The 144,179-nt window shown below is 43.4% G+C and overlaps 3 protein-coding genes across 7 annotated transcripts; 2 read left to right on the top strand and 1 right to left on the bottom strand.

Moving 5' to 3' along the window:
* Positions 1 to 34,912: 34,912 nt before the first annotated feature.
* LOC106581221 (serine/threonine-protein kinase ULK2) lies at positions 34,913 to 89,525 on the top strand. 2 transcript variants are annotated; one of them, XM_014163133.3, is made up of 26 exons: positions 34,913 to 36,240; positions 46,243 to 46,335; positions 46,544 to 46,585; positions 65,191 to 65,223; positions 68,468 to 68,504; positions 70,584 to 70,757; positions 71,194 to 71,267; positions 71,396 to 71,497; positions 72,970 to 73,028; positions 73,140 to 73,222; positions 73,338 to 73,388; positions 73,532 to 73,620; positions 74,021 to 74,189; positions 74,493 to 74,547; positions 80,319 to 80,465; positions 82,101 to 82,249; positions 82,364 to 82,447; positions 83,282 to 83,553; positions 83,664 to 83,845; positions 83,931 to 84,040; positions 84,434 to 84,577; positions 85,004 to 85,218; positions 85,314 to 85,492; positions 85,719 to 85,837; positions 86,002 to 86,295; positions 86,747 to 89,525. In XM_014163133.3, the coding sequence occupies exons 1-26, from the start codon at positions 36,151 to 36,153 to the stop codon at positions 86,809 to 86,811; spliced, it is 3,111 nt and encodes a 1,036-aa protein (XP_014018608.1). In that variant the 5' UTR covers positions 34,913 to 36,150; the 3' UTR covers positions 86,812 to 89,525. The 2 variants fall into 2 exon arrangements, with proteins under 2 accessions (XP_014018608.1, XP_014018609.1); XM_014163134.3 differs by lacking the exon at positions 84,434 to 84,577.
* Positions 89,526 to 91,793: 2,268 nt separating this feature from the next.
* Positions 91,794 to 101,872, top strand: LOC106581222 (tsukushi). Of its 4 annotated transcripts, none has more exons than XM_014163135.3 (2): positions 91,794 to 92,117; positions 98,874 to 101,872. In XM_014163135.3, the coding sequence occupies exons 1-2, from the start codon at positions 92,109 to 92,111 to the stop codon at positions 99,927 to 99,929; spliced, it is 1,065 nt and encodes a 354-aa protein (XP_014018610.1). In that variant the 5' UTR covers positions 91,794 to 92,108; the 3' UTR covers positions 99,930 to 101,872. The 4 variants fall into 4 exon arrangements, with proteins under 4 accessions (XP_014018610.1, XP_014018613.1, XP_014018612.1 ...); XM_014163138.3 differs by lacking the exon at positions 91,794 to 92,117 and adding an exon at positions 92,201 to 92,445; XM_014163137.2 differs by lacking the exon at positions 91,794 to 92,117 and adding an exon at positions 92,415 to 92,524.
* Positions 101,873 to 115,908: 14,036 nt separating this feature from the next.
* On the bottom strand, positions 115,909 to 120,944 carry LOC106581219 (collagenase 3). The gene is made up of 10 exons (XM_014163130.3): positions 120,811 to 120,944; positions 120,208 to 120,452; positions 119,857 to 120,005; positions 119,491 to 119,616; positions 119,246 to 119,401; positions 117,556 to 117,676; positions 117,323 to 117,456; positions 116,848 to 117,007; positions 116,627 to 116,730; positions 115,909 to 116,513 (listed from the first exon to the last, which is right to left on the bottom strand). Exons 1-10 carry the CDS (start codon positions 120,907 to 120,909, stop codon positions 116,413 to 116,415), a joined length of 1,395 nt encoding a protein of 464 aa, XP_014018605.1. The 5' UTR covers positions 120,910 to 120,944; the 3' UTR covers positions 115,909 to 116,412.
* Positions 120,945 to 144,179: the final 23,235 nt, after the last annotated feature.

Here is a 144,179-nt window from a genome sequence, read left to right as displayed (position 1 = left end):
AGATGTCATATTGGCAATGCAGTCACTTTCTTCACACATAGCTATAGTTGAAGTCGGAAGTTTACATACACTTAGGTTGGAGTCAATAAAACTTGTTTTTCAACCACTCCACAAATTTCTTGTGAACAAACTACAGTAATGGCAAGTCGGTTAGGACATGTACTTTGTGCATGACACAAGTAATTTTTCCAACAATTGTTTACAGACAGATTATTTCACTGTATCACAATTCCAGTGGGTCAGAAGATTACATACACTAAGTTTTCTGTGCCTTTAAACAGCTTGGAAAATTCCAGAAAATGTTGTCATGGCTTTAGAAGCTTCTGATAGGCTAATTTACATAATTTGAGTCAATTGGTGGTGTACCTGTGGATGTATTTCAAGGCCTACCTTCCATCTCAGTGCCTCTTTGCTTGACAACATGGGAAAATCAAAAGAAATCAGCCAAGACCTCAGAAAAAATATTGTAGACCTCCACAAGTCTGGTTCATCCTTGGGAGAAATTTCCAAACGCCTGAAGGTACCACGTTAATCTGCACAAACAATAGTAACCAAGTATAAACACCATGGGACCACGCAGCCGTCATACCGCTCTGGAAGGAGATGCATTCTGTCTCCTGGAGATGAACATACTTTGGTGCGAAAAGTCCAAATCAATCCCAGAACAACAGCAAAGGATCTTGTGAAGATGCTGGAGGAAACAGGTACAAAAGTATCTATATCCACAGTAAAACGAATCCTATATCAACATAACCTGAAAGGCCGCTCAGCAATGAAGAAGCCACTGCTCCAAAACCACCATTAAAATAGCCAGACTACAGTTTGCAACTGCACATGGGGACAAAGATCGTACTTTTTGGAGAAATGTCCTCTGGTCTGATGAAACAAAAATAGGACTGTTTTGCCATAATGACCATCGTTATCTTTGGACAAAAAAGGGGGAGGCTTGCAAGCCGAAGAACACCATCTCAACCGTGAAGCACGGGGGTGGCAGCATCATGTTGTGGGGGTGCTTTTCTGCAGGAGGGACTGGTGCACTTCACAAAATAGATGGCATCATGAGGTAGGAAAATGATGTGGATATATTGAAGCAACATCTCAAGACATCAGTCAAGAAGTTAAAGCGTGGTCGCAAATGGATCTTCCAAATGGACAATGACCCCAAGCATACTTCCAAAGTTGTGGCAAAATGGCTTAAGGGCAACAAAGTCAAGGTATTGAAGTGGCCATCACAAAGCCCTGACCTCAATCCCATAGAAAATTTGTGTGGGCAGAACTGAAAAAGCTTGTGCGAGCAAGGAGGCCTACAAACCTGACTCAGTTACACCAGCTCTGTCAGGAGGAATGGGCCAAAATTCTCCCAACCTATTGGGGGAATTTTGGGAAGGCTACCCGAAAAGTTTGACCAAATTTAAACAATTTAAAGGCAATGCTACCAAATGCAAATTGAGTGTATGTAAACCTCTTACCCACTGGGAATGTGATGAAAGAAATAAAAGCTGAAATAAATAATTCTCTCTACTAATAAATTGGGGATCCTAACTGACCTAAAACAGGGAATTTTTACTGAGATTAAATGTCAGGAATTGTAAAAAACTGAGTTTAAATGTATTTGGCTAAGGTGTATGTAAACTTCCGACTTCAACTGTATAAGCTTTGGCACTGTTGTATGGACTCAAGATCCCTAATGTAAGGTATGGCCTGTGGTCTGTAGTCTGTAGTCTGTGGAGGGGAGGGAGCTGGCCATGGTGCTGAATAAGGACTAAACTTAAAGATGTAACTGAGAGTTCGGGTTAGGGATCGAGCCCAAGATCTACACGTTTCTCCACTGTTGCCATCTTGGAAAGGAGTCACCTAGTCATAAGAAAGCACACAGTCATATAGGCAACCACCTGCTACACTAGGAAGAACCAACAGTACTCTGAAATCACTGAATTGAATCTCCACATTACTCAACAAGGTTGACTATACGTGTGATAAATCAACCAAATGCTCATCCTAACCAATACTTACACCTCCACACCGGTGAAGGCTGCTGAGGGGAGGATGGCTCATAACAATGGCTGGAATCGAGTCAACCTCGTGTTTGATGTGTTTGATACCATTCCAGCCGTTATTATGAGCCGTCCTCCCCTCAGCAGCCTCCACTGTTCAGCGTTATAGGCCTATATGACATAATGTGAGCAGCAGCAGACATTGGCAAACTGCCACCTCTGAAACAGTGGTTGTTGGGTGGCTCTATGGAAATTAGGTTTACTTTACTTCAAGCATGTTAATGTGGCTAATCCCCAGATTACGTGCCCATTTTCAAGGTGCTATTACATCACTGAGTGTGAGGATCACCATAATAACGGCTTCTCGTTTCCACCTAATCCTGCAGCATTTTATTATCAAACCAGGTGGCGGGTGATCGGGAATGATGCGGGCCTTAAGGCTCTTTGTCCTTAACACAAAGGGACGGATCAAAAGTGTAACAGGATGCATCTTGCTTTCTGAGACACTGAGACATAAGAGCAGTCCAAGATGGTAACCTATAAGGCAAAGTCCTGCCACCTTGGGGAGAACTGTTATAGTTGTATCCCGGGGGTTGGGTACATCTGATTGTGATGATCTACTGTATCGTCCATGTTCCAACTCTAATCCACTGCTGGTTTCTAGGCAAAAGTTGAGGAGGACAGATGGAAAGATGGGTCACATACACAAAGGTGCATGAACCATGGTGCAGGATTGATAACCCACTGTAGGCCACAGAGATCCTATTAACTTTGATTTATAATATGCCATTCTATGCTGTAGGCCAACATCTCTTTAGACACCAGGAATCAGGGCGTGTGTGTGCGTGTGTGTGTGTGTGTGTTTCATATTAGGAACGGTATAAGTAAACAAACAAGCAAATAGCGCCTATAGAGGCAGGGCGCCAATTGAGGCAATCTGAGATTCAGCACCATGGACAGTAATGATACTCTTGGATGTATAGTGTACAAGTAATAAAGGGATGGGGGCTGGTGATATCAAATGGATATCTGTCGTTGAATGATGTCCAACAAATGGATGTCAAGTACATGCCCACTGCTTTGAAGACTCTTAAAACAGTAAGTGGTACAAACAGTTAATACGTGACCATTAAATACCATCTGGCTGCTCAGTCTGGCATGCTTGGAATATGCTGTCTCCGCCAACCAAAAATGTGGTAGTTCCCACATGGGCCACAAATATTAAATATTGAACATGTGATGTGTTTTAACTTTGTTGCATTGGATAAATCATGCACTCTGACGACATTATCTCCATAAATCGTGCACTGTAGAATAACTATCATTAGTATTATTAAATATTACTTCAGTGAGAATACTCCAATTACCGACGTAGAATCTTAATTTGATCACCCTATTGCAGGAGAACCTTCCTGTGATGCAGGACATTTAAAATATGTAGTGTTTGAGTTTTCAAAAGGTTTCGGAAGTTTGCGGTTTCCATTTTGAAATTTCAGATTAGATTTTCCTTTACGAAAAATGCATCAACCCCTACAATAATGTCCATTAATTATAATACACATAATAATTAAAATGTCCTGTTGCTGCAGGGTTCTTTTCCTGCTGTAGAAAACTGGCTCAAATTAAGATCCTACATCTGTATGACAGATGCAGTGTGATAGTGGTGAATGTGAACAGAAGAGTCAGTGCACAGATTCCCAGGGTTTTGTACAGACTACAGAAACTCTGAAGGGCAATACCTGTATCTGTAAGGTGTTCCCTTGAACCATTCTAAAAGATCATCATGAAACCAGAGTAAAATGTAAATAGTCTAGTGGACAGACCATATGGTTCAGGAGAAAATTGCCTTTTTCATTAAACAAATATATTTTCAACAATGATGGCATTTGAAAGCAACTCTGCAACAATTGAACTATTGACACAGTCAACTGACACCAGTTCGGCCCAAAAAAATAACCACAAAGATATATAAAAGAGAAAGAAAGTTGAACAATATAAAGGTTTTTCCGTGTTGAAATCTTCAGTAACTATATTCACTAGATTGATAGGTAATATTTAGGTTAATATTTTACAGTTTTGAGATTCTATTTTTAATTTAAGGGCGTCAGGTAGCCAACCGGTTAAGAGTGTTGGGCCAGTAACCAAAATCCCAGAGCCGACAAGGTGAAAAATCTGTCGATGTTGTAACGTGGGTCGTATAAAGGGGACCAAGGCGCAGCGTGTAAAGTGCTCATATTTCCTTTTAACGATAACACTTAAACAAAATAACAAAAACGACAGCCAACAGTTCCGTCAGGTACATAGACAAAACGGAAAACAACCACCCACAAAACCCAGGAAGAAAAACCCCTACTTAAATATGATCAATCAGAGGCAACGAGGACCAGCTGCCTCCAATTGGAGATCAACCCCAAAAACAACATAGAAATAGAAAACCTAGAACAAACATAGAAACAGAAAACATAGAAAATCACAAAACACCCCCTGTCACGCCCTGACTTACTCTACTATATAAAATGACATCTTACTATGCTCAGGACGTGACAGATGTACCCTTCAGCAAGGCACTTAACCCTAATTGCTCCTGTAAGTCGCTCTGGATGTAAAAAATATAAGAAACATCATCCTTTATAATTTTATCCTTTTTCTTTATCTTACATTTTATTGAGAAATCCCCAGATTCTTGATTACTGGTAAATTTCCGAAGTTATTGGGAATGTTCCCTCTCTTTGGACAACCCCAATAAGCAATGACAATCAGCTGACCTGAAAAAGTTCAATTTCATCGATAGTAGAGATGATCAGAGGGGCAGAATTTCCACTACGTTTACCAGGGCAGAAGTATGGATAGAGTTTCTCAGTGAAGGTGTAGTCAATGAAAGACCTGGCCTCCACATCACAGAAGGAGACCTGACCCTCTTCATAATCCACAAACACTCCCACCTTCTGTGACTTCTCTCTCAGGGAGAAACGTGGAAGCACCAGTGCTGTACTCATCTTCATTCCTCAGTGACAGAATCCAGAATCCATTCCCAGGGCTCAGTGTAATCTTCCCCTTCCTGTTGATGGACTCTCTGGCCTTCATATAGACTAGTCAGTCTTCCCCTTAACCTCCCACTCATAGTGGAATCTCCCTGAAGAGAAACCCTCCCTTTCCCAGGACATAAAAGGAAGTTGTATCAAACCTTGCTGGTTTGTCAGGAAGATCCTGTTTTATATCACCAAGTCTTACTTGTTTCCCATTCTCAGACAGGTAGTTTGCGGTTTGCTGTATCAGGGTCCAGAGTCACATCCACTGCATACTGATGCATCCTCTGTTGCTCAGAATCACACAATGACTTATGTAAAGTCCTCACTGTAGCCAACAGCTGGGGCATGGTTCTCAGAGCCTCCTCCAGCTGACACAGAGCTCTCCTCAGGTTTCCTACACAGAGCTTAGTGTAAATACTGATCTGAGACTAGTTCATGGTGTGAGGAAAGCTACAGAGGGATGCAGAGCTCTGGAGAAGGTGGAAGTGGTTAAGGCGTAACAATAAAATAACCCTACCGGTACAGAGTCAATGTGCGGGGGCACCGGTTAGTCGAGGTAATTGAGGTAATACGTACATATAGGTAAAATGACTATGCATGGATAATAAACAGAGCTAGCAGCAGCGTAAAAATGGGAGATGGGGTGGGGACAATGAAAATAGTCCGGGTAGCCATTTGATTAGATGTTCAGGAGTGTTATGACTTGGAGGTAGAAGCTGTTAAGAAGCTTTTTGGACCTAGACTTGGCACTCCGGTACCTAGACCACCTCCATGTAGTAAGTCTGGCTTTTCTAAAATCTGCGCACCAGATCAGTGAAGGGTTCCATGGTTTTTGCTTTCTCTCTCTCTCTGTGTTTTTGTTTCTGAGATCTACTGTGTTTCATCTCTTCAATCTTCTGCAGTCGCTCCTGGATCAGATGCTGCACTTCAGCCTGTCTACCCCAGCTGAGCCTTCTTCTCTTCCAATAGAGGAACAGTGTGGTGATCTTTGTGGTCTGTCTCAGTGCAGAACTGGCACACACATATTTGGTCAGTCCTACAGAACAGCTCTAGGAATTTGTTGTGTTTCTTACACGTCCTGTCTTCTTCCAGGTTGTCCACGGTCAATAAGCGTGTCTCTTTAGGGCTGGGGATAGCTGATGAGGCTGCAGGTGAGTCTCACAGTAAGAGGTCAGACACACCAGTCAGAACTTCCAGGATTGAGCTTCCAGGCCTTGAGCCAGTATCCACTGATGCAGGCCATGCAGAAGTTGTGTCCACATGGAGTTGTGGCTGGCTTAGTAAACACATCCAGAGATAGAGCACAAGAACTGCACTTCAGACTGGGGACTGCTGGAGGTAGCTATATCTAGACAGACCAAAGGTAACAGGCAGCTAGCAAGACCGTAGGAATAAACAAACCCAGCTTTAGAAAAGTGTCAAGGATGGTTTTGTATGTGCTAATACCAATTAATCTGTATACCTATGTGCATGCATTTAGTTTAAAGGGATATTTTACAAAACAAACGTTTGAGTAAATATTTTTAATCATGTGCATATAGTTTGCCTTATCACAGTTTTTGCTCTATACTTAAAGTACTTAAATCTTCAAAATGTGACTGCTGACATGGAAAACATGTTGGGATCATATTAAATGGACTAATAAACAAAATACTAAAAGATAGTTTGAGTAAAATATAAAATATAAATGTAAGTTATATTTTCATCTTGGCCTTTAAAAGATTGGTTGAAACGGTTGAAACTGGAGCAGCAGCATGACCAGGCGGACTGGGGACAGACATGAGTCATCAGGCCTGTAACGGTAGTCGTAGGGTTGAGACCAAGGCGCAGCGGGTTGAGTGCTCATATTCACTTTATTAGAACACTTAAGAACAAAACAAAACGAACGACAAACAGTCGTGCAGGCAACACACAGCTATGCAACGAACAACCTCCCACAAAACCCCATGAAAACAAACTCCTAATTATAGGACCTTCAATCAGAAGCAACGATAACCAGCTGCTTCCAATTGAAGGTCCAACCCCAATAAACTAAACAGACTAGACTGAACATAGAAATACACTAACATAGAACAGTGCCCAAAAACCCCGGAATACATAAATCAAACACCCCTCTACATACACACACAACCCGAACCATATAAAACAAATACCCCCTGCCACGTCCTGACCAAACTACAATAACAAATAACCCCTATACTGGTCAGGACGTGACAGTACCCCCCCCCCCCCCCCACTGGTGCAGACCCCGGATGCACCTCACACAAAAAAAACAAAATAACCCCCAAAAACAAAATAAATACCAAAATTACATGGGAGGGAAGGGAGGCTGGCCACCGTCACCGACGTTGCTCCTACAACACCCCCCCCCCCTTTCCCCAATACTCCCCCCTCAGGAGGTGGCTCAGGAGCTGGACGCAGACCCCGCTCCACCACTGGCTCACTCCACTCACACAATGTCTCTACAGCGATGTCCCTCTCCGTCGACCCCGGACTGTAGGGCCGACTCCAGGAGCTCTGGACTGTAGGGCCGTCTCACTCGGTTCCGGACAGTGGGCTGTTGCCGGATACTCTGGACGGGGTACTGTAGCCGGAAGTTCTGGACGAGGCACTGTTGCCGGAAGACCTGGACGAGGCACTGTTGCCGGAAGGCCTGGTGCGTGGGGCTGGCTCAGGACGCGCCAGACTAATGACACGCACCACAGGGCTAGTGCGAGAAGCAGGAACAAGACGAGTTGAACTGGGCTGACACACTGGAAGCCTGGTGCGTGGTGCTGGTAGTGGAGGTACCAGACTGGAGACACGCACCTCAGGGCTAGTGCGTGGAGCGGGAACAGGACATACTGGACTGGGCTGATGCACTGGAAACCTGGTGCGTGGTGCTGGTAGTGGAGGTACCAGACTGGAGACGCACTCCACGGCTAGTGCGTGGAGCGGGAACAGGACATAGGGGACCGTGAAGGCGCCCTGGCTGTCTCGAGCACAGTACTGGCTCCACCCTTACTGGCTGGATGCCCACTTCCCCCTTACAAATGCGGGGCGCTAGCACTGCGTACACCGGCCTGAAAATACTTGGCCTCGCCACAGTACGCTTTACCCCAAAGCACGGGACCTGTCCAGTCATGGGTTGCTTGACAAAAACACAGGGATTTGGCTTGGGGTTTAATCCTCGCCCAGCCAAACTACCCGTGTGCCCGCCCCCCACAAAAAAAATATTGGGGCTACCTCTCCACCTTTACCTGCTTCCCAGGCAGGTTGTCACAATAGTCCAGTAGTTGTTCCCACGTCCAGTCTATCCTTGCCTCTAATACCTCCAGCGACCAGGATGCCATCACCTCCCGAGCGCGCTGCTTTCTCCGCTCCAGGTGCTGCTCCCTTCTTTCCCTGGCCCAGGATCCTTCCTCCTCCTGGGCCCGCTGCTTGGTCCGGGTTTGGTGGGAGGTTCTGTAACGGTAGTCGTAGGGTTGAGACCAAGGCACAGCGGGTTGAGCGCTCATATTCACTTTATTAGAACACTTAAGAACAAAACAAGAAAAACCAAAACAAACAACAAACAGCCATTCAGGCAACACACAGCTAAGCAACGAACAACCTCCCACAAAACCCCATGAAAACAAACTCCTAATTATAGGACCTTCAATCAGAAGCAACGATAACCAGCTGCTTCTAATTGAAGGTCCAACCCCAATAAACTAAACATAGTCATAGACTAGACTAGACAGAACATAGAAATACACTAACATAGAACAGTGCCCAAAAACCCCGGAATACATAAATCAAACACCCCTCTACATACACACACAACCCGAACCATATAAAACAAATACCCCATGCCACGTCCTGACCAAACTACAATAACAAATAACCCCTATACTGGTCAGGACGTGACAGGCCAGGTAGTCCTGAGGCATAATCTTAGGGCTCAGGTCCTCCAGGAGGAGAGGGAGAGAGAATTAAAGGGAGCATACTTAAATTCACACAGGACACCAGATAAGACAGGAGAATTACACCACATATAACAGACTGACCCTAGCCCCCTGGACACATAGACTATTGCAGCATATATACTGGACACTCACTGTTGCTAAAACAACTCCTTTAGCTAGATGGCTAATACTCCAGAACTGGAAGATGACAGTTCCCCCATCTTTTAAATATTGGGTGGGTGATGGGTTGTGCTCTCTGAAATTATAAAAAATTCAATACACGTGGGAACTACAAACTGTTTAATGATGTTTGTGCTCCATTCCGGTCTTCCTTTGAACAGACCACCCTCTGATGGCATTCTTATAAAACCAAAAATAAGTCTGTATTTGACACCCCTGTGACTTTTTGGTTGAAGGAGCATTTCTTTGTGGGTCTTTGCGAGGACATTGAGGTTGGTGATGTACCTATTGATTCCTATTGAATGTGACTTGTGGATGCCTTATTCTTCTTGCCCTGTCAGAGACTAAAACGTGAGCTTGTTTTGCCATGTTTTTATTTTGTTTACACAAAACAAACTACAAAAAAACATTGAAAACGTACATTTTGGTCCAGCGAATGATCAGCCTATGACCATGACCGTCTGTGAGTGCTTCCATTTCTCCAGCCCCATCCCACGTCTCTTACCTACAGATTGCCATTTAACCTCTGTACCCGTCTGCTTGGTGTGTTTAACTTGTCTAAATTACGGTGTGTTTTATACGTATGTATTCTTTTTATTATTCTTTTTTTGTTTTCTAGTTGAGTATATTATTTATATTGTTTATTGTGTTGTCTTATTATGTGTGTAAAACTGAATTAACAGAGTTTTCAACAACAACAAAAAGATACTGGAGACTGAGACAGGGGTGGGTCGTGGGACACTGTAGCCCCGTCTGACGATACCCCCGGACAGGGCCAACCAGGCAGGATATAACCCCACCCACTTTGCCAAAGCACAGTCCCAACCACACTAGAGGGATATCAACAGACCACCAACTTACTACCCTGAGACAAGGCTGAGTATAGCCCATGAAGATCTCCTCCAATGCACGAGCCCACTCAAGTGACGCACCCTTCCTAGGGACGGCATGGAAGAGCACTAGTAAGCCAGGTACTCAGTGCCCATAATAGGGTTTGAGGCAGAGAATCCCAGTGGAGAGAGGGGAGCCAGCCAGGCAGAGACAGCAAGGGCCGTTCGCCTCTCCAGTGCCTTATCGTTCACCTTCGCACCCCTGGGCCAGACTACACTCAATCATAGGACCTACTGAAGAGATGAGTCTTCAGTAATGACTTAAAGGTCGAGACCGAGTCTGCGTCTCTCACATGGATAGGCAGACCATTCCATAAAAATGGAGCGCTATAGGAGAAAGCCCTGCCTCCAGCTGTTTGCTTAGAAATTCTAGGGACAGTAAGGAGGCCTGCATCTTGTGACCGTAGCGTACGTGTATGCATGTACAGCAGGACCAAATAGGAAAGATAGGTAGGAGCAAGCCCATGTAATGCTTCGTAGGTTAGTAGTAAAATGTTGAAATCAGCCCTAGCCTTAACAGGAATTCAGTGTAGAGAGGCTAGCACTGGAGTAATATGATACAAAAATGGGGTTCTAGTGAAGTAGCCATATTTAGCACTAACTGAAATGTATTTAGTGCTTTGTCTGGGTAGCCGGAGAGTAGAGCATTGCAGTAGTCTAATCTAGAAGTGACAAAAACATGGATTAGCTTTTCAGCATAATTTGTTGACAAAAAGTTTCAGATTTTTAAACACAATTTCCAGTGGCACACTGACTCACCTAATGACGAAGTTGAAGCCATTGCCGACTACTGACGGTGATGGCCAATGCGCTCCTCTTGGCAATAGCCTATCTCAAGATGAGCTACTTTGAAAAACAAAAAAATGGAGTAGGCAAACAGACAGCCACAACCAACATTAGAAATACAGTCAATAGATGGCAGTTCCCATTCATACAGAACTGGCAGCCATTGCTAGCGTACCCATGAGTTTAACACTAAATTTCAAGCGTAAGAGGTTCGCAAAACAGCTCTATGGATTATATGTCTATGGCCACAACACAACAAGCTGTATATTTGGCGTGCCAGGCAACCGGTAACTGCCACAATAAAGGAAACACTTGAGTAAATGAGGGATACAAAGTTAATATTATGTCGGGTGGATGTTTTCTATGCCAAGGTGCATTGAAGCTGTTCTGGCAGCTCGTGGTGGCTCAAGATCCTTTTAAGACACTTTATGTTGGTATTTTCTTTATTCTGGCAGTTACCTGTATGCGCTTGTGATAAAATGTAATCCACATGTTGTTGTTTTTTAAAACTATTGATCCTCTGTGGCTAAATGATGCTCTCTGGTGCATTTTGAACAATGGAGAGTGGGTTCCTGTGGTTGGATAGAAAATGAGTAGTAATGATAATAATAAAAGTCATTGTTTTTGTTGTTGTTTTTTTCCCCTCTTGGGCCCCGTATGGGCTTGGTCCCAGCCCCTGACTCACACAATTGACCTGTCACATTATTTATTATTATTTATTATTCAGTTTATTTTTTATTTATCAGTTACCCAATCACGTGGGCCCCCTAGCTCCTCTCCTCCCCCCATCTGACGATTAGCAGAGCGGCAGCAGGCAGCAGCAGGCTGTCTACACTCATTGAGAGCAGGCTCCTGAATCCTCTTGAGGTTGGAGGTTGCAGTAAAAAAGTAAAATATAACGGGAATGGAAAGGGAAAGGGGGATACCTAGTCCGTTGTACAACTGAATACATTGAACTGAAATGTGCCTTCCGCATTTAACCCATCCCTTCGGAATCAGAGAGGTGCGGAGGCCTGCCTTAATTGGCATCCAAGTGTTCGGGCGCCTGGGGAACAATGGGTTAACTGCCTTGCTCAGGGGCAGAACGACAGATTTTCACCTTGTCAGCCTATATACTACATATCTAATATATACTTTATATACTGTGTAATATATCATGTATATATCAGTGGAGGCTCCTCAGAGGAGGAAGGGGAGGACCATCCTCTTCAGTGAATTTCATAAAAATGATAAAACATTGAAAAGGTTTTCCTTTTTAAATAAACTATACTAAATACAATCACAGGTCACCGAAAAACGTATTAATACACACTATTTTGCAATAAAGGTCGACAGAACCCTCAACAGCACTCTGTAGGGTAGCACCATGGTGTAGCCGGAGAACAGATAGCTTCCGTCCTCGTCTGGGTACATTGAATCCAATACAAAATCTAGGAGGCTCATGGTTGTCACCCCCTTCCATAGACTTACACAGTAATTATGACAACTTCCGGAGGACGTTCTCCAACCTATCAGAGCTCTTGCAGCATGAACTGACATGTTGTCCACCCAATCAAAGGATCAGAGAATTAATCTAGTACTGAAAGCGGAATATGGTGAGTAGTTGACTCAAAGAGAGAGAAAGACAATAGTTGAACAGTTTTGAACAAATTCATTGCTTCCAAAATGAAGGAGAAGCAATCACCCTGCTCAAACAGAGGGATGCTAGCTGGCTATGACTATCCAACACAACACTGGAACTCTTCCAAGGGAGGAGGTCAGAAACCTGGCCGTGTGGTGCCAGGACAACAACCTCTCCCTCAATGTGATCAAGACAAAGGAGATGATTGGGGACTACAGGAAAAAGAGGACTGAGCATGCCCCCTTTCTCATCGATGGGGCTGCAGTGGAGCAGGTTGAGAGCTTCAAGTTCCTTGGTGTCCACATCACCAACAAACTAACATGGTCCAAGCACACCAAGACAGTCGTTAAGAGGGCACAACAAAATCTATTCCCCCTCAGCAGACTGAAAAGATTTGGCATGGGTCCTCAGATCCTCAAAAGGTTCCACAGCTGCACCATCGAGAGCATCCTGACTGGTTGCATCACTGCCCGGTATGGCAACTGCTCGGCCTCCTACCGCAAGGTGCTACATAGGGTAGTGTGAACGGCCCTGTACATCACTGGGGCCAAGCTTCCTGTCATCCAGGACCTCTATACCAGGCGGTGTCAGAGGAAGGCCCTACAAATTGTCAAAGATTCCAGCCATCCTAGTCATAGACTGTTCTCTCAGCTACCGCACGGCAAGCGGTACCGGAGCGCCAAGTCTAGGTCCAAGAGGCTTCTAAACAGCTTCTACCCCCAAGCCATAAGACTCCTGAACATCTAATTAAATGGCTACCCAGACTATTTGCATTGCTGCCCCCCCCCCCCCCCCCCCCCCACACCACTGCCACTCTCTGTTGTCATCTATGCATAGTCACTTTAATAACTCTACCTACCATATACATACTACCTCAACTAACTGGTGCAACCCGCACATTGTCTCTGTATCGGCACCCCCCTGTATATATTGTTATTTTTTACTGCTGCTCTTTAATTACTTGTTACTTTTATGTCTTATTCTTATCCATATTTTTTTTAAACTGCACTGTTGGTTAGGGGCTCGTAAGTAAGCATTTCACTGTAAGGTCTACATCTGTTGTATTCGGCGCATGTGACTAATACAATTTGATTTGATTTCAAATCAAGGTAAGCTTTTGATTTTACTAATGTATTGCCACCGGGGCCTGCCGGTGTAAGTGCTAAACTACTTACTGACTGTACACTGTAACGTTACTGCATGATTGTAGCGGGTTTACTAACGTTAGTTCTATTAGCTTTGTTGACTATGATGTTACTTTAGCTAATGGCGACAACGATGTGGGCTGTGTGTAGTGGTTATGATAGGGTTTGGCTTGGAAAGGTTTTTTCATCAGGTCACATACAGCTGATGTGTTGTGCATTGAAGTCTACAAGCGAAGGGACAAGGTGAGACAAGGAATAGAACGTGGCTGCTATGAAAGTGAACTGTGTTGACGCGTGATCAGTCGTGTATTCTTTCCGCCGTTTCGTAAACGGAAGCAAACGGAACAAAACGGGGATAAACATACCTGAATTTGTCCAATAGAAACAATTTTTTTCAACTGTTGGACTAATGATTACACCCTATATCAGATAGATGCAGACAAGAGTGTGCAAGGCAGTATTGCCTGTCACCTCCAACTTTTCTCTCGACTTGTGTGCACCTACGTTGTAAACTTAAATTCACAGGCTAGATTGTAGCAACCTCATGATAGGTAAAGGGAAATGTTTTAGTATCATGTAGTAGCCTAAACATATTGCTGTTATTTAAAAAAAAAAGTATTTCACCTTTATTTAACCAGATAGGCTAGTTGAGAACAAGTTCTCATTTACAGCTGTGACCTGGCCAAGATAAAGCAAAGCAGTGCGACACAAACAACAACACAGAGTTACCCATGGAATAAACAAGCGTACAGTCAATAGCACAATAGAAAAAAGTCTATATACAGTGTGTGCAAATTGCATGAGGGGGTAGGCAATACATAGGCCATAGTAGCGAAGTAATTACAATTTAGCAGATTAAAACTGGAATGATAAATAATCAGATGATGATGTGCAAGTAGCGATACTGGTGTGCAAAAGAGCAGAAAAGTAAATAAAAACAATATGGGGATGAGGTAGGTAGATTAGGTGGGCTATTTACAGATGGACTATGTACAGCTGCAGCGAATGGTTAGCTGCTAAGATAGCTGATGTTTAAAGTTAGTGCGGGAAATATACGTTTCCAGCTTCAGTGATTTTTGCAATTCGTTCCAGTCACTTGCAGCAGAGAACTGGAAGGAAAGGCGGCCAAAGGAGGTGTTGGCTTTGGGGATGACCAATGAGATATACCTGCTGGAGCGCGTGCTACGGGTGGGTGTTGTTATCGTGACCAGTGAGCTGAGATAAGCCGGAGCTTTACCTAGCATAGATTTATAGATGACCTGGAGCCAGTGAGTCTGGCAACGAATATGTAGCGAGGGCCAGCCGACTAGAGCATACAGGTCGCAGTGGTGGGTGGTATAAGGGGCTTTGTTAACAAAACGGATGGCACTGTGATAGACTGCATCCAGTTTGCTGAGTAGAGTATTGGAAGCTATTTTGTAGATGACATCGCCGAAGTCGAGGATCGGTAGGATAGTCAGTTTTACGAGGGTAAGTTTGGCGGCGTGAGTGAAGTAGGCTTTGTTGCGAAATAGAAAGCCGATTCTAGATTTGATTGGAAATGGTTAATATGAGTCTGGAAGGAGAGTTTACAGTCTAGCCAGACACCTAGGTATTTGTTGTTGTCCACATATTCTAAGTCAGAACCGTCCAGGGTAGTGATGCAAGTCGTGCGGGCGGGTGCCGGCAGCAAACGGTTGAAAAGCATGGATTTGGGTTTACTACCGTTTAAGAGCAGTTGGAGGCCATGGAAGGAGTGTTGTATGGCATTGAAGCTCGTTTGGAGGTTTGTTATTAACACAGTGTCGTCTGCGTAGAGGTGGATCAGGGAATCACCCGCAGCAAGAGCGACATCATTGATATATAGAGAGAAAAGAGTCGGCTTGAGAATTGAACCCTGTGGTACCCCAATAGAGACTGCCAGAGGTCTGGACAACAGGCCCTCCGATTTGACACACTGAACTCTGTCTGCAAAGTAGTTGGTGAACCAGGCGAGGCAGTCATTTGAGAAACCAAGGCTATTGAGTCTGCTGATAAGAATACGGTAATTGACAGAGTCGAAAGCCTTGGCCAGGTCAATGAAGACGGCTGCACAGTACTGTCTTTTGTCGATGGCAGTTATGATATTGTTTAGTATCTTGAGCGTGGCTGATGTGCACCCGTGACTAGCTCGGAAACTGGATTGCACAGCGGAGAAGGTACGGTGGGATTTGAAATGGTCAGTGATCTGTTTATTAACTTGGCTTTCCAAGACTTCAGAAAGGCAGGGCAGGATGGATATAGGTCTATAACAGTTTGGGTCTAGAGTGTCACCCCCTTTGAAGAGGGGGATGACCGCGGCAGCTTTCCAATCTTTAGGGATCTCGGACGATACGAAAGAGAGGTTGAACAGACAGGTAATAGGGGTTGCAACAATGGCAGTGGATAGTTTTAGAAAGAGAGGGTCCAGATTGTCTAGCCCAGCTGATTTGTAGCCATCCAAGTTTTGCAGCGCTTTCAGAACATCTGCCATCTGGATTTGGGTGAAGGAGAAGCTGGGGAGGCTCGGGCAAGTAGCTGCGGGGGGGGGGGGGGGGGGGGCAGAGCGGTTGGCCAGGGTTAGGGTAGCCAGGAGGAAAGCATGGCCAGCCCAACCATAGAGAAATGCTTATTAAAATGTTTGATTATCATGGATTTATCGGTGGTGAATGTGTTACCTAGACTCAGTGCAGTTTGCAGCTGGGAGGAGATGCTCATGTTCTCCATGGACTTTACAGTGTCCCCAAACTTTTGGGAATTAGAGCTACAGGATGCAAATTTCTGTTTGAAAAAGCTAGCCTTTGCTTTCCTGACTGACTGCGTGTACTGGTTCCAGACTTCCCTGAACAGTTCTATATCGCGGGGACTATTCAATGCTATTGCAGTCCGCCACAGGATGTTTTTGTGCTGGTCAAGGGCAGTCAGGTTTGGAGTGAACCAAGCGCTATATCTGTTCTTAGTTCTACATTTTTTGAAAGGGGCATGCTTATTTAAGATGGTGAGGAAATTACTTTTAAAGAACGACCAGGCATCCTCAACTGACGGGATGAGGTCAATATCCTTCCAGGATACCTGGGCCAGGTCGATTAGAATGGCCTGGTCGCTGAAGTGTTTTAGGGAGCGTTTGACAGTGATTAGGGGTGGTCGTTTGACCGCGGACCCATAGCGGATGCAGGCAATGAGGTTGTGATTGCTGAGATCCTGATTGAAAACAGCAGAGGTGTATTTGGAGTGCAAGTTTGTCAGGATAATATCTATGAGGGTGCCCATGTTTACGGATTTAGGGTTGTACCTGGTGGGTTCCTTTATGATTTGTGTGAGATTGAGGGCATCTAGCTTAGATTGTAGGACTGCCGGTGTGTTAAGCATATCCCAGTTTAGGTCACCTAACAGAACGAACTCTGATAGATGAGGGGCAATCAATTCACATATGGTGTCCAGGGCACAGCTGGGAGCTGAGTGGGTTCTATAACAGGCGGCAACAGTGAGAGACTTATTTCTGGAGAGATTCATTTTTAAAATTAGAAGTTGAAACTGTTTGGGCATAGACCTGGAAAGTATGACAGAACTTTGCAGGCTATCTCTGCAGTAGATTGCAACTCCTCCCCTTTGGCAGTTCTATCTTGACGGAAAATGTTGTAGTTGGGTATGGAAATTTCAGATTTTTTTGGTGGTCTTCCTAAGCCAGGATTCAGACACATCAAGGACATCAGGGTTGGCGGAGTGTGTTAAAGCAGTGAGTAAAACAAACTTAGAGAGGAGGCTTCTGATGTTAACATGCATGAAAGCAAGGCTTTTTCGATTATAGAAGTCAACAAATGAGAGTGCCTGGGCACACGGTTAACCTCCACATCACCCGAGGAACAGAGGAGGAGTAGGATGAGGGTACGGCTAAAGGCTATCAAGACGGGTCGTCTGGTGCGTTGCGGACAGAGAATAAAATGAGCAGATTTCTGGGTGTGGTACAATAGATTCAGGGCATAATGTGTAGACAGGGGTATGGTGGGGTGTGGGTACAGTGGAAGTAAGCCCAGGCACTGAGTGATGATAAGAGAGGTTGCATCTCTGGATGTGCTGGTTATACTGGGTGAGGTCACCGCATATTTGGGAGGTGGGACAAAGGAGGAATCTGAGGCATGTAGAGTGGGGCTAGGTGCTCCACTGTAAACTAAAACAATGATAACTATCCTAAACAACAGTATACAATGCATATTGACATTTGAGAGAGATATAAAGCGAGGCATAAAGCAATCACATATGTTGATTGGGAGAGCTAGCTCAGACAACAACGGGTAAGACAACAACAGCTAATCAGCTAAGACAACAACAACAGGTAAAATGGCGATGAATGGGCAGAGAGGGTCGGTTAACTACACACAGGGCCTGAGTTCGAGGCTGGGGCCGACAGATAAACAAAAAAAAAAAAAAAAATGGAGTACCGTGATTAATGAACAGTCCAGCAGGCATCAGCTATGTAGTCAAGTGATCATAGGGTCCAGTGAACAGCAATAGATGGAACAGGGAAGCCGCGGCGTAGTCGTTACTACGCTGGCACGAGGGAGACACAGCGTTTAAAGTTAGCAGGCCAGAGAAGTGTCTGCTCCGACGTCCAGCAAAGGCCGATTGAGGGCACAGTGGATGGAATTATGTCTGCGGACCAGTTGTGCTGGTACGGTGGGGCGTAGTGTCGACAAAGGGACCGGGCCAGAGGGCGAAAGAGGTATTGTAGTTGTAGTCATTTTGTTTGCTAGCCGGGAGATGCGCCTGGCTCAGGGCTAGCTTCGGGGCTGGGTCACTCGGTGGCAGCTAGCTAGCTGTGATGACCAGGAGTAATGGTCCAGGGTTTACGGCAGGAATATGGCGTTGTAGTGGAGAAAAACAGTCCGAGGCTGGCAGGTATTGAACTGGTTAAATGGAATATGGATGACAGTCATCCAATATGCTGTAATAGAAATAAGTTCATGCTCATGAAAAAAGAAAAATATCATCCTTCCTCATCTTAAATTCCACTGACCGCCACTGGTAAATATGTATTAGTATTATTATTATTCATATTATTGTTGTACTTTTTTTGTTGTTTCAGCCCCGTTAAGCCCCTGCATTAAACCGGCCCTAGACATCATTCCCTTGCAAAGAAAGAAGAAATGTAACTGGTAGGCCTACTCTAAGCTATAAGCACTCAGCCATGCATTAAACGATCTATTTTGCAAGCAGTGATTGAGTTATATTATTAGACAAAATTATGACTATCCAATATACTCCTCACATTATGAGTAGTAGCCTATCTTGCATAAGTCTGCAAATGCGATGATGCATGGAATGCTTTATAGTAAAGGTGCTTTTTTATGGTGAAAACAGGATTTTCCTTTCCCAAATTTGAAACTCATGTGCCGCCTATGGTTTGATGTGACATATAATTTGTCACGTGACACTGATGCGATATCATGGAAATAAGTCAGTTATAACGACATATTTCAAATTGTGTTGCCTAGTTGTTACAGGTAGGTGCGGTCACTCGCAAAAAGTTGTTAAGCCATCCGCGCTTGTCTCCCCCTGAATTTTTATGCTCGAATACACGTTACCGTTACCGTATCTCATGTTTTCTGGTTGGGAAACTGAGTAGGATCCTACTCTCAAGCACAGATAGAGACAATATAGCAGCAAATTATTCCAAGCAAGCAGTTTGAAGCACACGTATTCAATCTTCCACAAAAAAGATGGTACCAAAATGTTTGTTTCATTTTTGCACCTTATCAAAAATGATTTTGATATCACGGGTAATTTGATTTGATTTGATTAGAGTGAGACTGCAGAGGTTGCAGTAGCCTACCGGGGGTGCTGTTTAGCAAATGTTAAATTGTGAAAGCAAGGTGTGTTTACAGTCATGACATACAAACACATAACTCAGACATACACACACACACACACAGACACAGCAAGATCTAAGTGAGCTTGATAGGTTTTCTTTGTTTTTCTTTGTATTTCATTAAAGAGCGATTATACATTTTAAAAGTGTCAAATAACAACATTTTACTAAGTCTATCCCCGCATTCTTTATCATTCTTTAAAAAAAATGAATGGTAAACATTTTGTCATTAACATTGCAAACCATGCAAACCATGGTTGTAACTGGCATAACATGGGCATGATATGGTTTGCATTGTTAATTAAGATTTATTGTTGATCTACTAGTGGTACACATGCCACAAAACATCTTTAAAATGGCATAATATGGACATCTTATGGTATGCAATAGTCATCACACTGGAGTAACGATCTACTAGTGGCAAACATCTCAAAGTATGTTTACCAGTCATTATGTCTGTGGAAAACTTGAGTTATATACCCTCAAAGTTCACAAAGTTCACATCTCAAAGTATGTTTACCAGTCATTATGTCTGTAGAAAACTCGAGTTATATACCCTCAAAATTCAATGTACAGTACCAGTCAAAAGTTTGGACACACCTACTCATTCAAGGGCTTCTCTTTATTTTTACTCTTTTCTGCATTGTAGAATAATAGTGAAGACATCCACACTATGAAATAACACATATGGAATCATGTAGTAACCAAAAAAGTGTTAAACAAATCAAAATATATTTTATACTTGAGATTCTTCAAAGTAGACACCCTTTGCCTTGATGACAGCTTTGCACTCTAGGCATTCTCTCAACCATTGTAACGCCCTGGCCATAGAGAGGGGTTTTTAATTCTCTATTTTGGTTAGGCCAGGGTGTTACATGGGTGCGCGTTCTATGTTTATTTTTCGATGTTGGTTTGTTTCATTGATTGGCCGTGTGTGGCTCTCAATCAGGAACAGCTGTAGTTCGTTGTTGCTGATTGGGAGTCATACATAGGCAGCCTGTTTTTCCTTTGGGGTTTGTGGGTGATTGCTTTCTGTTTCGTTGTGAGTACCTGACAGAACTGTTTGCTGTCGTTTCTTTTCATGTTTTGTTTGTAGTGTTCATTCGTTGATTAAAATCCATTATGATGAACACATCCTCCGCTGCACCTTGGTCTCTTTCTGACGACGACCGTTACAACCAGCATCATGATGTAGTCACTTGGAATGCATTTCAATTAACAGGTGTGCCTTGTTAGAAGGACATTTGTGGAATTTCTTTCCTTCTTAATGCATTTGAGCCAATCAGTTGTGTTGTGACAAGGTAGGGGTGGTATACAGAACATAGCCCTATTTGGTAAAATACCAAGTCCATATTATGGAAAGAACAACGCAAATAAGCAAAGAGAAACGACAGTCCATCATTACTTTAAGACATGATGGTCAGTCAATAAGGAACATTTCAAGAACTTTGAACGTTTCTTCAAGTGCAGTCGCAAAAACCATCAAGAGTAATGATGAAACTGGCTCTCATGAGGACCCCCACAGGAAAGGAAGACCCAGAGTTACCTCTTCTGCAGAGGATAAGTTCATTAGAGTTACCAGCCTCAGACATTGCAGCCCAAATAAATGCTTCACAGAGTTCAAGTAACAGACACATCTCAACATAAACTATTCAGAGAAGACTGCATGAATCAGGCCTTCATGGTCAAATTGCTGCGAAGAAACTTCTACTAAAGGACACCAATAAAAAGAAGAGATTTGGGCCAAGAAACACAAGCAATGGACATTAGACCGGTGGAAATCTGTCCTTTAGTCTGAGGAGTCCAAATTTGAGATTTTTGGTTCCAACTACTATGTCTTTTAGAGATGCAGAGTAGGTGAACGGATGATCTCTGCATGTGTGGTTCCCACCGTGAAGCTTGGAGGAGGAGGTGTGATGATGTGGAATTGCTTTGCTGTTTACACTGCCTGTGATTCATTTAGAATTCAAGGCACACTTAACCAGCATGGGTACCACAGCATTCTGCAGCGATACACCATCCATTCTGGTTTGTGCTTAGTGGGACTATCATTTGTTTTTCAACTACTATGTCTTTTAGAGATGCAGAGTAAGTGAACGGATGATCTCCGCATGTGTGGTTCCCACCGTGAAGCTTGGAGGAGGAGGTGTGATGGTGTGGAATTGCTTTGCTGTTTACACTGCCTGTGATTCATTTAGAATTCAAGGCACACTTAACCAGCATGGGTACCACAGCATTCTGCAGCGATACACCATCCATTCTGGTTTGTGCTTATTGGGACTATCATTTGTTTTTCAACAGGACAATGATCCAACACACCTCCAGGCTGTGTAAGGGCTATTTGACCGAGAAGGAGAGTGATGGAGTACTGCATCAGATGACCTGGCCTCCACAATCACCCTACCTCAACCCAATTGAGATGGTTCGGGATGAGTTGGACTGCAGAGTGAAGGAAAAGCAGCCAACAATTGCTCAGCATATGTGGGAACTCCTTCAAGACTGTTGAAAAAGCATTCCAGGTTAAGCTGGTTTAGAGAATGCCAAGAGTGTGCAAAGCTGTCATCAAGACAAAGGGTGGCTACTTTGAAGAATCTAAAATATAAAAAATATATTTTGATTTGTTTAACACTTTTTTGGTTACTACATGATTCCATATTTGTTATTTCATAGTTTTAATGTCTTCACTATTATTCTACAATGTAGAAAATAGTAAAAATAAAGAAAAACCCTTGAACTAGTAGGTTTGTCAAAACTTTTGACTGGTACTGTAGAATAACCAATTATTTTACCCCATCTTTTAAGATGGCATAATACGGTTATCTTATATTATGCAATGGTCATCATACTGGATTAATGATATCCCAGAGGCACACATCTCCATCAAATTCGATCAGCCATTTTTACTGTGAATTCTTGACATAGAGGTCATTAAAGTTCACTGTATTATTAGAACTTATTTTTTTAAAGACACAGATAAAGAATGTGGAGATAGACCAATGAATAATCTCTCTTTAATGAAATATAAAGAAAAACTAAGAAAAACCTATCAGGCTCAGTTAGATCTTGATGTGTCTGTGTGTGTTTGTGTACTGTGTTTGTATGTCATCACTGTAAACACATCTTGTTTTCACAATTGAACATTTGCTAAACAGCACCCACGACAAGCTTCTGCAGCCTCACTCTACCAGTGATATCAAAGTCATTTTTTGATAAAGCACGAAAATGAAATAAACTATTTGGTATAATTTTTATTGTGGAAGATTGAATAAGTGTGCTTCAAACTGTTTGCTTGGAATGATTTGCAGCTATGATCTCTATCTCTGCATGAGAGCGCATGTGACTCAGTTTCGTACCAGAAAACACATGGCAAAGTGTTGTGTTTTCGCACGTACAAGTTCAGGAGAATACTGAAGTGTGGATGGCTTGACTGCTTTTTGCTCACTTGACTGCAGTCAAGTCAATTCAATTCAATTAAAATGTCTTTATTAGCATGATAATCATATGTTTACATTGCCAAAGCAAGTGAAATAGATAATAAAAAAACGTGAAATAAACAATCAACAATAAACAGTAAATATTTCACTCACAAAAGTTCCAAAGGAATAGAGACATTTTAAATGTAATATTATGGCTATATACACTGTTGTAACTATTCACAAATAGTTAAAGTACAAAAGGGAAAATAAATTAACATAAATATGCGTTGTATTTACAATGGTGTTTGTTATTCACTGGTTGCCCTTTATTATTGTGGCAACAGGTCCCAAATCTTGCTGCTGTGATGGCACACTGTGGTATACCACCCAATAGATATGGGAGTTTATCAAAACTGGATTTGTTTTTCGAATTCTTTGTGGCTCTGTGTAATCTGAGGGAAATATGTCTCTAATATGGTCATACATTTGGCAGGAGGTTAGGAAGTACAGTTTCCACTTAATTTTGTGTACACATAGCCTGTCTTCTCTTGAGAGCCAGGTCTGCCTACGGCCACCTCTCTCAATAGCAAGGCTATGCTCACTGAGTATGTACATAGTCAAAGCTTTCCCCTTTCTACCTGACACAGTATTACATTTACATTTTAGTCATTTAGCAGACGCTCTTATCCAGAGCGACTTACAGTAGTGAATGCATTCAGTTCATACAACTCAGTCCGGCTTTTAACTTACTCTTGAAAGTTGTAATAGTAGAATGCACAAATTGGGAAGTGCATCATCAGTTTTTTCTCGTCATGTCAGTCATTGCATACCTTTCCCCAATCCTGGAAGGGGGGCCTGAATGAAAAAGTTTGGGAACACTTGACCCATTGGACAACATCAGGTCTTACCAACACAAGCCCCAGGATCTCTTTACACCATGATCACTCACTTTTCAAAACAAATGCCAGATGCACACAGAGGACATGTCTCAACTTTTCATTGAGAGGATTTTAGCATCTCAATTTTGTCTTTTCTTTAATGAAATTCCTGTACGGTTAAAATGTGTTTTGTACAGGAATCCTTATAGAATCCATTATGTTATTTTTCTTCTCATGTTTTGTGTTATCCTGTTAGGTTGGCTCTGCATTCATAAACAAAATGTCATTGTTTGCTGTATATGTCATTGTTGAGTATTCAATCTTGTTCAAAGTAAATAGCCTACTTCCTGACCTTAAATAGAAACATTTTATAGAGAAGCCTAGACTTAACTATATCCTTTTAATACCAACAACCATGACATGACTGTGCTAAGCACAGAAAGAAAAGTTAGACGCATAGAATGTGGGATTAGGGACATGATTGCGGTGGCGACCCGTCATTCAGGGCAGCTGAGGCTAAACCCCACCTGTTCCGAGACACCTGTTTAGCAAAAAATATATATACAGTACCAGTCAAAAGTTTGGACACATCTTATCATTCAAGGGTTTTTCTTTATTTTTTACTATTTTCTACAATGTAGAATAATAGTGAAGACATCTAAACTATGAAATAACACATATGGAATCATGTTGTAACCCAAAAAGTGTTAAACAAATCAAAATATATATATATTTTAGATTCTTCAAAGGAGCCACCCTTTGCCTTGATGACAGCTTTGCACACTCTTGGCATTCTCTCAACCAGCTTCATGAGGAATGCTTTTCCAACGCATATGCTGAGCACTTGTTGTCTACTTTTCCTTCACTCCGCGGTCCAACTCATCCAAAACCATCTCAATTGGGTTGAGTTCGGGTGATTGGGGAGGCCAGGTCATCTGATGCAGCACTCCATCACTCTCCTTAAGGGTTAAATAACCCTTAAACAGCCTGGAAGTGTGTTTTGGGTCATTGTACTGTTGAAAAACAAGTGATAGTCCCACTAAGCACAAACCAGATTGGATGGCGTATCGCTGAAGAATGCTGTGGTAGCCATGCTGTTGTCCTTAAGCCATTTTACCACAACTTTGGAAGTATGCTTGGGGTCATTGTCCATTTGGAAGACCCATTTGCGACCAAACTTTAACCTGTTAGGGCTAGGATGCAGTATTTGCACGGCTGGATAAAAAAAATGTACCCGATTTAATCTGGTTACTAATCCTACCCAGTAACTAGAATATGCATATACTTATTATATATGGATAGAAAACACTCTAAAGTTTCTAAAACTGTTTGAATGGTGTCTGTGAGTATAACAGAACTCATTTGGCAGGCAAAACCCTGAGACATTTTCTGACAGGAAGTGGATACCTGATGTGTTGTATTACCTTTAAACCTATCCCATTGAAAAACACAGGGGCTGAGGAATATTTTGGCACTTCCTATTGCTTCCACTAGATGTCACCAGCCTTTACAAAGTGTTTTGAGTCTTCTGGAGGGAGATCTGACCGAACAAGAGCCATGGAACGATGATGGCCCATTAGACACCTGGCGCGCGAGTTCATGTTGGGTACCCTCGTTCCAATACGTTATAAAAGAGTATGCATTCGTCCACCTTGAATATTATTCATGTTCTGGTTAAAAAAGGCCCTAATGATTTATGCTATACAACGTTTGACATGTTTGAACGAACGTAAATATATTTTTTCCCCTCGTTCATGACGAGAAGTCCGGCTGGCTTAGATCATGTGCTAACAAGACGGAGATTTTTGGACATAAATGATGAGCTTTTTTGAACAAAACTACATTCGTTATGGACCTGTGATACCTGGAAGTGACATCTGATGAAGAGAATCAAAGGTAATGGATTATTTACATAGTATTTTCGATTTTAGATCTCCCCAACATGACGTCTAGTCTGTATCGCAACGCGTATTTTTCTGGGCGCAGTGCTCAGATTATTGCAAAGTGTGATTTCCCAGTAAGGTTATTTTTAAATCTGGCAAGTTGATTGCGTTCAAGAGATGTAAATCTATAATTCTTTAAATGACAATATAATATTTTACCAATGTTTTCTAATTTTAATTATTTAATTTGTGGTGTTGACTTGACTGCCGGTTATTGGAGGGAAACGATTTCCTCAACATCAATGCCATAGTAAAACGCTGTTTTTGGATATAAATATGAACTTGATAGAACTAAAAATGCATGCATTGTCTAACATAATGTCCTAGGAGTGTCATCTGATGGAGATTGTAAAAGGTTAGTGCATGATTTTAGCTGGTTTTATGGTTTTGGTGACCCTGTCTTTGAATTGACAAAACATTACACACAACTCTTGTAAATGTACTGTCCTAACATACTCTAAATTTATGCTTTCGCCGTAAAACCTTTTTGAAATCGTAAAACGTGGTTAGATTAAGGAGATGTTTATCTTTCAAAGGGTGTAAAATAGTTGTATGTTTGAAAAATTTGAATTTTGACATTTATTTGGATTCAAATTTGCCGCTCTTGAAATGCACCTGCTGTTGATGGAGTGCACCACGGGGGGGACGCTAGCGTCCCACCTAGCCCATAGAGGTTAACTTCCTGACTGATGTCTTGAGATGTTGCTTCAATATATCCACATAATTTTCCTGCCTCATGATGCCATCTATTTTGTGATGTGCACCAGTCCCTTTTGCAGCAAAGCACCCACACAACATGATGCTGCCACCCCCGTGCTTCACGGTTGGGATTGTGTTCTTCGGCTTGCAAGCAGTTTTATTTTTGTTTCATCAGACCAGAGGACATTTCTCCAAAAAATACGATATTTGTCCCCATGTGCAGTTGCAAACCGTAGTCTGGCTTTTTTATGGCGGTTTCGGAGCAGTGGCTTCTTCCTTGCTGAGTGGCCTTGCAGGTTATGTCGATATAGGACTCATTTTACTGTGAATATAGATACTTTTGTACTTGTTTCCTCCAGCATCTTCACCAGGTCCTTTGCTGTTGTTCTTGGATTGATTTGCACTTTTTGCACAAAAGTACTTTCATCTCTAGGAGACAGAACGCGTCTCCTTCCTGAGCGGTATGACGGCTGCGTGGTCCCATGGTGTTTATACTTGCGTACTATTGTTTGTACAGATGAACGTATTATTATTATTATAGTATTAGTTAGCAGCATGTCCACAAGCAACTTTCTGACCATGAGATTTGGCCTCCTGCCCATCTGAGCTGACCGCTGGTCGAACAGTTTAACTTGGCCTTCTCTGTGACCATCAGCAGAGCCATTTCAGGACGGTCCTACCCTATTGCTTCTGGTACTCAAGCCACTGAACAGACGGTCAATATGGTCCAGAAGTTTTTTTATGAGCACGCGGCTCCAGAGGATCAGAGCTACAGCTCTGAATTAGATGTTGAGTCCGGCATTCCACCTGCAACGGAAGAGGTGATGACTTTTATTGCAGACATGGTGGATTAATTGGAAAAATAATATCTGGAATCAGTTAAGCTGCTTCGAGAAGTGGCTGTGAAAGTTCAAATTTTGGCATCTTGTAGTGACCTTGCAGTGGAGCATTTGGATGCTGAAGACTTTCCTGATCCAAAGGAGCTGAACATAATATTTACATCTTGTAAGGCAAGCCTCAAAGGCAGTGAGCGGTGAGGAGGAAGATTTAGAATGCACATCATCTGTTGCAGAGGGTGCCTCTTACAACTCCCTTGAAGTCTTTGGCTTTTTGGACAGTGTAATGTCTAATCTAGAAGACATGCCTGTGTCTGGTTCTTCATGGTTGGAAGGATTAAGAGATACTCCAGCCTCAGTCATTGAGAAACTCTCCAGAGAAGAGTTAGAGCTGAACGCTACCAACGAAGTGTGAAAAATACTGATCAAATCAGTCAGTAGCTTTCCCAGCAACGTCAGTTCCAGACAGACAGATTCTCAGATGTTGGCAGCAACATCAACAATTTCCATGAGGCATACCGATCAACTGCTTTTGAAATCATTGGATCAATTGCAAACAACATGAAGAGCCTTTTCCCACCCACAAAGTATTCTACTAATCTATGGCAGGCAGACGCTATGCTTCAACAGAGCGATGTGAAAACCTTAGAGTACACTGAGGTCGCACCCGCAGGCTCCAAATCTGGTGTGTAAGAATCTGAGAAGAAGATCTGGACAACTGTGAAGACTATTTACCACAAAGTGAGGAAATATTGTACATGGCAAAAACAAGCCAAGCAACCAAAGCTCAAGATAAAAAGACCATCGGCCATATTCTGGTTTCAATTGAGAAAGACCTGTCAAAATCTGACCAAACTAAATCAAATAAAATGTTATTGGTCATATACACATGGTTAGCAGATGTTAATGTGAGTGTTGCGAAATGCTTGTGCTTCTAGTTCCGACAGTGCAGTAACATCTAACAAGTAATCTAATAATTCCACAACAACTACCTAATACACATGGATCTAACGGGAGGGAATAAGAATATGTACATATAAATATATGGATGAGCGATGACCGAGCGGCATAGGCAAGATGCAATAGAAGGTATAAGATACAGTATATACAGTTGAAGTCAGAAGTTTACATACACCTTAGCCAAATACATTTAAATGCAGTTTTTCACAATTCCTGACATTTAACCCGAGTAAAAATTCCCTGTCTAAGGTCAGTTAGGATCATCACTTTATTTTAAGAATGTGAAATGTCAGAACAATAGTAGAGAGAATGATTTATTTCAGCTTTTATTTCTTTCATCACATTCCCAGTGGGTCAGAAGTTTACATACACTCAATTAGTATTTGGTAGCATTGCCTTTAAATTGTTTAACTTGGGTCAAACACTTCGGGTAGCCTTCCACAAGCTTCCCATAATAAGTTGGGTGAATTTTGGCCCATTCCTCCTGACAGAGCTGGTGTAACTGAGTCAGGTTTGTAGGCCTCCTTGCTCGCACACACTTTTTCAGTTCTGCCCACAAATTTTCTATAGGATTGAGTTCAGGGCTTTGTGATGGCCACTCCAATACCTTGACTTCCTGACTGATGTCTTGAGATGTTGCTTCAATATATCCACATGATATCACCTCCCTCATGATGCCATCTATTTTGTGAAGTGCACTAGTCCCTCCTGCAGCAAAGCAACCCCACAACATGATGCTGCCACCCCTGTGCTTCAAGGTTGGGATGGTGTTCTTCGGCTTGCAAGCCTCCCCCTTTTTCCTCCAAACACAACGATGGTAATTATGGCCAAACAGTTCTATTTTTGTTTCATCAGACCAGAGGACATTTCTCCCAAAATTACGATCTTTGTCCCCATGTGCAGTTGCAAACCGTAGTCTGGCTATTTTAATGGTGGTTTTGGAGCAGTGGCTTCTTCATTGCTGAGCTGCCTTTCAGGTTATGTCGATATAGGACTCGTTTTACTGTGGATATAAATACCTTTGTACCTGTTTCCTCCAGCATCCTCACAAGGTCCTTTGCTGTTGTTCTGGGATTGATTTGCACTTCTCGCACCAAAGTACGTTCATCTCTAGGAGACAGAGATGCATAGTCTCCTCCTGTACTCCCTGTTCACCCACGATTGCGTGGCCATACACGACTCCAACAACATCATTAAGTTTGCTGACGACACAACAGTGGTAGGCCTGATCACTGACAATGATGAGAAAGCCTACAGGGAGGAGGTCAGAGACCTGGCGGTGTTGTGCCAGGACAACAACCTCTCCCTCAACGTGAGCAAGACAAAGGAGCTGATCGTGGACTACAGCAAAAGGCGGTCCGAACAGGCCCCCATTAACATCAACGGGGCTGTAGTGGAGCGAGTCGAGAGTTTTACGTTCCTGGGTGTCCACCTCACCAGCAAGCTATCATGGTCCAAACACACCAAGACAGTCGTGAAGAGAGCACGACAAAGCCTTTTCCCCTCAGGGGACTGAAAAGATTTGGCATGGTTCCCCGGATCCTCAAAAAGTACTACAGCTGCACCATCGAGAGCATCCTGACCAGTTGCATCACCACCTGGTATGGTAACTACTCGGCATCTGACCGTGAGGTGCTACAGAGGGTAGTGCGTACGGGCCAGTGCATCACTGGGGCCAAGCTTCCTGCCATCCAGGAGCTATATACTAGGCGGTGTCAGAGGAAAGTCCAAAAAATGGTCAAAGACTCCAGTCACCCAAGTCATAGTCTGTTTTCTCTGCTACCACACGGCAAGCGGTCCCGGAGCGCCAAGTCTTGGACCAAAAGGCTCCTTAAAAGCGTCCATCCCCAAGTCATAAGACTGCTGAACAATTAACCAAATGGCCACCAGATTATTTACATTGACACCGCCTTCCATTTGTGTTTACACTGCGGCTACTCGCTGTTTATTATCTATGCATAGTCACTTCACCACTACCTACGTATACAAATTACCTCGACTAACCTGTACCCCCGCATATATTGACTCGGCACTGGTACCCCCTGTATATAGCCTCATTATTGTTATTTTATTGTGTTACTTTTTATTATTTTTACTTGAGTTTATTTGGTAAATATTTTCTTAACTCTTTCTTGAACTGCACTGTTGGTTAAGGCTTGTAAGCAAGCATTTCACGGTAATACACTTGTTGTATTCGGCGCATGTGACAAATAAAGTTTGATTTGATTTGATTCCTGTGAGGTCATTGAGCAAGGAGCTTCTCCACAGTTGTAACGAGGCATCAAGAGCAGCCTCAAGAACATCTTTCGAAGTCACCAGTCCTGATGCTCTTCCCATGGCTGAGGATGTCAAGGCTACCAGAGGGAAGCTGTCTTTCTTACAAAGGCTTGCCAGGCTGAAAATCAACTTAAAGGTAGAGCAGACATATTATAATTAACAATTGTGGGAGAGGAATTGTCACTGTGAATGCTACCATTATAATCATATTCCAAATTAAATATTGTGCTGGAGTGGTAGATGTGGTTGTTGTCATTGAGGTTGTTGACATTGTTTTTATCTTCCTCTTAGCCTTCCATAAAGGGAACAAGAAGGATTCCAAGGATTCCCGCCCCTCCGAATCATAACAAGATCTGACACAGCAGGAACATTCATTGCGATATTGGTGTACATAGAATGCTATTGCAGACGAACCCTAAGCCTACATTATATATTGATAGTCATATCTTACAGTATATAATAGTATTTCTATTTTCCAAACCTTAAGATGCTGTTCCTCATCTATTAATAAAAGTTATGTTGAGTTGTAACTGAGAATAGTAGTTATATATACTGCTCAAAAAAATAAAGGGAACACTTAAACAACACAATGTAACTCCAAGTCAATCACACTTCTGTGAAATCAAACTGTCCACTTAGGAAGCAACACTGATTGACAATACATTGCACATGCTGTTGTGCAAATGGAATAGACAACAGGTGTTAATTATAGGCAATAAGCAAGACACCCCCAATAAAGGAGTGATTCTGCAGGGGGTGACCACAGACCACTTCTCAGTTCTTATGCTTCCTGGCTGATGTTTTGGTCACTTTTGAATGCTGGCGGTGCTTTCACTCTAGTGGTAGCATGAGACGGTGTCTACAACCCACACAAGTGACTCAGGTAGTGCAGCTCATCCAGGATGGCACATCAATGCGAGTTGTGGCAAGAAGGTTTGCTGTGTCTGTCAGCGTAGTGTCCAGAGCATGGAGGCGCTACCAGGAGACAGGCCAGTACATCAGGAGACGTGGAGGAGGCCGTAGGAGGGCAACAACCCAGCAGCAGGACCGCTACCTCCGCCTTTGTGCGAGGAGGAGCAGGAGGAGCACTGCCAGAGCCCTGCAAAATGACCTCCAGCAGGCCACAAATGTTGTTGTTGCCCTCCTACTGCTCAAAAAAATTAAGGGAACACTAAAATAACACATCCTAGATCGGAATGAATGAAATAATCTTATTAAATACTTTTATCTTTACATAGTTGAATGTGCTGACAACAAAATCACACAAAAATAATCAATGGAAATCCAATTTATCAACCCATGGAGGTCTGGATTTGGAGTCACACTCAAAATTAAAGTGGAAAACCACACTACAGGCTGATCCAACTTTGATGTGATGTCCATAAAACAAGTCAAAATGAGGCTCAGTAGTGTGTGTGAACTCCACGTGCCTGTATGACCTCCCTACAACGCTTGGGCATGCTCCTGATGAGGTGGCGGATGGTCTCCTGAGGGATCTCCTCCCAGACCTGGACTAAAGCATCCGCCAACTCCTGGACAGTCTGTGGTGCAACGTGGCGTTGGTGGATGGAGCGAGACATGATGTCCCAGATGTGCTCAATTGGATTCAGGTCTGGGGAACGGGCGGGCCGGTCCATAGCATCAATGTCTTCCTCTTGCAGGAACTGCTGACACACTCCAGCCACATGAGGTCTAGCATTGTCTTGCATTAGGAGGAACCCAGGGCCAACCGCACCAGTATATGGTCTCACAAGGGGTCTGAGGATCTCATCTCGGTACCTAATGGCAGTCAGGCTACCTCTGGCGAGCACATGGAGGGCTGTGCGGCCCCGCAAAGAAATGACACCCCACACCATGACTGACCCACCGACAAACCGGTCATGCTGGAGGATGTTGCAGGCAGCAGAACGTTCTCCACGGCGTCTCCAGACTGTCACGTCTGTCACATGTGCTCAGTGTGAACCTGCTTTCATCTGTGAAGAGCACAGGGCGCCAGTGGCGAATTTGCCAATCTTGGTGTTCTCTGGCAAATGCCAAACGTCCTGCACGGTATTGGGCTGTAAGCACAACCTCCACCTGTGGACGTCGGGCCATCATACCACCCTCATGGAGTCTGTTTCTGACCGTTTGAGCAGACACATGCACATTTGTGGCCTGCTGGAGGTCATTTTGCAGGGCTCTGGCAGTGCTCCTCCTTGCACAAAGGCGGAGGTAGCGGTCCTGCTGCTGGGTTGTTGCCCTCCTACGGCCTCCTCCACGTCTCCTGATGTACTGGCCTGTCTCCTGGTAGCGCCTCCATGCTCTGGACACTACGCTGACAGACACAGCAAACCTTCTTGCCACAACTCGCATTGATGTGCCATCCTGGATGAGCTGCACTACCTGAGCCACTTGTGTGGGTTCTAAACTCCATCTCATGCTACCACTAGAGTGAAAGCACCGCCAGCATTCAAAAGTGACCAAAACATCAGCCAGGAAGCATAGGAACTGAGAAGTGGTCTGTGGTTACCACCTGCAGAACCACTCCTTTATTGGGGGTGTCTTGCTAATTGCCTATAATTTCCACCTGTTGTCTATTCCATTTGCACAACAGCATGTGAAATTTATTGTCAATCAGTGTTGCTTCCTAAGTGGACAGTTTGATTTCACAGAAGTGTGACTGACTTGGAGTTACATTGTGTTGTTTAAGTGTTCCCTTTATTTTTTTGAGCAGTATATTTTCCGCCATCACCAAACGTCTATCCAAGCAATTACAACGGTCCTCAAAGAGCAAGTAACCCAACTAATGTTTTGGCCAATTGATTGAATATAATTGCATTGATGGCCTTACTGCCTTCGTTTTCCTGTTAAGTTGATGTCCGTTCCTGTGCAGAAATCAAATTAACATAAACAAATGTAAAATGCTAATGAATCTTCATGAAGAAAAAGCAAGTCACATGAATAAGAAGTAAGTGCAATATCTAGAGCAAGTCCCACTAATAAACCATAGTCCTGTTTGGTTTATGAATTAATTAAATAATAAAGGATCCAGGACACTCAGTGACAAGGGAGTCAGTCAGCTGTTTTTATTTTTCAAACGCATTCAAGGGATATATGTCATACCTAAATAAATCCAGTAGGGGGAAACATATACAAAGCAAAGGAATGATGGACCAGTCTTGAGCTCCAAATAGAGGCCTGAACGATAATGTAAATCTCTGGTAGCCTATCGCTGTCTCTACTACTCTAACGCTAGATGGGGCTGAATATGCAATGGGGTACCAATACATTATTGGGGTACGTGGGTTTTGGGCTCTGAAATATAATTTCAAAACATAGTGAGATATTACTGTCCACTTTGGGATGACAATCGATAGGCTATATTTGTTAATGATACTGTAGGCCCCTTAAACTCAACTCTGGACCTGTAAACCAGATCCACTGCTTTTGTTAATGGTTCCTCTCTAATCAGGGACTGATTTAGACCTGTGACACCAGCTGGGTGCAATTAATTATCAGAAAACCAGCAGGCTCCGGACCTAGGTAAGATTTGAATACCTCTGATGTAGGCTAATACTTGCATTCATATTTCCCAATTATTTGAAGTAGCTAATCACTTGGAAATTATTATGTTGTAGTTATACACGTGCCGCGTTCAACGAATCAGCAATTCGCACATTTTCGAGTTTCCGAGTTCCAACTAGCACATAAAACGCGGCATTTATTTTAAGGGCGTCATAGTCAAACAATTGCAAAGTTTCAGTTTTTTTATCAAACATACCTAGATACATAACAGTTAAATGAACAACAAAAAATGTGTAGACTAAATTATAATCTTTCGTGGACAGACTACGTACATCGAGCATATGACCAATTACACGAGACTTTAGTAAAAAAATATATATTGGTATTATTCAAATTACAGTAACAAATAAACAGGACATCACTACAATTACAGTTTATTCTTATGAAACAAATTAAAATAATAAAACAAAAAAGGTCAGGGGTTACATTTGTATAAACCTATGGTACAGTTGTAAGAATGAATTGTTAGTTTTTTTGTCATTGACTAAATCTAGAGATGTTTGTACATTTTCGATTTCAAGCAACAAAAAAATATTGCATTTGGGAACTGATTTAAATTATTTTATTTTGTGTATGTAAAATTGACCAGAGAAAATAAAGACATTAACTATTAAGTAGGAGTAGGGGAAACTTTTATACACATTGTTTATGAGTGTGACTCTGTGAAGTTATTTTGGAGCGAGATAAGTAATTACATGTTTTACTTCATTAATAACAATGAAATGTGTCATATGTTTTTATTCAAATCAAAGCTACAACGAGGTTTTAGTTCTGGATTATCCCAGATTACCTAAATTACGACATCGTGGAACTATCCTTCGTCGCGGAGGGCATATTGCGCATTGATGTAGTCCGCGGAAGGATATGGAATTAAAGATTTGTCACAGTACTCTTTTCGTCATTTGTTATGTATTGACGTAGGGAGGGTATGTCTGTAGACAAGGCGGTACTTGGCCAATGTGATTGGAAGGGGAACGACGAAACCAAAATAATTTAGCAGATTAACTGTATTAAGGGACATACATTCAATGGTTGTACTTGTTGTACGGTTTAAGGTGAATTTGAATCGGTTACCATGTTCTTGCTGACCCAAGTATTTTTGCCCTGTGACTGAGATTTGATGACCAATGATGAAAATCAAGGAATTTGAATAGATGCGATTTGGATAACATTGAAGACAATCGCACGAACGTCAATGTTTTCCAAGCAGAGAGACGTCTTCTGGATAGAACATCTCACCAGAGGACTATTATGACAGTAAACTGATTGACACGAATTCTATTGAAACTCAGTAGTGTTGCATTTCATAGCCTTTTAGGAAAATATATGGGCCTGTATTTTAGATGTTCTTGCAATTACCTGCGATAATCGGATCATTGCTAATTGTGATCCGTCAATTCAATTGCTATTCTGTTTAGGTAGTATGAAGCTAACGTTAAAGCTAACTAGCTACTGTATATAAGATGCTGTTAGCATGGTTGTTTGCTAGCAACAATGGGCAACATGACGCATGTCACAGCATGTCACTCTCTGGTTATATAGTATAAGTGTCTGTGGGTGTTTGAAGCTTGCAATCTTTTTATCCAGAATACTTGACATCATGTAGAATGTCAAGCAAAGCAGTTTTGAGCTAATTTGTTTGCTAACTAAATGCACATATAACTAGGTAGCTAGCCAGTGTATAACGTTAGCAGTTTGGGTCAGAAAATGACAGCTGGCAGTAGGGACTGACATTGTGTACCTTGGGATTGTGTCCAGCCATGCGGAAAGCTGACTGCATTGTCTGATTGTGGAAATAGTTAAACGTCAAACATTACAGAATCTGTTGTACTTGGCTACTGACAGGAAATAATTTGACACTAGCTCCAGTTTTGCATCCCATTTTAAAGGTGATCAGTTACATCATCACCTGGCTGTTTCTCAGGCAATATCAAAGGTGGACTGGAATGCACGCTTGTCCTTGTAAAACTGACTTGTATTGTGAAAACGCCACAATCACTAGTTTGCTTGACAGCTAAAGCAACGTTTGGGTGGATACATTGTTGCACCAGGGTTCTGATATCAAAAGAGAGCATCCTTCAACGTGCATCACTGAAGAAAGAACCTTTCCACACCTGACCTAAATTGGACAGTTACTTTGACAATGGAGACAGTTGGAGACTTTGAATACAGCAGAAAGGACTTGGTGGGACATGGGGCTTTCGCTGTGGTGTTCAAAGGAAGGCACAGAAAGGTAACTATCTGGAACATGAAAGGTCTGCATCTGCATCTTTCCCGTTGCTTTGCTTGCACCCTTCCTCTTTTTTTTTCTCTATAATGTTATGTGAGAGTAGTGACGTTTATATAAATCTATGTCAGTGGCATTACACTGCAGTAAATAAACTGTCATTCGGCAAAATTTTGTTTAGTTTTCCTTCAACTAACTAGACATTATAAATATTAGTTACAATAGTGATGCAGTTAAATCCATTCTATCCATTCATAGTCTTCACTGTATTCAAATATAACAATGTTATATACATGTTTGATCATGCATGTTATTGTGTTTCATAAGCCTCGATCATGTGATGATGTTGTGCAATCTTGCGTTATGGTCTGGTACTGGGTGCAGAGAGATGCGAGCCGTTCATTCATGAAACGGATGACTCAAACAGCAATGAATAGCTCGCTGACGTAGCCAGCCAGCCTAGATAAGGTGGAAAAGGAGCATGTCTGCTTGTTTTTCCTCCTCAAGGTCTTCTTTCTCTGTCTTCAGTCATGATATGAGCAATCGTCTACACATCAATGTAATCCTTTTTTTTTATATCAACAATGGAATGTGATGATACGGTCTAGTGATGATACATTCATCCTATTAGCTTGATTGCCAAACACTCACAGTGATAACAAAGCATCTTGACTGACTGACAGGACTGTGGTGACTGTCCATGATAGGGATGTGGACCAAACAGTGTTCTGTTGATCAAGGTGCAGCTGAAGGACGGTCAGAGAGGAGAGAATGTTACATATGTCTGAGCCTGCTCCACGTCTATCTCACTGTGTGATGCATCCAGGGATTATGTCACCATGCTACCCTATTGCCACTGTGTAGTGTACAGTATTGAATTATTTTTGTTCTATGAGAGCAGAACGTCAGTATGCAAAGATTCATTATACAGTAGGTAGCTACTCCAATGGTGAGGGTATGTCAACGTTAAGAAAAGATGGATACAATAACAGGGGTGTAAAACTCAAATTCACACACGAGCCATATTGATAAAACACAAGGAATTTGCGGGCCAGACATTTTACAAAAAAGGGATGATGTCATCATGCTACCCTATTGCCACTGTGCAGTATCAAATTAAATCACACTTTATTTGTCACATGCGCCGAATACAACAAGTGTAGACTTTACCATGAAATGCTTACTTACAAGCCCTTAACCAACAGTGCAGTTCAAGAAGAAGAAAATATTTACCACATAGACTATAATAAAAAGTAACACAATAAGAATAACAATAACGAGGCTAAATACAGGGGGTACCGAGTCAGAGCGCGGGGGTACAGGCTAGTTGAGGTAATCTGTACATGTAGGTGGGGGCGAAATGACTATGCATAGGTAACAAACAAACAGCGAGTAGCAGCAGTGTACAAAAGGGAGGGGGTTCAATGTAAATTGTCCGGTGGGGATTTTATGAATTGTTCAGCAGTCATAGCTTGGGGGTAGAAGCTGCTGAGGAGCTTTTTGGTCCTAAACTTGGCGCTCCGGCACTGCTTGCCGTGCGGTAGCAGACAAAAGTCTATAACTTGGGTGGCTGGAGTCTCTGACAGTTTTATGGGCTTTCCTCTGACACCGCCTATTATATAGGTCCTGGATAGCAGGGAGCTTGGCCCCAGTGATGCACTGGGCCGTCCGCACTACCGTCTGTAGCTCCATACGGTCAGATGCCGAGCAGTTGCCATACCAGGTGGTGAGGCAACTGGTCAGGATGCTCTCGATGGTGCAGCTGTAGAACCTTTTGAGGATCTGGGGACCCATGTCAGTCTCCTGAGGGGAAAAGGTTTTGTCGTGCCCTCTTCACGACTCTTGGTATGTTTGGACCATGATAGTTCATTGGTGATGTGGACACCCAGGAACTTGAAACTCTCAACCCGCTCCACTACAGCCCCGTCGATGGTAATGGGGGCCTGTTCGGCCTGCCTTTTCCTGTATTCCACGATCAGCTCCTTTGTCTTGCTCACGTTGAGGGAGAGGTTGTTGTCCTGGCACCACACTACCAGTTCTCTGACCTCCTCCCTATAGGCCGTCTCATCGTTGTTGATCAGGCCTACCACTGTTGTGTTGTCAGCAAACTTAATGATGGTGTTGGAGTCGTGTTTGGCCACTCAGTCGTGGGTGAACAGGGAGTACAGGAGGGGACTAAGTACACACCCCTGACGGCCCCCAGTGTTAAGGATCAGCGTGGCAGATGTGCTGTTGCCTACTCTTACCACCTGGGGCAGCCCGTCAGGAAGTCCAGGATCCAGTTGCAGAGGGAGGTCTTTAGTCCCAGAGTCCTTAGCTGAGTGATGAGCTTCGTGGGCACTATGGTATTGAACGCTGAGCTGTAGTCAATGAACATGCTCACATAGGTGTTCCTTTTGTCCAGGTGAGAAAGGGCAGTGTGGAGTGCAATTGAGATTGCGTCATCTGTGGATCTGTTGGGGCGGTATGCGAATTGGAGTGGGTCTAGGGTGTCCGGGAGGATGCTGTTGATGTGAGCCATGACAAGCCATCATTTAGGCAGGTTACCTTCGCTTCCTTGGGCACAGGGACTATGGTGGTCTGCTTGAAACATGTAGGTATTATAGACTCTGTCAGGGAGAGGTTGAAAATGTCAGGGAAGACACCTGACAGTTGGTCCGCACATGCTTTGAGTACACGTCCTGGTAATCCGTCTGGACCAGCGGCTTTGTGAATGTTGACCTGTTTAAAGGTTTTATGCACATTGACTACCAAGAGTGTTATCGCACAGTCACTTAGAACAGCTGGTGCTCTTGTGCATGCTTCAGTGTTGCTTGCCTCGAAGTGAGCGTAAAAGGTATTTAGCTCGTCTGGTAGGCTCACGTCACTGGGAAGCTCGCGTCTGGGTTTCCTTTTGTAATCCATAATAGTTTTCAAGCCCTGCCACATCCATCGAGCATCAGAGCCAGTGTAGTAGGATTTAATCTTAATCCTATATTGACGCTTTGCTTGTTTTATGGTTCATCTGAGGGCATAGGGGGATTTCTTATAAGCGTCCGGGTTAGTCTCCCGCTCCTTGAAAGCGGCAGATGTTGCCTGTAATCCATGGCTTCTGGTTGGGATATGTACGTACAGTCACTGTGGGATGACGTCATCGATGCACTTATTGATGTGCTAGCAAAACAGTCCTGTAGCGTAGCATCCGCGTCATCTGACCAGTTCCGTATTGAGCGAGTCACTGGTACTTCCTGCTTGAGCTTTTGCTTGTAAGCAGGAATCAGGAGGATAGAATTATGGTCAGATTTGCCAAATGGAGGGCGGGGGAGAGCTATGTATGTATCTCTGTGTGTGGAGTAAAGGTGAGCTAGGATTTATTTTTTTCCCTGGTTGCACATTTGACATGCAGGTAAAAATTTGGTAAAACTGATTTAAGTTTCCCTGCATTAAAGTCCCCAGCCACTAGGAGCGCCGCTTCTGGGTGAGCATGTTCTTCTTTTCTTATGGCCTTAGAGTTGGTTGAGGGAGGTCTTCGTGCCAGCATCTGTCTGTGGTGGTAAATAGATGGTTACGAATAATACAGATGAGAAATCTCTTGGTAGATAGTGTGGTCTACAGCTTATCATAAGGTACTCTACCTCAGGCTAGCAATACCTTGAGACTTCATTAATATTAGACATCGCGCACCAGCTGTTATTGACAAAATGACACACACCCCCACCCTGTCTTACCAGAGGTAGTGTCTCTGTTCTGCCGGTGCATGGAAAATCCCGCTAGCTCTATGTTGTCCGTATCTTCGTTCAGCCACGTCTCGGTGAAACATAAGATGTTACAGTTTTTAATGTCCTGTTGGTAGGATAATCTTAATCGTAGGTCATCAATTTTATTTTCCAATAATTGTACGTTAGCAAGAGAAATGGAAGGCAATGGGAGTTTACTCGCTCACCGCCGGATTCTCAGAAGGGTGCCCGATCTGCGGCCTCTTTTCCGGCGACTTTTCTTCATGCAAAAAAGTGTGGATCTGGGCCCGTTCCAGTGAAAGCAGGATATCCTTCTCGTCGGACTCGTTAAAGGAAAAAGTTTCTTCCATTACGCGGTGAGAAGTTATTTTCGGTCATAAGAGATGGTGGCAGCAACATTATGTACACAATAAGTAAAAAAAATAAGTTACACAAAACGCAAAAAAATAGCACAATTGGTTGGGAGAATGTAAAACATCAGCCGTGGTCTTCGGTGCCATCACAATCAACAGTATTGATGTCCACCAGAGCTGTATATTGTATTGAATTATTCTGTGTGAAGAGAATATCAGTATGCAAAGATTATGAATCGGTACCTACGCCAACGGTTAAGGTACTGTATGTTAACGTTAAGAAAATATGGATACAATAGCAGGGGTGTCAAACTCAATCCGCTATATTGATAAAACATAAGAAATTTGCGGGCCAGACATTTTACAAAAAAACATGCATACAACTTCGACCCAACTCTGGCCATTGTTTTTATTTTATTTTATTTTTTAAATATCTCCCTTTTTTTTTAAATGTCCACTTATGTACATAGGATGCTGTATATAGCCTTTTAACATATTAAAACAAAGATATAAATAACATTTGTCCAGCCTTTGCTGCTATGGTTACAGATCTGCATAATATGCTGTGACCTTAATCAAAAAGTATAGAATAACTCCAAATAACAAAATGTTGCTAGGTTGTTCTAACAGTTTAACTTGAATCATATATATATATATATTTATTTATTTATTTATTTATTTATTTTTGCACTGCATGGATCACAAGTGCTGTTGAATGCAGCATTGATGTATGGTGCACTCAAAATGTATTACTTTGTTGAGTGTCCAGCCTAGGCTACTGCTCAAATGTTTTTGTAATAGGCCTTCATGTTTCGCATCTGCATGGCGTTTTGTTTTTTGGTTATTAGTTGTCAAACTTTAAAAACCAAAGCCAGACTGCAACATTTTAACACTGAACAAAAATATTAACGCAACATGTAAAGTGTTGGTACCATGTTTCATGAGCTGAAATAAGACCCCAGAAATGTTCCATATGCACAAAAATAGTGTTTCTCTCATTCTGTACACACATTTTTTTACATCCTTGTTAGTGACCACCTGACAGGTGTGGCATATCAAGAAGCTAATTAAACAGCGTGATCATTACAAAGGTGCACCTTGTGCTGGGGACAATAAAAGGCCACTCAAAAATGTGCCGTTTTGTCACACAACACAATACCACAGATGTCTCAAGTTGAGGGAGCGTGCAATTGACATGTTGACTGCAGGAATGTCCACCAGAGCTGTTTCCAGAGAATTTAATGTTCATTTCTCGACCACAAACCGCCTCCAACGTCGTTTTTTTGAGAATTTAGCAGTACCTACAACCGCCTCACAACTGCAGACCATGTGTAACCACGCCAGCCCAGGTCCTCCACATCCGGCTTCTTCACCTGCGGGAGTGTCTGAGACCAGCGTGTATGGCATCGTGTGGGCGAGAGGTTTGCTGATGTCATCCTTGTGAACAGAGTGCCCCATGGTGGGGTTATGGTATGGGCAGGCTTAAGCTACGGACAATGAACACAATTTAATTTTATTGATGACAATTTGAATGGACAGAGATCCTGAGGCCCATTTTATGATCCCACGCCCCAACCTTTTTTTTTGTACCTGTGACCAGCAGATGCATATCTGTATTTCCAGTTATGTGAAATCCATAGATTAGGGCCTAATGAATTTATTTAAATTGACTGATTTACTTATATGAACTGTAACTCAGTAAAATCTTTGAAATTGTTGCATGTTTCGTTTATTTTTGTTCAGTGTAGTAGCATAGCTAGGACTGTGGCATGTGTCTGTACACTTTCCCTCCACTGTGGACACACGAAAGCAGCGCGATTGACTTTCAATTCATTGACGCAAGCGCATCAGGCTGTAATTTCATGAAGTAGATAACTCAACTGTTGACTCATTTATACTCATTATGTGTCCTATTGTCCTTTAGTAGTAACTTATACCCGCGTGTGAATCCTTTATCTTGTAACTTTTTGACAACCAAGATAAAATTCTGTGTGCTACAGCAATGAACTGTTAGAACCAACACTTGGCATGGACATTTAGCCTACAACAGTTTAAACTTTCGGTCTGGTAGAAGATTAGGTCAGTGGCATTCATGATGATACAGCGCACTGGCTAGCTTGTGTGTGTGTGGGTCTGGGAGAAGGGGTGTATATGAAGGGGTGTGTGTGTGTGTGACAATGCACTACCGCTTGGCGTGCAGCACGTTGGCAGTGCCTGCTGGGACTTGTACTGCAGCGCATCGCGAGCGGTATGGAAGCAGGCCGAAATAAATTGACAACCCAAATCACTGCGTGGGCCGGATAGAAATGTGTCATGGGCCGGGTTCTGCACGCGGGCCTTATGTTTGACACGTGCATTATAGGGACACCTACAGTATAGTGTCATTGCTGGGTTGTCATGGTAACACCATAGTATTGTACATTTCACTGTTATTGAGGAGCCTGAGCTGGGGTGTAGCTTATGTTCATACTGTACCTAGCCCTATGCGTTTGCCTGTGACCAGAACATAGCAGCTAAATTTTGTGTACATTTGAAGCTGTGTGTACTACCAGTGTACCGGTATTTGACCTGATATCCTTCCTTCAATGATGTTCTTGAGCTGGTTAAAATGCAAGCACCAATAACATCCCATTCTGTCTGTCCTCCATCTCCTAGCCTAGGTGGAAATAATCCTATAAATAGAAGGCATGCTGAGGCAGGGTTATAAATATTCCAATCACATGATGCCAGGTCCACTTTTAACAGGGCTGATGAATTGCCTCATCTTTTAAGCATCCTACTGCAGTTTGAACTAGCCCTGCCGTCACTGTTTAGATCAGGGATGGGCAACTCTGATGGGGTGGGGGCCACCAAAAAATCTGGGGCCACAGTTACTCGCTGGTCTGTGTACCCGCATCCGTGGCTTCCGTCTGGCCACTCTACCATAAAGGCCTGATTGGTGGAGTGCTTCAGAGATGGTTGTCCTTCTGGAGGTTCTTCCATCTCCACAGAGGAACTCTAGAGCTCTGTCAGAGTGACCATCAGGTTCTTGGTAACCTCCCTCACCAAGGCCCTTCTCCCCCGATTGCTCAGTTTGGCCAGGTGGCCAGCTCGGGGAAGAGTCTTGGTGGTTCCAAACTTCTTCCATTTAAGAATGGAGGCCACTGTGTTCTTGGGGACCTTAAATGCTGTAGAACTGTTTTGGTACCCTTCCCCCTTCCCCAGTCCTGCGGACAATTCCTTCGACCTCCATGGCTTGTTTTTTTTCTCTGACATGCACTGTCAACTGTGGGCTCTTGTATAGACATTTGTGCCTTTCCAAATCATGTCCAATCAATTGAATTTACCACAGGTGGACTCCAATCAAGTTATAGAAACATCTCAAGGATGATCAATGGAAACAGGATGCACCTGAGCTCAATTTCGAGTCTCATAGCAAAGGGTCTGAATATTTATGTAAATAAGTTATTTATGTTTATCTTTAATACACAAAATGTGGCAAATGTCAAGGGGTGTGAAGACTTTCCAAAGGCACTGTACATAACAAGAGAGAATGCTAATGCACATCCAAATTTAGAAATTGCACATGATATATTGTAACTTGCAACAGTAAGTTGAGACCCCGAATGAGTTCCTAATTGGAAATTGATCCGAGGGCCTTCATGCGGCCCACTGGCTGCCATTTGCAAATCCCAGATTTTGACATTGGGATATCATATGCGTTTGCGTATTGTCTTTTCTATTCTGGATTTTGTCTTAAAGGATCTAGTGCAATTTAGAATCTGTAGTGAGAACACTCACTACAGATACACGTGCATGTATGAACATCTTTATTCATTATTGCCTCTCACTTAGTCTCCTGTGATCTATTCACAAAGTCCTGCAGTTTGAACTAGCCATGCCGTCACTATTGAGATCACATATGCATTTGCCTGTTGTCTTTTCTTTGTGGGTTTTGTCTTACATAGTGTAGTCAGGGCGGCAGATAGCCTAGTGGTTAAGAGCGTTGGGACAGTGGCTGAAAAGTTGCGGGTTCGAATCCCAGAGTGAAAAATCTGTCGACGTGCCCTTGAGCACAAATTATTATTTACAATGACTGCCTACCCCGGGCCAAACCCGGACGAGGCTAGGCCAATTGTGCGCCGCCCTATGGGACTCCCAATCACGGCCGGTTGTGATACAGCCTGGAATCGAACCAAGGTTTGTAGTGACGCCTCTAGCACTGTGATGCAGTGCCTTAGACCGCTGCGCCACTCGGGAGCCTCATCGGGCTATACCTGCTGAAAGGGGCTTACAATAGATTTTATTTGGATTGTTCTGGTTCAACGTCAGCAATAGTTTTGGTAGTTTTGCTTTAAACAATCAGTGTATATGCTAATTTTAAGAAAGGGTAAAGTTGGTAATGCCATAGCTAATTTGTGTAAACGATAAATATTGATATGTTACGAGCTCAAACTTTTAATCTGCAAAAACAACAAGTTAATTAGTAGGTGATGGTGATTTAGTCAGCTCAGACAGATCCAGCTCAGAGAGGCCCAGCTCAGAGGCCCAGCTCAGGAGCTCCATCAGCAGAAGATTTTCATTTAGAATGGAAAATGTATGTTTGTGCATCATATCGCATCAAACTGAATGACATCAATTAATTCTCTAGTCAAACCGAATTGCACCAAATCATTTCAAACTAAAACATATTGTTCCAGTATCGGAGCCCATGTGTCTAGATGTGTATCGAATGGCCTTGAAAGGGAGAGATGCCCATCCCTATGTTGCTGACATTAAAGGCTTCCACATGCTTTGGTTCGACTGGCACCTTATAGTTGAACCGAACGAGTGTGCTCACATACTCCCTTAAAAGACCTTCACTTGAAAAAACAGAAAAAAAACAGCAACAGTCCATCTTGAGGCACCGTAGCCATTACGCACTTCCTCAAAATAATTTAAGATAACTGAAGAAATTGGCAGAGGATATCTTAGTTGTGCAATTTTACATCTAACTAATAAAAAAAAGTCCAATGGAAAGTGCTTACTTTGCCCTTCAGTCTCTCTGACTGTCTCTGTGTTATCATAGCAGGAGACTGGTCATTAACTTGATTTGGTGCAAACAATACCCACCACCCTCTGCTCAGCATTACACCATAGGCCGATGGGGTGATTCTATTGTATGGGGTTTCTGTTTGCTGCACTGCCTTGATATATGCCACGGTTGGCTGGGGCATGCTGGTATATGCCACAGTTGGCTGGGGCATGCTGTCACGTGCTGCCTCCCTGTGCTACTACCAGTAGAACCCTGCCTAGCGGCAGAGCCAATTACAACACAGAATTAAAACCTCTCCTATTAACCTAGATTCATTTGGAAAGCAGCAGCCCTTTTTATTCATAGAATTGCTCTCGGAAAGTCTTACAATGCACCATCCATTCCACCTAGCCTAGCAATTTAGGCTAGTTGCGGTCATTGTCCAAGCTCAGTGTCTCTAGCTCAAGGGCAAAGAAATCAAGCATTTTGAGTCTTGTGAGCTTGAATAGTCATTTTTTTATAGGCTACTCAGTCACACTAAGGGCTCATGTGAATAAAGAAAACATGGAAATGGTCTCTCTAAACTTGAGTAGAAAATAGGTCTCTCGCTCAGGTTTTAGTGGAAGTGGGCTACCTCACATGATAACTCGGTGTTCTAGTATTCTTTTGACTGTTTTGTCATTCAGTGTCACAGAGGCCTATCTGATTGAAACCCAAGAAACCTGTGTTGATTTAATGTCTAAGATGTCCTCTCTTCCCCTGCATCTCTCTCACAAACAATGATGCACAGTGCACAAAAAGCAATTATAGGCCAGCTGGCCTAGGCTTTACACACACACATGCACAAACACTTCCCTTAACATTAGTGTGCGTGATGGGGGAACTGAACACATCTAAAGGGATTTTAACTAATTGTTCTTTATTTCTCTCCTTGCTCCATCTGCAGAAGACTGATTGGGAGGTGGCCGTCAAGAGCATTAACAAGAAGAACCTCTCCAAGTCCCAGATCCTGCTTGGCAAGGAAATCAAAATCCTCAAGGTGAGTAGTATGCTTAACCTAATTACTTGTCATTTATCTTGGAAACATATTTAAAGAATGAGTTAACATCGATCCTCCATCAGTCAGCATGTTTGACTGAAAGGCCTTGACTTCCTTGTTATAAATGTAAATAGAAGCCAGTCGTCACATCAACAGTACAGTAGCTAATGCATCACTAATGTGCTTCTTTCTTCATTACTTTTCCCAGGAACTTCAACATGAGAACATTGTGGCACTTTACGATGTCCAGGTAATTCCTTATCTGGTTTTCCATTGAAGTAAGGTCGAGCTCAGCTGATTGCAAGCAGACTGGGTGTGTCTACTGCGTTTGAGTTAGCCTAACTTCACTAAAGCCCGTAGGCTGCGTGCTGACAGCCTCCAGTTCACTCTGGTGCTTTTTACGATGACTGCTCTTCGATTCAACTAGCCATTCTCTTCAACAGTGCTCAATTAGACCTACATGGCTAGAATCCAATTATTTTATTCATTATAACTAGCCAAATGGGACAGTGCATGGGCAGTGCAACTGTATACAAGCAGAACACTCACAATCACTAGCTCACCAGTGAGACAGACAGACACATAATGGGTTGCCAAGCTCCTGAGTAGACCTTTTCTCTGTTTGCCCGGTCCATGTGGAGCTGGCTGCAGATTACCAGAGCAGAAGTATGTGTGTAATGTTAGTGGACATTCATATGTAAACCATTAACTCCGATAAGACTTCTGACTGGTGGTCCAAGGCTGTGAACACTGACTGACTGCTGGATCTTCTCAGTTACATGACACCACATGACTGGCCATGGTTACACCAGCATCATGCATTGTACCGCCCATCACCTCTGCTGGTCGTCAATCAGCACACACTGCTGACCGTCCTCAGTGATGTAACGGGGCCAGGGGGCAGGGTCGTCCACTTCAAGGCGGGTGACAAAATGGCTGCCACCAAAGGTCAGGTTTTAGTCTCTCACCATGACCTTACTTCATGGTGACTACTGGACCTGTAGCTTTGGTTCACCATGGAAATCACTGAGCGCCTTCTATAAAAGAGCAGGAAAGCCTTTGAAAACCAGCTTGGCTCAGCCCTCAGTCCAAGAGCTCTCTGTGTGCGTGGGTTTTATTGTTCACTCCAAGGTTAGCAGGTAGCCCTATGAGTCGCTCTGCGTTCTCTATTTATAAAAAGCCTTTCCAGTAGGGTTCCAGCCAATAGGGAGAGATGGAAAGAGCGATAGAGAGAGAGAGTTATTGAAGTCATGATCAAGCACCGCTGCCCACATGGTGAGGCACTTTCTTTGTTTACGTAAGCCTCCCACCGGGACCCTGCTGCTCTCCCATCCGGCCCTCCTCCCTTCATCCCTCTAGCCGCACCCCTGATGTGATCACCACTTATAGTCAGACCTGTCATTATACTAATGTAGCGTGTGATGTATAATGTGTTTGAAAAGCCTTTTATCAATACTGAATGGATGGAAGAAGGCTAAACCCACTAATACAGGCACTAGGTGCCAATATCTTTTCATACCCCTTATGATTAAGGTTATGATTGGGGGTCAGGGAGTCTGATCAAAGATAACTACTTGACCAAGAGTATGTGGGCACCTGCTCGTCGAACATCTCATTCAAAAGTCATGGGCATTAAAATGGAGTTGGTTCCCCCCTTTGCTGCTATGACAGCCTTTACTCTTCTGGGAAGGCATTCCGCTAGATGTTGGAATATTGCTGCGGGGACTTGCTTCCATTCAGCCACAACAGCATTAGTGAGGTCGGGCACTAATGTTGGGCTATTAGTGCTGGCTCGCAGACCAGGTTTCCAATTCATCCCAAAGGTATTTGATGGGGTTGAGGTCAGGGCTCTGTGCAGGCCAGTCAAGTTCTTCCACACTGATCTCGACAAATCATTTCTATATTGACCTCGCTTTGTACACAGGAGCATTGTCATGCTGAAACAGGAAAGGGCCTTCCCCAAACTGTTGCCACAAAGTTTGAAGCACAGAATCGTTGAGAATGTCATTGTATACTGTAGTGTTAAGATTTCCCTTTTTACTGGAAATAAGGGGCCTAGCCCAACCCATGAAAAACAATCCCAGACCATTATTCCTCCTCCACCAAACTTTACAGTTGGCACTATGCATTCGAGCAGGTAGCGTTCTCCTGGCATTCTCCAAACCCAGATTCCTTTGTCGGACTGCCAGATGGTGAAGCGTGATTCATCACTCCAGAGAACGTGTTTCCACTGCTCCAGAGTCAAATGGTGGTGAGTTTTTCACCACTCCAGCCACGTTTGGCATTGCGCATGGTGATGTTAGGCTTGTGTGTGTCTGCTCGGCCATGGAAACCCATTTTGTTAACCTGTTTAGGTTAGGGGGCAGTATTTTCACGGCCGGATAAAAAACGTACCCGATTTAATCTGGTTATTACTCCTGCCCAGAAACTAGAATATGCATATAATTGTTTGATTTGGATAGAAAACCCCCTAAAGTTTCTAAAACTGTTTGAATGGTGTCTGTGAGTATAACAGAACTCATATGGCAGGCCAAAACCTGAGAAGATTCCATACAGGAAGTGCCCTGTCTGACCATTTCTTGGCCTTCTATAGCCTCTTTATCGAAAACAGAGGATCTCTGCTTTAACGTGACATTTTCTAAGGCTCCCATAGGCTCTCAGAAGGCGCCAGAACGAGGAATGATGACTCTGCAGGCCCTGGGCGGAAAACAGTAGCGCATTTGGATAGTGGTCGATCTGAGAACAATGACACGGGCGTGCGCGTGAAGTCACCATTTTCTTCTTTCAGTCTTTGAACGAAAACAACGTCTCCCGGTCTGAATATTATCGCTATTTTACGAGAAAAATCGCATAAAAATTGATTTTAAACAGCGTTTGACATGCTTCGAAGTACGGTAATGGAATATTTTGACATTTTTTGTCACGATATGCGCCGGCGCGTCACCCTTTGGTTAGTGTCTTGAACGCAAGAACAAACGCAGCTATTTGGATATAACTATGGATTATTTGGAACCAAAACAACATTGGGTGTAAAGTAGAAGTCCTGGGAGTGCATTCTGACAAAGAACAGCAAACGTAATCCAATTTTTCTTATAGTAAATCTGAGTTTGGTGAGTGCCAAACTTGGTGGGTGTCAAAATAGCTAGCCTGTGATGGCCGGGCTATCTACTCAGAATATTGCAAAATGTGCTTTCACCGAAAAGCTATTTTAAAATCGGACACCGTGATTGCATAAAGGAGTTCTGTATCTATAATTCTTAAAATAATTTATGTTTTTTGTGAACGTTTATCGTGAGTAATTTAGTAAATTCACCGGAAGTTTTCGGTATGTTTGCTAGTTCTGAACGTCACATGCTAATGTAAAAAGCTGGTTTTTGATATAAATATGAACTTGATTGAACAAAACATGCATGTATTGTATAACATAATGTCCTAGGAGTGTCATCTGATGAAGATCATCAAAGGTTAGTGCTGCATTTAGCTGTGGTTTTGGTTTTTGTGACATTATATGCTAGCTTGAAAAATGGGTGTCTGATTATTTCTGGCTGGGTACTCTCCTGACATAATCTAATGTTTTGCTTTCGTTGTAAAGCCTTTTTGAAATCGAACAATGTGGTTAGATAAAGGAGAGTCTTGTCTTTAAAATGGTGTAAAATAGTTTTTGGATTTTTGAGGAGTTTGTAATTCGCGCCACGCCCTATCATTGGATATTGGCGAGGCGTTCCGCTAGCGGAACATCTAGATGTAAGAGGTTTTTAAGCTCTCGGTGAACAGTTCTTGTGTTGACGTTGTTTCCATAGGCAGTTTCAAACTCTGAAGTGAGTGTTGCAACCGAGGACAGATGATTTTTACACGCTACTTGCTTCGGCACTCGGCAGTCCCATTCTGTGAGCTTGTGTGGCCTATCCCTTATCGGCTGAGCCATTGTTGCGCCTAGACGTTTCCACTTCACAATAACAGCACTTACAGTTAACCGTGGCAGCTCTAGCAGGGCAGAAATTTGATGAACAGACTTGTTGAAAAGGTGGCATCCTCTGACAGTGCCATGTTGAGTCACTGAGCTCTTCAGTAAGGCCATTCTACTGCCAATGTTTGGCTATGGAGATTGCATTGGTTGTGTGCTCGATTGTATACACCTGTCAGCAATGGGTGTAGCTGAAATAGCCGACTCCACTAATTTGAAGGGATGTCCACATACTTGTGTATATATACTGTATGTGGTTAGGGGAGTGGGCAACTTCTACCTGGAAGTGAGTAGGAATTCCACAGAACACTAACCATAATTGAAGACACTGGTTTGGGCTTTGTGTGTCTTAGTCTCTCTCCCCTCTCTTCTCCTCTCCCCCCATTGGCAGTACCCTCCCTGGGCCAGCTCTCCCCTCTGCAGCTGTCACTTTTGGCACACAGGCAGTGGGGCTTAAAGATGCCGTCTGAAAGGGAAGAGAGGAGAGACTCCAGCTTTGGCGTTTTTATAGGGAGATGAAGATAGTGTTGCAGTGTTATTGATGGGTGTTAGGCCTCCAAGCACCCTCTCTCTTTCTAGGGTTTCTTTTCACTCTGTCTCTCTTTCTATTGCACTCTCTCATTTCTCTCCTTTGTTTTGAATTCCCCCCTCCAGTCCCCAGTTACAATCTTGGGCTTTCTGTATGTCTTTCTGGTGTTATGTTGTTTATTCCCCTCTCTGTGACCATCAGAATGTGCAGCCTGACTGTAATGGAGAAGTGTGGGCGAACGTTGGCTTCTGGCTTTGTTGCTGCTAGGTTTCTCACTCTGTCATTCTTCCCTCTTTCCCTTCCTCCCTTTTTTCTCTATCCCTCTCCTACTCCGCTCTCTTTCTCCATGCATCCCTCTATATATCTCTCTCTCTCTCTCTCTCTCTCTCTCTCTCTCTCTCTCCCTTTCACTCTTCAATCTCCCTTATCTTTATTTATCTCCATGTCTCTCTAATCATTCTCTCTCTCTCTCTCTGTGGGCCTCTGCCCAGCCTCTTCAGCTGTTCTGACTTGCACCACATGTGCCGGGTCACTCAGTTTACCCAGAGAGCTGTAAATGATAGGGCTTGTGCAACAACCACCAGACAGAGTTACAGCATTGTCCTGGCGGGGGCATTGGGGCACCCTCCCCTCTCCCTCTGACTGACAAGGAAAATAGTTGCCATTGTCGGCTAGGTTGCTGTTGTGAGACAAATACCTAAGACAGCTGCCACCCTATCTTTCCAATAGAAGATAGCAGGTGCTCATGCATCTTTGCCCTCATTCCTGTGGATGTTTATGGAGCCCCGGTTAAAGGTGCAATATGTATAAATCGCTCCACCATATAATCTCAAATGCGGTTAAAAAAAACAATTCTATAACCAAAAATAATGTATTTTCAACTGTTTGAAGCTGGTGTTCAAAACCAATAGTAAAAGATACAAAAATCTAACTCAACAATAGGAAACATAGAAATACCACACACAGAACCGATTATACTGCTTCCTAGACTTGCTTTTATTGAGAATGACAGATCTATAACTCACATTTCTATGTGAATTTGGTAAGGTTGCTCAAAACATTAAATATTGTAGCTTTAACATTTAGCAAGGCCTAACATGGGGGTAAGCAACTAGATTCAGCCACGGGCTGATTTTCTTTTGGGGGGGGTGGGGGGGCGGAACATAATTATATTAATTTGACACTGCAAATTGACCACAACTAAGCCCAAAAAGAGATTTGTATTTGAAAATAAAAATGTCATACCTTATTTGCACTGAGACACGTTCACATATTTATTTGTGGGAATACGTTGGAACTGATTTTTTTATTTGGGGGAATAATTGGGATTTCTGCAATTATATATTTTTGGGCTGAATTCTTGGTATTGCTGAATAAAAATTAAAAAAAATGTTATTTTACTACTTGGACAAACATTTTTTGTCCAAGTAGTAAAAGAACAAAAACTAGACCTGACATCTGGATTCAGATATAGGCCTAGATATTAGCCTGTGGAGGGCCGCTAGTGGTTATCGATGCCACACCCCTGAAAGGCCAATTAAGCAAGTGTGGTCTGTTTACAGTCGACGGTCATTAGCTGAGGGTAGGAGGACTGTCACTGCGTGTTTGTAGGAGTGTGAGGTGGTGCCTCGTTAGAGAACGCTGCTTGAAAGGCCCGCTTCACGGTGAGGGCTCCTTTAGATCTCAATGTGGGCAAAACATAAAGCCTAGCCTATAGACACAAACATCACAGACCTTGTGATATCAATCATTCATGTGTAGTATACAGTATACCCTATGAAGGCTATGCAGAGACCTCCACACACACACACACACAACTACTCCATCTATCACGTACACACTCACAGCAATCACTAGTGTACACACACACACACACACACACACACACACACACACACACAACTACTCCATCTATCACGTACACACTCACAGCAATCACTAGTGTACACACACACACACACACACACACACCTACTCCATCTATCACGTACACACTCACAGCAATCACTAGTGTACACACACACACACACCTACTCCATCTATCACGTACACACTCACAGCAATCACTAGTGTACACACACACACACACACAACTACTCCATCTATCACGTACACACTCACAGCAATCACTAGTGTGTACACACACACACACACACACACGCACACACACACACAACTACTCCATCTATCACGTACACACTCACAGCAATCACTAGTGTGTACACACACACACAACTACTCTATCACGTACACACACACAGCAATCACTAGTACAGTCGTGGCCGCAAGTTTTGAGAATGACAAATATTAATTTTCACAAAGTTTGCTGCTTCAGTGTCTTTAGATATTTTTGTCAGATGTTACTATGGAATACTGAAGATTAATTACAAGCATTTCATAAGTGTCAAAGGCTTTTATTGACAATTACATGAAGTTGATGCAAAGAGTCAATATTTGCAGTGTTGACCCTTCTTTTTCAAGACCTCTGCAATCTGCCCTGGCATGCTGTCAATTAACTTCTGGGCCACATCCTGACTGATGGCAGCCCATTCTTGCATAATCAATGCTTGGAGTTTGTCAGACTTTGTGGGTTTTTGTTTGTCCACCTGCCTCTTGAGGATTGACCACAAGTTCTCAATGGGATTAAGGTCTAGGGAGTTTCCTGGCCATGGACCCAAAATATCAATGTTTTGTTCCCCGAGCCACTTAGTTATCACTTTTACCTTATGGCAAGGTGCTCCATCATGCTGGAAAAGGCATTGTTCATCACCAAACTGTTCCTGGATAGTTGGGAGAAGTTGCTCTCGGGGGATGAGTTGGTACCATTCTTTATTCATGGCTGTGTTCTTAGGCAAAATTGTGAGTGAGCCCACTCCCTTGGCTGAGAAGCAACCCCACACATGAATGGTCTCAGGATGTTTTACTGTTGGCATGACACAGGACTGATGGTAGCTCTCACCTTGTCTTCTCCGGACAAGCTTTTTTCCAGATGCCCCAAACATCGGAAAGGGGATTCATCAGAGAAAATAACTTTACCCCAGTCCTCAGCAGTCCAATCCCTGTACATTCTGCAAAATATCAGTCTGTCCCTGATGTTTTTCCTGTAGAGAAGTGGCTTCTTTGCTGCCCTTCTTGACACCAGGCCATCCTCCAAAAGTCTTCACCTCACTGTGTGTGCAGATGCACTCACACCTGCCTGCTGCCATTGCTGAGCAAGCTCTGTACTGGTGGTGCCCCAATCCCGCAGCTGAATCAACTTTAGGAGACGGTCCTGGCGCTTGCTGGACTTTCTTGGGCGCCTTGAAGCCTTCTTCACAACAATTGAACCGCTCTCCTTGAAGTTCTTGATGATCCGATAAATGGTTGATTTAGGTGCAATCTTACTGGCAGCAATATCCTTGCCTGTGAAGCCCTTTTTGTGCAAAGCAATGATGAAGGCACGTGTTTCCTTGCAGGTAACCTTGATTGACAGAGGAAGAACAATGATTCCAAGCACCACCCTCCTTTTGAAGCTTCCAGTCTGTTATTCGAACTCAATCAGCATGACAGAGTGATCTCCAGCCTCGTCAACACTCACACCTGTGTTAACGAGAGAATCACTGACATGATGTCAGCTGGTCCTTTTGTGGCAGGGCTGAAATGCAGTGGAAATGTTTTTGGGGGATTTAGTTAATTTGCATGGCAAAGAGGGACTTTGCAATTAATTGCAATTCATCTGATCGCTTTTCATAACATTCTGGAGTATATGCAAATTGCCATCATACAAACTGAGGCAGCAGACTTTGTGAAAATTAATATTTGTGTCATTCTCAAAACTTTTGGCCACGACTGTATATACACACACACACACAACTACTCTATCACGTGCAATCACTAGTGTACACACACACACACATACACACAACTACTCTATCACGTGCAATCACTAGTGTACACACACGCGTGCTCTCACACAATCACACTGTTGCTATTCCTGGTCTTCTGACACACCAGTGTGTGTGCTAATACCTGACATATTAGTGTGAATGTGGTCTCTAACCATGCACTGACTAGTTTCACACATATTCTTTGTGAACCCCTATGCGTGTGAGATTTCCGACTGTTTTTATCTCCTGCACGTATTGGAAGTCTCTGTGGAAATGAAACCAACGTCTGATAAAGGACTCAATATAACTAATTAGTGTTTTCAGAAAGGAGTCATGTTTATAAAGCCAGTATGGGTGTAGGGCTGGGTGACAGGAAGGTTACAGAGCTTATTCTGATTCTGAGGTGTTCTGCTCATTAGGCTTATATCATAATAACAGGCCTATGCAACACTAGCTAGGCTACGTCTGTCCCAGCTCTTCTTTATGGAGCTGTTAACATTAAGCGGGAGGGAGGGAGGCAGCAGTGTGATGCAGAGAACAGTAATCACAGAGTCTCTCTCCAGGCTGACACAGCCCAGGCTGTACAGCATGGCTCGGTACATACCTGCTATTTCATTAAAAGTTCACTGCAGAGAGTGAGAGTGTGTGTGTGTGTAAGTGGTAGACCCATAAGGCATTGAAATGGATTCGAGACCATCTTGAATTGGCATCTACGACACTAGCCTGGTACACAGGCCTCACCGATTCACCAGACATGAAACAGGAGAGGGAGAGGTCGACCGATAAGAGCCACAACGAAAATGGAAAGAAGTAAGTCTACAGGTTAATTTGCATTATTTTTGTTAGTCGTTGTTGATGATTAGTTATTTGAGAAGGAGACCAAGTCAAGACGTTGGACCGGGTGGATTCAGTTTATAGTAAGGCAGTTTATTATGAGACAAAGATATTTGGCAAAGCGTGCACGGACTCCTTCGTTTAGCTCATAGGGAACTAGCAGAAGAGAGCCCCGAAACATAGTGTACATCCAATTTATACAATGAAATAACAGTGTGTTGACGTTGAGTCTAGTAGGTCCGCTCTCCTGACTGGTCGATGAGTGGAGGGACGGTCCACTCTCCAGGTGGTGTCGACTTCCCATTGGCCCTTGGCAGTGTCCTTTGTCCTCGGAGTCCAACACACCTAAGTGTGTGTGTGTGTGTGTGTATTTCTGGTAATTTGTGTCTGGGTGCTTGCGATATTCATGGAATGTTGTTCTTTACACCAGTGGTCAGTTCGTGTGGCTAGGGTGCTTTCATGTCTTGACATTTTTGTGTGAGTGCTTAGTCCGCCATCAGTCTCTGGGTGTGGTCGTGATTGGTATCAGTTGGTTGCTCAATATGTCTCTGGAGTTTTGTTGTGTGCTGTTGTGAAACATGTTGTGCAAATGCCCTCCTTATATATCATTAGGTAAAACGTTAGATTATCTTTATTACATCGTCATACATTTTATTTATCACACGCGCACAGCATACAGAGCCTAGTTTGATGAGCGGAATAGCCTACCACCTGTCAGTTAGCATGAGACTAGCTACTCAAAAAGCCTGCAGGCTACGGGAGTGAAACCTGCTTTTGTAAGCCCAGTCATTGTGCAACAAATAACAAATGCTAAATACAATTGCGTGTTAACTTTGGAGCCAAGATTAAAAAGGATCTATTTTTATTTCTCAATCTCAACTGGTAAACCGTGCCTCCCGTTCGCCATTCGGATGGATGCCTGCCGACCGTTGACTATCAGACGTAACCCACCACTTTGCAATGTCAGCTTGAGGCAGTATAATTGTTTACTTTACTTCAAATAATTAGGCATGTCTTACCGTGCTTCAAAGTAGCTTTGAAAATCCATCCACAGAAACGTGGTGGCAATTATTTTATAAAGACTTCCTCATGCCATTAATCAGCATTTCTCTCCTCTTGTATTGGTTTTCATATCAACTTTCTTTCATTGTCCAGAAGCACAATCTTAGTCATATTAGCAACCCATCATAGTAGTTGCTATTAGATGTTCATCTCTGTCACATATGGAACTGCTCGCATTAGGTGTGCTGTTTACAACTGTGTCTTCCCCATAATGCATTTTTGGTAAATGTTTGAAAATGACGTGTTATTAGCTGCTTCATTCCAGGAGTTGAATAATAAGCTACAGTCTTTTGACTGGAAGAAGATCGGCTGGATATTGTTGCATGTTTCCATTAAGCTCTTAATGAAAAATGTCCAGTCCTTGTATGCATGCATAGTTTTAGAGAGGAAGAGGTGACTCGAGAGGTTTCACTCTCACCAAAATCTGTTCAAAATAAGTCCAATGCGTTTCTATGGGCTTATTTTGGGCCTAAGCTTGTCGTCTGCCTTCTCGCCTTGGGACGATTACCATTGTTAGGGCGGAAACATGAGCATCTCGTCATTATAGACAGATCTCTGATAGTATTTTCTGTTGGTCACGTCATTTTACTGTTTGGGATTATTATTTCTTTTTACTGGTTAATAAGGGTCAGTTAGTCAGCAGTTAAATTGACCAAAATGTGCATCCCTAGAAAGAAGAGAGGCAGGGTAGGAGGCGGATTTGTTTATGAAGTTGAAGAGTCATGCGTCTGTGAGGTAGTCCCGTGGTTGAAGCTTTCAAAACTTCTTCTGAACTCTGGTAGAACACTGTATCCTAGCATCAGCGAGAGAGTGTGTGTGTGTGTGGAAAGAAGGGGAGGTAAAGCGAGGTAAACGGGGCGGGGGGATGACTTGATAAAAATAAGGGGTGGGCTCTGGGCAGTACAACTTGTTCTTGGCGCACATGGGAGATTTCAGGAATTCTGTCGGTTTTCCTAGAAAACTAACTGCCTGCCCCTCTGTATTCCATCATCTGGCTTTTCTTTACAGCCCGTTAAATGGGTTAGAACATTCGCCATACTGTAGCAGTTAGCAACTCCCTCCCAGCACACTCAAATCTCCCACACACACACATACTGCTTTCACATAAGATTTATGGTATTTAGCATGTAAAACAAAGTGGGCAATGTTTATGGCCCCCTTACAAACACGCCCCTTTTTACCACAGTCTTGCCTGCATAGCCTTTTATACCTCCCGTGCGCATGCCAGGGAGGAGTGGTGGTAGTGGTGTGGAGATCTTGGTGGGCATCTATTTTCATAAATCCATTGAGAATATACACCATCAAAAGGAAATCCTTTATTAATTTGTTTAGGCAGGTCCTAAGAAACATTTATAAGACTAATAAAATGTATTTTCTAAGGAATAGAATAGCTATTTTGAGTTTAATTAGGCCAATGTTACGGGTCTGTGCAGCCATGGCTGCGCCATCCAAATGAAATCAGTAGTTCGTTATTATGTTCATTTAAACTGAAAAGACACACTTACCCGATCACAGTCACAGACATATATTTTATATTAAGAAGAATATAATGGAATATAAAATATTCTTCCCACGCAGCTTAGATCATGGGGAAATGTGGAACCGCTGTCATATTAAAAAAATGATATTTTGAAACAGAGCTCAAGAACATGCTATTTTTATCCACATTTCATCTCTTTGTTCCATCTCATTTCATCCACTACACTTTGTTCGGGAGCAGGTGTAGGGTCTTATCGTCACCATACCGATAAGAAAATATCAGTCCTATTTTCAAAAGCATACAAGTCTGGTGTTCATATTTCACACCCTATGCAGGCTTTTGGAGTTATACGCGATTGAGCAAAATAATAGGCCTACTCTTGATTTAGGCTATGTTACTGCATGCTAAATGTTTCTGATCAGTTATAGATGAGCAAACCACCTCCACTTATTTTCCCATCCGCAAACCAATTAACCAAATAGCCTATAGTAATGAAGATTCAGTGACACAAAATCACATTGATTATCAGACAACATTACATTACATTTAAGTCATTTAGCAGACGCTCTTATCCAGAGCGACTTACAAATTGGTGCATTCACCTTATGATATCCAGTGGAACAACCACTTTACAATAGTGCATCTAAATCTTTTAAGGGGGGGGGTTAGAAGGATTACTTTATCCTATCCTAGGTATTCCTTAAAGAGGTGGGGTTTCAGGTGTCTCCGGAAGGTGGTGATTGACTCCGCTGTCCTGGCGTCGTGAGGGAGCTTGTTCCACCATTGGGGTGCCAGAGCAGCGAACAGTTTTGACTGGGCTGAGCGGGAACTGTGCTTCCTCAGAGGTAGGGAGGCGAGCAGGCCAGAGGTGGATGAACACAGTGCCCTTGTTTGGGTGTAGGGCCTGATCAGAGCCTGAAGGTATGGAGGTGCCGTTCCCTTCACAGCTCTGTAGGCAATCACCATGGTCTTGTAGCGGATGCGAGCTTCAACTGGAAGCCAGTGGAGAGAGTGGAAGAGCGGGGTGACGTGAGAGAATTTGGGAAGGTTGAACACCAGACGGGCTGCGGCGTTCTGGATGAGTTGTAGGGGTTTAATGGCACAGGCAGGGAGCCCAGCCAACAGCGAGTTGCAGTAATCCAGACGGGAGATGACAAGTGCCTGGATTAGGACCTGCGCCACTTCCTGTGTGAGGCAGGGTCGTACTCTGCGAATGTTGTAGAGCATGAACCTACAGGATCGGGTCAGCGCCTTGATGTTAGTGGAGAACGACAGGGTGTTGTCCAGGATCACGCCAAGGTTCTTAGCACTCTGGGAGGAGGACACAAGGGAGTTGTCAACCGTGATGGCGAGATCATGGAACGGGCAGTCCTTCCCCGGGAGGAAGAGCAGCTCCGTCTTGCCGAGGTTCAGCTTGAGGTGGTGATCCGTCATCCACACTGATATGTCTGACAGACATGCAGAGATGCGATTCGCCGCCTGGTTATCAGAAGGGGGAAAGGAGAAGATTAATTGTGTGTCGTCTGCATAGCAATGATAGGAGAGACCATGTGAGGATATGACAGAGCCAAGTGACTTGGTGTATAGCGAGAATAGGAGAGGGCCTAGAACAGAGCCCTGGGGGACACCAGTGGTGAGAGCGCATGGTGCGGAGACAGATTCTCGCCACGCCACCTGGTAGGAGCGACCTGTCAGGTAGGACGCAATCCAAGCGTGGGCCGCGCCGGAGATGCCCAACTCGGAGAGGGTGGAGAGGAGGATCTGATGGTTCACAGTATCAAAGGCAGCAGATAGGTCTAGAAGGATGAGAGCAGAGGAGAGAGAGTTAGCTTTAGCAGTGCGGAGAGCCTCCGTGACACAGAGAAGAGCAGTCTCAGTTGAATGCCCAGTCTTGAAACCTGACTGATTAGGATCAAGAAGGTCATTCTGAGAGAGATAGCAGGAGAGCTGGCCAAGGACGGCACGTTCAAGAGTTTTGGAGAGAAAAGAAAGAAGGGATACTGGTCTGTAGTTGTTGACATCGGAGGGATCGAGTGTAGGTTTTTTCAGAAGGGGTGCAACTCTCGCTCTCTTGAAGACGGAAGGGACGTAGCCAGCGGTCAAGGATGAGTTGATGAGCGAGGTGAGGAAGGGGAGAAGGTCACCGGAAATGGTCTGGAGAAGAGAGGAGGGGATAGGGTCAAGGGGGCAGGTTGTTGGGCGGCCGGCCGTCACAAGACGCGAGATTTCATCTGGAGAGAGAGGGGAGAAAGAGGTCAAAGCACAGGGTAGGGCAGTGTGAGCAGGACCAGCGGTGTCGTTTGACTTAGCAAACGAGGATCGGATATCGTCAACCTTCTTTTCAAAATGGTTGACGAAGTCATCCGCAGAGAGGGAGGAGGGGGGGGGGGGAGGGGGAGGAGGATTCAGGAGGGAGGAGAAGGTAGCAAAGAGCTTCCTAGGGTTAGAGGCAGATGCTTGGAATTTAGAGTGGTAGAAAGTGGCTTTAGCAGCAGAGACAGAAGAGGAGAATGTAGAGAGGAGGGAGTGAAAGGATGCCAGGTCCGCAGGGAGGCGAGTTTTCCTCCATTTCCGCTCGGCTGCCCGGAGCCCTGTTCTGTGAGCTCGTAGTGAGTCGTCGAGCCACGGAGCAGGAGGGGAGGACCGAGCCGGCCTGGAGGATAGGGGACAGAGAAAATCAAAGGATGCAGAAAGGGAGGAGAGGAGGGTTGAGGAGGCAGAATCAGGAGATGGGTTGGAGAAGGTTTGAGCAGAGGGAAGAGATGATAGGATGGAAGAGGAGAGAGTAGCGGGAGAGAGAGAGCGAAGGTTGGGACGGCGCAATACCATCCGAGTAGGGGCAGAGCGAGAAGTGTTGGATGAGAGCAAGAGGGAAAAGGATACAAGGTAGTGGTCGGAGATTTGGAGGGGAGTTGCAATGAGATTAGTGGAAGAACAGCATCTAGTAAAGATGAGGTCAAGCGTATTGCCTGCCTTGTGAGTAGGGGGGGAAGGTGAGAGGGTGAGGTCAAAAGAGGAGAGGAGTGGAAAGAAGGAGGCAGAGAGGAATGAGTCAAAGGTAGACGTGGGGAGGTTAAAGTCACCCAAGCCAGTGAAAAAGCCAGACAAGCCAGTGAAGTCGCAGATTTTTGGTTGGGAGTAGGCCTAGGATACTAAGCGACTAACAAGTGGATTATTTTTCTCTTCACTCGCAAACTAGATACGATGGCAAAATGTTGTAATAAATGAGCCAACTAGACAAGATGATGATGATGAGCAGCATTCACCTCAACTTAGATAACATTTCCCTAGCCTAATTGTAGCCTAACCAATATCCAAATGAAGATTCAGTGAAAACAAAAGTCTGACATACATTAATCTATCAAGATGAGCCCCCACGCATGTCTCAAATCAGAGGGGTGGCGCTGTCCCAATCAAAATGGTGCTGAAATTATCATCTAGTTGACCACACGCAGGTAGGCTATTGCTTAAAATATATTTCAAGGATTACTTTGGGAGTTTCAGTAAGCAACCATTTGATACATGCCTTCAGTTGCATTAGCCTACTTCATTCCAGTATTTTCATAATTCAGTGATATTTATTCCCACTGTAATTATTTCTGGATCCATCCCATTGTGGTTAAGAAAACAGTGCATGCTAAGTGCTGGGCTATGCCAAGAGATGGGCTAGATGCCTTGCAAAGTTTAGAACTGCCAGGAGGATGGTAACAGGGCGCTGCCTAGCAAGAGTTTAAGAGCGTAGTGTGTGCCAATGCCGCCTCAGCATTACGGCTACGTTTTATACTAAGCCGTATGCAGAACTTTACCGAAATGTTTTTTATTTCTTTCTTTAACCCATATTTTACCAGGTAAGTTGACTGAGAACACAATCTCATTTACAGCGACTAGGTCGTTTGGCTTTGATACCGGCAATACCTTTCATATCTAAAGAAAAGGTGGGAAAAAGTTGATGGGATGGTAAACTATAGTACTGTAGGTCTTAGAAAAGCTGGGGGTAGTTTGTGTGCTTTGTTCGCCCTAAGTGAGGAAAAATAACACAAACATGCATATTTGGTTCCATATGCACCAAGCAAGGAGAAAGTGTTATGCTAGAGGCATCTCATTTCATGAGTCAATATTTTCCTGACATTCTTTATTGTACAGTACTGCCTTTTCTATACTCCTCTGCCTTGTCTTGGCCTAAGGAGGGGGAAGAGGCGCAGGATACCTCTTGTTAGTTGGCCTAATTTCTGGACACTCGTGACCTAAAATGGTGATCTCATAGAGAGACATTGCCAGGTTGTATATGATGTGATGCCTTTGCAGGACATTAGGTTCTCCCATAGGGACAGTCTGTGCCCTTCCACTGTGAGTAGATCACCCGTGTGTGTGTGTGTGTGTGTGTGTGTGGTGTGTGTGTGTGTGTGTGGTGTGTGTGTGTGTGTGTGTGTGTGTGTGTGTGTGTGTGTGTGTGTGTGTGTGTGTGTGTGTGTGTGTGTGATTGTGCACATGTGTGATGAAAACACCAACAGGTCCCGTGCCACCACTAACAAAGCAGTATGTCCCCCTAAGGGTTCACCCTGTCTCTGAAACACATTAACAGAACAACGCTCTCTCAGCATCGTATAATCATCATAGCAAGCGTCATATAATCACCACAGTGTCTGTCATAGGGTGTGACACAGCTATGTATCTAGCATGCAGTAATATTAGACTAGGCTAGATACTTGGTTCTCAGAATGCTCTTTGTGTAACAGATGCGTGCCGGGTGGATTTCCAGTCCACATATGGAACCCTATTCTCTAAAGTCTTCAGCAATTTTAAACTGAGCCAAGCCGGCCCTCCCCCCATCTTCTCCCACTGTTACCTTCCCCCCTTCATTCTTATGTAGCCCAGCACTCATGGAGTCAATCGTGTGATGCAACAAGCAGGACCGACACACTGAGAATATGTTGTTGTTTTGGTCCGGCTCTAGAGTGGCTGACATTCTACAAATGTCTGAGGTGGAGGGCTGAAGCAGTGGAAAATGCTTGGGGGATGTTTTGAGTTTCCCTCAAGACAGCAACATTTCTTAGAGCTGATGTAGTACACTTCCTTCCAGTGTTTCCTAGAAGAGCATCGATCAAAGCTTGTTTGTGGCATAACTCTGGCTGGATCGCCTGGTGACTGTGGTTTTCCATCTAACAAGTGGATGGCAATAGAAAGATTGTGAAATGCTTTTATAAGTGGAATATGACTGCCTGTGTTTGTGGGGCTGCTGATGTTGGATAGCATGAAGCAGACATGTTTGTGCTGCTGTTTTTGTTTTGCCGTATTCCTTTTGAGGAAGGAGGGTTATGTAGAATAACCCTGTTGGCAGGTCTTGTGTGTGTCCAAAGTCTAATTCTTTAACAGATAGTGTTTTGAGTATCAGTAACATTCTGACTCATTGGGTGTCTCCTCTCGTGGTAAACATGTTGATAATAGCAACAGCTGTAACCAACCACTGCCTTAGAAAATACAGTGTCACTTAGTCTAGATTTGGACCATGGAAGAGGTTTTGGACTCTATTGTAGGATAGGTTTTCTAGTGGCATAGACAGTTCATTTTCAACCTACTGAGGGCTGGAGGTTAAAGGGGGTGAGGCTGTCCTGTATTTGTACCTCTCACATATCAGTTACCCTCCCCCTCCAGGACAGTGTACAGCCTGGCCAACTCCCATCTTTCCTTTCCTCTTATTCTTCCTCTCCCAGTCCCCATCCCCGCATCAACCAGTATAGTGCAGAGGCTGAAAACGGCTAGTCCCCAGGCCAATATCAGCCACCCCATACCACACACACACACACACACACACACACACCACACACACACACACCGATTGAAATCCATTTTCCCACTATCCACAGCCACAAGCCAATGGGATTGGTCAGGGAGGAAGGGGCCCAGCCAATAAGCCAAGTGTAGGCTGACAGGTCAGCTGACAGGAAAAAAGCTGAAGTGGAATTAATGGGTGGCTGGTTTGCAGAGCGAAGGCAGTGGTTTTTGCTCTCCAACTGGAGACCTTGGCTGAGAGATAATTAGAACCAGAGAGTAATGCAGTCCAATAACTGACTAGTATGGCTGTTGGTAGTCAAGGAATTGATTTTCTGAGACCCTTTGATTTGTTAGTATGGTACACAGAAAATAATGACATTAAATTGTCTTGAACTCATACGCTCGTTAGAGATTAAAGAAGCCTTTCATGTGACAGGCTATTTCCTTTACCTAGAATCAATCATGGAAAGGCTTTGCATGGTCTTGTCACAAGAAACACTTCTGGATCTAATCATAGATAGCCTACTTAGAATGGCGCTGAAGGGATTGGAAAATGTGTGACGACAGTTTATTTTTTTTATGGTTGTTGTTGATAACTTCATGCACATGGCAAGCTGCTCGATCTGCCATATGATGCAGTACCCTCAACCTGACACCACACACACACACACACACACTCCCCCAAATACATGTGAGCTTGCTTGCTTAACCTGGAGGCCTGATTTTGTGTTACTTGGCTCCTGTCCAGCATCTTCTTAGCTCCTCCATCACCATGTTGACAAGGTGTCTCCTATATCTGTCACATTGCCCAGTTCCCTTGAACCCAATAGCCCCGAACACACACACACACACACACACACACACACACACACACACACACACACACCCCCCAACAATCTCAGCTTGACCCTGCTGTGTAATGAACTCTGTTCCTTTCCCTTCAAGAATGTAGACGGTAGCACGACACAGCTTGGAGGTGAGGGGTTCACTAACTGATGGCACGTTTTCTTGAGGTGTGCCAATTTGATCTTAACCCCATGTCAGTCGCACAGTGTGAGATGAAGGATGAGGGTGTCAATGTGTCTGTAGATTGGAGCCAGCAACTCTACTGTACGGATCTAATCCAGATCAGTTATGTGCTATGGGCTTCAGTTCATGCTTGGTGGCAAGGGAATCCAATTCTCTGTACTGTACACATATGATCCATCTGTACAGTATGTAGACTATATCTGTCTACGCCGTGCATACATGTCAGTCTGTTTGACGAAGCTGGTCCTCTACAGTAGTGGATGTGACAGGTGTTGTGAGAGATCACTCTAACCCATGTTGTTTCTCTCCTCTCATTCAGGAAACTCCCAACTCTGTGTTCCTGGTCATGGAGGTAGGTGGTGTCACACTGTCAGAATGCAACTTCTTCTGCTGAGCTGCCTGTAAGCTGCCAGGGTCTCTATCTTTGTGTTGATACCTCTCCCCTCTCTCTAGCTGCTCACTCTCTCTCCACGTGCACATGGTCATTTCCTCAGTCCTATGAGAGGCTGCAGAGAGAGGCTCTCAGTATGAAGCAAAGCAGTCTTTTTATTTGATCAAACATTATTTGTGTGCAGTGTACCTCATAAATGATTGTCCTCACACAGAACTTAATAGGATAGATTCACTAGAATATAATTGTGGGCCCTTATCCAATCATTTCATCCCAAACTTTACAGCAATCAATGTGGGCACCCCCATAATAGTGAAATATATTGTTACCCTAGAATTCTGTGGTTATGGCGGACCCCTAAGAATGTGTTATTGAAACCCTGCTCAATGCCTCTGCTGCTTGCAGTAAAAGGATGGACATACACACAGAGCATCCATCTACCCGTGTCTCATGTCAATAAGGATCTGAGCTGGAATTGATTTTCCTGTACCAAGGGTAAACCAACATGGTGTGGTAATAAACTGAACTGGAGTCAGATCCTACCGGTCACTGTGATAAGGCAGAGGCTCTTTAAGGCCAGATCAAACCAATGCTTTGGTCAGAGGAAGCTTTGGTAACCAACAGGATTTAATTGGTGTTCTCATTTACAACTGCGATCTGGCCAAGATGGAGCAAAGCAGTGCGATACAAACAACACAGAGTTACACATCGGATAAACATACGTACAGTCAATAACAAAATAGAAATGTCTATATACAGTGTGTGCAAATGTAGTACGATTAGGTAGGTAAGGCAATAAATAGGCCATAGTGGCAAAATAATTACAATTTAGCAATTAAACACTGGAGTGATAGATGTGCAGAAGATGAATATGCAAGTAGAGATACTGGAGTGCAAAGGAGCAAAAAAAAAAAAAAAAAAACAATATGGCGATGAGGTAGTTGGGTGGGATGGGCTATGTACAGGTGCAATGATCGGTAAGCTGCTCTGACAGCTGATGCTTAAAGTTAGTGAGGGAGAGATAAGTCTCCAGCTTCAGTGATTTTTGCAATTCGTTCCAGTCACTGGCAGCAGAGAACTGGAAGGGAAGGTGGCCAAATGAGGAGTTGGCTTTGGGGGTGACCAGTGAAATATACCTGCTGAAGCGCGTGCAACGGGTGGGTGCTGCTATGGTGACCAGTGAGCTGAGATAAGGCGGGGCTTTAACTAGCAAAGACTTATAGATGACCTGGAGCCAGTGGGTTTGGCGATAAATATGAAGCGAGGGTCAGCCAATGAGAGCATACAGGTCGCAGTGGTGGGTAGTAAATGGGGCTTTGGTGACAAAACGGATGGCACTGTGATAGACTACATCCAATTTGCTGAGTAGAGTGTTGGAGGCTGTTTTGTAAATGACATCGCCGAAGTCAAGGGTCGGTAGGATAGGGTATGTTTGGCATCATGAGTGAAGGAGCCGATTCTAGATTTAATTTTGGATTGGAGATGCTTAATGTGAGTCTGGAAGGAGAGTTTACAGTCTAACCAGACACCTAGGTATTTGTAGTTGTCCACGTATTCTAAGTCAGAACCATCCAGAGTAGTGATGCTAGTCGGGGGGGTGGGTGCAGGCAGCGATCGGTTGAAGAGCGTGCATTTAATTTTACTTGCATTTAAGAGCAGTTGGAGGCCACGGAAGAAGAGTTGTATGGCGTTGAAGCTCGTCTGGAGGTTTGTTAACAGTGACCAAAGAAGGGCCAGAAGTATACAGAATGGTGTCGTCTGCGTAGAGGTGGATCAGAGAATCACCAGCAGCAAGAGCGACATCATTGATGTATACAGAGAAAAGAGTCGGCCTGAGAATTGAACCGTGTGGCACCCCCATAGAGACTGCCAGAGGTTCGGACAACAGTCCCTCCAATTTGACACACTGAACTCTATCTAAGAAGTAGTTGGTGAACCAGGCGAGGCAGTCATTTGAGAAACCCAGGCTGTTGAGTCTGCCGATAAGAATATGGTGGTTGACAGAGTCGAAAGCCTTGGCCAGGTCGATGAATACAGCTGCACAGTATTGTCTTTTAATCGATGGCGGTTATGATATCATTTAGGACCTTGAGCGTGGCTGAGGTGCACCCATGATCAGCTCGGAAACCAGATTGCATAGCGGAGAAGGTACGGTGGGATTCGAAATGGTCGGTGATCTGTTTGTTAACTTGGCTTTCAAAGACTTTAGAAAGGCAGGGTAGGATAGAGATGGGTCTGTAACAGTTTGGGTCTAGGGTGTCTCCCCCTTTGAAGAGGGGGATGACCGCGGCAGCTTTCCAGTCTTTAGGGATCTCAGACGATAGAAAAGAGAGGTTGTAACAATTGCGGTGGATAATTTTAGAAATAGAGGGGCCAGATTGTCTAGCCCAGCTGATTTGTAGGAGCCCAGATTTTGAAGCTCTTTCAGTAGAGCATAAGCTATCTGGATTTGGGTGAAGGAGAAATGGGGGAGGCTTGGGCAAGTTGCCATGAGGGGTGCAGAGCTGTTGACCGGGGTAGGGGTAGCCAGGTGGAAAGCATGGCCAGCTGTAGAAAAATACTTATTGAAATTCTTGATTATCGTAGATTTATCGGTGGTGACAGCCTCAAGTTGGGAATGGACATTTCTGAATTTTTGGTGGCCTTCCTAAGCCAGGATTCAGACATGGCTAGGACTTCAGGGTTGGCAGAGTGTGCTAAAGCAGTGAATAAAACACATTTAGGGAGGAGGCTTCTGATGTTAACATGCATGAAACCAAGGCTTTTACTGTTACGGTTAAACTCACGGAACTGGAAAATGGTGGACAGACGGGGTAGATGCTAGCATAAATTAGCCTACCCATTAGCTCCCCTCTGTTTCTCTACTTTTCTCTCCCCTGCTCCCTTGCACATTTTTTCTAACTCTCTCACTCTCTTTCTTGGACTACTCTCCCTCACACTCTGTCCTTCCTGCTCTCTGTGTTGACTAATGCCAGGATTAACAGAGACTGTCAGTACTGATAACAGCACAGCCATTCATCAGATTTTAATTGATGAGACCCTTGGTTATCTGGGCTTTGTGGTCACACACACACACACACACACACACACACACACACACACACACACACACACACACACACCCCCCGCTTGATACTGCTAATCTGTGTTGTTCTTACACAGACTGCTAATAGAATGGTTTTGTTTGTCTTGTTCCTCCGCACAGTACTGCAACGGTGGCGATCTGGCTGACTATCTGCAAGGTAAGCATCACACTAATCTCAACACACACTGGGTATTATTCATCAAAACAAAGTAACTAGCGGTGGAGAGGAGTGTGGGTACTTTTGTGTACGTCTCTATCTGCCGTCTGTCTGTGTGTGTTGTGTGTTCCCAATGCAAGGGAATGTTGTGTGTAGGAGCCAACACAGTGATATGACACAATGGGTTCCTTCTTTAGCACCAAGGTCAGCATAGCTGAGTCTCAAAGGTCACTCCTCTCTCATAATGCTTCACAAGAAAGCACCAAGCACTGAACGTCTTAATAGGATGCTGCTTGTGGAGGTCTACATGATATATCGTTGATTTTATTGGTATAGCAGTGAATTGCATAACACACACCTGTCTCCCTGTTGCTATGGGTCATATTTGCATATATATGTCAATGTCAACAGCAGGTAGTTATGCGTTAATCCTAGCAGAGCTACAGTTGAGTAACAGAGAAAGAAAGAGCTCATCATGAAATGGGCACCATAACAAGAGTTCAACGGGGAGTCTAAAAAGGTACTGAGGAACAGAACGTCCCAGTGCACCAGGTTCAGTGTAGACACTGGTGAACAGAGGAAAGCAGTGTTTTGGACTCTGGTCCTTATGTTGTGTTCTGATTCCCTTGTTATCAGGGGAACTGTTTTTTTATGTTGTACAGGTGCACGCTCTCACGTCACCTCAGGGCACGGTACAGTGTCTGTACCTCTCTCTTCTAGCGTGCACGCACAGTCGCTCTCTCCCCCTTTCTGTTGGGCGCTCTCTCTCTCTCTCTTTCTCTTTCTCTTTCTCTTTCTCTTTCTCTCTCTTTCTTTCTTTCTTTCTCTCTCTCTTCTTTCTTTCTTTCTTTCTTTCTCTCTCTCTCTCTCTCTCTCTCTCTCTCTCTCTCTCTCTCTCTCTCTTTCTCTCTCTCTCTCTCTCTTTCTCTCTCTTTCTTTCTTTCTTTCTTTCTTTCTTTCTTTCTTTCTTTCTTTCTTTCTTTCTTTCTTTCTTTCTTTCTTTCTTTCTTTCTTTCTTTCTTTCTTTCTTTCTTTCTTTCTTTCTTTCTTTCTTTCTTTCTTTCTTCTTTCTTATATATATATATATATATATATATATATATATATATATATATATATATATATATATGGTTAGATTGACACAAGATCCATTGTGACCATAATGGTTTGGTTTACTCTTTAGAGACCCAGGAATCCTCTAAGCTAGCAGCTCACTGGATTAGCTAATGTTATTGTTTCACTGCAACCAGTACATGCAGGACCAGACACACTCCACTGCCTGACCTCTTATGCTAACTACAGTAATCTTCACTGTTAATACTTTTATTACTTAGGCTGCTAATGTTCAAACAATTACTATTCTATTCAGCTGTGCTTGCATAGAAGATGTAGACTACTTGCAGAATAAGCATTTTGTGCGGGTTGCTTTCCCTTGGATTCTGTGTGCAGTTGTGGTGACAGAGCTCTCCCAATGCATCCTGATGTAGAAGTTTTAATGCACCTATATCAATGAGAGAAATGCATCTAAATCACTTAAATGTAAGCTGAGGCAATCAGTAATTAATGCAATACATTAGGGAGATGGGGGTATTGAGTGTGTATAACTGCTGGCAAATGTTTGGTATGGGTCCCATGTGGCTCAGTTGGTTGAGCATAGTGCTTGCAATGCCAGAGTTGTGGGTTTTGTTTCCCACAGGGGAAAAGTATGAAATGGATGTACTCACTACTGTAAGTTGTTTTAGATACGAGTGTCTGCTAAATGACTAAAATCTCAATCTGAAAATGTAAAAACATGTTAATGATTGGTGTGAGTGAAACAGTGTGTGAAATAGTTGTAAAAAGTTGTCTCTATGGCCTCTAGACTAGTGCATAGTGGGTGGATAATGTCCTTTATAGAGTTTCCGTGCAGTATGAGTAATGTAGTTTTGTATCAATAAAATATGCTTATAGCCAGTGTGGGTGTAGTAGTCTTTTACCACTACATCCCTGGTCATCATACATTATGTGCCAATACATTTCTACTGTATAATGAAGGATTGTGGGTAAGTAGTTTTTTTCCCTCCTCTCTGCTCTCCCTAGCCAAGGGGACACTGAGAGAAGACACTCTGAGGGTGTTCCTCCAGCAGATAGCAGCAGCAATGAGGATCCTCAACAGTAAAGGCATCATCCACCGAGACCTGAAACCACAGAACATTCTGCTGTCATACACGAGTCGCAAGAGATCCAGCATCAACGGCATCCGCATCAAAATAGGTGACTGAACAAACCAGCCCCTCAAACACAACACACACTCAGTTAAAACTAAGCTAAAACTTCAAAAAGACAACTATCCCTTTAATTCTTCACAACTTCATAATGTTTCTATGATATAAATACTGTTTATACTGTGTATATATAGAGATGGCCTATCCATGAACTGTTAGCCATCATATGATTTGTCTTATTGTCTCACACAAGTGTCATATATCAAATGTCATGTATCACGATGCACCACAATGATAGCTAGCTAAGGTCATGATTAGTTGTTTTTAACCCTACAGCTATATTTAGTTTGCACAGTGCTATTCCCGCATGGTGTGGTGACTCTCATGTTATGTGTTGCGTTCCCAACTGTCTAGTGTCTGAGAGGCTTGGTAATAGGAGCTATTAATAACACAGACCGACAGACTGACGGCCTTTTCTCTTTCAGCTGACTTTGGCTTCGCACGATACCTCCAGAGCAACATGATGGCAGCCACGCTGTGTGGCTCCCCCATGTACATGGTGGGTGCAGGTGTGCGTGTGTTTGTGTGTGTGTGAGGGTGTCATGTCTGCAGTCTCTTGTTCTCCAGCAACCTGCAGCTGGAACGGTCCTTTCAGAGCATGACCTCTAACCTCTGTCCTCTAACCAGGCCCCAGAAGTGATCATGTCTCAGAACTATGACGCCAAGGCAGACCTGTGGAGCATTGGAACTGTCGTCTACCAGTGTCTCGTAGGGAAGCCCCCTTTCCAGGTAGGATGGAGAGCGAGAGAGCAGCATTAAACTGTGTGAAATATCAAATAAAATGGTATTTGTCACATGTGCGGAATACAACAGGTGTAGACGTTACAGAGAAATCCTTACTTACAAGCCCTTAACCAACAATGCAGTTTTAAGAAAATATGCCCCCCCCCCAAAAAAGTAAGAGATGATAAGAATAACAAATAATTAAAGAGCAGCAGTAAATAACACTAGCGGTGTTATATACAGGGGGTACTAGTACAATGTGTGGGGGCACCGCTGTCGAGGTCATTGAGGTAACATGTACATGTAGGTAGAGTTATTAAAGTGACTATGCATAGATAATAACAGAGTAGCAGCAGCGTAGAAGGGATGGGGGCAATGCAAATAGTCTGGGTAGCCATTTGATTAGCTGTTCAGGAGTCTTATGGCTTGGGGGTAGAAGCTGTTTAGAAGCTTCTTGGACCTAGACTTGGTGCTCCGGTACCGCTTGCCGTGCAGTAGAAGAGAGAAAAGTCTATGACTAGGGTGGCTGGAGTCTTTGACAATTTTTAGGGCCTTCCTCTGACACCGCCTGGTATAAACATCGTGGATAGCAGGAAGCTTGGCCCTGGTGATGTACTGGGCCGTACACACTACCCTCTGTAGTGCCTTGAGGTCGGAGGCCGAGCAGTTGCCATACCAGGCAATGATGCAACCCTTCAGGATGCTCTCGATGGTGCAGCTGTAAAACCTTTTGAGGATCTGATGACCCATGCCAAATCTTTTCAGTCTGCTGAGGGTGAATAGGTTTTGTCGTGCTCTCTTCACGACTGTCTTGGTGTGCTTTGACCATGTTAGTTTGTTGGTGATGTAGACACCAAGGAATTTGAAACTCTCGACCTGCTCCGCTACAGCCCCATTGATGTTAATGGGGGTGTGCTCGGTCCTCCTTTTCCTGTAGTCCACAATCATCTCCTTTGTCTTGGTCACTTTGAGGGAGAGGTTGTTGTCCTTGCACACGGTCAGGTCTCTGACCTTCTTCCCATAGGCTGTCTCATCATTGTCGGTGATCAGGCCTACCACTGGTGTTGGAGTCGTGCCTGGCCGTGTAGTCATGAGTGAACAGGGAGTACAGGAGGGGACTGAGCACGCACCCCTGAGGGGCCCCCATGTTGAGGATCAGAGTGGCGGCTGTGTTGTTACTTACCCTTACCACCTGGGGGCGGCCCGTCAGGAAGTCCAGGATCCAGTTGCCAAGGGATGCGTTTAGTCCCAGGGTCTTTAGCATAGTGATAAGCTTTGAGGGCATTCTCACATAGGTGTTCCTTTTGTCCAGGTGTGAAAGGGCAGTGTGGAGTGCAATAGAGATTGCATCATCTGTGGATCTGTGTCCACAGATTAAATATGAAATATGTCACCCATGATGTGTGTTTATAGAAGTAGTATACAACCCCCCTGTCGCTCTGTTGTCTCTCTCTCTCTGTCTGTCTGTCTGTCTTTAGGCCAACAGTCCGCAGGACCTGAGGATGTTCTATGAGAAGAACAAGTCGCTGCTACCCATGTAGGTCAACAGATGATAGGATTTAGGAATTATTTAATTATCTGATCGAGGGCTTTTGGGCTGAAAATCATGTTTTTAACTAGAATGTATGTCTGTTCCTCTATTACTTAGCATCCCGAGGGAGACGTCTCCTTCCCTTGGCAACCTGTTGCTAGGCCTGCTGCAGAGGAACCAGAAGGACAGGATGGACTTCGGTCAGTTCTGACATCACTTCCCTTCCAGAAAGGAAATGATTTAATACGTCATGTTTCTTATCTATAAATTATACATTACTTCTCTAACATTCACACTTCTGTCTTGTTGTATCAGATGCGTTTTTCAGTCATCCTTTCTTAGATCCAGCATCTGCCATCAAAAAATGTGAGTAGATAGATGAGAACTTCCTTCATCAATAACGGGGAAATACCTGTTGTGGTGTCAGAGCTGTATTGTGAGGTGGCATTGATGTTAAGAGCACTTAGGTCTTGTGTGAAAACGTGTATTTGTATGTTTTTTTTCTTCAGCATGCCCTGTTCCAGTACCCAACTGCCCTAGCGCTGTGACCGACATCACATATGGCAGCTCACCCTCTGTTCGCTACAACTCCCCTGCCGTAAGTTCATCCTGATTGCCTATACACCTCATAGTTGCATTCCACACCCAGTGGGTTTATCCGTACCTCAAGGCATAGCACCACACCTCAACACTCAGCGCTTAACAATCTAGACTTTGTACAGTAGCTCAGTGGGAAAATGGACAAACTGAGTTTCCCAGGGATGTACTCTTTCTCTCTGTCCACTGTGATTGCATTATTCTGGCAGTCTACATAGCCCAGTCTGGCACTAATTGAATTGCACAGCCCAAGCCCTCTCTCTCACTGAGATTTTAATCCTCTCACTTTCTTTCTTTGCCCTACCCTCCTAATACACACACACACCACCTACCCCCACCAACATAAACACACCTTTTGCTCACTACAACACAAACGCACGCATACCCCTTCCCTTCTCTAGTCTCTCCCAGACATGCAGACGTTACCTGAGGACTCTCTGTCGTCGCCCCCCCTGGGCCCTCCAAACTACCTGCAGCTGTCTAAGGAGTCTGGAGGAAGCACCAGCAGCAAGAACTCCTCAAGCGACACGGACGACTTTGTCCTGGTGCCACACCTCTCCACAGAGTCTTGTGAGTCTGCAGGAACACACACATGCAGACATGCACACACACACACACACTAAGACTGGACACTTGCTACTCCTTATTACACTAGTTAGGCCTATTGACAACACTACATGTACATTGTGCACCTACGTACACTCTTAGACTAAGCACCTGCTATAAAACGCACACTGAGCACCTACTCACACTTGACACACACAGTTGACCAAATAGCAACACATTTTGAGTGGCAGTATGGGTAGTCCGTTAATTCACTTATGTGCCATGGTTTATACTCTTGTCTGGTTGGCTCACTTCCCTCTTCCTCAGATGACCAGCCAATGGGAGCAGTGGGGCATCGGCCGTCCGGAGAGTGGTGTGGAGGGTGAGTGTAACGTCATCAACTTCAGCTCTTAACATGGATTCAGCCAGTGTGTGTGCGTATTTATGTACAGTACCAGTCAAAAGTTTTTGACACACCTACTCATTCAAGGGCTTTTCTTTATTTTTACTATTTTCTACATTGTACAATTATAGTGAAGACATTAAAACTATGATATAACACATGGAATCATGTAGTAACCAAAAAAGTATTAAACTAATCAAAATATATTTTATATTTGAGATTCTTCAATGTAACCACCCTTTGCCTTGATGACAGCTTTGCACACTCTTGGCATTCTCTCAACCAGCTTCGCCTGGAATGCTTTTCCAACAGTCTTGAAGGAGTTCCCGCATATACTGAGCACTTGTTGGCTGCTTTTCCTTCACTCGGGGGTCCAACTCATCCCAAACCATCTCAATTGGATTGAGGTCGGGTGATTGTGGAGGCCAGGTCATCTGATGCAGCACTCCATAACTCTCCTTCTTGGTCAAATAGCCCTTAAACAGTCTTGAGGTGTATTGGGTCATTGTCCTGTTGAAAAACAAATGATAGTCCCATTAAGCGGAAACCGGATGGGATGGCGTATCGCTGCAGAATGCTGTGGTAGCCATGCTGGTTAAGTGTGCCTTGAACTGTAAATAAATCCCAGACAGTGTCACCAGCAAAGCACCAGCACACGTCCTCCATGCTTCATGGTGGGAACCACACATGCAGGAATCATCCGTTCACCTACAGTACTCTGCGTCTCACAAAGACACCAGCGGTTGGAACCAAAAATCTACAATTTCAGACGAAAGGACAGATTTCGACCAGTTTAATGTCCTTTGCTCGTGTTTGTTTGGGCCAAGCAAGTCTCTTCTTATTGGTGTCCTTTAGTAGTGGCTTCTTTGCAGCAATTCAACCTTGAAGTCCTGTTTCGCACAGTCTCCTCTGAACAGCTGTTGAGATGTGTCTGTTAGTGAATTCTGTGAAGAATTTATTTGGGCTGCAGTTTCTGAGGCCGGTAACTCTAATGAACGTATCCCCTGCAACAGAGGTAACTCTGGGTCTTCCTTTCCTGTGGTGGTCCTCATGAGAGCCCGTTACATCATAGCACTTGATGGTTTTTGTGTCTGCACTTGAAGAAACTTTCAAAGTTCTTGAAATGTTCCTTATTGACTGACCTTCATGTCTTAAAGTAATGATGGACTGTCGTTTCTCTTTGCTTATTTGAGCTGTTCTTGCCATAATATGGACTCGGTCTTTTACCAAATAGGACTATCTTCTGTATACCACCCCTACCTTGTCACAACACAACTGATTGGCCCAAATGCATTAAGAAGGAAAGAAATTCCAGAAATGTCTTTTAATAAGGCACACCTGTTAATTGAAATGCATTCCAGGTGACTACCTCATTAAGCTGGTTGAGAGAATGCAAAGTGTGTGCAAAGGTGTAATCAAGGCAAAAGTCTACTTTGAAAAATATCAAATATATTTTGATTTGTTGAACACTTGTTTGGTTACTACATGATGCCATATGTGTTATTTCATAGTTTTGATGTCTTCACTATTATTCTACAATGTAGAAAATAGTACAAATAAAGATCAACCCTTGAATGAGTCGGTGTGTCTGACCTTTTGACTGGTACTGTATGTATGTATGAGAAAAAGTGTTTAAAGCTGTCCAACTCTTTGTCTGATTTGGCCCGGCCACCATTTCAGAAAAGAACATAAAGCCTGTCCCTGCACCACCTCTGGTTATCCTTGGAGCACAATATCTAGATGACCTGACCTAGCTTCTCTGTTGACTCCCCTGGGCTTGACCGTGTTGCACCTTGCTCATTGGAAATCTATCATGTTTTCACTGTTGACTTGTTGCGTCATGGAAATGTAACTTAAGCTCAGAAAAGATGAATAAACAGTCTGTTTGACCTGTGTCCCTAAACTGGTATATTTCAGGAAATGGCCAATTTTTTTTTTTTTACATTTTTCAGCAATTAGATTTATAGCACATTAGACAGATCTAACAATGATTGTCACAAAACATAACATAATAAATATGTGTGGTGGATGTTGACAAGGACCAAGATTAAAAATAGACTGTAGCTGATGGAGATATGAGCCAGTCTGACGTGCATGCTGCTATTTCAGCCCCAGATATCAGGTGTGTGTGTGTGTAGTGACGTGTGTGTGTAGTGACGTGTGTGTGTGTAGTGACGTGTGTGTGTAGTGACGTGTGTGTGTAGTGACGTGTGTGTGTGTGTAGTGACGTGTGTGTGTGTGTAGTGACGTGTGTGTTTAGTGACGTGTGTGTGTGTAGTGACGTGTGTGTTTAGTGACGTGTGTGTGTAGTGACGTGTGTGTGTAGTGACGTGTGTGTGTGTAGTGACGTGTGTGTGTGTGTGTGTGTGTGTAGTGACGTGTGTGTGTGTGCGTGCAGTGACGTGTGTGTGTGTGCGTGTATTGACGTGCGTGTAGTGACGTGAGTGTGTGTGCGTGTAGTGACGGTGTGTGTGTGTGTGTGTGTGTGTGTGTGTGTGTGTGTGCACGCGCGAGTGACGTGTGTGTGTGTGTGTGTGGGGGGGGCGCGAGTGACGTGTGTGTGTGTGTGCGCGCGAGTGACGTGTGTGTGTGTGCGCGCGAGTGACGTGTGTGTGCGCGCGCGAGTGACGTGTGTGTGCGCGCGCGAGTGACGTGTGTGTGTGTGCGCGCGCGAGTGACGTGTGTGTGTGCGCGCGCGAGTGACGTGTGTGTGTGTGTGTGTGTGTGTGTGTGTGTGTGTGTGTGTGTGTGCGCGCGAGTGACGTGTGTGTGTGTGTGTGCGCGCGAGTGACACGTGTGTGTGTGTGTGCGCATGAGTGACGTGTGTCCGTCAGCTGTGAACAGGCTCTGCATGAGTAAGTGCATTCTGTCTACTCCACATGGACATTTCAATGTATAACTCTACTGGTGTCATCTCTGTCAGTCTGCACAGCAGCTGTGTTTTGTTCATTTTATACCCCTTAGTCATAAACTACATGATATTTGTGTCTGAAAGCAATATATTAGTCTTCCTTTTCCATGAAACTATGTCAAAGGCTAAATAAGGTATTTTGTTCAAGTCAAAATCGATTTGATTTGTGCTTATATTGTGTAGATGTCTCAGATAAATGGCTACTGTGTATCCTAAACAACCCAGACTAGGCAGGTCTGTGGTATAAGAATAGATCTCTTACACAGGAAATCGCTCTGGGCAAACGTCATGGCACCTCAAGTGACTGTCTCATACACACAGAGCAGAGACACAAACACCACTTCTCCCCAAAGTCACTTCCTCCTCTCCTGTGACCCCACACTCTCTCTCTCTGTTTGTAAATAACCTGCAGCATGACAAGGCTCTCCACCCTTATCTATCACTCTCTTTTTCTTTTCGCTCCCCCTGTTCCTCTCCCTGTTTCTCTTTGTAAAAAGCCTCCAGTAATACTGTTTTCTAATGCTCTGTTTCTCTCTTTGTAAAAAGCCTCCAGTAATACTGTTTTCTAATGCTCTGTTTCTCTCTTTGTAAAAAGCCTCCAGTAATACTGTTTCTAATGCTCTGTTTCTCTCTTTGTAAATGGCCTCCAGTAATACTGTTTCTAATGCTCTGTTTCTCTCTTTGTAAAAAGCCTCCAGTAATACTGTTTTCTAATGCTCTGTTTCTCTCTTTGTAAATGGCCTCCAGTAATACTGTTTTCTAACTCTCTGTTTCTCTCTTTGTAAATGGCCTCCAGTAATACTGTTTTCTAACTCTCTGTTTCTCTCTCCCTGTCTTGTATTCACACTCATTTGGTCTATTCCTTGCTTGTTTCTCCCTGTCACTCTCTCCTCAATCATATAGCTGCTTTCCTCCTTTCTCACCATCTCTCTATATTCGTCTTTGGGGTGATCGTTTCTCCCCCCTCTTTTCCCTATCACCCTGACGCTTAAAGAGATCCTCCAAAGTTACGAATAGAAATTTGTACAATATGTTATGAATTTGTAAGTACTTAAGATCCTTGACTGCGTCTTTAATTCTCTCTCTGCCTGTCCCTTTCCCCCATCCCTCCCCTCTCTTCATTCTCTTTCCCTTGGTTCCCTGGTTGTGCTGCCAGGTGGTTAACACTCAGCCTGTCCTTCTGTGACCTGTCTCTCTGCTGTGAGGTGAGGAGCTAGTTTGTATGAGTGCCAATAGAGTCATTCTCTATTCCTGGAGGATCCCACCCCTCAGTCGGCTCACATCACCTCAGCTCCCCTCAGCTCCCACAGTCACTTGTTTTTCCCCTGTGCTCTGTCTGTCCTTAATCGATCCCTGGGCCAGGGAATGCAAGGGAGGGAGGGAGAGTGCAGAGAGACAGAGCCACTACTAAGGATGAATATGGAGAAAAGAAGGGAGATAAGGAGAAAGAAAGAGAGCAGCTGCCCAAAATGAATGAGGAGAGGGCAACGAGCAGAGACAAAGCAAATAGAAAAAGTGGAGAGTATTTAGAGGGAGTGCACACAGAGGAGAGGGAAAATACAGTGCTGTGTTTCCATTCCCCTCTGGGTAGATGCAGTAAAGACAAACAGATTCCCTCTCTCCTCTCAAAGAAGATAGTCATGACTGACCTACAAACTGCCTATTGTTAGGGAGAGCATCCTGTGTAGCTCCAGTGTCCCCATTAGCTTCTGTTGTTAGAACACATCAGCTTGTAACAATCTGTTCTGGGGAGAAATGAATGTGTTAAACTGAATGACTGCATGGGGTAATACAGTGCACTGAGGTTATAGAATAAACCACGGATATGCCACTTTGATGAACCTTTATGGCCCTTTTTATTTTTGGTTGGAACTAGAAGGGCGATTGTGTCTTACCAAAAGCTATGTTAATGTGTGTTATGTTAAAATGTGTTTCTTTGCTTCTCGGAGTGGAAAGCAGACAAAGAAAACCCTTTGTCTGTGTGTTGCTGCTGTACAGGACAGACGGATGGTCGTGTGCCTCGCGTGTATCCCTCGGTCTATTCCCTTTCTCTGGTCTACACCCTCCCCCGCTAACCATCTTATTACATAATGCTGCTACTGTTACATCTGCCCTGTTCTATAACATTTATATTCCTCCTCCCCTTCCTCTTTCCTTTTTTCATTCTAAACCCAAGTGAACCCCCTATGGTTGACCCGTGTATGACTTTAGCTCAGGGAACATTTTGGACCAATGGAATAACAAAGGCATGTAAATGAGGCCAGCTTTCTTTCCGCCTGTCCCTCTGTCTGATAGGAGGCGGGCTTAGCACGTGCTATTGGCCGAGCCCTCAAACAACACTCTTCCATAACTCCTCCTCTTAGCACTGACTGCTCCCCACTGATTGGGCAGACACGTGTGTGTGTGTGTGTGTGTGTGTGTGTGTGTGTGTGTGTGTGTGTGTGTGTGTGTGTGTGTGTGTGTGTGTGTGTGTGTGTGTGTGTGTGTGTGTGTGTGTGTGTGTGTGTGTGTGTGTGTGTGTGTGTGTGTGCGCGCGCGCAATGGCCCTGCCCCCTCTGGGTTTTTGCAGGACTGAAGTTTAGTTCCTCCCCCAGCCTCAGTTGAAAATGCCATATGTGTAAAAAATGAAATAAGAAGAACTCTGAGACATAGCCTAGCTAGAAACTTCTAGTCAGTCTTCATGTTCTATTTATACAAATGCTGTCTCAGAAGGACTGAAGTATTTTTTTTTAACATTGAGTTCTATGGGTGTCATCATTCCTGAACAGATGGTGCAGTTTTGGCAGAACTAGCAGACAGACTGGCTAATGTTCCTGCTCTTCCCCCTTCACCACTCCAGGCAGCCGCAGACCACCGGACAGACCCCCATGGTGTCCCCCCGGGCAGAGACTACCCCCATCCCTGTGCCCACCCAGGTGCGGAACTACCAGCGCATCAAACAGAACCTCTCCAACAGCCCCACCACCGCGCTCTACGGCTCACACAGGTAAGAGACTGGGGAGGGTTAGGGAGGTGCCACTATCCTGGGGTGTTCCCTGAAGTACAGCTGTCATGGATAAGAAGTTGTTTGTTTTGTGGCTGTTCAGAGACTAGTCTATCTTGTTGTTTGATCTCTGATGACTAACCTTTGGGTTTGGAAAATTCACTTTCAACTCTGTCAGTTATTGCATCAGGCAATTAAGTTTCATCAGTTCAGTCAGTGGATATTGCTTGTGTTGTGGTGTGGTGGGGGGAAGTGCTTCAAGACATCTATAGAAAGGGAGGGAATAGGAAAAGGTTTCGAATCTCCTTTCGAGGCAAATTAGTTTTATTGTTGTGCTTCTATTGACTGTTGTGAGAGGAGATAAGAACATTGCCACAGGGATTAGTATAAAGTTCCTGTGGTGTTTTTCCATTGAGACTTACCCCCACACCAGTGGGCAGCCAGCTCTAGTGTGTGTTTCCATCAGGAGTGTGACACTAGAGACTTGTAGTAAGAATCAACAACCTCTGCATCATCAAGACTGTTGCTTTGCAAGAATGTGTTAATGTTCAAAGTTAGCCAGTGTTATGTAAATGCAAGCTGAAAAGTACCCAGGGTCTTACCTTGGCTCCAACTTAGAGCAGGCCCGCCGGAGCCATGTCCCAGTGAGACATGGGTACCGGCCCACATAGATGGAAACAGAAAAGTCTGAGCCTTTTGCGTAAGCTACTGGGGTAAATCCTCAATGGAAATGCGGCACTGGAGTAGCCTAGCTCCACAGTGAACCCTCAACCCTACACCCCCTACTTACCCTCACCACAGGGCCCCAAAGCCTGGGCAGCGGGTACTGAGTAGCCAGCCTCCCCAACTGCTGCCCCATTTCCCTTGGCCCTGGGTCTGACTCTGGAGTCCTCCAAGGACGATTAAGTTCTCTGTCACAGACCGACTACCCTGTCCCTTGACCATGTCTGGGCTAGTTAACAAGTTAGCGCTTAGCGCTAACAAGAAGAGATGAATGCAGAGAGCTAGCACAGCAGACTAGCAGAAAGACAGTGTGCAGACATCTCAGGGGAAGACTGGCTTCTATATGTGCCCGGCTGCTGCCTACGCTTTCTCTGTTCGCCATCTTTTTTTTTTTAAACTCCGTACATCTCTCAAGAGAGGAGGTGCAGGAGAAAGAGTGGAAGAGTACTCGCTATCAGCACAACAGTTTTCGCGAGGATAGGCTAACAGCTGTGTTTTGAAGTCCTGTGCTTGCAGCGTGACAGGGTTGTCTTGGCAGCAAACTGACGGTCGCTGAATAACTCAGGAAGTTTATATTAGAACCAAGCGAAAAAGGCAACAGTTAGACACTGAGCTGAGGGAATGAAATCTAGCTAAGCTCATTGACAAAAGGTGTATTAAATGTTAATGTTTTCAGGTGTTTCAGAAAGGTTATTCAAGTGTTATTTCATGATAAACATGAAGGACAGTGGTTGGAAAATAGAGCTTCGCTGTAAGCTGAAAATAAGGGTGTTCATGAACTGTTAGACAAGTAATGAAGCTTGCTGGTGTTGGTTCTGGTGGACTAACAATGAATGTGTGTAACATTTTTGGTATGTATGTTCTGTATATTTGTGATATCTAAACCTCCATTGTGTGTGCTTGTTGTCTATGCAGGTCTGGTACAGTGAGGCGGTCCAACACCAGTCCCATGGGTTTCCCTAAGGTTGGCTCTGGGTCCCCCAGCTCTGCAGACTGCAGCCCTCAGATGACAGGCAGACGTCTCTCTATAGGCACCTCCCGCCCATACTCCCCCTCACCTCTGGGTAAGAACATGCCCCAACATGTCCCCATATCATTCAACACTCCTGGCATCATAATTATTTCACATTGAAATGTCTCATTGAAACTGCATTAATATGTCTGTGTTTCTCTTTAAGTGGGCACCATCCCAGAGCAGCTGGGTCACTGTTGCTGTGGACACCCTCAGGGCCATGAGTCCCGCAGCCACAGCTCCTCAGGAGGTGAGTTCAGTAGACTGACAGACATACAGACAGATAGAACAAGGCTGGGTTTCCCAAAAGCATCATGGCACTAAGATCATCTTAATTCCATTGAAACTAAATATGATCTTAGTGATATTATGCTCTGGGGAAACCCAGCCCATGATGACTTTTTAAGGAGACAAAGCCAGCTACAGAAGTGTTTACATGTTCTTCCCTCTCTCCCCTCCTCCCCCGAGGCGGATGTTTATGCCATGAGTCAGGTTATTTTTTAAGTAACAGGTGTTCCATTAACGCTCTGGGAGGGAGGTTGTGTGTATGGGAGTTGAAGTGTTTCACCCACCCATCCACGCAGTTCTCACAAGTGTGTCACTATTTGAGTCAAGAGGCCAGTATCCATGGCAACCCCCGTGAAGTAAGTGGGACTTACCCTGAGCAAAACAGTGCAGATACAGTTAGTTCTTAGTCTCCTTTAGAAAACTTGATGACCTACTAAAGAAAAAAACAGAAGTTTCCAGGGTCTTTTTGAACTTCTCAACAGCAATCCTGTGAATGAACAAGACACTCATAAAAACAGGAACCTAGTGGCCCTTTACTGCTGCTATTTTTGACTTGGTTTACAGTGGAAAAATACACATTTCAAGACTGTAGAGCCATCTAGTGGTGAATTTTAAATCTTCTCTAGATCAGTATGCGCTAACTCCACTGACACTATACTAACACTAATGTAACTAATACTAACACTAATGTAACTAATGATCGCCACTAAAACAATTATTAATGTGAAACTTAAACTTTTACATTAAGTGAAAAAAAAATTACTTGTATGAATGAATCTCTGTGTGTCTCTTTTAGGTTCTCCAGTGCCGTCCTCCCAGTTACTGGGTGGTCGCCTGCAGAGTGCCCCCACCCTGACTGAGGTCTACCACACCAGACAGAAACTCCACAAGCAGCTGTCAGACCCCATCCAGCCCTCCACCTCCAACTACCCCCCCAGCCACTCCCCCCACCTGGGTCGCCCTGGCAACCTGGGCACCTCCCCCACCAAACACCTGGGCTCCTCCCCCCGCTCCTCTGATTGGCTGACGAAGTCGCCTCTGCCCACAATCATTGGCTCCCCCACCAAGGTCGGTTGAGTTGATAACCATTTTGGCATGTTTTAATCATTAGCCTAATTCTGTTTTGCGTGTCCTACTTACCACAACCAGTAACTGTTGACCTCTATGTCCTTGTTCAGCCCGTCTCGGCCCCATTTAAGATCCCTAAGACGCAGGCGTCCTGTAACCTGATGGCCCTGGCAGACAGTCCCACACCCACTAAGACCCTGGCGGATGCACGGGACATCTGTGCCTACCACTGTACCCCCTACCCCAGTGAGCGCCAGTCTGCCCCTGAGGCCAGCAGGACCACGTTTGGCAGGTAAACGGTGCGCTGTTGTCTTTTTCTCTGTCTCATTCTCTCTTTGTGGGTAATATATCTCTTCTCAATGTGTTTCTCTCCCCAGGTCTGTCAGTACTAGCCGTCTGTCTGAACAGCCAGTCAGAATCACTCTAGGGGGACAGCCCTACCAGGGAAGCACAGACAGCCTCAACGCAGAGCGGCCCATGGATACAGGTAAATACACACACACACACACACACACACACACACACACACACACACACACACACACACACACACACACACCGCACACTGTCCTAGTTTCATCCTCCCAGGTATAAATAATGGAACAGATGTTTTTACCATTAATTAGAAAAGAGCTAGAGACTGAAAATGAGTCGTGAAATAACCTAGCTGGTAAACTGACCTGGACATCAATGTTTTAGTAGATAATACTTACCCGTTGTCCCAAAGAACAACACAAATACAAACACGCACCAGTCTCTCTGCTTTATTGATTCTCGCCCTGCATGAACTGCTTGGATTGGCTGCTCTGACAGGACCTTCCTGTGTAACAGAGAGCTTGATTGGCTTAGTGTGAATGACCGCCCCTCCCTCCCTCCCTAGCACCAGCAGGACCGTTTGGGCTGGCTCAGCCTCGGGGTGGGGCGGCGAGTCCCCGGACTGTTCTCTTCACCGTGGGCTCGCCCCCCAACAGCAGCACCCCCCCTACCTGCAGCCACCTGGGCACCCGGCCGCGCACCACCTCAGGTGAGACCGCTCACTGCATCAGCGGCTAACTGCTAGGCTAACCGCTTGCTAAACCCCACTTCCCAAAGCTACACCCTCTTAGCTAACCTGCTAATGCTAAATACTACGACTCCACTCAATGTTTCCTACCTGGAGTGAAGTGACTCCCGTGTTGGTGGTTCCAATGCCCTGAGATACATAACTGCTATTTAGTGGGCAGTCTCTCTCCCTCTCCTTGTGCTGTTCATCTTAGTGGGTACTATCAATAATACTCTGTGTCTCGGACTGAACTTTGTTCTGGAAAATGTTGTAATTATGTTATCTTAATCAGAAATTCTCTATAGTTCAAATTCAGCCAATGAAAGGAGCAATCAAATTATGCCAAAGTGATAGGCCTACATATTGACACACATCAACAATGTTTCGCGCTCTCTCTCCCTCTCTCAGTGGGCTCCAACAGTTCGGCAGGCTCCCTGTGCTCCACCAGTGGGCGGGTGTACGTGGGCTCTCCTCCGGGCATGGCCATCGGGACCTCTCCCCCAGGGGGTGCAGAGGCAGGTCCCAGCAGCCTACGCTATGTCCCCTACGGCACCTCTCCCCCCAGCCTGGACGGATTCATCACCTTTGAGGCCCCAGAGCTGCCTGAGGAGACACTCATGGAGGTGGGAGAGGGGGCCCATTTTGTGTGTGTGTGTGGCATTTCTATTTGCACACGTCTTTATGTAATATCTGACCTGTATCATGTGTTTGACTACAGCGAGAGCACACAGACACTCTGATGCACCTACGGATGATGCTGTCCTTCACTGACTGTGTGCTGGAGATCGCAGCGGTGCGAGCAGGAGGGTCAGACCTGGGCGCATCGGCTGCCTCCCTCTACCCCCCTCAGGAGAGTGTGGTAGTGGACCAGATCAGCCAGCTCAGCAAGGAGTGGGGGTAAGGGAGAGACCAAAATTGGGGGGATGGGGTTCACAGTTTAACTGAAAGTATTCTGGTTTTAGTTTGGACCCAAACCTGTAGCATTTCATCATAGTGAGGCACAAAAACATCAGTTTCATCACAATTTAAATTATTGTTGTAAAAGACAATTATGATGTTTTTAAGAAAGAAAAGCCATGGAAGCCGTATAGGTTAGTAATGTGTGCTGTGCTACCCCCTACAGGCAGGTGGAGCAGCTGGTGCTGTACATGAAAGCTGCCCAGCTCCTGGCCTCCTCCCTCCACCTGGCCAAGGCCCAGATCAAATCAGCCAAGCTCAACCCTTCCAGCGCCGTCAAGCAGGGTAAGACAAAAATCCCCAGACCGGTACAGTGGCATTACACTATAGTATTTATAAACTGCATACGAACTTAAAACACTTAAAATATACATGTATAATACTTCGATATAATTTATTTTTATTTGAACATAACTAACTTTCTCTCCCCCTCCCTCACCCCCTTCCAGTGGTGAAGAGTCTGAACGAGCGTTACAAGAGCTGCATCTCCCTGTGTCGGCGGCTCACAGACAAGCTGAACCACTTCTTCTCAGACAAGCAGCGCTTCGTAGACGAGATCAACAGCGTGACCGCAGAGAAACTCATCTATAACTACGCTGTGGAAACGGTGCAGTCTGCAGCTCTGGATGAGATGTTTCAGCAGACGGAGGACATAGCCTACCGTTACAACAAGGCTGCCATGCTGCTAGAAGGCCTGTCCAAGATCCTCCAGGACCCTGCAGACATCCAAAATGTGGCCAAGTGTAAGTATCCACGTGCCGGCCTTAACTGTAGACTGAAGACCAGTCTGTTTCTGCTACGCCATTGTTATGTCATGTATGGCCAAAGCACAAATCCATCTTTCAACCAGGCTCCCCCAACAGGCTCTGTCAGAGACCAGACAAGCTCATCACATTGTACTGTATCAGAGACTCTGGTGTATTGGACATGGATATTAATATGGACAGTCAAGTGTGTTAACTAGAGTCTCTTGTGAAAAATCCCTTTGACCTCTTATCTTTAATCAGCACTCACAGGCTTACTTGAACCACTTAGTCCAGCTCTGAGCTTCTTTCAGATGAGGCTTCAATCAGATGAGGTTTAGAGTGCACTGTGCTTCTCTGAAAGTGTGTGAGGCATGGTAGCCAGGTCATTGTGACATAGAACAGCAGCTACAGTCACTGTAATCTGACTGTGTGTTTGTCTCCTCAACAGACAAGGCCAGTGTGGACCGGAGAATCTCTGCCCTCTGCTACTGCACCGTCACACTGTATGAGTAGCAGACCACACACACATATCAGGGGCAGTTGTGACCTCTGTCCCCCTTCTCTGCCCAGAGGGACCACTCTACCCCGACAATAGAACATTGAGGACAAGCACGGAACTCCAATGTTCCCTCACGTAGCAGTCCAAGCACCTTTCCGTTTAGATTTTTTTCTGAGTTTAAGGAAACAACATGGCAGATAGTATAACACCTTCTTTGGCATCGCAGACTGAACGATGAAGTGTGTGAGAGATGATGCACACATTCACTACCAAAGATGATCCAATGATCCTGGAACTGAGACATTCACAGGACATGAACAAGACGCAGGCATCTTCTTGCGCGCTGTCTGTCAACGGACTCCTTGAAGAGAGTGGGATGAGGACACAAACTCTACCCAGCTTTTTGTATCTGACTTGCAGGATTTTTACATTTTGTACCAGAAGAAAGAGATTGATATAAGGACAATGACAATCTATCATGGGCCCAGAGACTTATACACCCATGAAAAATACATATTTTTAATGCAAATCACAGTGGTTATTATAATGTAAAGGTTTTTACTCTGTATTAGTATTGTTGTTGTGATTATTTATTGTTTTGGAATAGGAGGCTGTTGTGATGCCTGTCTGACATCATCTTTAGTATTGAAGTGGAAAGAAGGAGTATATGAGATTAGTCAATTTAAAGGAGTATATGAGATTAGTCAATTTAAAGGAGTGTATGAGATTAGTCAATTTAAAGGCGTATATGAGATTAGTCCATTTTAAAGGAGTATATGAGATTAGTCAATTTAAAAGAGTATATGAGATTAGTCAATTTAAAGGCAGTCAGTCTAGCCAACCCTGTAACAAATACACATACTCAAACGCCAAATCACACACTTTACAATACATGTACATAGAAGAACACACAGTTTTACACACATGGAAGGACGCCTGAAGAGCAAACAACCATGTAGATTTGTAATCAGATAGTTTTGTTCATTTGTTAGCTGAAGCACTTTATTGTGAAAAGTGGGGGGGACACTTTGTCCTGACAGGTTAGGAAAGAGAAATGTGAAGGCTGTTAGTGGTAGCTCAGGTTGGTTAAAGGGATGGGGGTGGGGGGGTTCTCTCTTCTCTCTCACCCTCTTCAGCCCACAACACCACTTGCCCTGCCACAGCTCTCCCTCTCATTGCTGCGCAACCTGCTTGCACACTCTGACTGTTAAGTGTTGCCGTGGAAATGGGGTGAGGGGTCGTAAGAAACGTCCAGTCTCTACACATCCCACACCACTGGTGGGCGTTTAGAATAGTATGGCAAGAAGAAGCCTGTGGGTGACAGAATTGGACTAAAACGTATGTTTTCTTTGCCCCTGGAACTTCTAGCGTTGACCAGCACATGCCCCTAGGCATTTGGGGAGGAGGGGCTCCTGATCAGTTAACCAAGGGAGAACGCCCCTCTCCAGGGTGAATCAAGACAAAACAGTGAAATTACTTGAGTAGTTTTCGCTAAATAATACAGAAACAAGCTTTTTTTTATGTTCATACATGAATAACTGTAACTAATTTCCAAGTAAATTGATGTTTGCAAAAGTGTCAATATTTGTATGTTGTGCATGTGATTTTGTTTTCCTGAGTGAATGTGTGTGTGAGAGCACAGTGAGAGAGTGAGGGGGTCAGTGAGCGAGACGACGCCATTGGATGCCCTGCCTCTCGATCAAAGAGCACAAACATTTTTATGTACTTTTAACCACGCCTGCCACGGGTTCAAGTCAATCTATCCCCACTAGAGGTCCCTGGCACAGAGGAATGTGCCAATCACAAGGCAGCTGCTCCAAACATCTCCACACAACCTCTTTATACTAGGACTGTTCATATACTATACCGGATTGGGATTCTGTGTGGAGAGATCAAATCTACTGTGTTGGAAGTAAAGAAAGGCACTGCCTAGCATCCATTCAAGTCTGCTCTGCTCTCTCCCCAAGCAGCTGCTGTGCTTGCAATGCAGTAATGTTAGTGAGTCTGCACACGTCAGGTATGCAAAAGGCCAGTGATCATAGAAAGTCCATTACAGAAGAAAAGCTGCCTCCTAAGCCTATTTGAAAAGTGGGCAGAGTCCTTGATTTCCTATTGTACAAGTGTGAATAGTGTGTAAATGCGTAAACTTGCAACTGGTGGCCACTAGCTCTTTTTATGATGTACTGTTCCTTTTTTATAGACATATCCAAGTTTCTGTGGTTTATTTAGTTTTTGCTCTTGTGCCCTCTCCCTTTGCACGTGAGCACTCCGCACCACAAAAAGCCTTTTCTGCACACTGAGTGGCGGGAGAAGGACATTAAAACAGTCAGAAACTGTCTGAACATACCAAATCCATGCATCTATTTATAGCGCTGTAGATTTAGGCCACACTCCCTCACTAGCAGTGTTTTATTAAGAATGGAGTACTAACGATGGACTGTTTCAGAGACAAACCATTGGTACTAAGCACATGTTATATCCCGTAGAGTGAATGTATTCACCCTCCCAGTCATTTGCACCTCAGACTCCAGCTGAATGCATACCGACCCTTGTGATGGTTAAGCCCCCCTCCCCTGAACTGACCATGACAATGCAACTGAATTTCCACACACCTATTTTTCAATGAGAAATGTTGATGTGTTACTTGATGTGAGTTAAAGGGCATCTTTCTTTTATGGAACTCTACAAATGCAGCCTTTGTTAATTAAAAAGAAAAGTTGGAACTACATGCATGGTCTGTATTATTTCATGGAAAATACTAATAACATTTGTGGGTACCTTATTAACACTAGAAAAGCCGGGCCTCGTGGGACCCCCATTTGAGCCAATGAGCAGTCATTTTCACTCTAATATTCACTAGATGGAGCCAAATTCCTGCTTCAAAATACTGTATGTTTCAAACCATGTCAATCTCATGGACCATCAGTCCATAGTTATGATGGTGGTTATATACAGTTTGTGTGGTTACATTTCTCCAGCCCCATACCTTAGCTGGATAACTTTTTTTATCTGTCTAACAATCAAGCATCCCCATCCCTACAGATTCTGATAGCAAAACTTTCACCACAGATAGCATAATTAGCTACACAAGGGGCTCATTCACTGAACATCGCCTAATAAATGAACAGGATTCTAAAATCACACGGTTCTCTATGGAACTATTCTAACTCTTCCAGCCACTTCACTATTCACTGCCAAATAGAAAGTGACAGATAGGGAGGGAGGGATATTTTAGGACTGTGTTACTGCCAATGTTTTCTGAGGACACAGCAAATTATTTATCCCTGAAACAAATTCGGCATACAAATGGATCTAGTACACAAACTGTTTGTGGCAAACTTCTAATCTCACCTTCAGCTGTTTATTTTTACAGACCTGAACAAGTCCAGTTAGAGGATAGATGCGGCCAGGTTCCCAAATTCTGCTGACAACAAGACCACTTCTGCGAAAAAAGAAGGTAAGCCCACAGTTGAATAAACATATTTTTTTCTCTCTCTCAACTTCAATGTTTTTCATACCTGCCTCTTCATCTGTCTGTAGGTAGGTATGTGTGTGTGTTGGGGCCCACTCTCTGTCATCATACTGTGAAAACAATGAATGTAGCCCAGAACCCACAGGTGGACAGCGGGGAGCCCAGTATTGTGCTGCAGGAGATGTTGATTATAATTTCTCCCACTTGGCCTTCCCATCCCTCTTGTTTCCTCTTAAAGCTTTGTTAACACCCAGAGCAGAGCCCCTGTTGTTTATGTCTACATCAACCATTTGTCAGTTGCTATGTATGGATGGCCTTCATCACCACATTGAGGTTGCAGTAGATATAAAAAACTAAAAGCATGGAATCCATTAGTCTGCATTATTGGGGACGTTTGCCATTGCCCAAATTAAATATTTTGCCTTTTATTACTTAGATTTCCTAAATGCCATCTTAAGATTTAGGCTAAAGGCTACATAACATTGTGAAATTCTGTTAAGCATTCCCTTAATAATAGAGGGTTTCTAGATAGCCTACTGTCTGTAGCTTACAGTATCTTTTATCAATTTGGGGTTTCCTATTTTTCATTTATCATCAGCCACATTTTTCCTAAGGTGTGCAAGTACCAAAAAATATTCTCAATTTATTTTTGCCAAAAGGGCTATATTTCCTAAAGTAGAACCCCGTCATTGTCCGAGTAAAAACAGACATCCTATAGAGTACCACAGTATGAGTCATAATACCCATAAAACCTAGCGGTCAATCGGGGAAATGGTTCCAATCGTTTTCCCACAATTTTTTACTAGGGGATTTTAAAGCACTTCAAATAAGGGCTGTGTTTCGTGTAGGCTTACCCTGGCATGATGTTTTGATAACTGTGTAAATATCTGTAGGACAAGGTGACATTTATCAATATATTCGCCTGAATCTCTTCCCCCCCCCCCCCCCCCCCCCCCCCCCACACTACGCACGCACTCACACTATCATAAAGAACTACATTTTCCATGATGATCTGGACGAGACTGTCAAATCGAGACAAATATGATAATCTCTAGATTAACTGTAATGTTAGCTAAATGGAGTAATCAATAAATTGGCTACATTTCTTTAAATGGACAATTCCGTGAACTGTCTTGTGAAAGTTTTTTTTAAATTTACATAATACCTGTTAGCAAAGGTGTCAGCTAGAGATGATGTGCAGGAGCTTGCAGGGATTTGTAGTTTTGCATAATGTCTACTTTTCGAATGTGAGTAAATGGAGCCAAATATATTGAGAAAAGTCACCTTGCCTGAGAGAGATTTGCATGGTTATCAAAACGTCACACCGGGGTAAGCATACACGAAACACAGCCGTTATTTTAAGCGTTTCTAAAATCCCCTTTGGGAAAAAAATGTATGGTTGAAAAACCTTTTGGAACAATTTCCCTGTTTGAACCCTAGGTATTATGGGTATTATGACACCTCCACTGTGGGGCTCTATTCCATAACATTCTTCATACAGTATCTGTAACAATAGAATCACTTCATTTCGGTCGCCGAAGCAACCGTCTCGCCGCTAGAGTGCGCCTCTTTCGTGTCCGACTTCAAAGCCATACTGGCGGAAACCTATCTGGACTTCAGTGCTTTACGAAGAAGTCTGGGGAGCCTCGTCTCGACAAGTCAGGATAGATAGTTGCAGCACTGACAGTTAATATAAAACCGCAAGAAATCTCTAAATTGCCTGAACCGCACAATGATATTGGATTTACAAAAATGGGAGCGGAGGTTGAGTCAAGATTCCTTGGCGTGGTGAAGTAAACTGGTTTGTCCAGGAGAGCAACCAGTCTAAATTCCTATTTGATGGTAAAGGTATGTCTGAAATGCGTGAGCAAGTTAGAATAGTCCTTATTATCAACGGTATTTTAAACTTTTCTTTGGATTTCAAGGTTTTCAAGCCTTGGAACGACGGAGGTCAGATCATATTTCTGATTTCTCAGAAAAACTGCGCTCCTCTGATAGGCTATTAGGTGCAAATTGTACATACTAGTTAATTACACTTATAATCATATACTTAAAACCTTGAAGAATACTTATTCACAGGCCAAATGCGTAAAACTTAGTTGAGTGACGTGTTTCATGGAAATGTGACAAGTCGAGTGATAATTGACAGAAGGTGGCGGGACTTGGGAGTAGTCTGGTACGTATGAGATTTGATTCATTTCTCAGGTACCACACGGATGAGTTTGACGGTCTCAGAAAAGTAGGCAGGCTGCAAGGTAAGGCGAGGTTTGCCACGGCTACAGGAAATTTGATCTCCAGGGGCAAACGAAGTCAATTTGCTAGCCTTGTTTTACTCACTGAGGCCAGTTCATATTGCGCTTAAATACAATTTTTTTTTATTGAAAGGGGCGTTTAGGCAGCCTGTGTGGAAATGCATGTACAGGGCTTTGAGTCAGACTTTATTTAAAGAATGCAAGCAAGACATTGCCATGGCTTAATGATTATTACTTTTTGAAGAATTTACTCTAAATCTACGTTTTCATGACTCAAAATAGGTTTAATATTGAGATAATCGCATGCCATATCTATATAGTATGTTTTAAACTAAGTTATAGTCCACAGACGCTAGGACGCGATAGTCCGGTGTCCCATTGTGACATAGCTAGAGGGCTCAGAGACCACCATCCACGAGGGACTCACCCAATGCCACCCATGCACCATGCTGTGTATTCCTCAATACCAAATGAATGGAAAAGATAGTTTCAGATGGCGCCTATGAAATTAGTGTCTGAAATGATCAAATTTGTGCCCATCGTTTCCATTTATTTGGGATTGAGTCATTTAGCTGGATCTTCACAACAGATGGTGTGGAACTCATCTTGAGATAAGATCACTTTTGAAGTCTTGAAATGCTTTTTAAACTTTAACAACACTGACATTTGGCCTGTGCTATCAGTGCAATAGTTCAATCCTATTAATCATGGAAACTGAGGACTTGTTGTCCTGATGAGACTAGCCTATACTGTTTTCTGCACTACTTCAAGCTCACATTAAACCTGGCTCTTCTTAATGTCATGCATTAATTTGGCTTAAATGGATTAGCGCGCCCACACAATCTCTCCTAATTAAATTGTTTGTAGGCTTTGACTTTGGGATTTAGCTGGTAAAATGCACTCTTAGGGAAATAAAGGTGCTATCTAGAACCAAAAAGGGTTCTCCTATGGGGACAGACAAATAACCCTTTTGGAACCATTTTTTTCTGGGAGTGTACTCTCCATCACATGGAGAATCCTTCTGAACTGTGATAGACCTGCTGTCTGCTGTAGAGATCAGGTATGAGCAACATTGCAAAGGCCTACTTAGACCTATTCTAATGAGGCTCAAACCACCCTCAGATGCCAGGACATCAAATTACACTGGAAAATAGCCGAAAATGCAATAAAACATAATTCCCAGTTCCCACATAGCTTAGCATTACTCACATGTTGAACGTTAAAGAATACGGAAAGTATATGTTGTCTTTTTGAGGATATAAGCATGTTGAAAGACAAGATCCTAAAAGTGAGATGTGTTTGTGGCCTACAATTTCCCCTGAGGAGAGTTGAGGTGCGGACAGCCATAGTTGTCAAGTAATTATAGTGGGCTGATTGTAAGTCTGGGCTAACAGCCATTTACTGTTTGCTGTAATTTATTGGTGAAAGGATGAGAGGAACACCTGGTGTGGAGAAGTTCAATGTCCCCAGTAAAAGAGCAGCAGATGTATTCATGGACAACATACATGGACAATGAAGAGAGAGGGAAAATTCACTAGCTAGCACCAATGTAGTAGGCTAGACTTCTGAACTTAGCCACAGATGTCCACTGCATGGCTTTAGACTGCCCCCTCATATGTGTGCTAATAAAGCCAGTCACTCAAATAAAATTGTATTGGTCACATACACGTTTTTAGCAGATGTTATTGCGGGTGTAGCGAAATGCTTGTGCTTCTAGCTCCGACAGTGCAGCAATATCTACCAATTTCACAACATATACCCAATACAAACAAATCTAAGTAAGTTATGAAATGAAGAATATATACATATATGGACAAGCGATGTCATCGCGGCAGGGTGTAGTCCATGTCTGGGGAGTATGCAGGCTTGTAAACGTGGGATGGGAGGATGGCGGAGGATGATTCCCCGTTGAAGTAATTGTTTTTATTAAAATGGAAACAAATGAGTTGTAGAAGTTCATCTAGTATTGTGAAAACAAAACCTCATGAAAGATACATACCTTACCTTGGATTTGTGGTAAGCAGAAGCATAATACATCTATTGATCTTGTTTAATGGGGAAATACTCACTCACCGTCATTTGATATCTTCTACTTATTTTGGCTATCTGCCCTATCTTGTATGGTAGGGGGGACCCAGGCTTTGAGTCAACAAATCCAAAGAAAACACATTCTCTCTCTTTCACACACTGAGGACAGAGTGGCTCAACTGAAGATGGGGGAAACTGACCTATTTATACTGAACAAAAATGTAAGCGCAACATGTAAAATGTTGGTCTCGTGTCATGAGCTGGAACAAAAGATCCAAGAAATGTTCCATATGCACAAAAAGCTTATTTCTCTCAAATGTTGTGCACACATTTGTTTACATCACTGTTAGTGAGGATTTCTCCTTTGCCAAAATAATCCATCCACCTGACATGTGTGGCCTATCAAGAAGCTGGTTTGAGCATTGGGCCAGTAACCGAAAGGTTGCTGGATCGAATCCCCAAACTGACAAGGTAAAAATCTGTCATTCTGCCCCTGAACAAGGCAGTTAACCCACTGTTCCCCGGTAGACATTTACATTTAAGTCATTTAGCAGACGCTCTTATCCAGAGCGACTTACAAATTGGTGCATTCACCTTATGATATCCAGTGGAACCTTCATTGAACCTAGACCTTCATTGTAAAGAAGAATTTGTTCTTAACTGACTTGCCTAGTTAAACAAGGTTCAATTAAACAGCATGATCATTACACAGATGCACCTTGTGCTGGGGGCAATAAAAGGCAACTCTAAAATGTGCTGTTTTGTCACACAACACAATGCCACAGATGTCTCAAGTTTTGCGACTGTGCAATTGGCATTCTGACTGCAGGAATTTCCACCAGAGCTGTTGCCAGAGATTTGAATGTTCATTTCCTTACCGTAAGCCGCCTCCGTCATTTTAGAGAATTTGGCAGTACGTCCAACCGGCCTCACAACCGCAGACCACGTGTAACCCCGCCAGCCCAGGACCTCCACATCCGGCTTCTTCACCTGCGGGATCGTCTGAGACCATCCACCCGGACAGCTGATGAAACAGGAGTATTTCTGTCTGTAATAAAGCCCTTTTGTGGGGGAAAAACTCATTGTGATTGGCTGCGCCCCTGCCCAGTCATGTGAAATCCATAGATTAGGGCCTAATTCATTTATTTCAATTGACTGATTTCCTTATAAGAACTGTAACTTAGTAAAATCGTTTACATTATTGAATGTTGCGTTAATATTTTGGTTTAGTATATATGGAAATCCAAGATAGCTCTTTGCGGGATGATATTTTGCTATATTACTGAAATTCTGTACAAATTTGCCATTTTTAAAATGTATTTTTTAAACTTTTAGATTATTAGAATAAACTGACTCAACCGCCACACAACATGAACAGCTCCAGTTGAGTATATCAGTTTCTGGGCAGATTACCACATCAGTCTTCATGTTGAATCTAAAGTATTCCAGATTTCCTTTTTGATTATCCAACATCCCCTGTTACATAATAACCTTCTGTAGCCTTTGCAGGCCATCTACAATTAACATACCTGATAACTCTTAAAACCTTTTACTGCTGTAGGGTAAATCAGGGTCACACAGTGTTTCTTGGTAGTCTTAAACACATCTAATTTGAAGTAAAAGTATACACCTCTCACACATGGTTATAGTCTTTAAAAAAAGAAGACACCTGTACCATGTCAAATATAGTATGTATTCCATTTTGAGTTTGCATCCCAATATTACACTATATATACTGAACAAAAATATAAACGCAACATGCAACAATTTCAAACATTTGATTTTAGTTACAGTTCATATAAGGAAATCAGTTAATTGAAATATATTCATTAGGCCCTAGTCTATGGATTTCACATGACTGGTCACAGATACCTTATTAAAAAAAGGTAGGAGCATGGATCAGAAAACCAGTCAGTATCTGGTGTGACCACCATTTGCCTCATGCAGCACGACACATCTCCTTCACATAGAGTTGATCATGCTGTTGATTGTGGCCTGTGGAATGTTGACCCACTCTTCTTCAATGGCTATGCTGGAAATTGGCATGAACTGGAACACACTGTCGTACATGACGATCCAGAGCATCCCAAACATGCAGGCCATGGAATAACTGGGAAATGTTGTGTGGCTGGTTGGACGTATTGCAAAATTATCTAAAACCACTTTGGAGGAGGCTTATGGTAGAGAAATTAACATTCAATTATCTGGCAACAGTTCTGGTGGACATTCCTGCAGTCTGCATGCCAATTGCACACTCAACTTGAGACATCTGTGGCATTGTTGTATGACAAAACTGCACATTTGAGTGGCCTTTTGACCTCAGCACAAGGTGCACCTATGTAATGATCGTGCTGTTTAATCAGATTCTTGATATGCCACACCTGTCAGGTGGATGCATTATCTTGGCAAAGTAATAACCTTCCACCCATGAGGCCACGAGGGTAATTTGTCTGCACGAAAGCTTGATGTGATAACCTTCCACAGACTATACAGTAGCTAACCTTGGCCTACTGCACAAATTAATGATCAATCCTTCAATGGCTTTTCTGCTGGGTCATGCTTGGGTATACACCTCCTGACCAGTGAACGCTTATTCAGTTGTTATACAACTACACTTCTTAAAGCAGCAATGAGCCATTTAAACAATATCAAAGCGTTCTCCCCACCATTGTTTCGGTAAAAAGCAGTTGGGATGGGGCTAGAAAAATGTTACCACTCTCAAATTCAAAGACTAAGCTATAGATGTTAGGACAGACCATCCATGATATCAAAATGATAGTTTTATCCAGGTTTTTAGGCAATACAGTGTGTGTTTACATTTACTCTGTTTACAAACATTGGAGTAAAACAAGCTTATATTGTGGGTTCTGATGGGGTATGACAGTTGAACTAAGCTCATGAGGCATTTCTAAGTTATGTTCTTTTTAGTACTCAATGGGTACATATCATTAATTTCGAAGTAAAACTGCTGATTGCCTCTTTAACCTTTGCCCAATTTCCATGTGTTGCGTGTGGGTACTCTGTGCTTTGCTCATTATGGCAGTGTTGCTGCCAAGTGCACTAATAGGTTTAGGAGCAGATCATTTACCTCCACAAAGGACGCTGGTTAGGTGGGTTCGGGAACAAAAGTCCTGTGAACCACCAGCCTTCTTCTCAGTCAGATATCTAGTGCTGTGGAGTGAACAGGAAACTAGCGACAACAACAGAAAATAGAGGTATGAAGTGCATGTTCTGTTTTAGTTATTGCTTGGTTATTATACTTATTTAAATGTTTTCATGGTTAACGGTTTTGTCTGACATTCCATTGTTATTTGTGATACGGTAGTCATCAATGTGTGCCATTTGACACACAGTACTTAAGCTGTAAATGTGAACTTTCTAATGAGTAGCTACTGGTGTCAGACATCTTAATACACAACTGTCTGCTTGGAGGAGACTGACTCTCCTAAAGTCACATTTCCTTCTTCCCAATGTAAGCACACTTAGAGATATGAGACAGATATTATAAGGACCTTGAGTGATGATGTCTCCGTTTTGCATCCTCACAACCATGAATAGTTTGTATTGTAAACTAAGAAAAATAAGTGGGAATGAGCTCTTTGATCAAGAAAATGAGGTCAAATCCATTGGGAGCCCAAAGAAAAGAGAAATTAGGGCTGTTGGTGTGTGTTGCAAGGAAAGCTTGAAGTGTTTCCGGTAACAGGTGGCATTTTGAAAGGAAAAACTCTACATTTGAATTCTAAAACTACATTTACTGTCTGTTCCGAGAGTAATCTTTGTTACGTTGTTCAGTGAAGTGGCGTGAGGGAAGGAATACTGCTAACGTGTCTGCTAAATAAAAAGGAAATGACTCGCTTATGGCCATTACCGCATTTGTCATATTTATTTTGTATTTAATGTGTATGTAGAGATTATATTTATGCATGATGTGTTTAACGCTAGCTCTATGTATTTATATCCTTAATGTATCCCTGTAATGGAGTGCATATCATTGTGACTCAGAGATTTTCTACTCTCTGTAGTGTCTATGGAGCCCCAATCTCCTCTAGTTTATCAGGATGTTGCTCTGTTCACTGGATGATGCAAAGTGCTGTTAATCACACATGTACTGTATTTGTTTCTTTTGGGTCACTGAGAATAATATCCAATTAGCTGTTCCTTTTAATTTGAAAGAATGGAAGACATTAGATTACTAGTCACGTATTCCATGTATCTCTCCTACCTTTTCTCAGATATCTGCTAGTCACTACAATATATCATTTGTTTATAGCCCAAACATACATTAGAAGTAACATCTTTTGTTTTGTATTTGTGTCCCCTTCAGAACATGATGGCGTTCCTCCTGTGTGTTAGTCTGTGGATGCTCCTGGCTGTTCACTGCCAGGCTGGAGCTGTGAAGAACTGTCACCCAAGCTGCCACTGTGAGGTGGAGAGCTTTGGCTTGTTCGACAGCTTCAGCCTGACCAGGGTGGATTGCAGGGGAGTGGGCACCAGCCCCATCCCCATCCCCCTGGACACTGCCCACCTGGACTTGTCCTCCAACTCCATGTCCCTGCTGACCGACACTATGCTCTCTGGACCTGGCTATACCACGTTGGTCAGCCTGGACCTCAGCAACAACCGCATCTCCATGGTCAGCCCCAAGGCCCTGTCCAGGCTGCGCTACCTGGAATCTCTGGACCTCAGCCACAACTCCCTGGAGGTCCTGGATGAGGGCTGCTTCTCTGGCCTTCCTCTGGCTGAGGTGGACCTCAGCCACAACCACTTCCGGGAGTTTGACCTGGACATGTTCATCACTAAAGGTCACGGAGAGCCAATCAACGTGGATCTGTCCCACAACCGGCTGACGGTGGTCTCCAGGAGTTCCTCTAGGAGCCCCTTGCTACATGTCCAGAACCTGACTCTAGCAGCCAATCAGCTGAGGGCCGTGCCCAAGCTAAAAGGCATCCCGTTGAGGGATCTAAGCCTGGATGTGAACATTATCTCGCGCATTGAGGAGGGGGCCTTTGAGGACCTCAAGGACCTGGTTCACCTATCCCTCAGTGCGCTTCCTGAGCTCTCTGACATCCAGCCTAACAGCTTCAGAGGCCTTCAGAGCCTTCAGGTCTTGGACCTGTCCAACAACGCCAAGCTAAAGACACTGAGCCCAGCTGTGTTCAGTGGACTTGTGTCTCTACAGGAGCTCAATCTGTCCAACTCTGGAGTAACGTCATTGCCAAATAACATGCTAAGTCACTTGCCAAGCATCAAGAGTATTACCCTGGGCCAGAATATCCATTGTTGGAGGGCTCAAAAGCAGGGCCAGTTTCACAGGCAGCTTGGACAGGAACAGAAACATGACGAGGTGCTAACCTGTGATGTTAAAGGCATTGTGTCGTGATTGTGTTGGGATTGTTGCCTTCGGTATGGACATCTAACTAGCACATTAGTGCTAAAACTGTGCCTTATATCACTATATGCAAAGAACAATTTTTGTTATTGCTGCCAAACATGATAATTACTATTTGAACAGTTTTGTTTAAATTAAATTTGTGTTTTGCTTTTATTCCAAAGGCCTGAGGTATTTATTTCAAACCACTGTTGATACACTGTCATGTCATGCTTGTTATGCATAAATCATGTATTTAAATTACAGTAACAAGCTAGCAATAGCATTGATGGATATTATCTTCAAACCATTTAGCTTTTCCTCTTCCAATTTTGAAGGAGATTTTAGGATCTGGAACTAAAAAAGATACCTCAGCCACTAGGAAACATATTATGTTCCATAACAATCATCAGTATACACATTACTGTGCAAGGACCACTCTTATGTCAGACCAAAAGGTTAACATCTTATGTAGAGTATGTAGTTATGTATGTCTAGCATAGGAGGCTGGTGGGAGGAGCTATAGGAGGACAGGCTCATTGTAATGTCTGGAGTTGAAAATATGGAATGTTATCAAACATGTTCCATTCTAGCCATTACAATGAGCCTGTCCTCCTATAGCTCCTCCCACCAGCCTCCTCAGATGTCTAGTTATCATTTCAATCAGATATTATTGTGGACAAATTCTCCTGCTATCTTCCTCAGTCATGTTTACATGGCCTAAGACCTGGAAGCCAACATTGCGTGTTCTGTTTCAAAGAGCTGTTACACAACTGGTTGAAATGTGATCTGAACAAATCAATGCAGAAACAAATTCTTGAACGTCACCTAGGGGATTTTCGCTGCTCTGTTATTGAATCAGTTTCCCATGACAGTGACCATTTATTTCAAAACATAAAATTGGCTCCAGGCAGTTTATTAGACACAGACATGTTTCGTCCTGTATTTTCTTATCTCTTCTGACAGAGAAGTGTGTTTTAACTGAAACAATATACGTGATGTATTTGATGCATTGTATTATTCACCCTACTTTGAAATGTTATAAATGTCGCAGCTTTTCTACAGCATCAACTTTGGATCTACATTGGCCAAAATCCTTCAGATATTCTGTGCAACAACAACTGCATGTTTGAACACCTGCCTTGGTTGCTATTCCTGTGGTATAATATGGACCGAAAGAGACATAACTGCACTTGAACTGTTTTGAATGTTAAACATCTGCGTAAAGATGTTTTATATTTCTTTATCAATAGTGTATACACTTAGTGTACAAAACATTAAGAACACCTTCCTAATATTGAGTTGCACCCCTGAGAACAGCCTCAATTTGTTGGGTCATGGACTCTACAAGGTGTCCAAAGCGTTCCCCAGGGGTGATGGCCCATGTTGACTCCAATGCTTCCCATGGTTGTCAAGTTGGCTCAATGTCCTTTGGGTGGTGAACCATTCTGATACACATGGGAAACTGTTGAGCGTGAAAAACCCAGAAGCATTGCAGTTCTTGACACAAGCCGGTGTGCCTGGAACCTACTACCATACCCTGTTCAAAGGCACTTAAATATTTTTTTCATTCCCATTCACCCTCTAAATGGCACATGTACACAATCCATGTCTCAAGGCTTAAAAATCCTTCTTTAACCTGTCTCCTTCCCTTCATCTACACTGATTTGAAGTGGATTTAACAAGTGACATCAATAAGGGGATCATAGCTTTCACCTGGTCAGTCTGTCATGGAAAGAGCAGGTGTTCTTAATGTTTTGTACATTCGGTGTATAACTTTGTATAGATGTAAAATAGATGGATTATTCTACACATCTGTGTACTTTACATAAATGTATTAACTTTTAATTATTTGTAACTTTGTTTACTACCCTGTCCCCAACAGCCTGTGGCATTCCACAATTGCTAGGTGTGTCTGTATATGAAAACATATAAATTGTTTGGGTTTCAACGCATACCCCACTGTTGTCATTCCAAAAGGGTTTCACAATTTCACAGAATTCCCTGTATTTCATAGAGCTGCATTCATGTGATTTCATTTTGTCTGCTGTACTGACTCACAGGGTGTGTCCTGTAACAATAGCACTTACGTCTTCCTCAGTGCCTAGCGCAGAACTATATTTACTTTCACATGCCGCCTAACATCCTTCCTTTATTTACTTGAAACTCCCCCTGTAAACACACACACACTAGTGGTTTCGAGAGGTCCTTAAACAGAAGCAGTCAGAGACACTAGTTCCAGGCAGGGAACCATAATACTGTGGACTGATGTATGAAGTCTGTGAGAAGGGGAGAGGGAAAGGAGGAGAGCGGCCTGACTTTGTGTAATGGCGGCTGGCTGTAACTCCACAGATCTCTGTGCTCTGAGAGTGTTCCATTGTGTGCTCCTCCTTAAAGACACAGAGAGCTTTCAGCTATCCCCTCAGCTCCTTGCAGTGGTTGCCAAAGCACAGTCCTTTGGCACACGGGTCTCTTCGAATTTCAAAGACTGATCAAAAAAAGAAGTTTGACTCCACAAAAGAAGGTTTACTCCAGATTACATCTCCTATATTACAACATCCTGCTCTGGAAAAGTACGGCTTTGTAGGAAAAGCTGGCTATGATTTTGCTTCAGTTTATACTGTTTTAGATATATTTTTGCCAACCAAGGAGAGAGCGAGAAGAGCAAATGTGATTTTCTGAGAGTTTGGCCCTCTGCGGATGGCCCCATTTTAGTAAACCAGTTCCAGATGTCTGGGCCATTTGTCCATCTCCTGGAGTGCAGGAATTTGGAGGCGGGGTGGTTGGAGGGCTGTCAATCACAGCTACCTCCCTCAGGTCAGCCTGCCAGGATCAACCTGAACGGTGTTAAATTACAAAAAACATTTGCAATCCAAATACAACTAATCAGCTTAGCATAAATGAGTCATAAGAGAGTCACAAAGGAGTCTTGAACTTTTCTTTACCATTTCTTTACCTTTGTAATCCAGTGACTCAATCTGCTGAGTACCTTGGTTGTTACTTTATCTTTGGTTTTGAAATACAATGATACCCACATGTCTCTCCAGGGCAATATAAAAGGTTCAGGTATATGAGGGGTCATGACACTCAGAGCTACTGTATCAGGGTAGCCCAATAGAGCACAGATCAGTGAGCCAAACGCTCAACTCTCCTGAGGTGTTTTAATGCAGCAATGCTTTTCTTACTGAACCCTCTGGAGACATGTTCAACATCCCCAGGGCACTTCATAATGGATAATAAAATATAAGATACACACACACACAGCTGGCCATTTGCTCCATGCATTATGGATTCACTGGCTGAGAAAAATCAATGCTTCCCAGTAAATGTGAAGATTTTCATTACACTTTCTATGACAATGTGTCTTCATCTGACAAATAGAGTAACATAATGTGGAATTCACAGAAAATGATCATACTGTAACCTGGATGTCTAAGAGTGGTTGCTAAGTAGCTATCTGCTACAGTAGCTATCTGCATACATGCAATATATCGTATTGGCATTTGTAATGCACTGAACTAATGTCATGTTTTGGCAAAATATATTTTAAAGTCCACAGCAGCACCCTTACCAATAGCCCAGTTATCTACAGAATCTCTTTGCCTCTGGATATGGCTTGATTATAACGCTTTTATTTTTTTAATTTAACCTTTATTTAGCTGGGCAAGTCAGTTAAAAACAAATTCTTATTTACAATGACGGCCAAACCCGGACGACGCTGGGCCAATTGTCCGCCGCCCTATGGGACTCCCAATCACGGCCGGATGAGGATTTTGACTGGCCGGTCACCTGAGAGTAGGAAGTTATACATCTATTGCCAACAAGAGAGGGGACTCCTTAAAAATACGCCACTTCGATACAGCTACAACTGGAAGTGACTTTTCCTAGCAGGTTAGTAGAGCATTTTCGCTAAACCTTTTCATAACCTTAAAAGAGGTTAACCTAATTCTCCTAACCTGCTGCGAAAAAGTGACTTCTGGTGGTAGCTGTATCGAAGTGGCGTGTTTTTAGGGAATCCCAGCAAGAGAGACAGAGAAGCATTCCACAAAGATGGTGGATAACTCAGGCTGTTTACCATTGAAAGAAAATTGTCACAATTCTGGTCTGCTTAAGGGATGGCTCTCCCATAGGCACCAATGCATTAGCAGCTGGGTCTGGTCTGCTTAGTTCATTGACTGTATACGAACCAGAAAAAAAAGCTGTGATTGAGATCTCGCTTCCTCTTCTGTCTCTAATGTCATGTGAATAGGAAATGTGATGATGTTAAACCCACGGGTAGATCAGATCCAAGGAGCTGGCCTATTAATAATCACACATGAAGTGCCTTCTTTGTTCCGCTTTAGCCCATGTGTTGATGGATGACCCACTTTTTGAATCTCTTAGCCCTACTACAATGACACATACAGTACAGTAGAAGAAGAAACTACAAGAATACATTTGCCCTTTTACGGTTGCCTCTGCTGGAGTTGAAAATTGGGGGCATGTAAGCCATGAAGGGTTGTTTTCTGTTTCCAGTGAGAGAGCTAAAGTGATACGATCAGAAACACAATCAGCCATCTCAAGGCTTCAGACATGACTCTAAACAGTCAGTAAATGACCCACTGTAGCAGGTCATGTGGGGAAATTGGTTACACTGCCCTATTTCATGTAGGATTGTTTATCACCTTTTGCACAATAATACAGCTAAAACAAGGGAGGGAAGGCTAAAAACAGGAGGGAAGGTAAAATAGAGGGGAGGAGGATTGGCAAACAAGCTGCAAAAGCCTTATTCTCACGGACTGTGGGAATGATACCGCACCCGAGCAGGTGTGTGCACATCTCCATCTACCTCTGACCTGCTCATAAGGCTTTTATAGGGTAAGGGTTCTTATTATCCTTATTGGTTATTTGGGTTGATTGAAATAGGCCACGGGCTCCTGTGCCACAGTGGTTTGGCTCTGAGATGTAATTACTACAAACGGAGGGAGCTTTTGGGGTGTGCAATTAGTTCAGGCATGCAAGACCAGGATGTCTTTATTAACTTCTCCACGCTCGCTTGAACCGCTATCAGACAGATGCAATCTGACCTTAAAACGGACAGATCCTCTAGAGCAGAGAGTTATTGAAGCAGCTAATTCATTTAGCTCACATAGCTTATTGCTTCATGGTTCTCTGTAAACTGCAGGATTTGTATGGCCTTAGAGGATTGCCGCAGTTCAAGGGAAAAGGATATTTCTTTCCTCATAAAGCTGGGGTTTGTTTAGACAGCACAGGCCAACCTGATATTGTTTGCTGCCTGGCGGGAAACAGTGGGTGAATGAACACAATGTTTAGGGCTTCTATGCAGGGCAACAATGGGAGCTGACACACTATGTTACGGGTTGTGAGGACGTGCCATTGTCATGTCAGACAACTACAACAGACTTACTGGACTTGTGTGTTTTGCTTTTTGGTGTTAATTTCTGTGACATTAGATACAATCGAGGCTCTGGTATCCAGTCATCAGTTTACAGTTTAGCAGACACACTTCTCCAGAGCGACTTACAGGAACAATCATTATTAAGTGCCTTGCTCAAGGGCACATCAACAGATTTTTCACCTAGTCGGCTTGGGGATTCAAACCAGCGACCTTTCGGTTACTGGCCCATCGCTCCTAACCGCTGGGCTACCTGCCGCTACATGTACATTATGTTGATCATATTTTATCCCAAAATCAAATTGGCTGGAGACCAGTGCTGCATGTTGGAATGCAGCTCACATTGTTAGATACCTCCAATCCAATCCAATTTTTGTTATTTGTTTTGTATGGCCTTTATACATAGTTTTGCATAAGAGTACGCGGATGAGAATTAGCCTTCCAAATTCTTAGCCAAAGGCCAAAGACCAGTTCACAGGGATTTCAACCACAAATCCCCATGCCAGACACTTCCTTTGTATATTTAAAACTTGATTTTCCATTATAGTAAAAGTACTACAATAACTATTGTACACTAGCCTATGAAGATCCCTTTGATTTGAGTAACTGAGCCAATGAGACACCACTTTGTTAACATTCTGTTCAGGATCATCTCTGATTGATGTGTCTGCGGCGAACATGCAAAGAACGTCAAAGAATGTGTCTTTGAGAGTTTTTAGCCAGCGATTCTCCCTTCACTGAAGGTTTTCTTTATCAACATGAAAGCAGAGTCACTATCCGCAGCAAGCCTTCAAACTGGGATGAACAAACAGGCTGGTATGTAGACTGTTTGAGTATGGTTACCAACCTGTTCTGACCTACTGTTCACTAAACAAAACTTTAAAGAAGTGAATTTCTAAAGAAACAAATTCATGCAGGATGTTACCATTTGCAAGACGATGGCAGTAGTGTTATGACTTTGAACATAGGCAAAGTGGCAAATTAGAATGTTCCTCATGACACTATGAGTTTGTTACACAGGTCACTCATTACTGCCTGTGATCAAATAATAATGTATTTATGCATGATAAAGCAGAACTGATAATGCTAAGGTATTAAAATAATCCACTTTGCCTCTGTGAATGAGATGTCTGTAATACTCTCTTAAGTTCAAGTCAAAAGTCAAAGCCCTATTTTGGGGAAAGAAATGTCATGTACAACTCACAATGTCTCTTTTCTGGGTCTTCTCTATGGGTCTTATTCAGGAACAGCGTTTAAAATTGCTGTTAGAATTTCCTTCCAACTGGCTTCAGAGAGCATGACCTGTCCAGCTGGCTGGGCTGGGCCTGATGGGAAAGAGAGCTATTGGCTCTGTCAGCATCATATTAGAATGAACTGTTCATTGACTACAGCTCAGTGTTCAACACCATAGTGCCCATAAAGCTCATCACTAAGCTAAGGACCCTGGAACTAAACACCTCCCTCTGCAACTGGATCCTGGACTTCCTGGCGGGCCGCCCCCAGGTGGTAAGGGTAGGGAACAACACATATGCCACGCTGATCCTTAACACTGGGGCCCCTCAGGGATGTGTGCTTAGTCCCCTCCTGTACTCCCTGTTCACCCACGACTGCGTGGCCAAGCACGGCTCCAACACCATCATTAAGTTTGCTGACAACACAACAGTGGTAGGACTGATCACTGACAACAACCTCTCTCTCAACGTGATCAAGACAAAGGAGCCGACAGTGGACTACTGGAAAAGGAGGGCTGAACAGGCCCACCATTAACATCAATGGGACTGAAGTGGAGCGGATCGAGAGTTTCAAGTTCCTTGGTGTCCACATCACCAACAAACTATCACGGTCCAAACACATCAAGACAGTTGTGAAGAGGGCACGACAGCACCTTTTCTCCCTCAGGAGATTGGACATGGGTCTCCAGATCCTCAAAAAGTTATACAGCTGCACCAAGAGCATCCTGACCGGTTGAATTACAGCTTGGTATGGCAACTGCTCAGCATCTGACCGTAAGGCGCTACAGAGGGTAGTGCATATGGCCCAGTACATCACTGGGGCCAAGCTTCCTGCCATCCAGGACCTATATACTAGGCGGTGTCAGAGGAAGGCCCAAAAAATTGTAAAAAGACTCCAGTCCCCCAAGTCCTAGACTGTTCTCTCTGCTAGCGCACGGCAAGCGGTACCGGAGTGCCAAGTCTAGGACCAAAAGGTTCCTTAACAGCTTCTACCCCCAAGCCATAAGACTTCTGAACAACTAATCCAATGGCCAACCGGACAATCAACATTGACATTACTTTACAAATTATCTCGACTATCCTGTACCCCCGCACACTGACTCAGTACCATTTAAAAAAAATAAAACATTTGTCACGATGGAGCCGGAGGGAAGGGCTGCCGTCTTATCGGCTCTCACCCAACCATGCTATTTTGTTTGTTTTTTCGCATTGTTCGTCTCTTATGACCGAAAAGAGCTTCACGACATCAGAACTCCGATTGCTCACCTCAAACTGGACGAAGAGTTCTTCTTCAATGAGTCGGACGGGAGGGATATACTACTACAGACACCCGACCAGGCCCAGATCCCCGTGATTTGCTGGAGATTTTGTGGAAAAAGATCGATTAACAACTGCAATATCGTATGTTTCACCGAGTCGGGGCAGAACGACGACATTAAGAACATACAGCTGGCGGGTTATACACTCCATCGGCAGGACAGAACAGCAGCCTCTGGTAAGACACGGGGCTGGGGCCTATGCATATATGTGAACAACAGCTGGTGCATGATATCTAAGGAAGTCTCTGGGTTTTGCTCGCCTGATGTAGAATATCTCACGATAAGCTGTTGACCACACTATCTACCTAGAGTTTTCATCTGTATTTTTCATAGCTGTTTACATACCACCACAGACCAATGCTGGCACTAAAACCACACTCGATGAGCTGTATACCTCCATAAGCAAACAGGAAAACGCTCATCCAGAGGCGGCACTCCTAGTGGCTGGGGACTTTAACGCAGGGAAACTTAAATCAGTTTTACCTCATTTCTATCAGTATGTTAAATGTGCAACTAGAGGGGGAAAAAAATCTAGACCACCTTTACTCCACACATAGAGACACGTACAAAGCTCTCCTTTGCCCTCCATTTCGCAAAACTGACCATAATTCTATCCTCCTGATTCCTGCTTACAAGCAAAAATGAAAGCAGGAAGCACCAGTGACTCGGTCTATAAAAAAGTGGTCAGATGAAGGAGATAAACTAAACTACAGGACTGTTTTGCTAGCACAGACTGGAATATGTTCCGGGATACTTCCGATGGCATTGAGGAGTACACCACATCAGTCACTGGCTTTATCAATAAGTGCATCGAGGACGTTGTCCCTACAGTGACTGTACGTACATACCCCAACATGAAGCCATGGGTTACAGGCAACATTCGCACTGAGCTAAAGGGTAGAGCTGCCACTGTCAAGGAGCGGGACTCTAACACGGAAGATTATAAGAAATCCCGCTATGCCCAATTTGCATACCGCACCAACAGATCCACAGCACTCCACACTGCCCTTTCACACCTGGACAAAAGGAACACCAAAACTCAGCAAAAAAAGAAAACTTAGGACACTAAAGAGGCCTTTCTACTGACTCTGAAAAACACCAAAATAAAGATGCCCAGGGTCCCTGCTCATCTGCGTGAACGTGCCTTAGGCATGCTGCAAGGAGGCATGAGAACTGCAGATGAGGCCAGGGCAATAAATTGCAATATCCTTACTGAGATGCCTAAGACAGTGCTACAGGGTGACAGGATGGACAGCTGATCGTCCTCGCAGTGGCAGACCATGTGTAGCAACACCTGCACAGGATGGGTACATCCGAACATCACACCTGCGAGACAGGTACAGGATGGCAACAACAACTGCCTGAGTTACACCAAGAACGCACAATCCCTCCATCAATGCTCAGACTGTCCGCAATAGGCTGAGAGAGGCTGGACTGAGGGCTTGTAGGCCTGTTGTAAGGCAGGTCCTCACCAGACATCACCGCAAAACAACGTCGCCTATGGGCACAAACCCACCATCGCTGATCCAGAAAGGACTGGCAAAAAGTGCTATTCACTGACGAGTCGCGGTTTTGTCTCACCAGGGGTGATGGTCGGATTTGCGTTTATCGTCAAAGGAATGAGCATTATACTGAGGCCTGTACTCTGGAGCAGGATCAATTTGGAGGTGGAGGGTTCGTCATGGTCTGGGGCGGTGTGTCACAGCATCATCTGACTGAGCTTGTTGTCATTGCAGGCAATCTCAACGCTGTGCGTTACAGGGAAGACATCCTCCTCCCTCATGAGTTACCCTTCCTGCAGATTCATCCTGACATGACCCTCCAGCATGACAATGCCACCAGCCATACTGCTTGTTCTGTGCCTGATTTCCTCCCCCCTTTGTTCAGGGACACATTATTCCATTTCTGTTAGTCACATGTCTGTGGAACTTGTCCAGATTATGTCTCAGTTGTTGAATCTTGTTATGTTCATACAAATATTTACACATGTTAAGTTTGCTGAAAATAAACACACTTGACAGTGAGAGGACGTTCCTTGTTTTGCTGAGTTTATGTGAGAATACTGTTAATTGACTACAGCTCAGTGCCTTCAAAGCTCATCACTAAGCTAAGGACCCTGGGACTAAACACCTCCCTCTGCAACTGGATCCTGGACTTCCTGACAGGCTGCCTCCAGGTGGTAAGGGTAGGGAACAACACATCTGCCACGCTAATCCTCAACACGGGGGCCCCTCAGGGATGTGTGCTCAGCCCCCTCCTGTACTCCCTGTTCACTCATGACTGCACCGCCAGGCACAACTCCAACACCATCATTAAGTTTGCTGATGACACAACAGTGGTAGGCCTGATCACTGACAGTGATGAGACAGCCTATAGGGAGGAGGTCAGAGACCTGACTGTGTGGTGCAAGGACAACAACTTCTCCCTCAACGTGGTAAAGACTAAGGAGATGATTGTAGACTACAGGAAAAGGAGGACTGAGCACACCCCCATTCTCATCCACAGGGCTGTAGTGGAGCAGGTTGAGCGCTTCAAGTTCCTTGGCATCCACATCACCAACAAACTAACATGGTCCAAGCACACCAAGACAGTCGTGAAGAGGGCACGACAAAACCTATTCACCCTCAGGAGACTGAAATGATTTGGCATGGGTCCTCAGATCCTCAAAAGGTTTCACAGCTGCACCATCGAGAGCATCCTGAAGGGTTGCATCACTGCCTGGTATGGCAGCTGCTTGGCCTCTGACCGCAAGGCCGTCTTAGTCATAGACTGTTCTCTCTGCTACAGCACCGCAAGCGGTACCGGAACGCCAAGTCTAGGTCCAAGAGGCTCCTAAATAGCTTCTACACCCAAGCCATAAGGCTCCTGAACAGCTAATCAAATGGCTACGCAAATGCCCCCCCCCCACCCGGAACGCTGCTGCTACTCTCTGTTATTATCTATGCAAAGTCACTTTAATAACTCTACCTTCCAGTTCTTAGGAAACTATGCAGTATTTTTTTTAAATGTATTATTTCTTACATTGTTACCCCAGGAAATCTTAAGTCTATTACATACAGCTGGCAACAACTATTCGATATAAGAGCAACGTCAACTTACCAACATCAAGACCAGGAATACGACATTCCTGAAGCGGATCCTCTGTTCGGACCACCACCCAGGACAATGGATCTAATTCCAGTAGTCGACCCAGAATAACGGTGCTGCAGATGGGGCAGACGAAGCGGCCACCTGGTCAGGCTCCATTGACATGCACATCACCCACTGCTCCTGATTATACTACTAGCCAATGTTCAGTCTCTTGACAACAAGGTAGACGAAATTAGAGCAAGGGTTGCCTGGATAGATTGCGGCATTCGCTCAAAACTGAAAGCGCGATCCACCTCATTTAACCATGGAAAGAGGTCTGGGAATATGATTGAATATAAACAGTGTAGTTATTTCCTCCGCAAGGCAATCAAACAAGCAAAATGCCAGTACAGGGACAAGGTGGAGTCGCAATTCAATGGCTCAGACACGAGACGTATGTGGCAGGGTCTACAGGAAATCACGGTCTACAAAAAGAAAACCAGCCACCGACGTCCCGCTTCCAGACAAACGAAACACCTTCTTTGCCCGCTTTGAGGATAATACAGTGCCACCATCGCGGCCCCGCTAACAAGGACTGCGCCTCCACCTTACCGGCCACCCTAGACCCACTTCAGTTTGCATACCGCCCCAACAGGTCCACAGACGACGCAATCGCCATCACACTGCACACTGCACACTGTCCTATCCCATCTGGACAAGAGGAATACCTATGTAAGAATGCTGTTCATTGACTTCAGCTCAGCATTCAACACCATAGTACCCTCCAAGCTCATCATCAAGTTGGAGGCCCTGGGTCTCAACCTCACGCTGTGCAATTGGGTCCTGGACTTTCTGATGGGCCCCCCCCCCAGGTGGTGAAGGTAGGAAACAACATCTCCACTTCGCTGACCATCAACACTGGGGCCCCACAAGGGTGCGTGCTCCAACTCAATCATCAGGTTTGCAGACGACACAACAGTAGTGGGCTTGATTACCAATAACGACGAGGTGAGGGCCCTCAGAGTGTGGTGTCAGGAAAATAACCTCTCACTCAACGTCAACAAAACAAAGGAAATGATCATGGACTTCAGGAAACAGCAGAGGGAGCACCCTCTTATCCACATCGAAGGGACAGCTTTGGAGAAGGTGTAAAGTTTTAAGTTCCTTGGTGTACATATCACAGACTGAAATGGTCCACCCACACAGACAGTGATGTGAAGAAGGTGCAACAGTGCCTCTACAACCTCAGTAGGCTGAAGAAAGTTGGCTTGTCACCCAAAACCCTGACAAAATTTTACAAATGCATAATCGAGAGCATCCTGTACGGCAACTGCACTGCCTTCACCCGCAAGGCTCTCCAGAGGGTGGTGCGGTCTGCACAACACATCACCGGGGGCAAACTACCTGTTCTCCATGACACCTACAGCACCCGAGGTCACAGGAAGGCCAAAAAGATCATCAAGGACATCAACCACCCAAGCCAATGCCTGTTCACACCGCTACCATCCAGAAGGCAAGGTCAATGCAGGTGCATCAAAGCTGGGACCGAGAGACTGAAAAACAGCTTCTATCTCAAGGCCATCAGACAGCAATCACTAACTCAGAGAGGCTGCTGCCTACATTGAGAGACCCCATCACTGGCCACTTTAATAAATGGATCACTAGTCACTTTATACAATGCCACTCTAAATAATGCCACTTTAATAATGTTTACATATCTTACGTTACTCATATCACATGTATATACTGTATTTATACCATCTATTGCACCTTGCCTATGCCGCTCGGCCATCGCTCATCCATATACTTACATGTACATATTCTCATTCAACCTCTTTAGATTTGTGTGTATTAGGTAGTTGTTGGGGAATTGTTAGATTACTTGTTAGATATTACTGCACTGTCGGAACTAGAAGCGCATGCATTTCGCTACACTTGCATTAACATCTGCTAAACATGTGTATGTGACAAATACATTTTGATTTGGTTTGACTTACATGTACATATTACCTCAATTACCTCGACACCGGTGCCCCCGCACAATGACATTGACTCTGTACCGGTACCCCCTGTATATAGCCCTGCTATTGTTATTTACTGCTGCTCTATAATTATTTGTTATTCTTATCTCTTACTTTTTTGTGGGTATTTTCTTAAAACTGCATTGTTGGTTAAGGGCTTGTAAGTAAGCATTTCACTGTTGTATTCGGCGCATGTGACAAATAAAATTAGATTTGATTTATAGCCTCGTTATTGTTATGTACATGCATGTTACTTTTTTATTGATTCGATTTTTTAAAACTAAATAAACAAAAGTAATATTTTATCAACTCTATTTATTTTATTGTATTGTTGGATAAGGGATTGTAATTATGCATTTCACAGTAAGGTCTGCACTTGTTGCATTCGGTGCATGTGACAAATAACATTTGATTTGAGGATACATTTTTTGAATGGCATTGTATACAGTACACGTCAGGTATGTGTATTGCAGAATACAGCAGATTATAATCTCGTTCAATTTACATTTACATTTTAGTCATCTAGCAGACGCTCTTATCCAAAGCGACTTAAAGTAGTGAGTGCATAAATGTTTGTACTTGTAATCCGGCAGGCTTTATTCAAATCCTTTTTTTTTTTAACTAGGTAAGTCAGTTAAGAACAAATTCTTATTTACAATGACGACCTAGTGGGTTAACTGCCTTGTTCAGGGGCAGAACGACAGATTTTACCTTACTGGCCCAACGCTCTAACCACTAGGCTACCTGCCACCCCAGGTATTTCATTCCTGATAGGGAACTTGATGTGTGGTGAAAGATTGTTACATACAAAACACTAAACTACATAGACGACAGAAACATGAACAAAACATGTACTGTATTTTAAGAGGGGGTGATTTAATAGTTCAGACAAATTGATTACACAAGCGAGTTATGCTATTATGTGGTTGTTATGTTGGTTTGTTGTCTAGGAATTCCTCACACTCAGCCATACCCTCTTTCCAAACCCTATCTAATCTAGCAGGCCTGATGCGTACTCACTGTCAAAATAATCAGTTCCACCAACTGTGTTGTTTGGGGGGAGGAGGGGGGTGAAGTTTAAAGAGCTTGCATCACTCTCAGTAGTGGTGGTCTGAGATGGGATTTTTCCTAAGGAAAAGGGACACATCCTGAGATTTTATGGCCTCTCTCTCTCTTTTCCTCCCATCTGGTTTCCATCAGAGGTGCCAAGACTGGAGTTACTTCCAGCAGGACACAATAGAGCACCTCCATGCAGTTAACTATTTGTGGGTCTTTACTCTACTTGAGGTGTTTTCTTAACACAACTCATTCCTTAATTTGAAAGTCATTTTCTTTAGGTGTTTCATTGTGTTATCACGCTACATGTTACATTTCCACAGTACATTGGGTTCTCTGACAGAGAGTAAATGGCCAATATCAGTCAGAATCAGGATGGTAACAATATGAAACATGACCGGTGTTGTATCATTTTGAGACCTTATGGATATTTTCCTATATCTTCTTAGCTATGGTCGGGGGAGAGGAATGTACCACCAGCCAACAACAGAGCTTGTCTCAGAGAAATCGGTGACGCAGCTAACGAGGAAAAGAGAAGACTAGGGGCCTGCTCTGTAATTGCATCCACATGGTCCGGCCCAAAGATTACGTTTCTTAAACTCACAAGCTTCATTGCTATTTTTGTTGGGAGTCTTGGATCGCAACTGTTCCACCTTGGAGAGTCTCAGAGCCTGTCTGGGCTTCAGAAGCCTCATGCTGACTCACTGATGCATCATAGATACCATTCTGATCAGTTCAGCTCAAGAACATGTACTAAGAATATAACTACAAGATTTAATCTCTATTTGCTCACTCTAACATACATGTTTTTATCAGTGGACTTGATTTATACTTTTTACTACAGGTGTAGGCTATGGAAGGCTTGACAGAACAAACTAAAACATTTGAGCAACATAAGCTGCTACAGTTTGGCACTGATAGGGTTGTCAATTTTCCCATAGTTGAGCTAAGACACATAGTATGTGGGTCTGTGGCTGCATCTTAACACGCAGCGCTTTTCTTGGAAGAATCACAGCATTTAATGAGTGACACATGTTACTCAGAGTATCCCATTTTGGTTTGGGGGGCTGAGCTCAAAGTAAACCACCATTCAGACTGAGCTCACAGTAAACAACCATTCATACCAGAGGAGACTGGTGGAAGGAGTTATAGGAGGACTAGCTCATTGTAATGGCTGGAATGGAATGCGGTTTCCATGTGTTTGATGTGTTGGATTAATTCCATTCCAGCCATTACAATGAGCCCGTGCTACTATAACTCCTTCCACCAGCCTCCTCTGATTCAGACTGATCTAGCACGAAACCGTGTTGACGTAGCACCCTCATGTGGTGTAAACTTAGAACTGCTGTCTGGCCAATGACAATACAAGGATGTATCCATGTAAAAACAATCAGGGAGGGCTAGGAAAGTCATAACCTACACCAGAATGGCAGAGCTATGCCAATTCAGCTGCCAAGTCATCCCTGTTACAGTATTGATGACAAAGGGGGAGTATTTTGGCAGTTGTGGCTGGTTACTCAATACCGTGGCATGGTGATGTGTAGGGGGTTTGTGTGCACTTGTGATTCATAAGCAGTCTTTTATGCCATCTGCTCTATCTATCTTGTATACTTCCTGACCACAATGACCTTAGATGATCCAAGATCAGACTCTGTGGTAGTATGACAACGCCTGCCAAAACAAGCACCCAGTGTAGAATGTGGTCCCATAAATTCCCATCTCTTACCATCCCTATATCTATTTTCCTACATCTCATCTCTTCCCACGTCTCTTACCATATTTTCTCCAAACAGATGCATTTTGTCTTGATACAGAAAAATCGTATTTTGAGTATGATGTGGACATGTCTCACTCTAAATGTTGCTATAGAGTATTTAAATCACAAACACTCAGACAATACCATTTGCACGTATTATTTTATTCATGAAAATATGTCATTAAAATTAGTAGTAAAAACATTCACAGTCCATAAAAAGCATTAGCTCGTACTCTAGATTTGGTGTCCATGGTGTCCACCTATTGGTGGATCTGCAACACATGTAACTTCCCCAAGTAACATTTACATACAGAGAGAAATGCAATTACAGTATTATAAAGTATATCAGAGTGATTTCTATCCCACCCTTCAATACTATAACAAGTAATGTGAATATGATGCACATTTTCTGATACCCTAAAACAAGACCCTGCATAGTGGTTTCTGCATTTGTTCGATGCATAAGCAAACCGTTTTCCAATTCCAAATAAATATTATACATACTTCAGTCTTCAGACATGCATTTTACATGCAGTTTTCCAGCGTACTTTGAGATGAGTTACAAATAACAATAACAAACAAGTGTCCAGCACAAATGACCTATTGGTACGTTTCCCATAAAATAACAGTAGTTCTCCACCAGTGGATCAGCAGTTGAGAAAAGAGTTTGTCCTAACAATCTGAATGACCTTCCTTGCACTGTAACTATATTCAAACTGTGTATGTTCATGGAAGAAATGCAAATATCCTGCAAGGAGAAGAAAGGATGAATTTCTTAGAGAGAGCTATTTATTATATATTCAAAGCAAATGCAACGGAAACTACAGAAGAATATTATTGAAATTAGTGATTGTGATATACCATGTTTATATAAGGCAGCATCCACTTCATCTGCCATTCCAGGGAAATGCATCTCAATGGATCTTGGGAAGCCACTGTCCATTGTGTTAGTCTTCTCATCATAACTGTCAATAAGACACAACCAAGACTTTAACCGATAATGAACAGTTATGTTTGCAGATAACATCTCTCAACAAGACTAGACCAGACCAGTCCAGACCAGCCGTCCAGCCCCGTCCTACCTCCAGAACTGCTCTTCAGAGAACAGAAGGGTCTTGCCAGTGTCTGGGATGTACACAGCAGCATCCACCGTCCGCACGGTCTTGGGGAGTCCCAGTTTATGGATGTATTTGGGGTAGCCCTCCACTAGGCTGTAGCCGTTCAGGGCCCACATTCTAATACCTGGAAAAATATTACAATTTGTCAATGAAATTACCCTTTTTTTTTTACTAGGCAAGTCACTTAAGAACAAATTCTTATTTTCAATGACAGCCTAGGAACAGTGGGTTAACTGCCTTGTTCAGGGGCAGACAACAGATTGGTACCTTGTCAGCTCAGGGATTCGATCTTGCAACCTTTCGGTTACTAGCCCAACGCGCTAACCACTAGGCTACGATACCTAATGTATATGTGACGGAAATGAGCAAAGTAGAACTGTAATTGCATATTCAGGATGACAGAGGACTATGCGAACAGTGTTGCCAGCATGTAACTCACCACTGAATATGAAGACCATGTCTTTCTCAGGGTACTCATAGGCAGCATCCACTTTGTTGGGGAGGGAGGGCCAGGTGGATTTAATCAGGGTTTGCTCAGGCTCTGCAAACTGAGGATGGAGACGCCAGTAGAACCTATCATCAAATAGAAAACATCAATGCACATACATTTTGTCAATTTTAAGCTTATAGTTTGTGCAAAAAAGTTTTTTCATGAATGGACACACTCCCTACCTGTCTTTGAAGATGATTGTTTCTCCTCTGAGCTCAGTAACAGCATCAAAACTCAACATGGGGTCACATTTGTTTGGGGCATCTGGCTTGGGCTTCACTTTCCTGTGACTGGGGTTCGGGCCTAAAGGATGGAACCGCATAATGAAAATGTCTAAATATGTCTCCAGTGGGTGGAATTACAGTACCAGTCAAAAGTTTGGACACACCTACTCATTCTACATTGTAGAATAATAGTGAAGACATCAAAACTATGAAATAACACGTATGGAATCATGTAGTAACCAAAAAAGTGTTTAAAAAAAACAAATATATTTTATACTTGATGACACCCTTTGCCTTGATGACAACTTTGCACACTCTTGGCATTCTCTCAACCAGCTTCACCTGGAATATTTTTCCAACAGTCTTGAAGGAGTTCCCACATGCTGAGAACTTGTTGGCTGCTTTTCCTTCGCTCTGCGGTCCAACTCATCTCAAACCATCTCAATTGGGTTGAGGTCGGGTGATTGTGGAGGCCAGGTCATCTGATGCAGCACTCCATCATGCTCCTTCTTGGTCAAATAGCCCTTAAACAGCCTGGAGGTGTGTGGGGTCATTGTCCTGTTGAGAGACAAATGATAGTCCCACTAAGCACAAACCAGATGGGATGGCGTATCGCTGCAGAATGCTGTGGTACCCATGCTGGTTAAGTGTGCCTTGAATTGTAAATAAATCACTGACAGTGTCACCAGCAAAGCACCATCACACCATCACACCTCCTCCATGATTCACAGTGGGAACCACACATGCGGAAATCATCCGTTCACCTACTCTGCGTCTCACAAAGACAAGGCGGTTGGAACCAAAAATCTCAAATTTGCCAAGAGTGTGCAAAGCTGTCATCAAGGCAACGGGTGGCTACTTCGAAGAATCTCATTGTTCGTGTTTCTGGGCCAAAGCAAGTCTCTTCTTCATATTGGAATCCATTAGTAGTGGTTTCTTTGCAACAATTCGACCATGAAGGCCTGATTCACGCAGTCTCCTCCATGTGTCTGTTATTAAACTCTGTGAAGCATTTATTTGGGCTGCAATTTCTGAGGCTGGTAACTCTAATGAACTTATCCTCTACAGCAGAGGTAACTCTGGGTCTTCCTTTCCTGTGGCAGTCCTCATGAGAGAGTTTCATCATAGCGCTTGACATTTTCCAGATTGACTGACCTTCATGTCTTAAAGTAATGATGGACTGTCGTTTCTCTTTGCTTATTTGAGCTGTTCTTGCCATAATATGGACTCTGTCTTTTACCAAATAGGGCTATCTTCTGTATACCACCCCTACCTTGTCACAACACAACTGATTGGCTCAAATGCATTTGAGAAGGAAAGAAATTCCACAAGGCACATCTGTTAATTGAAATGCATGAAGCTGGATAAGAGAATGCCAAGAGTGTGCAAAGCTGTCATCAAGGCAAAGGTAGGCTACTTTGAAGAACATATATTTTTATTTGTTTAACACTTTTTCGGTTACTACATGATTCCATATGTCTTATTTCATAGTTTTGATGTCTTCACTATTATTCTACAATGAAGAAAATAGTACAAATAAAGAAAAACCCTTGAATGAGTAGGTGTGTCCAAACTTTTGACTTTTCTTTTCTTTTGACTTAATTTTCTGTAACTATTTTCTGTTTGGGTTAATAAGTGGCACACTGACCATAAAGAGCTTGAATGCCGGTGATATCATCCTCAGACAGTGGATAACCCTCGCTGTAGGAGTAGACTGGGTACATCAGAGCTCCAGGATCAGAAGAATGGGACAAGCCAAGGGCATGGCCAAACTCATGAGTAGCGACCAGGAAAAGGTTGTAGGCTACAGGGGAGGAAATATGTCAGTAAGTAATCATTGATTAAATGTCATACATTTTACCTGATTCCCTCATAAATGTACCAAATATTGACCGTCTGAGTCTTTTGACCAATGTTCATCTTCATCAAAGTGTGTGTCTCCTCCAATGTCTCTGCCAGGGGGATAGGCATGGGCTAAGAGACCGTCAGGGCCGTCAAAGGGGTTGAAGTCTCCATGTTCTAAAGACAAAGAAAGGCCAGGGAAAAAATTATGTTTGAGGATGGTTTCAGTAAGTGTTGCCAGCATTCAATCAATTTATTCTATGACAGGGTCTTGCACAACTCTAAACAATGATCACTGAATGTTGAACAAAACTACAGTAAGATTATCAAATGAATCAAGATATTCTCCATATATTCTGTATAGTATTACTGACAAAAATGTATCAACTGTAGGCCAGAATAAAGAAATTTGTCTACCTTTTGTCCCAAATGCTATCATGATGTCAGCCTTCCCCTCGTGCAGTTTCTTGAAGGTCAGAGGAGTGACGTCAGCCCAGATGTTGAAGGCATTACGGATAGCTCTGTCCACATCTGCCTTCTTCAGATCAGGAGTATAATTCACTATTCTGAAGGACCGTTCAAGAGAGAGGAAACATGTCTTCATTCAAGAGAAACTTGAAAAGTTTTACCCAAAGTAATGAAAGCTGATAATATCCATTGATTCCAAGGTCATGTGGAGTAAATTAACATTATTTCACCAATACCATAAAAAAATACAAATTAGGGTTATGACACAATCTATGACCCAGAGTGTTTGAGAAGCCTCACCTGAAGGTCACGTTGGTGTTCTGCCATTTGAGGTGTCGGGGGAAGTGATTGTATTCCCCCACATCAGGGACACCACACCTGGCCATGCTCATCAGTTCCAGGGTGTTATCGTCCAGGCTCCCTGTCACTTGGAGGTTGAAGAAGGACTGCATCTCCCTGATCTTAGCCTGCATGGCATCTGACGACCTGTGGGTCGGGGTTCCCTGAAGTCCAGCTCGAAGGTGGTAGAACTTGCGGAGGTATTTCTGAAGAGGAAACAATAACATAAGTTAACACCTTCATGATATGCAGATGTTTAAGCGTGGTCAGATAGAATGGATGTAATTTAAATATGGTCATTTAAGGAGCAAATTCACAAGAGAAACACAGGGTTCAATTTGAGGGGTTATATTATTTCAACAACGTCTGGCATATTGTATGCAATTAACAATTTTGTTTAAATAAAACAATGCTAATTTTGTTTATACTATACATTATCGCATGTATCCTTATGTCGAGTATGAGGATAACTGTAAAATCAATATTAAAAACATAAATATTCAGTGCACCAAACAGACATTGATAAACAAAAGGACATCAGAACCACAGCTTTAGTTGGCTTACCTCGGCTAATAGCCACTTGTCAGTATCCTCCGGCGATGATAGAGGCATAGCAAATGACTGAGCAACCACCACAAGGAGCAGTAAACCTGTGATTTCCATCTTGTCTTGTCTTGATGGCGTCCAGCACAGTGACTGACTGGGGTCCAGGAGCCAAGTCTGTTTTTATACTGAGTGTTTCCGTGTTTTTTTTTCTAAGTGTCTGTGATTCATGTAAATGTACCTAGCCACTTCCTCCTCAAAGACTGCCTAAAACTGCTGGTAGTTCAGAAAACGGAGTGCTTGTGGTTTAGTAACTGCTATAAATTCATCTGAATAAGCAGTGATGTCACATTTTTTTGACCAAATGTTCATGACTGCTATAAACACACCTGAATAAGCAGTGATGTCACATTTTTTGACCAAATGTTCATGGCGAATTTTTTTAAAGATTCAATGAATGCATATGGCAAGTGACCAGGTCTCGGAACTTTTGTAACACTATTCTATGTTCTCCAAAAGATAAATACATCTCTAAATTCCTCTATAATGCAAAAAATTATATTGTGCTTTATGTAAGAAAGTTAATTAAATACTGTATCTTTAAATGGTAATGTACATACATGTCGATGACTACACATGCTATTTATAAAACTTTCAGACACCCATGACTGTGATACACTTCCATGTTATTTTGAGTAAGACAGAGGATGACCGTTGGTGGCCATAGAGAAATCAGTTAAAGGGATAATCCACTCGAAATACAACCTAACATGATTTACCACGTACCTTGGCAGAACATGATATGTATTTCACATTTGGTCACTGATATAAATGTATATATTAGATTATATTGGATAAGGCTAGCCTGTGTCCCAATTTGTAGCAGCAGAGTTTAAGTACTGGGGGCAGGGCAGGTCAAGGCATGCCCTGTCACTTGTATGTCTGCTGCTTCTGTGTGTCTGTGTGTGTCTGTGTTGCCACATGTGGTCATCAGTCTGCTATAACAATGGAATTCCTGAACCCAGACTCCAAGCCAAGAGGGGTATTTTATGGCAATTCACAAATAACATGACAAGCAGCCTTACAACAGGCATGTAAATAACACTCTTATCCTCTCTGGGCTGGGCGGGACGAATTCGTCCCACCTACGCAACAGCCAGTTGAATCCCGTGGCGCGATTTTCAAATACCTTAGAAATACTATTACTTCAATTTCTCAAACATATGACTATTTTACGCCATTTTAAAGACAAGACTCTCGTTAATCTAACCACACTGTCCGATTTCAAAAAGGCTTTACAACGAAAGCAAAACATTAGATTATGTCAGCAGAGTACCCAGCCAGAAATAATCAGACACCCATTTTTCAAGCTAGCATATAATGTCACAAAAACCCAGAAGACAGCTAAATGCAGCACTAACCTTTGATGATCTTCATCAGATGACAATCCTAGTACATTATGTTATACAATACATGCATGTTTTGTTCAATCAAGTTCATATTTATATCAAAAACCAGCTTTTTACATTAGCATGTGACGTTCAGAACTAGCATACCCCCTGCAAACTTCCGGGGAATTTACTAACAATTTACTAAATTACTCACGATAAACGTTCACAAAAAACATAACAATTATTTTAAGAATTATAGATACAGAACTCCTTTGTGCAATCGAGGTGTCCGATTTTAAAATAGCTTTTCGGTGAAAGCACATTTTGCAATATTCTCAGTAGATAGCCCAGCCATCACGGCTAGCCATTTAGACACCCACCAAGTTTAGCCCTGACCAAAGTCAGATTTACTATTACAAAAGTTTGATTACCTTTGTTGTCTTCGTCAGAATGCACTCCCAGGACTGCTACTTCAATAACAAATGTTGGTTTGGTCCAAAATAATCCATCGTTATATCCAAATAGCGGCGTTTTGTTCGTGCGTTCCAGACACTATCCGAAATGGTAAATCAGGGTTACGAGCATGGCACAATTCGTGACAAAAAAATTGTAAATATTCCATTACCGTACTTCGAAGCATGTCAACCGCTGTTTAAAATCCATTTTTATGCCATTTTTCTCGTAAAAAAGCGATAATATTCTGACCGGGAATCTCCGTTTAGGTAAACAGAGGAAAGAAAACAAAGCATTCGGTCGACGCGGGCATGCGCCTGAGTCTCACAGTACTGTAACCAGCCACTACCCAAACGCGCTACTTTTTTTCAGCCAGAGCCTGCAAAGCCACGATTCAGCTTTTTGCCGCCTTCTGAGAGCCCATGGCAGCCGTAGGAAGTGTCACGTAACAGCAGAGATCCTTTGTAATGGATAGAGATGGCAAAGAAGGCCAAGAAATGGTCAGACAGGGTACTTCCTGTACAGAATCTTCTCAGGTTTTGACCTGCCATTTGAGTTCTGTTATACTCACAGACACCATTCAAACAGTTTTAGAAACTTTGGAGTGTTTTCTATCCAAAGCCAATAATTATATGCATATTCTAGTTACTGGGCAGGAGTAGTAACCAGATTAAATCGGGTACGTTTTTTATCCAGCCGTGTCAATACTGCCCCCTAGCCCTAACAGGTTAACTGCAATTAACTTGAAGTTTCTGACAGAGTTAATGGGGATTAAAAGCTTGCCAAACATACATTGTGCACCTCATGCAGATGCTGTTAAGATAAAATATAGGTATTTATGAACATTGGCTGACGCTATTATACCTACGGTATATCACTTTATCAGAGACATATGACTATGTTGAGAGAGAGCATTAGCCAAACTGTTTTAGACTGTGGAAACAGAGCCACTGAGCTGAGTCATATTGAGGGGAATTTGACTTGGGGATTTTTGCAACTGACTAAGAAGGTCACCCACATTCACAAACACAACTAACTAGAACAGAAATAATACATCCAATTAAAACTTTAACATATCCAATAATAAGTTTATGTCACTGATGGTAGAATGATACAAGAGTCATTTTGCCTTTAAAAATGCTTCTTTATTGGTTAGAGGGGAACATTGGAAGCTTTAGCACCAGAACTGCTCCCATCAGTAAGCATCATTACCTCACAAGGGCCCGATTCCGACCCGAGTTAACCTGTTAGGGCTAGGGGGCAGTATTTACACGTCCGGATAAAAAATGTACCCGATTTAATCTGGTTATTACTACTGCCCAGAAACTAGAATATGCATATAATTATTGGCTTTGGATGGAAAACACCCTAAAGTTTCTGAAACTGTTTGAATGGTGTCTGTGAGTATAACAGAACTCATATGGCAGGCAAAAACCTGAGAAGATTCTGTACAGGAAGTACCCTCTCTGACCATTCCTTGGGCTTCTTGGCTCTGTTTATTGAAAATGTAGGATCTTTGCTGTAACGTGACACTTCCTACGGCTCCCATAGGCTCTCAGAACCCGGGAAAAAGCTGAATGATGTAATTCCAGCCGCTGGCTGAAAAACTTTAGCGCCTTTGGTTAAGTGGTCTATCAGAGGACAATGAGCTGAGGCGCGTGCACGGGGCGACACCACATTTTTAGTTTCTCTCTCTTTGTACTAAAACACAGATTCCCGGTCGGAATATTATCGCTTTTTTACGAGAAAAATGGCATAAAAATTGATTTTAAACAGCGGTTGACATGCTTCGAAGTACAGTAATGGAATATTTAGATTTTTTTTGTCATGAAACGCGTCGGGCGCGTAACCCTTATTTACCCTTTCGGATAGTGTCTTGAACGCACAAACAAAACGCCGCTATTTGGATATAACTATGGATTATTTGGGACCAAACCAACATTTTTTATTGAAGTAGAAGTCCTGGGAGTGCATTCTGACGAAGAACAGCAAAGGTAATAACATTTTTCTTATAGTAAATCTGACTTTGGTGAGGGCTAAACTTGCTGGGTGTCTAAATAGCTAGCCCTGTGATGCCGGGCTATCTACTTAGAATATTGCAAAATGTGCTTTCACCGAAAAGCTATTTTAAAATCGGACATAGCGAGTGCATAGAGGAGTTCTGTATCTATAATTCTTAAAATAATTGTTACGTTTTTTGTGAACGTTTATCGTGAGTAATTTAGTAAATTCACCGGAAGTTTGAGGGGGGTGTGAGTTCTGAACGTCACATGCTAATGTAAAAAGCTGGTTTTTGATATAAATATGAACTTGATTGAACAAAACATGCATGTATTGTATAACATAATGTCCTAAGATTGTCATCTGATGAAGATCATCAAAGGTTAGTGCTGCATTTAGCTGTGATTTGGGTTTATGTGACATTCTATGCTAGCTTGAAAAATGGGTGTCTGATTATTTCTGGCTGGGTACTCTGCTGACATAATCTAATGTTTTGCTTTCGTTGTAAAGCCTTTTTGAAATCGGACAGTGTGGTTAGATTAACGAGAGTCTTGTCTTTAAAATGGTGTAAAATAGTCATATGTTTGAGAAATTGAAGTAATAGCATTTCTAAGGTATTTGAATAACGCGCCACGGGATTCCACTGGCTGTTACGTAGGTGGGACGAAATCGTCCCACTGGCCCTGGAGAAGTTAACCGCATGCAAATGGAATGTAATTACATTTTTATGCACTTTTCTCTCTACACATATTCTGACCTTGAACTTAAGCATGAGAAAAGTGTGCTATTCACCTGCTATTCATTTTGGGTGGAGCTCTAAGAAATGAAGGTGTGCTGGCGGAGGTGTCTTCTGACCTTGACTTAATTGTAAGCATTTTACTGTAAGGTCTAAACCTGTTGTATTTGGCGCACGTGACAAATAAACTTTGATTTGATTCCCTAATAATTCCACCACCTTTACGCGCGAGGAAACCATGAAAAAGGTCTAGCGAACCTACCGGCTTCAAGTTGAAAAAGCATCTACTTTATTTTTCCCAATAGAAATAATGACATTCTCCATGTACTGTAATTTACAGCTTATTAAGAGTTATTGATAAGAGCTAGGTAAATGAGTAATCGATTTGGATAAGGGAATTCGGAATATAAATGACACTTTATATATATTTATATATATTTTACCTTATAATTGCTGGAGACAAATGTGAAATCAGTCATATTGCAGCAAACTGAAGAATTTCAACATATCAACTTTCTCACAGTAAAGATTATGAAATGCTGTGCCATTATGCAGAATTTAAATTGTACAGCCTTTTAACTTGCATGTTAAATACTGTTACCCTGTTATTTCCCTTCAGTTGGTATAGCCTACATTATCATTACATTAAATTAAAAAAAATGTGTTTACCTGCATTTGCTTCTTCCTTACACGCCGTCATGGCCATGTGGTTGTTGCTGAAGATTGTTAGTAACAGTTGGTAATATAAAAAAAGACATGTAGGCTAATTAAATCGTAATGGAGCAGAGCACAAACCACGCCATAACAGTTTGAACCCGACGCATGGTGCAATAATTGGCTGTGTCATCACACAGTTCCATGGTTAGTGCAGGCGATAGACGAGGGTATAGCCTACTATTGTACACCATTCTCCCTATTATAATTCTATGTACACTAATCTTTCAACATTACTATGGGTTAAAGAACTGAATGTGCCAATTTTCAGAATGAATCAAACCACCATTTTCTTTATTTTGTGAGTAAAGGCTCTCCAAACCATTTTGTTTATGATTCATAAATACTTTCCTAACCCTAAATAATCTACAATATGAGAGTATTTTTAAATCTACCAATTGGTGCTGAAACGGAGACTAATATGCCTATATTTAGATGGCTATCTTTAACCTGTCTGGGAAAGGGGGCAGTATTTTCACGGCCGGATAAAAAACGTAACCGATTTAAACTGGTTACTACTCTTGCCCAGAAACGAGAATATGCATATTATTAGTAGATTTGGATAGAAACACTCTAATGTTTCTAAAACTGTTTGAATGGTGTTTGTGAGTATAACAGAACTCATATGGCAGGCAAAAACCTGAGAAGATTCCAAGCAGGAAGTGGCCTGTCTGACAATTTGTAGTCCTTCTGTTGCATCTCTATCGAAATTACAGTATCTGTGCTGTTACGTGACACTTTCTAAGGCTTCCATTGGCTCTCTAAAGCCTTCAGAAACCAGATTGACGCATCTCCTGTCTCTTGGCAGATAACAGACGCAGAGTTTGTCAGTGGACTGCCTGGTGACAGAGAGACTGGAGATGCGCTTCACGAGACCTCGCCATTTTTTTTCTTTCCCTCTTTGAATGAATACAACGTTGTCTGGTTGGAATATTATCGCTATTTTATGTGAAAAATAGCATAACATTTATTTTAAACAGCGTTTGACATGCGTCGAAGTACGGTAAAGGAACATTTTGAATTTTTTTGTCACGAAATGCGCTCGCGCGTCACCCTTTGGATAGTGACCTGAACGCACGAACAAAACGGAGGTATTTGGATATAACTATGGATTATTTGGAACCAAAACAACATTTGTTGTTGAAGTAGAAGTCCTGGGAGTGCATTCTGACGAAGAACAGCAAAGGTAATCCAATTTTTCTAATAGTAATTCTGAGTTGAGTGAGCCTCGAAGTTGGTGGGTGTCTGAATAGCTAGCCTGTGATGGCCGAGTGTAACGGCTGTCGTCGGATACAGACCAAAATGCAGCGGGGAAATGTGCACTCATATTCTTTATTATAGTCGGATAAGAAGGAGAACCAAAATAAACACGTACACAAAGAAAACACAACGACTATTCACAGGCTGGTAAGGCACAAGGCTATACACAGAACAATCTCCCACAAAGCACTCAACAAACACACCTATATATAGGACTCAATCAGAGGCAACTAGAAAACACCTGCCTCCAATTGAGAGTCCAACCCTGAATAACAAAACATAGAAATACAAAAGACTAGACAGAACATAGAAATACACTAACATAGAACAGTGCCCAAAAACCCCCGGAATACATAAATCAAATATCCTACTAAACAAACCACCACCCCGAACCACATAAAACAAATACCCTCTGCCACATCCTGACCAAACTACAATAACAAATAACCCTGGTCAGGACGTGACAGTACCCCCCCCCCCCCCAAGGTGCAGACCCCGGATGCACCTCACACAAAAACAAAACACCCCAAAACAAACATAAATCCCCTAAACTAAAGGGAGGGAAGGGAGGGTGGCTGCCGTTAACGACGGCACCTGTGCTACACCCCCCCTCCCCAACCCACCTATACTGGAGGTGGCTCAGGTTCTGATCTACAGCCACCCAGACTGTAGGCATACTCGCTTGGTTCCAGGCCGTAGGCAGACTCACTCGGTTCGGAGTTATAGTCAGACTCGCTCGGTTCCGGACCGCAGGCAGACTCACTCGGTTCCGGATCGCAGGCAGACTCACTCGGTTCCGGACTGTAGACCCATTCACCCCTCTCCGAACTGTGGGCCGTCTCACTCGGTTCTGCACAGTGGGCCGTCTCCCTTGGTTCCGAACTGTAGGCCGTCTCACTCGGTTCTGCACAGTGGGCTGTCTCCTTTGGTTCCGAACTGTAGGCCGTCTCACTCGATTCCGGGCTTAACACTCTTACCGGATACTCATGATGGGGTACTGTTGTCGGATACTCTGGATGGGGCACTGTTGCCGAATACTCTGGACGGGGCACCGTCTCCGGACACTCTGGACAGGGCACTGTTTCCGGACACTCGAGGCTGGGCTGACGCACTGGAAGCCTGATGCATGGGACTGGTAGTGGAGGTACCAGCCTGGGGACACGCACCTCAGGGCTAGTGCGGGAAGCAGGAACCAGCCGAGTGGAACTGGTATTACGCACTGGAAGCCTGATGCGTGGTGCTGGTACTGGAAGTGCCAGTTTGGGAACACGCACCTCATGGCTAGTGCGGGGAGCAGGAACGGGCTGTGTTGGACTGGGTTGACGTATTGGAGGCCTGGTGCGTGGTACTGGTACTGGATATACCGGGCCGTGGAGAAGTACTGGCGGTCTCGATCGCACCACCTGCACAACCCGTCCTGGCTGGATGGAACTAGTAGCCCTGTACGAGCGGAGTGCTGGTACAGAGCGAACTGGGCTGTGCAGGGGTCTGATGGTTGCCGTGCGTGGAGCGGGCGTAGGGTAGCCTGGACCTAGGAGGCGCACCGGTGACCAGATGCGCTGCGCAGGCATCCTCCTACCAGGCTGGATGCCCACTCTAGCACGGCACTTGCGAGGGGCTGGGATCACTCGCACCGGACTGTGCGTGCGTATGGGCGAGATCGTGCGCACTTCTACATACCTCAGCGCTCTCCACTCCAAACGCTTCCCATAAAAAGCACGGGGAGCTGGCTTAGGTCTACTGCCTGGCCCAGCCAAACTACTCATGTGCCCCCCAAATTTTTTTTATTGGGGGTGCCTCTCCGGCTTAAACGCCAGTCGTGTTCCCCTGTAGCGTTCCCGGTCTTCGCTCCACTTTCTCCATGGACCTTCTCCGGCCATAATCTCCTCCCACGTCCACTTTTCCCGATAGTCCATATTATTCTCCCGTTGCTCCTTACCCCGCTGCTTGATCCTTGGTTGGTGGGAGATTCTGTAACGGCTGTCGTCGGATATAGACCAAAATGCAGCGGGGAAATGTGCACTCATCTTCTTTATTATAATCCGACAAGAAGGAGAACCAAAATAAACACGTACACAAAGAAACCACAACGACTCTTCACAGGCTTGTAAGGCACAAGGCTATACACATAACAATCTCCCACAAAGCACTCAACAAACACATACCTATATATAGGACTCTCAATCAGAGGCAACTAGAAAACACCTGCCTCCAATTGAGAGTCCAACCCCAATTAACAAAACATAGAAATACAAAAGACTAGACAGAACATAGAAATACACTAACATAGAACAGTGCCCCAAAAACCCCCCGGAATACATAAATCAAATACCCTACTAAACAAACCACCACCCGAACCACATAAAACAAATACCCTCTGCCACGTCCTGACCAAACTACAATAACAAATAACCCCTATTACTGGTCAGGACGTGACACCGAGCTATGTACTCAGAATATTGCAAAATGTGCTTTCGCCGAAAAGCTATTTTAAAATCTGACATAGCGATTGCATAAAGGAGTTCTGTATCTATATTCTTAAAATAATTGTTATGTATTTTGTCAATGTTTATGATGAGTAATTTAATAAATTCACCGGAAGTTTTCTGTGGGTATGCTAGTTCTGAACATCACATGCTAATGTAAAAAGCTGGTTTTTGATATAAATATGAACTTGATTGAACAAAACATACATGTATTGTATAACATAATGTCCTAGGAGTGTCATCTGATGAAGATCATCAAAGGTTAATGTTTTGCTTTCGCTGTAAAGCCTTTTTGAAATTGGACAATGTGGTTGGATTAAAGAGAGTCTTATCTTTCAAATGGTGTAAAATAGTCATATGTTTGAGAAATTGAAGTTTTAGCATTTTTGAGGTATTTGTACTTCGCGCCACGCGATTCCACTGGCTGTTGAATAGAGTGGGACGCTACCGTCCCACCCAGCCCATAGAGGTTAATTGATTCCTACTATTCGGAACCCATTCTCGAACTAAAAGGTACACCGTATTTAAAGGGATGGCATAAGATAAATGTACTGAAAACCCTATTGAATGGAAATTCCACAAGAACATCTCTTGGCCAGCAAGTGGGAGGTATTTTTCAGCAGTTGAATTACATATATTCAGCAAACGCAAGGGAACCATGCCTGCAAAGTCAGGTACGCACCTTCATAAGGTAAGTCTGAATATCAACTACTGAGAAGTGCGTAGGAAAGGCATTGGTAAGAAAGGCGTAATTTCCTAAGTCTGAATCAGGCCCATAGGGAAGAGCAGGAAGCTACTGTGTTGATTAGAGTGGTCAGTACCTGTAGTTGGGTTGTAGGCTATGCTGATGTTGGTTAGACTGTAAACTCTCCTTCCAGACTCACATTAAGCATCTCCAATCCAAAATTAAATCTAGATTCAGCTTCCTATTTCGCAACAAAGCCTCCTTCACTCATGCTGCCAAACATACCTCGTAAAACTGACTATCCTACCGATCCTTGACTTCGGCAATGTCATTTACAAAATAGCCTCCAACACTCTACTCAGCAAACTGGATGTAGTCTATCACAGTGCCATCCGTTTTGTCAACAAAGCCCCATATACTAGTCTTCCCTGTGGCTCAGTTGGTAGAGCATGGTGTTTGCAACGCCAGCATGGTGTGTGCAACGCCAGGGTTGTGGGTTCGATTCCCACAGTCGGGCCAATACAAAAAAAATGAAAAAAATGCATGAAATGAAATGTATGTATTCACAACTGTAAGTCGCTCTGGATAAGAGCTAAATGACTAAAATGTAAATGTAATACTACCCACCACTGTGACCTGTATGCTCTTGTTGGCTGGCCCTCACTACATATTTGTCGCCAAACCCACTGGCTCCAGGTCATCTATAATTCTTTGCTAAGTAAAGCCCCGCCTTATCTCAGCTCACTGGTCACCATAGCAGCACCGACCTGTAGCATGTGCTCCAGCAGGTATATTTCACTGGTCATCCCCAAAGCCAGCACTTCCTTTGTCCGCCTTTCCTTCCAAATCTCTGCTGCCAATGACTGGAACGAATTGCAAAATCTCTGAAGCTGGAGTCTTATATCTCCCTCCCTAACTTTAAGCATCAGCTGTCTGAGCAGCTTACCGATCACTGTACCTGTACACAGCCAATCTGTAAATAGCACACCCGACTACCTCATCCCCATATTTTTACTTACCCTCTTTCTCTTTTGCACCCCAGTATCTCTACTTGCACATTCATCATCTGCACATGTATCACTCCAGTATTAATGCTAAATTGTAATTATTTTTGCCTCTATGGCCTATTTATTGCCTACCTCCCTACTCTTCTACATTTACACACACTGTACATAGATTTTTATATTTTGCTTTTATTTTGTGTTATTGACTGTACGTTTGTTTATGTGTAACTCTGTGTTGTTGTTTTTGTCGCACTGCATTGCTTTATCTTGGCCAGGTCACAGTTGTAAATGAGAACTTGTTCTCAACTGGCCTATCTGGTTAAATAAAGGTGAAATAATATTTTTGAATGAAAATGTCAATGAATTGAAATTGAGAGAGCGGGAGCACAAGACAAAGAGAGGCAGAAGACAAGAGAAGTGAAGCGAAATAATAAGACAAGAAGTGGAGAGATAAAGAGAAAGAAATAAAGAGACCAAAAGAGACAATTGGATTACAAGTCACTAGCTATGTCATATTACATCTTCTCTTTCCATCATAAAGAGACTCATCTATACAGAGATCAGATGACATGACCCACCACTGGTTTGTAGGAAGTGGCTTCATGGTTCTCCTAGCCTTCTGATAGGCTTATGAGCTTTCACCATACTGTTTCCACCGAGCCCCACATTTCAGATCTGCAGACTATGGCAAACTAAGTCCTGTACCAAGGGAAGATTAAGAGATTGAGATTAAGAGGGGGCTTTGGGGTTGTTTTGGAGTCTAGGGGAAGGAGTAGAGAGCTGGGTGGAGGAGGTAGAGGATGTTTTGAGGTTTAGGGAAAGGGGGTAAGAGTAGAGCGCGGGGTTGTAGGGGTAGAGGGTGTCTAGCATCCGGTAACTGTTGACCAGACTGAAGTGGAGGGGCGCTCCACTTATCACGATGTCACACAGTGAGGCGGGGTCTGGTGGGCAGATGTCTGCTCGCCAGCGAATGGCGACACAGTGAGGGTGTGGACAGAGGGATAGGAGCGGGTCGACTGGATACTGGACAAACCACCGTCCACGTAAGACTGTGGTTACACACACAGACGCACGCACGCACGCACGCACGCACACACGCACGCACGCACGCACCACACACACACACACACACACACACACACACACACACCTTTATAGCAGTTGTTTTCAAACCCCTCCTCAGGGACCCCAGCAGTTCCATGTATTTGAACAATTCCAGAGCTAGCACACCTGATCCAACTTGTCAACAAATGAATTAAGCCCCTGACTACTTGAATCAGGTGTGCTAGTTCAGGGCTGAAACTAAATCATAAAACGTTTGCTGATAGCCTGATTGGAGTGTGTCTTGGATACAGGTGTAAAGGTGTTTGAGTGTGTGTATTAACTGAAAGTATATTACAATTATTATTATCCTACAGAGCAGCACAGCAGACGTTCTATCCACACAGACATGTTCCCCGCCGGATGCAGCAGCCCCAGGACACGCTCCCTGATCAGCCGCTCCAACCTCAGCATCTCTTCACGCACCATGTCTGCATGACACAGTCAGCCACAGGCACAGACAGAGTTAGCATGGCACACACAGTCAGCCACAGGCACAGACAGAGTTAGCATGGCACACACAGTCAGCCACAGGCACAGACAGAGTTAGCATGGTACACACAGTCAGCCACAGGCACAGACAGAGTTAGCATGGCACACACAGTCAGCCACAGGCACAGACAGAGTTAGCATGGCACACACAGAGAGACACAGGCACAGACAGAGTTAGCATGGCACACAGTCAGTATGGCACAGATGTAGGCTACACTTGCAATAGGCCCCTCTACCCCCTGCATCTCTCATTACATGTACCTTCATCCAACATTAAAACATCATCACCAGTGTAATGTACCAAATAAACCTTCTCACCCAGACTGGATCTACAGACCAGGGCAGCAGCTACTAGGGACTCGACGATGCCCCCATGACATTTGGGGCCGCTTGTAGCACCCACAGGGCCCGGTCCAACATGCTCTGGGCCACACCCAACTGGTATGTGACCTGGAACCCGGAGCCAGAGAAGGAGATTGACAGGAGAGCAGGCTCAAACTGACCAGCAATAGGCGGACTGGACAGAAAAGGAACAAGCATATACTGTTGCCCAGTGGAGAGAGACTGACCATCCACAGACTGAACAGCCATAGACTGACTAGCAATGAACTGCACATTGGAGAAGGACTGAACAGCAACAGACTGACCACTGGACTCTGCTGGAGACATGTTTAGTTCTGCAGGAATGGCAAACACTTGGACTCCACTTTCACTGTCTTTGGTGTACATGGAGTGGAGAGGAAAGGACAGGATGTCTGGCTAGTCTTCTTCTCAAATTCTGAGGTTTCATACTCATTCTCTCCAGGAGACTATCTGAGATTTTAGCAGGCAGAGCATTAGAGTGGTTCCTTTGCAAACAAGTCCTACATTTCACATCAACATCTATCTTGTTTGAGGTTCTGTAAATCGTAGTGAGTAGAACCAAAGTACTCCAGTTGAGTTGCTCTTTAAGTAGTCCAGTAGATAGTAAGTGTATCAGTCCGCACTAGTTCAGTCTGATGACAGTGATTAGCAGCGCCTGGTTCTCTAAATGGAAGGTGTGCCATCCTCAATGTTGCACAAATCAAATTAGATTAAAAGCAATCAGTTGGAGGCCTCTTCTCTCCCAGATCTATTCTATTCCAGGGTTTGTGTGTGTCTGGTCTCTCTCTCTGCTGTGTTGTGAATGAATACTCTGCTCTGCTGTCTCTCTGTGCTGTATGAACAGGAAGCTGGTTTATGTAGCCATGGTGATCAGAGCCCAGGGCTCTATTCACAAAGCATCTCTGAGTATGACTGCTGATCTAGGATCAGCTCCCCACTATTATTCATTATAATTTAAAAGCCAAAACTGGTCATAGATTAGCACTCCTGCTCTGAGATACTTTGTGAATACGGCTCCATGTGACATTCTAAAGCATCAATCTGCCGTTGTTTCAGCACAGAGCATGATCTGATTTCCCCACTGCATCACAACTTGAACCATGGTGCCCTGCTACCGACACCACATGACAGGGGTGTATTCACTAGAAACTAAACAGAAGTAAACAGAAGCAAACGGAACAAAACAGGGCAGAATGTATCTTAACTTGTCCAATAGAAACTTTTCATTTCAAATGGTTTCCGTTTCTAAACGTTTTGCTATGGTGTCCAACTAATACATACACCACTGATCAGGGTGCCCAGCCCCACAGGGTCTCAAAGACTGGAGTCTGTGTATTGTGTGGTTTAGGGATCAAATCTGCATCAGCTCTGCATGTGTTGCTTGTTCAGTTCAATGATATAACAGAGTGTCATGAACTACAGTCATACACAACGACCGGTTCAGGAACATCACAGAGGTTCAGGAACATCACTCACCATCTAACATAGTAATGTTAGATGGTGAGGAGGCCAGTGTCAGAGGAGTGCAGCAGTGAACGAGTGGGAGTGTAGCACAGAAGGCTGCTGAGGGGAGAACGACTCATAATAATGTCTGGAATGGAGTAAATGGCATCAAACACATTGAAACCATGTCTTTGATGAGTTCGATACCATTCCATTTCAGCCATCACTATGAGCCCATCCTCCCCAATTAAGGTGCCACTTGTGGAGTGTAGGGGTGTGTAATCTATCTATAATGTGGAGTGTAGGGGTGTGTAATCTATCTATAATGTGGAGTGTAGGGGTGTGTAATCTATCTATAATGTGGAGTGTAGGGGTGTGCAATCTATATATAATGTGGAGTGTAGGGGTGTGCAATCTATCTATAATGTGGAGTGTAGAGGTGTGTAATCTATCTATAATGTGGAGTGTAGGGGTGTGCAATCTATATATAATGTGGAGTGTAGGGGTGTGTAATCTATCTATAATGTGGAGTGTAGGGGTGTGTAGGAGGTCAGTGAGGTATGAGGGTGCCAGTCCACACGGTCTGGGGTGTGGGAGGAGCTTTTACTGTATTAAAAGTCTGTCCAGTATTTTCGCATATTTTTAAGTGTTGAGTGTTTTAGAACACTCAGGTATAGTAGAGGTTTATGTAGAACAGTTATCTTATTATGTCGTTACTAGCATACTATGCTTATTATGTAGTCTACTAGTCTAGTCCACATGATAACCATTCATTTTATATTTCTTTCTACTAGCTGGCAGCAGTGCATAATGTAGCTGGGACAGTTGTTACTGGGTGGTATTTCCAGCAACATCAACGAGTCTTTAATGTTTCAACAGTGTGATACTTCTGCATTGCTTACTTGAACATATTCCTTCATACCGTTTATCCTTTCAAATGGGACTCTGTAGATTTGATTCATCCGGAGATTGTGTTTCTTAAAGATGCAGTCTATGGTTAATAAGCTCACTCTGATGTTAAGGAAGATGGCAGGGCTTTCAATAATCAGTTGTTGGATTTCCCGCAGTCTTATGGCATTATTTTCAACTACCATTTGCACAATGGCAGCCTCCTGTTCGTCTGTAAATAGAGGCGTTCTACCTCCACGTGGTGGTCGTCTTTCAGTTCTACAAAAACAAAATAGCATGCAGTACTGTATACTGTATTACTGCAGTAATACAGTATACAAGATAAACATGTTGCAAAGTAGTTTACCTCCCAAATTCATACATACAGTAATACATGAAAAATTGACTTTGTTTCTCCTTACAGTATGTATTGGAATCTACAGTGCTTTATGTTGGGGTGGCTTTATGTTGGGGCAGCAGGTAGCCTAGTGGTTAGAGTGTTGGGCCAGTAACCGAAAGGTTGCTGGATTGAATCCCCGAGCTGACTAGGTAAAAATCTGTTGTTCTGAACAAGGCAGTTAGCCCACTGTTCCCTGGTAGGCTATCATTGTAAATAAGGATTTGTCCTTAACCCACCTGCCTAGTTAAATAAAGGTTACATTTTTTTCATATATAATTAAATACTACTGTCAAGTAGTAAAAGCAGCAGATAGGTCCAATGTCTGCAGTACGTACCTATTCTCATTTTGGAACGTCCGGCTGATGGATGCTACTGTGAAGTGGCTCAGATTGGGCAACACTCTCTGCCCAGCCTTTCTAAAGGTCAAGCCATATTTGACCACATGGTCCAGTATAGTCGCCTGAATTTCATCACAGATTACTCTCCTTGTTCTTGGTCTACCTCCACCTCCACCAAGTTGTATTCCATTGTTCTCCAAACACAGTGGCCTTTTTATCAATACCAAAGACTCTTGATTGCAAAGTGAACATTTACACAATTATTGTTTGTGTCATGAATCCCGCTTCCTGAGTCTGTTTTCTGCTTGAGCTGCCTGTTTTCTGTTTTGGAGTTGATTCCTGAGGTTTCTGAACACACCCTGTCTGGTTGCCGGGCGACGAAGCTCGGCGGGTGATCTCTCGATTACCCGCAGCTGCATCGCATCAGCCATCTGCACACCTGGTCCTGATCATCACCTCTCCACTTCATAAGCTCTGACCTGACATCCGTTCCCTGCTGGATCGTTAGCAATGAACAGTATGTTGTGTCAGCCTCATGTTTCCAGAGTTGGTTTTGTTGTTCTGTACTTTTTGCCGGTTACTCACTCCCTTTTACTCTGTCTACAGTCATTCTCCCGGAACATTCACCCCCCTTGCCTGGTCGTCGGTGGTTTCAGTGACATCATTGGATCTGCCTATTCACTCTCATCAACTCACCTCCGCTGCCGCTCCGTCTCCAGGATTATTCTATTTTCACCTCGAGTCTGTACATAAATACTCACCTTCATTTTACTCACCTTGTCCTGGTCTGCTTCTGGGTTCAGCTTTAGAGAATCGTGACAGTTTGCACATATGAAAAGAACAAGTGATCAATTGGTAATTGAGCTTAGCTTGTTGAACAGTGTTGCTTTTCATTTGCACACAAGACATTTTAGTTGTGAAGGTTCTGCCAAAGGTAGAGAGTTGTGTGTTGTGTTTTGCCAAATGTTTGTTATAGAATTGCAATCTGAGAAAGCAAAACATGTGCCAGTAGTATTGCGGATTTGGTTCTACAATGTTCTTTTATTTTACCTTTATTTCACTAGGCAAGTTAAGAACATTCTTATTTTCAATGACGGCCTAGGAACAGTGTCCTTGTTCAGAGGCAGAACGACAGATTTTTACCTTGTCAGCTCGGTGATTCAATCATGCAACCTTTCAGTTACTGGTCCAACGCTCTAACCACTAGGCTACCTGCCTAGTGAAATGAGTTAAAGGTGTTAGGTTCTTATTTTTCTGAGTAAATAACCCATGGACACTAGTGAAGCTTTAACCAAGTTTAATTCCTCCCAAAGGTTCTGTACAGCTGTAATCAGACAGCAAAACATTTCTCACATCACAGTTATATAGATCCCACTTAAGACACTTCTTTCTCTCCAATCCTTACATTTTATGGCTCTACAGGAAGCTAATAAAGAGGGTAACAGGATTCCTGTAACAATCGTCTGACAGAGGGGACCAAGATGCAGCATGGTAAGTGCTCATATTAACTTTAATGACACTTTAAAGAAAACGAAAGTCAACAGTTCTGCCAGGTGAACACACAAGACAGAAAACAACTACCCACAAGACCCCAAAGGAAAACAGGCTGCCTAAGTATGGCTCCCAGTCAGCGACAACGATGTACAGCTGTCCCTGATTGAGAACCATACCAGGCCAAAACAAAGAAATACAAAAACATAGAAAAAAGTACATAGAATGCCCACCCTAGTCACAACCTGGCCTAACCAAAATAGACCATAAACCTCTATGGCCCGGGCGTGACAATTCCAAACATTTATTACTCTCTTAAGAGAATCTGTCCTCACCTCCTGACCTCAACCCCTCTTTCATCTAATACACAGATGTCCATCTGTCTTTCCTCAGAGACATAAAACCCAGTCTCTTAATTGCATATTATTCATTTACTATCTCAATGATCAAAGTTTAGCCGATTCCAACAGTCCTTCCTCTTGAACAATAGCGTCCTAATGTTCACTTTACATAAACTTGGAAATTACTTAAATGGATAAACAATAATAAAACATGAATTAAAGAAACAATCAAATGAACAAACATTCACTGCAAGGTGTACAAATTCAGAGACTTATGGCCTCCAAACTATGATCACACAAAAAAATGCCATTCCAGCTGAATCTGCCGTCTCCTTCAATGGCAGATGGAGCAGCTTTTAGTTTCTCCACTTTCCCCTTCTGTTTCTAAGAGCGTGAGAGCACAAAACTTGGAAAGCAAAAAAACTAAAACATAACATTATTAACAATGTGATAAGCTATGCATATTTATATATGCATGAAAACCAAAGTCTGAAACCATGACAATCCCCACTCTCTCTTCACCTGACTATGCCTCCAGGATAATTTCCTGCTGGGTTCCACAAAAATGAAAGCTCTAAAAAGCTTCCTCATACTTTCACCCAGTCTTCCCCTTTAGGCCCCAGGTTCCGAGAAGTGATCCCAAGTCATGTCATTTTCACTTTGTTCCCCATAGTCTCCATTTCACCAGATAGGCACGAACACCTGATATGCAAGTGTGTATCCCTAATCCACGTTCCATCCTCGTGAGGGAACTTAGCACTGTATCTGCTTTTACATCAATGCCTTCAACATTTTGTTCACAGTACAATTACCCCTCTATCCTCTATCATATGATGCATTAACCCATAAAGCAGCTAAACCCCAAACCAACTATGATGTTAATAGTAGTTCCCAGACCCAACCCATCTGTATGTCTTACAGTGGAATCTAGTCTCTCTCTCGCTCCACTTCCTGTGTAATGGTGTCTTCACTCACCCATTATGCAGTTGGACCTCACTTCACGTGAAAACTATGCACCCCCCAAGGAGAGACATGACGATCTTAACCACTACAGGTACTGTACGGAGTAGTGTGTTTCTTAAATCAATGCTGTTCCAACAAGCCCGCCTGGTGTCTCTTGATGTACACTCAATCTCCAGAATTCAGCCTGTGCCCTTGGTTCTATCTTGGTTCCCCTCATTTGCACAGTAATCCAATTCCATGCTATCAATATAGCATTCTACGCTACTAGTACTTTCTCTCTACTACCGCATGGCAAGCGGTACCAGAGTGCCAAGTCTAGGACAAAAAGGCTTCTCAACAGTTTTTACCCCCAAGCCATAAGACTCCTGAACAGCTATTCAAATGGATTCCTGGACTATCTGCATTGTGTGCCCCCCCAACCCTCTTTTTATGCTGCTGCTACTCTCTGTTCATCATAAATGCATAGTAACTTTAACCATATCTACATGTACATACTACCTCAATCAGCCTGACTAACCTCCTTTTATAGCCTCACTACTGTATATAGCCTGTCTTTTTACTGTTGTTTTATTTCTTTACTTACCTATTGTTCACCTAACACCTTTTTTGCACTATTGGTTAGAGCCTGTAAGTAAGCATTTCACTGTAAGGTCTAAACATGTTGTATTCGGCGCACTTGACAAATAAACTTTGATTTGATTTGATATACACACAGCAACACATGGGTTATTTCCTGACAACATAATTTGTGATATGTGAATAACCGCATCGCCTGTCCTCCCATTGGTCCCCCAGTTACCAATAACCAATCCATGTGACATAAGTCATCATAAACTAATATCCCAACAATGCTACAAAAATAACCATTGCTACTTCCAACATGGCCCATGACTATAGTCTCACAATACCTCTCATTTGCGCAGTAGTCCAATTCCATGCTATCAATATAGCATTCTACGCTACTAGTACTGCTCCTTCTGTTACTGTCCCTACAGCAACTGCTGTGAGACTAGCTATTGCTCGGAATGTATCTCCTGCTCTCCTATTGTCTTTGTGTTTTACTGATAAGTCTAGGACTGAACTTTCAGATACCCCCTACCTGTTTCCCAGTTTGTCCCTTGGTCTCTAGCCACCAAAATCTCCACTGACCTCCTGTATTCTGCTACAGTTGGTACCTGTGGATAATACATCCCTGTGCTCAAGTTAGGTACACATCTCTCCCCCCAAGGCCGATCTACCCCCCACCCGTTTGTAAACACCTTTGTTACAGTGTAGACTTTGGGCCCCAACAGTTGATAAGCAGCCACCTTCTGACACTTACCATTTACCGTGGTTCGGTACCAGTCTACTGGGAGGTATGTCAAATGTTTACTAGCTGTCAGAAATGGGGGAGAGATTAGTGGCATTGGAAGAGTATCCAACCGTACAAAACTTTGAGTCACATGTTTCTTAATCACACTCTGCAGGAGATGTGATGCTATTATCACAGCAAACTTTCCTTCTGGCGATGTGGCCTCCTGTATACAGGGATCAGTTGCTATTCTTTCAAGTGTTATGCCTTCTGTGACAAACTCATTACTGAAAGTTGACAATAGTGTCTAAAATGACAACAATATCTCTGCTACTTTCACCATGATCTGTGTATGTGTAACGTTCAATTAAATCCCCATATTGTGTACAGTTAGCTGCTCTCCTTCTATGAGCTACCTCCTGTACCAATATACAGTCTCTGGGAATGATACTCCTCTATCATTTCATCTAACCCATAACACACTATACTCCTAATGCATTTTCTACATTTACAAACATACTAACACATTCTCAACTCCTCCTCTGGAACAATGAACACCCTCATGTTCCATGAAACCTAAAAACATATTGACTTGAAAAGAAAAGAGAAACAAAGTACATGTTTAATAACTTAGCACCACTCATTGATGCGATGTAACATAAAAACTCTGAAAACAGGGTAAAACAAAAAAAACTTTCATGGTTGTCTTAAACTGTCATCCAATGATTCCCCCTAACAAACTACATCCCTTCACAATGACACTTAGAGATACGTTTCTGGAAACTCTCTCGGCCACATAAATGTTAGCAGCGCACCCACCCCTCATCGTCCTTTAGCAATTCTCTCTCGCTGTATCCCAATCACAACGAACACATTTTTATAAATTATCCAAACCGAATTTAGAATGACTGACCTCAGTTCTTACTTTGAGTCTAGGGCTCAAATTCCAGTTTGCCAACTTAGCACAGATCATCCCTGTTAGAACACACATTTATAAACACCCTTTTATTGCTGGTCATAACTCTTCTCATTACAGCCCCCCCTTTGTCCCTGTTTTTCTGTCATGAGTGGCCTGGTAAAGAAAGATCAGTATTTCAATGCATTTTCTGTTTAAATATTTATCAGGGCGTATTGAGGTTGACACACACTGTCAAATTATTTCTACCATGCATTGAAACACGATCTGATGTCACCTTCCATGATAACCTCAAAAAAACACAGATCATAACAACAGTTAAGTTCATTACATTTCTGTTTCAGGAAACTAGACGAACATTGACTATATGACGAATTATGACATAAACCTTTTCTTAATAACATCTCTAAGACAAATGTCAAATAGCATAACATAACGTTACTGCTAAAAACATTTTCTAAATTAGTCAATACTCCCTTATTCTACTGGCGACCTCTAGGAAGAGTTACCAGATCATGAAGATAGCAATACATATATCACAGTCCATTTGAAGTTACTGTCATCCCTTATTAACATATATTTTCCTTTCTATATGCAGCCTGAACACAGTACCACTGTATAAGTACCCCAAAAACCAGGACCTCAGGGAACTGGTCATTTACCCCTTTCAAACACGTGATCAATAAAAAAAAACAATTTAGAATTACAACTCTTTCTAACTCCCTATAGAAATAATAATAATCTCCTAAAGTAATGATACAATTTGGATAGAGAATGGTGTTTCTCATGAATTTTATGCTGAAACCCCCCTTCTATTTAATTCCCAATGAAGTTGATCATTCTTCATTAGAAATGTTTAATATTCCAGCTGAATTGGTAGAATGCTCGTGCACTTTTTTTAGCGCCTCCATGGCTTTATTAAATTCCGCTATCTCTATATTACAGGGAGAAACGGGTCTGTTTGTCGCCCTATCTATAGTTATTATTCCCTAAACACTCCCGACGGTGTTCAGGATATCTTAGTTTCCTTAACTCCCGTCGATTATACACACATTCTATTATTAACTATTTTCTAAGATAGCACTACACACTTCCCCGGATAATAATTAATTGGACACGGCACTTAATACCTTGTATTAAAACCGATACCATAAACGTCTGCGAATCTATTACTGGAGAATACGGATTTCTTAATGTCTTTGTGCCATATCTCCTCCAATATCCCTATTATTGATAACACATCACCAAAATGATTTACATTTGTCTTCCTATTTCCACATAATCTGCCATGGTTCACCACCCCAACAGGGCACACAACTAACCTTCCATTCACACTTTTATGGCCAATACAACTAGGCTCTCACCCTGTTATAGCTATGCAGGGAACCAACCCTGCTGGTATTTACCCCCTAGGACTCACCCTTCGCAGGTTCCAGCCTGCGCGAGCTTACCTTCTGGGACTCACCCTATATTAATAGTAATCACAGGTATTAATCCACTAGGATTAACTATTGACTTTATAGTACTAGCAGGAACCAACCTACCAGGGAGTTACCCCCTAGGACTTACCCTACAGGTACCAGCCTGTATGAGTTTACCTTCCGGGCCTTACCATTTACTATAAAGCTACGACCGGTCGTTACACAATGGGCCTATAGAATTAAAGTTAGGCTCTCCAGGTCCGTATCCCATAGTTAGTTCAGCCAACAATTCTCATCTCCCCAAGATGTCAAAATGAGTGGAAACAGATATAGGAACTTAGCCTACCTTCTGTTTGTTGCCAGCTCTGCTCCACTAATCTGGACTCCATGGCTTGACTATAAATCGTGGTGAAGCCTGCTCACAGCGCCATCTGTTAGGTTCTTATTTTTCAGAGTAAATAACCCACGGACACTAGAGAAGCTTTAACCAAGTTTAATTCTTCCCAAAGGTTCTGTACAGCTGTAATCAGACAGCAAAACATTTCTCACATCACAGTTATATACATCCCACTTAAGACACTCCTCTTTCTCTCCAATCCTTACATTTTATGGCTCTACAGGAAGCTAATTAAGAGGGTAACAGGATTCCAAACATTTATTATTCTCTTAAGAGAATCTGTCCTCACCTCCTGACCTCAACCCCTCTTTCATCTAATACACAGATGTCCATCTGTCTTTCCTCAGAGACATAAAACCCAGTCTCTTCTCATTTCCTATCATTCATTTACTATCTCAATGATCAAAGTTTAGCCGATTCCAACAAAGGTTTGGGTCATTGTGCCTCATGCGACAGTTTTAGTGTGTAAACTATTTGGAATAACTGTAACAATACATGAGAGGGTGTGATATTGTATATGGTGTGATATATACGGTATAGGCCAATCATATTGTATACAGTGTCTTGCAAATGTATTCACCCCCTTGGTATTTAAAAAAAATATTGCTTTTTGTTTGGGTTTCATGTAATGGACATACACAAAATAGTCCAAATTAGTGAAGTGAAATGAAAAAAATAACTTGTTTCAAAAAAATTCAAAAACATTTCAAACTGAAAAGTGGAGCGTGCATGTGTATTCATCCCCTTTGCTATGAAGCCCCTAAATATGATCTGGTGCAACCAATTATGTTCTGTTAGGTTCTTATTTTGAGTAA

The sequence above is a fragment of the Salmo salar genome, chromosome 20 (genome assembly GCF_965601325.2).
Source record: "Salmo salar chromosome 20, fSalSal1, whole genome shotgun sequence".
NCBI lineage: Eukaryota > Metazoa > Chordata > Actinopteri > Salmoniformes > Salmonidae > Salmo > Salmo salar.
The sequence above is the reverse complement of the archived record's forward strand: the minus strand, read 5'-3'. Positions and strand labels throughout refer to the sequence as shown.

What these genes read in the sequence shown, in the direction of transcription:
- LOC106581221 (XM_014163133.3), top strand. Translation starts at nt 36,151, where the DNA reads ATGGAGACAGTTGGAGACTTTGAATACAGCAGAAAGGACTTGGTGGGA. An exon ending in ACACCTCTCCACAGAGTCTT is followed by an intron (nt 74,190 to 74,492) that starts GTGAGTCTGCAG and finishes CCTCTTCCTCAG; the next exon opens with ATGACCAGCCAATGGGAGCA. An exon ending in AGAGCGGCCCATGGATACAG is followed by an intron (nt 84,041 to 84,433) that starts GTAAATACACAC and finishes CTCCCTCCCTAG; the next exon opens with CACCAGCAGGACCGTTTGGG.
- LOC106581219 (XM_014163130.3), bottom strand. Translation starts at nt 120,909, where the DNA reads ATGGAAATCACAGGTTTACTGCTCCTTGTGGTGGTTGCTCAGTCATTT. An exon ending in ACAAGTGGCTATTAGCCGAG is followed by an intron (nt 120,453 to 120,810) that starts GTAAGCCAACTA and finishes TTTCCTCTTCAG; the next exon opens with AAATACCTCCGCAAGTTCTA. An exon ending in TTGGTCAAAAGACTCAGACG is followed by an intron (nt 119,402 to 119,490) that starts GTCAATATTTGG and finishes CCTCCCCTGTAG; the next exon opens with CCTACAACCTTTTCCTGGTC.